The following is a 144,179-nucleotide window of genomic DNA, read 5'->3' on the forward strand; positions in this document are numbered from 1 at the left end:
CATCATTTCTCTGATGGCATAGTCTTCTTCAGCAATGAAGGATGAACACCCACAATAAACCTAGAAACAAGCTGGAACCATTTGCAAATAGCTTGAAATATCAAACAGAAGAAAACATTCATCCTGGACTTTCTTGGCCAAGGAATGTGCCAACTAAATCTGGCAATTGTATGGAGAATGGAAAGGAGAGGGAAGAAACTTGAGTCAGGGAGTCCAGCTAGAAGGCTATTTCAGTGGTTCAGGTATGATTCAGAGATACTGAGAGCCTGGATTAGCCATATGAGCAGAAAGAAAGGGATGGATATGAACAGTACTTGGCAACTGATTGGATATATGCCTGCATATGGGAGAAATGGGAGAGAGTGAGGGGTCCAGCATGACTCCAAGGCTGTGAATCTGAACAATTAGAAGGATAACGCTGCCCTTGACTAGAAGGAAGGAAGCATTTATTAAACACCAACTATGTGCTAAGTGCTTTACCAATGTTATCTCATTTGTTTCTCACAATGATCCTGGAAAGTAGATGTTATTATCCCCATTTTACAGTTGAAGAAACTGAGGCTGAGAGAGGTAGTGTCTGAGGCCAATATTTGAAACCAGACCTTCCTGACTCCAGACTCAGCACTCTAACCACTTCATCATCTAGTTGCCCTTGACAGAAACAGAAAACAGAAAAAATAAGTGAGGTGTCTGGGGAGAAAAATAATGAGTCAGATTTTGGACCTGTTGAATTTATAATGCTTATGAGACAACCATTTGGAATGTGTTGACTAAAGTCTAAGGCTTTCCAGGTATTGCAAATAACCAACAGGGAGGTCTCTTCTCTGCTTGATGTTATCTCCACCTGCACGTTATCTGTGTCCACCCTCTTTCCCTCCTTGGGTTATTTTTTAGAGCTGTCACATTGAAATTTGGACTGACTGTTTCTGGCAGTGACTTGCAAGATGCATTTTTCCTGTGTGTCTAAGTGACTTCCTTGCTTACAGTGCCTGATTCATGACCCCGTCCCATCCCTACTGTGTACTCTGCCCAGAGCTGTCTTTGTGTCTGGGTGATCCACAAAGAGGCTCCACTTGTCAATTCATTCTGTTGGCAGGTAAAGCAACTGAGTATTCCCTTAGCTGGGCCAACTAACCCAGGCAGTCAATGATTTCCTACAGGATAGTTGCTGAGGTAGTTGGCAATTCTGTGATCTCACTTTACCTAGAAACCTGAGAACTAATGGAGAGGGGTGGCCTAGCTTGGGCTGTGATATTTGGACAGACGCCATTGAAAAATACGTTACAAATGATGCCTACAGAAACAGGGAGAGAACACAATGCTTGAGATCTGGGCAGTAAGTGAGGGCAATAGAGAGGAATATTTAAATGAAAAAAATCCTATTCTTTTAACAGTAAGGTCTATTTATGGTTAAAGCTGTCTTTCATTCAGACCAACTGCTGTTTTTTCTTTCCTTCATAGTACCTACTGGAGGTATCAGCAGCCTATGAGATGGATGCCCATCATAGCACACAGTAGGATTTTGAATGGCATTCAGGTCTGATAGATAATTGTGAAATGGGTGACTTGTCTTTGATGTCCCCCCCCCCCCTTTCACCCTGGTAGTCTCCTTTCTTTTACTCTGTAAATTTCCTGACCTTACTCACAAATAAACCCAGAAACAGGGCTTCCTATATCCAGTCCTTGCTTTCTGCTTGTTGGCAGCTAATCCCACTTGAGGTTTTAGCTAATCATTGGCACTTTAGGTGGTAAGGCCTGAGGCAGATACCTGTCGGAGTATTAGTGTTTCAGAAGAGCAGTCTTTAAGGTTATGAGTGAGCTGTAAAAAGGAATTCGTGAACAATCCAAGTTGGTGTTTCTGGATGTTGTTTCTTTCTTATCTGACTGCTTGAGGGGAAAGGATGCAGAGGAGTCAGAAGGAAGGGTATAGATTTGCTAAGTACTAGGAAGGTAGATGAAAACTTTCTTTTTAGTTGTAACAACTCAAGTAGGATGCTGCCTCTGCCTGTGGTCAAGGGAAAAAACCAACAACTGGAGGAAAGCAGAGTGAAAGCATTTGGTACAAAATCTTGAAGGGGATGGACAAACCGTAGAGAACTGTATTGACTCTTATCAATAACTTTTCAGAGCGAGTTAGAAAAAGAGCATTCTATGTAAGTTAAGGGATAAGAACAGGGTTAAATTAAGCCTCAATTGATAAGTTGTAAGTATTAGTGACCAAGGCATCCAAATGTTCACTAAGCCATGTGTTTGATGTTATAGTTTAACTGTTCTCACAATGAGTGATAATTTGAGACTGGTGGGTTCTTGATTTTAGTCAGTCAATAGACATTTATTAAGTACCTAGTATGTGCTAGACACTAGGCTAAGCACTGGGGATACAGAGAATGGCAAAAGACAACCTGCTCTTGAGGATTTTGCAATCTAATGGGGGAAAACAGCATGCAAAAAAACTATGTATAAACAAGCTATATATAGGTTAAACAGGAAAATCAACACAGGGAAGGCACTGGAATTAAGAGCGATTAGGCAAGGCTTCCTGTAGAAGGTGGGATTTTAGCTGGGTCTCAGTCCTCCCTCTCCTAATACAGATTACATATTCTCATCCTATGTAAATCTTGCTCATCTCTTTCCGTAAGTCTTGTATAAAATACGTGTGCTAACTCAAGGACGTGAGTATAGTAGTCTATGCATCTACTGTCTCTCCTCCCTACATGAGTCATCAAGCTTCTTTTCCAGTTAAATATGTCCTTGATGATGGATGGCATTTAAGAATTAGTGGTAAAAATCTTTTATGCTCTCTTTAAAATGTTGCTAATATGATGCATCTTACACCCATTATGTGTCTTTCCATTTGCTTTTTGGGCTAATGTAAAATTTTGATTATACTGTGATCATGGTGTTTCATTATTCACAACCATATGAGAATCCCTAGGAAAATATTTATATTAAAGAGGTACTCTTACTGTAGTGGTAAACAGTTTGGGATTATTGAGAGCATAATGAAATTTCCAAACTCATCTAGCCAGTTTTCTCCTACAACTGAAATTATGGTCCCAGTTTTCATTTCCTGTCCATGATATAGCTAGTTATCTTTATACATACATTTTCCGAAGGGCTCTGTCTGCCATTCCTCTTGCAGCACAACACACTCTCTGGACTTCTTACCTCCTTACCAGTTGCTTTCCTATCCTGGAGAAATCTCCCTCCTTGAGTCTTTATTCCTGACTGGTGACTGGAGCCCAACTCATCATTTCTTAAGTAGCACTGGCTAAACCCATTTCACTTCCAACTAAATTGACTCAGAAGTTAATTCCTTCTCACCTTTCAATCAAGTACCCTCTAGCCCCCACCTCAGCTCTTTTTTTATGTGTTGTCTTCTTTCAGTAGAATGTAAACTCATTGTAGGTAGGAATTACATAATTTGTTTATATTTTTATTCTCAGCATACATATCCATCACAGTATTTGGTACATACTAAGTGCCTGATAAGTAACTCTCTTCCTCTCTTTCCCCTACTCTCACTTTCCCTCCCCACCCCCCATTACTCTCACTGTCATCACTATGAGTAAATATATATATATGTATATATATACGTTGCTCAAATTCTGACATTCAAAAGACAGCAACCTGTTGAGTTCCTGTATACACTTTGAAGCAGAAATTCAATGGACTGCTGTACAGCTGCATATCACAATATGAGCAACATGTATTTCATCTGCTTTGTTTTTATTTGTAGATGATTTGATCAATCTTATTGCTGTGAGTTTCCCTGAAGAGGATTTGCAGCATCCCAAGCTTTAATGGAAATTGATTAAAAAGTCATCTGCAAATACAAAGCATTTCTAGGAGGATCTCACCATAAATAAGAAGTCCTTTTACTTGGACTCTGCCAATGTCATGGAATATGTCCTGCATAAACATCTTATGTACATCTGTGAGATATACCTCATGTCTAGCCTTTATAAGGCTATGTATATCAGCACATCAAATGCTTTTTAAAAAGCAATAGTCACAATGTGATGAATGTGCCAAAGGATTATCTTTCTTCCATCCTCATCATTACAACCTCTTTCCTTGTCCATCAATTTTTTCACTATTTTCTTAATTAGGTTTTTTAACCAGTTATTGCTCTTGAGTGATTTAGAAGCTTTTCTTGCTTCACACTCATCAAGAGATTTTCTCAGAGAGGTTCTTTCCCACTCCCATCTGAAAGTCAAAGAGATTATTCCATTTGTATACATAGGGGTCAAGGATAATTTTATTTGATTATTAATTATACCATGTTATTTATGCTGCTTTTATGTCTTAAATTCATTTTTCTTTTGGATTTATGGAGCTTGTATGACCTATAAATAGAAGATGTTGCCCTAGTAGGGCTCAGACCAAGATTTTTAAGACCAATTACTCAAAAAAAGCCCACAATGAATCAAAAAAAAAACAAACCCCAACAAAACCATAAGGAACTCCAGATCCAGAATTCTGAGTGGAATTTCAAAGGCCCATTTTGTGGTGACTTACCTGGGATGTTTATGAATTAGTTAAGGTTATTTATAGACTGTCAGATCAGTCTAAGCCTACTTGTTCTAAAATTTCAGGGATCCATGGATTTTTGGGAGAAGAGGAGGACATATAAGCATTGGTATCTAAAGGCATATATCATATCAGTAGCAGTAATTATATTGCCTAAAATGTTATCAATAGTAAATATACCAAGGATCTGTGATTTGGTCTCTGTGGTATTTTAGTGCCAATGTGATATTCACAGCACCTGCAGTAGTCTTGAATATCCAGGCACAATTCTGAATCATGAAATACAACAGACTCTCCACATTGTAATGCTAATTTAAATGGGGAGATCTTTCCTATTCATGAATAGGCCTGTGTTACCTGCTTGGGTCACATGGAAGTCTGAGTCACATGGAGCCTGTGGTGGGAGGAGTTGTAATTTGCTTAATGGAGCTGGTTTGTGGGAACCCTATCATAGGGAAGGTTTGGGGATGGTGTTCTCTGCATTGTTATTGTGTATAGTTTTTTGCTACTATGATGGACTTGGCTTTCTGGTATCTGAATAAATGTTTTGATTCTGTCTTCCACGTAGAAACTCTGTTGTGTTTTGTTCAGAATTGCAATGGGATATTCATGGCCACCATAGGCACTATCTTGCATTGACGTTACACACATGGATGACAGAACCAAAACATTCAGCCAAATCAATCATAGCACCAAAAATCTATATGCAATAACAATGCAGAGAACAACACCATCCCCAAATGTTACCCCTGCTAGGTTTCCCACAATCCAGCTCCCTTAAATCACAAGCAGGCTCCCCTAAACAAAATCACAAATAAGCTCTTTCACTCACACTAGCCAGCTGCCTGTTTGCCTGCGTCCTTCCTAGCTCTGACTGCTCTCATGACTAAATTTTCTCTCAGCTGTAGCTCTGCCTCTTCCTCTTCCATCCTTCCTGTTCCACCTATTCAGCAAGCTCCTCCCACCACAGATTCCATGTGACCCAGGCAGGTCGCATGGGCCCATTAATGAATGGGAAAGATTTTTCCATTTAAATTACCATTACATGTGGCCCCAAGATCTCTTGTATTCGTTATATAGGTCAAGTTGGTGGGGCAACTGATATCAACAGAACTTTAACAAGGATAACAGAAAATAAGCATATAAAACAAGATCTTAGGCAACTAAGTGTCAACAGAACCTTACCACAATAACAGGAATCACACAAAATAAGCACATAAAGCAATATCTTAGGGTAGGGCTTGAGCACAATCACCCCATCATTCTCCCCTCAAATGAATGGTGCCCCAAATTCTTGGGGTAAGGGACAAAAGTTTCTTCTTGCATAGCTACTTCCTGCTGAGATTGGACATAGAGCTGTCCCTGCCCCAAGAGGTCCCATTCCAGGGGGTAGTTCTTTTGTTGGCATCTGGAGCGTGGTAGACACCAGGTCCAGGGGTGACACAGCACAGTCGTGGACAGTGGGTGACATCCAGCTTAAGCAATCAGGCATCTGCAGGTGGAGAGTATTAAGCCTGAAGAAAACAAATCAGACAAACAAGGTGAACAGGCAAAAAGCCAAAAAGAAACAAGGAGACAATAACCAGAATCAGGGTAGATATAGGGTCAGCCGTGCTTCTTGAGTCCATGAAGTCACTATCATAGCCTCATTCACTGTTGTTTACTGTTTTCCAATTGGTAGTCCCAGGGTCATCATTCCAACTAGAGGTACACCCTCTTTAATTTGAGCTGGGGCCTGGCCAACCCTGCATTCTTCCTGCAGGTGTGACGAACAATGTTTCGGGAGGATCTGCAGGGACAGTTCTCATCTTCCTGCTCAGTCTAATATCAAGCCTCTTTCCTCAATACATTATATATAGTTCATTAGTTGGAATGCCATCTATTCTGCCAAAATCTACCCCTGCTCTCAACAGAGCAGTAAACAATTCTTTTCTTGTCAGTCTATCCTGACTTTGAATCTGCTGGCTACTTACAAAGACAAAAGTGAAAATTGTTCCTTCCCTTATATTGCTTATATTTCACACGTATTAAGATCATAAGCTCATAGATTTAGTGCTAGAAGGGACTTTATAGATAATTTAGTCAAACCTCTTCATTTTACAGATAAGAAATCTGAAGCCTGGAGAGGTTAAGTGATTTCTTCAAGGTCATACTACATGCAACCTCCGTTTTTGATCTATTGTGCCACTTTGATGAAGGATGTTATGTGTTATCTATTACACATGACTGCTATATTTGGCTTACTGCTTGTAACTCTAATGTTGATATTATATACTATATATTTGCATGCAGCCTATGTAGCAAATAAAATTATCTGTACAAATTAATTTATGTTTATGATTTCATCATATGTATATACCTGTGCTTTTGTAGTTTCCAGAGACTGTAAATTTTTCAATAGAGAGGAGAATTTAAGAGCATTATGTCAAGTTGTCATTAATATCTTGGTCTCATTTCAAGTACCCATAGTTACCAAGATAAGGGAAGTGCTATTTGGTTAGGGAAATTCAAAAATGTGATAATCCTTTTGGGCATTATACTTGAATACTGTGATTTTATCAATTGCACAACTTGGGGAAGAGGATGAAAAGGAACAGCAAATGTGGCACATGGCAACACCTGGGTTTTTCTGAACTTTCTTGTGAAAAAGAAACAGTCTGATAGTGGGAACAGGCTGTAACAGTAAGCACCCCAGCATGCATAGGGAGGCTTGCTATCACTGGTTCTTAGATCTGCATTCATAAAAGGAAGGCAACTGTTGAGGGATTAACAATCACTTTAACCAAGCACATGTATCGTACCATAACCAAGTACATATATCATTGAGTTAGTTCAGGGAGTCAGCATCCTGAATTTCAAAAAAAATATGGAGAAATCAGAAGATCAACAAATATGGCTTCCTCTGCCTAAATTCAACAGACAATTGGAGCCCAACTGTCTGACCATAGTTACCAGAGAGGGAAGCATGACATCTGGCTTTTCAAAGCTGGGGGGCTCCTTAGTGGCTTCCCAGAGTTCTCATCTGGTCAAACAAACACTTCCAGTTAGTAAAAGCCCCAAAGTAATCAACATCAATCAGACGTGGCTTCCTCTGCCTGACCATAATTGAACAGACAGGTACAGTTGTCTGACCATCATTACCAGAAAGAGAAGCATGACATCTGGGTTCTTAAAGCTGTGGGGCTCCTTAGCAGCTTCCCAGAGTACTCATCTGGTATTCAAACCTTCTTACCAAAAACTAAGCCCCAAAGGTAAAACCTCAACTCAGAGTATTTATACCTTTTTTTAGAGTCAGAGGGCATCACAACCCTTTGACCCAATGCTTCAATAGAAAAAAAAAAAAGTAATTAGGACCCTCCTACAAAACAACTCCCCCAATCAAGCTTCCCACAATGAGCAGACCCATCAATGGGTGGGAAGGATCTTTAATCACATTAAAATAATTAACAATACAAATACATACACTGTTTCTAGTTAAAGAAACTCTTGTTTCTGTATTTTACTTCTTGATTGATAAAGGCAAGATTCAGTCAGAGGCACTTGATTATAGTAAAACAAAAACAGCAAAAGATCATATTTTGATTGCCATCAGACAATTGATCACTACAGCCTGTCCTTTATACATCTAGACTCCAAAAAATGTGGAGACTGGGAGTCCAGAAGATTGACTCCATGTTAAGGAAGTTGATAGCTCAAAGCCAGAGCCAAAGTGCATCCAGCCCCAAGTGGCTGCAATAGATCTCCATCTTAGCAATTGAGAACATGCCAAAACAACAAGGTAAATAAATGTTATTTCCTTGCCCCATCTGCTCATGTCCTGGGCTATCATTTCCCTATCCCCTAAGGTTTCCCTGGGAAGCTTGTCCCATTTTCCACTTCAGGAGATTGCCCTCATTTTATGAGCCTGAGTAGAGCTCTATTGCATGATTTTTTTTCTCTTTTGTTATTTATTTTTTCCTGTTATTTGATTTGTGACTCTGAAATTGTCTGTAAAAGGAGAGTGCTGCACTGATTAGGTTCAAGTTGTGTTTTATAGATTGATTATTCCAACAACTTGCATTGAACCTGGGAAAATAAGCAGGGTTCTGGAGTGGCTCTCAAGTTTCTCATAAATAAAAGAATTGGATTTGATTATAAATTCTTAATTTTGTGTGTGAGAACTGTTCTTTTGGCAGTATTGTGAAACCTATGGACCCTTTCCCAAATAGCGTTTTAAAATGAATAAAGTAAAATACATAGAAACACAGACAAAGGTTAGTGAAAATAAAAGCGTAATTTTCTTCCTATCCAAGTTTGTGGAGAAATCTGAAATCTACCCATGAACCCTTTGATTTCTGTGGACTCCTGTTTAACAGCCTCTGGACTAGATATCAGATCTGTTTCAGCTCAAACATTATATGACTATAAACTGATTTAAAATAAAATTCTCTGCAGTGTACCACAAAAATTTCCAGTACTTTAATGATCACAACATGGTCCCCTTTGTAGAAATTTCTCTAAAATATAATTATAAGAAATATATCATTCTGAAGTAAAAAACAAGGATCAAAAAGAGTTTTAATAAGGTTAGGTTCTCAGAGCAGATAAAGTTGATGTCCTAGGCTCAGAAGTAGCCACCAGCAGAAGTTTGTAACATCATTAAATAGAACATAGAAAACAGTGAATTTTAATGAATGGAGAAACATTTGAATAAGATAAATAAAGATAGCTTACCAAGGCAGCTGTGGTTCATGAATGTAATCCATATTACTATACTGTGAAAAATGATGAATGTGATAAACATGGAGAAGCATGGGAAAACTTATATGAACTGGTGCAAAATGAGGTTAACACAACCAGGAAGACAATATATGCAATGTATTTGGAAAGGAAAAAAACCAAAACAATCAGCCCCAAAAGCTTTGAAATTATAATGACAAGGGTTGTCTCCCAAAAGAAATATTAGAGTGTGTCTCCTTTCCTCCTTTATACAGGTGAGGAACTATGGATGTGAATCACTATGTATGATTGTTGGTAAAGCTTGCCAAAATTTCCCTTTCTTTTATCCTTAGTTATAAAGGAAAGTGATCTGTGAAGGGGCAGGGTGGGATAACATTGAGAAATATAGACTATGTAAAAACAAAAAAAATCAATACAAAAATTTAAAAGTATATTTTGCAACTTCTAAAATTCATGTAAATTTAGCAGAGACTTATAGAAGTCTAATACAGGCTATAGCAACTCTACTTTAGCTTTTAGCTACATAAGCGTTCATGCCATCTGACATGCTTGTTAGCAAAAGCTCATTTTTATAAGAAAAAAATTAAAGTCATTGAAACCATCAATAATTCCTCTAGTTGGCTAAAAGTATGGCATGGGTAGACTGGTATAATATTTGCATTTCATGTTGTCACCAACTTAGATATCATAGAAATGCAGGAGGAATTTGGAGGGAGTCTGAAACTATTAAAAGACCTAATAGTACTGTGTTTCATATAAAAAGACAATCTGCCATCAGTGGAGTCCAAGTTTTTCTGCTCCAATACTGCCCAATCCTCCAAACTCACAATGGGTGATGATAGATTTGTCTGATCTCACTTACCTCATCTTCCTTGTATTTCCCAGATGACTCCTTGTCTAGCTTTGGTTTAAGGTTGAGTTTTGAAGTCTCACAATAGGTGGAAGCTTTATGGAATACAAGAATCAAACCTACAACCTTAATACCATCAACGATTTTCTCAACCAGCCAAACTGCACTGGTTTTTCACAGGTAGCTGAGGCTAAGAATTAAGGAATCCAAAAAAGTAGGTAGAATGAATGAGGAGGTATACCAATAGTTCTGTTGTCAGGACATTAAGTTGTCTTTAAGTTGTAGGGGACACACTGTGATGAAAAGAGCAGTTGTTAACAGGGGCCATATGGCAAGAAATGTGGTACATAACCTTATGAAGGAGCTGGCAAAATTCTATTGGCCAGTGAAGGTACTCAGTGACTCCTGTCTCAGCAACTGTTTCTTGCCTCTCCAACTTTTCTAATTTCTATTTCTAATGCCTAGCAAAGAAACAGATAGAGTAGAAAGAAGAGGTACAGGTAAAGGTTTATATCTAATTCAAATAGTATATGTGAAACATGGGTAAGACAAATTTTAATGGAACAAAGAAAGAACATGGACAGTTGAAATTTGCTAGTTTTTGTCATCAATTTCTCCCATGAGTTTCTCTTTTTCTTTAACAGTTTTCTTTAAAGTTTTGAATTCCAAATTCTATCCCTCTCTGAGATGGTAAGCAATAAGATATAGGTTATACATGTGCAATTATGTAAAAAATTTCCATATTAGTAATTTTGTACAAGGAGCTTCAAATAAAAGAAAAAAAGAAAGTAAAAAATAGCATTCTTTACTCTGCCTTCAATCAATATCGGGGTTTTTTTTTCCTCTGGAGGAGGAAAATATACCTCATCATTAGTACTTTGGAGTTCTTTTGGATCATTGTATTGCTGAGAATAGCTAAGCCATTCACAGTTTTTCATCAAACAATATTGCTGTTACTGTGTACAATGTTCTCCTGGTTCTGTTCACTATGCATTAGTAGTTCATGTTAAGTCTTTCCAGGTTTTTCTGAAATCATCCTGCTTATCATTTCTTATAGCACAATAATATTCTGTTACAATCACATACCATAGCTTGTTTAACCATTTTCCAAGTGAAGGGCATCCCTTTGATTTCTAATTCTTAGGTACCATAGAAAGAGCTGATATAAATAACTTTGTACACATAGGTCATTTCCCCTTTTTGGGATGTCTATGGGATATATACCTAGCAGAGGCATTGCTAGTTCAAAGAATATGCATGGTTTTATAGCCCTTACTCATACTTCCAAATTGCTCTCTAGAATGGTTGGATCAGTACACAACTCCACCAGCAGCACATTTGTATCCTAGTTTTCCCACATCCCCTACTCCATCCAACATTTTCATTTTTTGTGATATTAGCTACTCTTATAGGTGTGAGGTGGTACCTCAGAGTTGTTTTAATTTGCATTTCTCTCATCAATAATGATTTACAGCATTTTTTATATATGATTATAGATAGCTTTGATTTCTTTGTCTGAAAACTGCCTATTCATGTCCTTTGACCACTTATCAGTTGGGGAATGACTTGTATTTTTTATACATTTGACTCAGTTATCTATATATTTAAAAGATGAGGTCTTTATCAGAGATACTTGTTTGTGAATTCCCCCTCTCCCAGTTTTCTGCTTTTCTTATAATTTTGGTTGCATTGATTTTGTTTGTGCAAAACCTTTTTAAATTTTACGTAATCAAAACTGCATATTTTACATTTTGTAATGCTCTTTATATCTTCTTTGGTCCTAAATTCTTCCCTTATCCATAAATCTGATAAAGTATTCCATGTTCTCTTGCTTGTGGAATCACTCTTTATGTGTAAATCATTTGCCTATTTTGACTTTATCTTGGCATACAGTATGATATTGTTTTATATTTAGTTTCTGTCATACTGTTTTTTAGTTTCCCCAGCAGTTTTTGTCAAATAATGAGTTTTTTCCTAAAAGCTTGGATCTTTGGGTTTATTGTATACTAGATTATCATATTCATTTACTATAATGTAATTTGTGCCTAATCTATTCCACTGATCCACCACTCTATTTCTTAGCCAATATCAGATTGTTTTGATAATTACCATTTTATAATACAGTTTAAGATCTGGTATGGCTAGACTACTTTTTCTTTTTCTTTTTAGCATTCTTCCCCTCTTCCCCATTGATTCCCTTGATATCCTTGACCTTTGGTTCTTCCAGATAAATTTAGTTATTATTTTTCTAGCTGTATAAATATTTTTGATAGTTTGATTGATGTGGCACTGAATAAAATTAATTTATATAGAATTATCATTTTTATTATATTGGATTGGCCTACCAATGAGCAATCAATATTTTTTTCTAATTGCTTGCATATGACTTTATTTGTGTGAAAAGAATTTTATAGTTGTGTCCATATAGTTCCTGGGTTTGTTTTGGCAAGTAGACTCCCAAGTATTTTATATTGTCCACAGTTATTTTAAATGAAATTTCTCTTTCTCTTTCTTGTGTATAGACTTTATTGATGATGTATAGAAATGATGATGATTTATGTGGGTTTATTTTGTATCCTACAAGTTTGCTAAAGTTGTTAATAATTTCAAGTAGATTTTTAATTGATTCTCTAGGATTTTCTAAGCATAACATATCATTTGCAAAAAATGATAGTTTTATTTCCTCATCGTCTATTCTAATTCCTTTAACTCTAGTACAATATTAAATAATAGCGTTGATAAGGAGCATCTTTGCTTCACCCTGGTTGTACTGGGAAAGTTTCTTGCTTATTTCCGTTATAGATAATGCTTGCTGATTGTTTTAGATAATGTTATTTATCATTTTAAAGTAAACTCGATTTATTCTTATATTCTCTAGAGTTTTTAATAGGAATGGGTACTGTATTTTGTCAAAGGATTTTTCTGCATCTATTGAGATAATCATGTGATTTCTGTTGGTTTTGTTAGTGATATCAATTATGCTGATAGTTTTCCTAATATGGAACCAGCCCTGCATTCCTGGTATAAATCAAATCTGGTCATAGTGTATGATCATTGTGATATATGGCTTTCATCTCTTTGCTAGTATCTTTTTTTAAACATTTTTTGCATCAATATTCATGAGGGAAATTGATCTAAAATTTTCTTTCTCTGTTTTGGCTCTTCCTACTTTGGATATCAGCACCATATTTCTGTTGTAAACGAAATTTGGTGGGACTCCTTTTCCACCTATTTTTCCAAATACTTTATAGTATTAATATTGCTCTTTAAATGTTTTATAGAATTTGCTTGTGAATCCATCTGGTCCTGGTTTCCCGCCCCCTTCCCTCCTCTGAGGAAATTCATTGATGGCTTGTTCAATTTCTTTTTCTGAGATTGGGCTATTATTTAAGTATTTTATTTGTTCTGGTTAATCTGAGTAATTAACATTTCTGTAGTTATTCATCTATTTCATTTAGATTGTCTAATTTATTGGTGTATAATTGGGCAAAATAGCTCATAACAGTTGTCTTAATTTCCTCTTCGTTGGTGGTGAGTTTACCCCTTTCATTTTTGATACTAGTAAATTGGTTTCCTTCTTTTTCCTTTTAAATCAAATTAACCAATGACTTGTCTGTTTTACTGATTTTTCATAAAATCAGTTTCTAGCCTATCTATTAGTTCAATGGTTTTCTTACTTTAAATTTTATTAATCTCTCCTTTGTCAGGATTTCCAATTTGATGTTTAATTGGGGATTTTTATTTATTCTTTTTCTAGTTTTTTTTACTGTTACTTGTCCAGTTCATTGCTCTGCTTTCTATCTATTTTATTCATGTAAGCAATTAGAAATACACATTTTCCCCTAGTACTGCTTTGGTTGCATCCCACAGTTTTTGGTAAATTGACTCATTGTTGTCCTTTTACTTAATAAAATTATTGATTGTTTCTATGATTTGTTCTGTGACCCACTTTTTTTTAGAATTAAATTATTTGATTTTCAATTAATTTTTAATTTCTCTTTCCATTGTCCATTATCAAATGTAATTTTAACTGATTGTGATCTGAAAAGGATGTGTTACTGCTTCTACTTTTTCTGCATTTGGTTGTGAGATTTTTATGTTCCAATACAATAGATCTATCATATCTAACTTTTCCAGAATTTTATTCACCTCTTTATCTTCTTTCTCATTTATTTTTGTTAGATTTATCTAGTTCTGAGAGGGGAAAGTTGAGGTCCCACACTAGTATAGTTTTTTTATCTATTTCTTCCTAGAACTCATTCAACTTCTTCAAAAATTTAGATGCTATAGCATTTGGTGCATATCTGTTTAGTATTGATATGATTTCATTGTCTATGGTACCTTTCAGCAAGACAGTTTCCTTCTTTATCTCTTTTACTTAGATCTATTTTTGTTTTTACTTTGAGATCATGATTGCTACCCCTTCTTTCTTTGCTTCAACTAAAGTACAACAGATTCTGCCCTTACCTTTACCCTGGGTGTATCTCACTGCTTCAAATGTGTTTCTTGTAAAAACATATTGTAGGATTCTGGTTTTTAATCCATTCTGCTATCTGATTCCATTTTGTGGTGAGTTCATCCCATTCACATTTATAGTTACGATAACTATGTATTCCCTCCATGGTGTTTTCCACGTGTTTATTCCCCTCTCTTTCTCTTACCCCCCACACTTTTACTTCTGATCACTGCCTTCCCCAGTATATCCTCCCTTTTATCAGTTCCCTTTCCCCTTCTATTGTCCCCGTTCCTTTACTTCCTAAAAGGAAAGATAGATTTCTACATCCAACTGCATGTGTATGGTATTCCCTCTGAGCCAGTTTTGATGAGGATAAGGTTTAAATTTTGTCTCCTCCAATCTTCCCCTCCATTATAATAGCTCTTTCATGCCTCTTTTATGTGGGATAATTTTACCCCATTGAACCTCTCCTTCTAGCATAATTTTCTTTCTTGCTCCTTTATTTTGTTTTTTGAGGTATCTTCCCTTCAAAGTCCCCTTATATTCATAACTTGTCTTCGTGTATTCCTTCTAATTGCTCTTAAAGTAACAAAGTTCTTAAGAGTTACAAATATTATCTTGCATATAGAAATATAAACAGTTTAATCATCGAATTTCTTATGTTTTCTTGTTTGTGGATTTGGTTTTTTGTTGTTGGCTTTTTTAAAAACCTTTTTATGTTTCCCTTGAATCTTATATTAATATTTTTTTTAGCTCTTGTCCTTTAATTAGAAATGCTTGAAAGACCTCTATTTTGTTCAATGTCCATTTTCCCCCCTGAAAAAATACATTCATTTTTACTGAGTGAGTAATTCTTGGCTGTAATTCTAACTCCTTTGCCTTCTAGTGTACCATATTCCAAGTCCTCTGATTCTTTAATGTGGAAGCTGCCAAATCTTATGTAATCCTGACTGTAACTCCATGATATTTAAACTGCTTCTTTTTGGCTGCTGGCAATATTTTCTCCTTGATCTGTGAGCTATTGGAATTTGGCTATGATGTTCCTGCGAGTTTTCATTTTGGGATCTCTTTCAGGTAGATTCTTTCAATTTCTATATTGTCCTCTGGTTCTAATATAAAAAAGCAGTTTTCTTTGATGATTTCTTGAAAGATGTTGTCCAGGCTTTTTATTTTTTTTAAATTATTTTTTGATCATGGCTTTCAAGTAGTCTAATAATTCTTATATTCTCTCTTGGATCTATTTTCAAGGTCAGTTGTTTCTCTAGTAAGAAGTTTCATGTTTTCTATTTTTAATTTTTAAATTTTGTTTTTTTTTATCATATTTTGGAAATTTTATAGTTATTAGCTTCCATATGCTCAATTCTAATTTTTAAGGAATTATTTTTTGCAGTGAGCTTTTGTACTTCCTTTTCCATTTGGTCAATTCTATTTTTTATGGGATTATTTTCCTCAGTAAATTTTTATATATCTATTCTTATGCTATTGACTCTTTTTAATGATTGTCTTGCATTACTCTCATTTCACAATTTTTCTTCTACTTTTCTAATTTGCTTTAAAAAATCCTTTTTAAGCTCTTCCAAGTATTTTTTTTGGGCCTGAGACCAAATTACATTTTTCTTTGAGGTTTCATATGTAACCATTTTGACCCTATTGTCCTCTTCTAAGTTTGTGCCTTGATCTTCCCTATCACCACAGTAACTTTCCATAGTCAAGCTCTTTTTCGTTTTGCTATTTTTTTCTGCATTTTTTTGTGACTTGATGTTTTTATGTGAGAATTGGACATTGTTCCAAGCTTTCTGTGTTGGGGCTCTGGATTTTACTGTTGACTTTCACTGGGCTTCAGGGCTTAGTTGCTAGTTTTCTCTGGAGGATAGCCTTCCCTTCTTGTACTGGGTGTGGAGGTTAGTGACTGGTCTGTTCCAGGGGTGGAACCTTGTTGTTGGGTTGTTATGGTAATAGAGTCTTTCTAGTGGTTGGCCTTGGAGGACGGATCTTGTTGCTGGCCTGCACCAGAGATGGGGCCCTGCTACTGGGTTGCTATGGAAACAGGGTCTCTCTGCTGGTAAACCCCAGGAGCAGGGTCTCCCTGTTGTCCTGTCCCAGGGTGGGTCTTCACTGATGGTCAGCAGGGGGGTCAGGGCCTTTCTGGTGGCTTGTGCTGGAGGTGGGACCTTGCTGCTCTGCAGATTTCTCACTTGTCCAGGGAGCTGCCCATTTGCAGAAGGGCAGAGCCTCACTGGTGGATTGCCCCAGCCTTGGAGTCTTGCTGCAAACCCCCTGCTGTGACGTTGGGTTCCTGCTGCTGCTCTTGGATCCCTTTCTCTCCCATCCCAGTCAGAGGGTTCCTTCCTTACTTCACCATCTTGGCACCAGAAATCAGCCCCCATAATTCAACCATCTTTCATACCATACCATTACGTGAACTTCTTTAAAATTGGAAAATTATCTTCATCTTCCTTTTCCATTTTCTCACATTTGCCTAGGGGGAGTCTCAATCAGGAGATATAATCAAGGGAAGGCTAATTTTGAAGTCTGGAGAACACTGGCCTAACATAGAACTTCTGCTGATGCCACAAGAGAAAGGAAAGAAAAAAGCATAAATAGACAAGGGTACAAAAAAGAGTACAGAAAGAATAGGAAATGGGCAATCATCATTTGATCAATATTGTTTCCAAATAGATACATATAATACCTGAGTGCTTCTGTTCTAAGAATTTTGAGAATAAGAGAATAAGTCCCTGCGTTGGAGAGGCTGGTGGACGGTATCGATCACTATCTTAAATGCCTGTTTATCCCTGTGTGGGGACAACTGGTCAATTCCAGGGAATGTTCTGTGGACTTAGGAACATCTAAGAAAACAGAATTTGAATGATTACTCTGATTAGAGACAGATGCAAGATGAAAAAATGAAAGAAATCCTGACACATAGTAATTCCTGACTTCACAGGAAAAAAGAGACAACTCATATTCACTCGTTGATTCATGTTTGTTGAAATGAATCTAAAAAAAAGAGTAAGTGCTTACTATGTATCAGGTCCTGTGCTACAGTCATTTGGTACCAGTTGGCAGAATATGAAAAGTCGATAGTGGCCAGTTGATGTATCATGTACACTGAAGAGGAAGCAACTATGTCCTGAAGTTGAAGAAAGTGCTCAAAGCTGATGGTAGCTGTTGATTACTCTAAAGGAATATCTGGATCATTCTATTGATGTGGGTAATTGGTGTAATTGGAAGGGCTAATTCTGTCTTTGGGCATGTAGAATATTCAACAGATGCCAAATAAAAAGTAGATGAAGAGTTTGTGTTGTGGGGGAAATGAATTGTATTTGCATGAGTTTATGAACTGTGTGTGTGTGTGTGTGTGTGTGTGTGTGTGTGTTTTGAAAATAACGATGTAGAAGCTGAAAAAGCATAGTTTGTGTAATTTGAGTGATTTGATGGTGTCAAGTCATACCTGACATTCCTCCCAGTGTGTGACAGTTTGTGACATTCTTTGGCTGTGGATCCTTGGAGAGCCCCAGGCACTAACCTTGATTTGTAGAAGCATGAGGAAAATGAGAATTAAGGCAAGGAATGGAAGTAGGCCATCCCACTTATGTGAGTGAGTATGTAATTGTCCTCTGTCTCTGCCTGTGAATCCAGCCAGTGAATTTCACCATGAATTGGTCCAAACATAGAGAGATTCTATCACATGGAGAGAGTTAACACAAGTTTTGATAGATACTATATCTGATTAGAAAGATAGTTCCTACTAGCAGGTGTTGGAGAAACAAGTCAGGTTGAAGTATAAATGGGTCATGACACTTTGCTCTCAAAGAGCTTCCTTATGTTCTAATAAAAGAGGTAAAAAGTAAACAAAAATAACGATGCACAAGTAGATACAATAAGTAGAACTGTAAAAAAGAGAAAGCCAAATTAGATGTGGAATCAAGAGACATGGTTCTAGGTCCCGAATCTGCCACTTATTAGTTATAAGAGTGAGTCAAATAGCTTGACAGAAAATAAGTAAACTTTGATTTCTTCTTATATAAAAGGAAAAAGTTGGATTAGAATTTTTTTTTAGCATTCTTTTCAAGGTCTAACCTTTCATGATTCCAAATATCAATAGGAGTTGTACAAGGTGTGAAGTCTGAAGAAAAGTGAGATCATTTCTTTAAGAAATAATCTAGGCAGGTTTTAGAGAACAGGTGGAGTTGAAAATTTTGGACTAAATCTGTGATTTCATTAATGTAAGAGATTGTTAGGATGAATATCCCCTCTAGTGATACTCATTGGCAGTTTCTCTGCAATTAATAATCCCAAAGAGTTGATTGGGTCAATGAGAGGATAGCCAATATGTAAGGAGTAAGGATTGGAACGTAAGTCTTCCTCATTCCAAGGCTGGCTCCTTATACACAATATCATTCTAGCTTTTGGGCTTTGACAGAGGGGTAGAATTTCAATGAGCATCTGACGTACCACATAGGAATTAGGTATAAGAGGAAAATGGATTTGGGAAAGCCTATGGCTCATTTTGAGAAGGACAGTAGTATTGTCTGGGTGGAAAATAGGATATGCAGAAGAGTAGAAGGAGATAAGTTTGGAAAGAAAGCTTGGAGACAAAATGTCGGATGGTCTCAGATGTCAAGCTAGGACTCTCAGGAACTTATATTCTTGGCAAGTCTCACTCCACTTCACTTCTGCTGCCATGCCTGAATTCGATTCCACAGAACAAGATGCCCCTTGTAGGATGAGCTCATGTCATATAAACTCACCACCATGCTACTAAATCAAACCTTGATTCACTCTATCTCCCTTAGTCTCCTTTCCCCAGAGCACCAAATTCCTCTTAATGCCTTCCTTTGTAGAGGGCAGAAAGTGAACTCTCAGCTCACTCTACTTTGTATCTACTGCTCTGCCTCATTTCATCCCCACAAAATAAGATGCTCCTGTGCTAATACCCTGGGGTGCCCCATCCTCCCTATCTCTTTTGTGTCTTGTCTTTCCCTTTAGATTGTAAACTCCTTGACAGCAGGGACTGTTTTAGTTTTATTAATTGTATCTCCAGTTCTTAGCACAGTGCCTGGCATATAGTAGGCACTTAATAAATGTTTATTGGATTGGATCTTTGGCATTTGAACTTTGTCCTGTTGGCAGTGAGGAGCTGTTTATGGTGTTTTGTTTATTTTTAAACAGGGGAGAGAAATGATCCCAGAAGTATTGTAAGAAGATTAATCTGGAATGTGGGTATAGGATGGATTAGGAGAAGTGATGATGGACTCTGGAAGGGGAGGGAGGTAAGGAGAGAGGACAGATAGGAGGTTACTGTGATAGTCTAAGAGTAAGTAAGGTAATCTGATAACGTCATTAGTAAAGTAAGTCCAAATCAATTTACCGCAGGCTCTGGAATATGAAATAGTATGGTTTTAGAGAAGATGCATATTGATGCTGATGCCAGTATTTAGGAGCTATTTTCTTAATATTTTCTGGTTTTGGCAATAGAGCAAAGAAAGCATTGAGGAGGGTATTAGTTGCAAGGGAAAAGCATGCAGTGTTGCAGTGAGAATATCCAGAATCTGCACATGTAAAATTGAGTTGATTGTGGTTTACTATAAGAGGGTGACAGTAAAACATCAGGTTCAATCAGTTACTATAGTTACAGATGAAATCCAATTTCTACCTTGGATGCGATATTTCCCATTTTAAGAATAAAGGTATTCTTTTAGATCATTTGCAACTTAGTGTTTCAAGGATTTGTATAATATTAAAGGTAACAATGACTTCAGAAACTATCTAAGGCATCCATTTCATTTTCCAGATTATACGGTTAATGAATACTTGTGATCATTCTCTAAAGGTAAGTGGCATAATAGCTAGAGATAGAGGATACAGAGCTGGCCTCAGAGTCATGGAAACTTGGCTTCAAGTTAGGCTTCTGACACTTTTGCTGCGTGGCCTCGTAGAAGTCACTTCACTTAGTGGCTAGAACGGTGAGTTTGAATCCTGACTCAGTCCTTACCAGTTGTGTGACCCTGGGCAAATCATGTAAGCACTCAGCCAGGGGTGGGGAATCTGTGACTTTGAATCAGCCCTTTGACTGAACCCAAACTTCACAGAATAAACAAAGTTTTGCACTTGAGGACCTAGAGGGCCACATGTGGGTTTGAGGCACAGGTTTCCTACCTCTGCTGACTCAGTTTATTTCATTATCTACAAAATGGGGATAATAGCACCTACTTCCCAGAGGTATTGTGAAAATCCAATGAGATAACATATAGAAAATACTTTACAAATTATAAGGTACTGTATAAATGCTAGTTATTAATATTCAAGAAACAAAGTAACAGGGAAAGTAAGTGAAGAAACCAGGACTTCCCCAAATTGGTGTTTAGGCAGAATTCCCTTAATAGCATTATTTCTAGTCAGCTTCCATTATTTCTTTTATAATCAGCATTAAAACTCATTTATTTATCTGGAATGGGTAGGTGGTACATAGAGCAATTCAGACAGACATGGCCCATCCCCTCCCAGAGGTTACAATCTAAGTAGCCATACACATTTTGATCATTCCCAAATCTCAGCATTAAGAAAGTCAGGAAATATAACTTACCACCACAATAGAGAAGTACATATATTTGAAGGAGAAGCAGCATTTGACTCAAAGTATTTCTAACCAGTTGGTAGGCAGCCAGCTGCCTAAGGAAATCGCATAACATTTCATTCTGGCCTCATGTGTTTCCCAAACTAAAGCCAAGCTAATCAAACACTACTCAGTTGCCCTCTGAGGATCATCTGTTCATGTAAGTAACATTAAATTTACTATTTCTGAATAGAGGAACTGTTCTTCCAGTTGTAAATGTGTTTTGAAATTAATGTCCTACAGTTCTCACAGCACCTAGGGGAAAAGTGGATTAAAATAATTCCATCTCACAAATGATTCAACTTAGGTTTAAACTTCATGAGCAAATAGCACCCAGGACACATTCAGAAAGTAAAGCAGCAGCATTATCACAGCCTTCATTTAGCTGTGTCCCTCGAAGTAATGAGGCAGATTCTCCCAAGGCCCATTACCTATGGGGAAAAGTTACTTGGGAGGCACATTTGGACTAAGATTTTGCCATCTGACTGTCATAGAGTTTCAGGGAGTAATTAGCTATATTAACACTGGAGAAATAAAATGCTCCCCATAGAATGAAAGGGCTTTATTTAGGCTCTGCCATTGTTTAGGGGTGGGGGAGAAAATTTACTTTTTTTATGGTAATAGTCTATGTTGCCCCCTAGTGGTACAAATTAACAAATGCATGACAGTCCTTAATAGTCAATTCATGAATTTAGAGAATTAGAGAATTTTAGGTCTGGAAGGATCTTATGACCAAGTTGATTCAAAGATTTCCAGGTGTTTTGACTTACCTCAAAATACTTCATAGTTTTAAAACCACTCTTTTCTCAATAAAAACACAATTTATTCAGCTGTGTCAATGACTTTAAGGCTGTAGCTCAGAATTCATGGATTTCCTCCACCTATGCAGCTTGACTTCTGCTCTAACTTAATTTTAAAGATTTGCCTTGGGCGCTGAGATGTTAAGTACAATGTCTAAGGTCACTCAGTCCATAGAAATGAGATGAACCCAGGTCTTCCTGACTCAGAGACCAGCTCTATTTGCTATGCAATGTTATTTTTTAATATAGTAAATAAAAATTTATTTTTCTTTCAATAAATAAAATATACATCTATCTCTATGCATGTATGTTCTGGAGGAAAAGTTGAATAAGCTAAAAAAAAATAAGCAATAAGAGTGTGTCAAAATTCCAAAAAAAGATGATGAATAACTGGCCTAATTCACTGTAATGCCAGTTTGGTCTTTTGGGGTCCTCTCTACTGGGAATAGAAGCAGCAGAAGTTCTAGGATAGATAATATAGGATCTTCTCTCAGGCTAATGGGATGATAACTTCTCCCTCATGGCTTTGGCTGTCCTTGAGGGTAAGACCCAGAAAAAGACAAAACAAATGTGTAACGTACTGGAAAAGCATAGTGAAATAAAGAATGGATTTCTAGAGTTATAAAAAAAAAAAAAACAAACCCAAACATTTTCCCCCAGTCATACTCAAAACTAGGAACAGATGATCCCAAAAGGCACATTTAAAAATGTCTGGGCTTCCCACTTGACATTTTCATGGTTCTCCTATATGTACAATTTTCTAAGGAACAGAAAGCACATAGAAATGGTTATTTAAAATCAGGCAAATCTTCATGATTAAATTTTTTTTAAAGCATTACAAATTGACCATGGATGCATTGGCTGAATAAACCTCCACCTTCCTAAATGTAAATACATTTTACTGTATTTGTAATATGCTGACATGGGCAACTGTTCAACCAAACCTTAAGGATATACACATGGCTAAAGATTGGGAGTTTCAGATATGCCCCACAGCTCCATTAGAGACCAGTTTTTGAGGCAATCCACTTCCGATAATAAGTTATTTGAGTATAGACTCCAGGCTTATTCACACGACCACAGTTATCACCCCAGCTCACAATTCCAAGGAGATACCAAGTATCTGTAGAATCTTTTACAACTAGTGGTCCTCCAGAGTCACCCTGATGAGAAAAATAAAAAGAAATAATGAGTGGTTTTCATTTGCATAGTACATTTTGTTTACAAGAACATTTCCTTTACATTGTCTTAGTTAACTATCAATATAAGAGCTTTTAGACAGGACCAGCCAAAGGGCCTCCTTTCTGTTCTTGTGGTCTTGTTTCCTAAGAATATTGGTTCTGAAACCACTCATCTCCCCAACAAAAGGTTCTCAAACCCAAAAGAATATGATCATCCCATGCAGGGTCAGGCCAAGGCTCCCAGGCTTAGTCTTTTCTTTATACTTCCTGGTCCAAGAACTTGGGCTCTTTGTTAGAGGCTTTACCCTGATTTATGGAATGCCTTTCTTATACCATCCAATTTTAATCTCTGAAGGCCAATAAGCCCTCTTCTATAATCCAAGCAAGCAAGCAGCAAACATTTTATTAAGTACCTACTATGTTCTAGGCATTGTGCTAGGTGTTAGACTATGAGCTCCTTGGGAATAAGGATTGTCTTTTACCTTTGTTTTCTCAGTGCTTAGTATGATACCTGGCACTTAGTAAGTGGTTATTGACTGACTAAGAAAGGTCCCTGACCTCAAGGAATATCATAGTCTAAGGTGGGGGGAGCAGAAGACAATGTGCAATGACTATGTATATAAATTATGCACAGAGTAAATCGAGGTAATTGCAGAGGGAAGGCACTAGCGTTGAGGGGGACATTGAAAGGATTCTTGCAGAAGGAAGTGATGGGGTGATGGGGCCTGGACCCTGAATTTTACCATACATTTCAGCAATCCAATCCCTCAATTTTCCCACACAATCCAGTCACTGGCTTCTCTTGGAAGCATCTGGCTCATCCCAGCCCACCTAGACACTCAATTGGCCTTTTACTGTGGCTTTCCGACCCACTTTAGAGCTCTTAATCTCTTTTGGTGGTGTATTTGGGCCATCCCAGGCTATTTACTACTCCTTAATCCCAACTAGACCCTTTCATTGTTACCTAGGTTTACTCCAGACTATTTACCACTCCTTAATCCCATCCAGATCTTCTCACTGTCTTTTGTACAGTGAGTATCCATCTCACCCTTATCAAACTGGATTCATTAGGAATCTAGACTGCTCTATTGGTGGGTATACTTTCCTCCTTGGTTTGGAAAAAAAATCACAAAACATTACTCCAAAAAGGCAAAATATAAATCTAGGCTCAGTGAGGTGAATGACTTGTCCAAAGATAATGGAAGAAGTAAGAAGAAGAGCTAAGATTTGAATGTGGCTGTTGTTACAACAAATCTATCAGAGTGAGTGCCCTTTCACCTGATGTAGTTCTCTACCCATTCATACCTTCTCAGTCTGTGTGATTCTTATTTAGGTATTTCTATAAATCCTCCATAGAAAATATACCTAAGTCACTTTTTCTTCCAGTTCTTTTAGTGTTTCATGAGAAATACTCAGGCTGTTTCTCCATGCTACATGACTGACCTACCTCTTTTCCAGGAGAGATATGTTCTTGACAACAAAATTTCACTCTTCTAGAGCTTGTCATCAGTGGTAATTTGACTAAACCTACCATGTGTCCCCTCCCTGCCTTTTTTTGGCCTCTTAGTGATTGGAAAGATATTTCTGCTTGATGAGATATTGGATAGGTCCACTTTCACTGTATAATGACTTTTCCCTCTTTCATTTTCACGGATAATAGAAAGAGGGAGTTTCAAGTTATTGTTTTAAAAGTAGCATTTTTCTTTGTTATGTTGGGAGACATTATAAGCACAGAGGCTTAGTTAATTTGGTTGTTTTTACTGAGCATTTCAAGTGGAAGATGTGCTTGTATCTATTGCATAAATGACAGGATAATCTTAGGCAAAAGTATGCTCAAGTTAGCTGTAACCAGCTTGAGAAAGCTGATTGTTAAATTTTTGGTGTGAACATTCACATTTTAGAAATTGAAAAACACTATAAATCAGGACTTGATTTATTGTTTTTATTGCTTTCTCAACTTAAGAAAATAATGGAGAAAATCTTAATACTCATTAAACACAAAGTGTGTTGTTTATACTTTCTGGGGGGAATTGGGGGGAATCTGGTTATTATACATTTACTAGCACACTCATTACTCTAGGACATCTAACTGAGATAAGTTTAAATGGGATACAGACCAAATTATATCACTAGGTCCCTATATCTTTCACTCCTATTCCTCCTTCTTCTTCCTAATCAATTAACTAGTATTTTACTTTGCTCACTGGCTGGGTGTGTCTAGGTGACTTGGAATTATATTTACTGTGAGTTAACACCATAATGTTAGTTTCCATTTTGTAAAGAATACAAAAGTATTTCTTGGATCAGATGGATGTTTTTTATAGTAGTAATGATAGTAATAGGAATGTAATTACTACCCCACCTACCCTGCAGGCATCATAAATTCCTTCCAAGAAACCAGCACAAAACATTCCATATGTTATCTCTTTGCCATATACTTGTGGCTGCTTGCATATTTCATTACTTATGAGTTCTACGGCTGCTTGTCGAAGTTCATTCTGTGAGTCCCCTAAGGATAAAGAAAAAAATAAGTAGTTTTAGCATTTACAATCAACATCCTTTGATAAAGTATCAAAGCAAACCATTGCTACAGTGAAGTGAGTTAGTTTTTCTACTTTTTCTAATTTCATTAACTTAGTAGAGGGAGTGCCTGATATAAGTCAAACCCTGGCTTTGGATTCTGCTTCAGATTATTTCTAGCTGTGTGATCAGAGGCAAAGTCATTTAACACCCATCTATCGTCTTTGGTTTCCTTGAGTGTAAAATGGAGGAAAGCATCAAGTAGCCCTCTAAGTCCTCAAGTGCAGCCCTTTGACCAAATCCAACTTCAAGACTTCAAGTTCCCCACTCCTGGTAGACAGCCAGTTTTGGAAGTCTGGTATTTTTGATTTTTGCCTCTGAAACATACCAGCTTTGTGACCATGAACAAGTCACCTAACCTCTAAATGCCCAAAGCAATTCTCTAAGACTCTTAAACAACAAAGGAGTTTTCAGTTTGCCCCCATGCTATGGGAGACAAGGGAACCTAATACTGGGATCTTAGGGAATTTACTACAACAAGGATATTATGGGTGTTGACAGAAATAATTAACACATGCCCTATCTACCACCTAGAGTTGTGAGTAAATCACTTTGCAACCCTTAGAATGCTGAAAAAATGAGATGCTGTTGGGGGATTGGGATTAGATTTGTGATTTCTTTGGTAAAAACAAGTCCCAGATGAGGGGACTTTTCAGTACCTTCGAATATGAGGAAACTCTTTCTACCAATGAATGGAGAAGCCCTATCTGCCCATGCAGACCAACACTTTCTTTGCAATTTACAGTTTTAAAGAACAGAGGCTAAGTAACTTGCCTAACTTGCCACATAGCCAATATTTGTCAGAGGCAGGACTTCAATCCAGGTCATCCTGGTTCTGAGACCAGCATTGGACATAACAATATTCTACCTCTTGTCTCATATGACTCTCACGACGATCCTGGGAAGTAAGTGTTATTAGTGTCCCCATTTTGTAGTTGAAGAAACTGAGGCAAAGAGAGGTTAGGTGACTTGCCCAGGCATTATACATATAGTGAGTATCTGAGACTGGATTTGAACTTAAGTCATTACAAGTAGGCTGACCAAGTAATGTCACCAAGAATGTATCATGGTGGTTTAAGAAGCATTTGGATCATTACAGTCTTTTCTGAGATACCTACCACCATATAAAAGAGCTCCATAGCCTGTGATGTACACTGTTGAAGTAGGTGGGAAGTAGTCAGATGCATCTGGTAGACAAATACGGCGTACATCTTCAGTAAAGGTGACTTGGGGAGAAAGCTGCACTAGTGCGATGTCGTACTCTCGTGCGGGAGACCGGTACCGTTCATGGACTACAATTCTTTTGATATTTCTTTTCATTAAAGGAGGGTTAATAGTTGTACCAAAGCTAACAGTCCATCCATTTGGGGTGGGATTACTGTAAAAGATGGAGAAAAAAATAATTATAAATTTGGTTAGTGTTAAATTACTCAGTTCTCAGAGTTTTACTCAAACCAGTGCTTGCTTTCTACAAATATATCTTAACAAATGATTATCTACCCTCCACTTGATGTCCTCCAGTTAGGAGGAATCTATCACTTCTGGAGGCAGCACAATTATTATCTGTAACACCCGGGTCCTTGAATAAAGTATAAGGTAATAACTTGTGATTTTAGGTATTACTTCTGGTGCAGACGGACTGTGTGACCTTGAGCAAGTCACAACTTCTTAGTACCATGGACAACTTCCTAAGAGAAGGGAATTCTACACAATAAAAATATAAACAAACAAGCCAATAAATAATGATAGTGATTCCATAAGCCATATATATAAATCAGTCTCTTTAACCTAATTAACCTTCTTACATGTCATCATTTCCAGATCTTTCATTGTCATGGTCATCCTTTATGATGTCTCTCATCTTCTCTACTCCATACTCAATACCGCTTTATAGCTTTGCCCTTCCTCTCCTCATTTACTTTGTCTGTCTTCTCTACATTTGTTCCAGTTTTTGAAGAAAAAGAAGCCCTCTCTACCAAGGCTAATGTATCTGTCCCTGGTGGAATTGTCTCTATCTCCTCTGACTACTATTTGTTCCTACGATCTTTCCCTTTTCCCCTTATCTTTAATCTCCCTCTCCATTGGCTCCTTCCCTGCTATCTACAAATGTGCTCAGATCAACTCAATATTTAATACCTTGACCCTGCCCTTCCTTCAAGCTCTCATTTTGTTTTTTCCTTTCTTTTACTGGTAAACTCTCAACAAGAGTTGTCTGTCCTCATAGCCTTCACTCCTTCGCTGTTCATGTATTTCTTAACCCCTTGCAGTCTGGTTTCCAGCCTCATCAGGCTACTAAAAACCTCCCTTGAAAGTTACTCAACTTCTGATTTCAGTGATTTTTCTCACTCCTCATTCTCCTTCATCTGTTAGCTTTAGGTGCTATTGGCCATTCTCTCCTTCCTTGACTTCCATTACTTTGCTCTTCCCCTTCTTCTGTCTGATAGCTCATTTTCCTTTGTTGTGCAATTATTTATCTCCTGCCCCTAAGGCTCTATCTCCTTTTTTCCCTTTTCTCTCCTCTCCTCCCCTCCCTTTTTTTTCCTTCTCTTCATGCAATTTCCCTTGGTGATCTCAGTCTCTCTTTTAATTTTAATGACCATTATACTAATAATTAATATTCATATAGTGTTTTGAATTTTAAAAGGCACTTCACATATACTATCTCATCTCAACTTCACAGCAATCATTCTCCCAGTAGTCCAGATTTTAATCTCACAACTATCCTTGATGCTTTTCTCTCCCTAACTGTTGAAAGAAATTAATTTTAATGCTGTGCCATTTGATTATTTATAATAATTTGCAACATTCCCTTTTCTGTAAAAAAGCTAGCTTAAAATAAGAGCTGCTCCCCTGCTAAAAGAATGTCACAAGTATTCCAGCTCTGCTTCAGGCACTTAAGCAGGACTCCACCCAACTGAGTAACCTGATTTCAGTTTGGGATGTAAAGAGAATCCAGTGTGGGTGAGTTCTCTCCCTAGGGGAAAGAACTCCAGTCCTTGATCCCTTTCATTAGAGTTTAGGGTGACCCAGCTCATGAAGGAGAAATCAAACCAGAGAGAACATGGTTAGGGTGCCCAAATTGCTAGAGGGAGCTAAAAAATCATGACACATTAAGTTCTCAGCTAAGCTCCTCCCTTCAACTACATGATAATTGGGAGCTTTTAGCCTACCTCCTCATTAAAGGTCCACCAATCAGGGTTGAATTTCACTTGTCAGGGAATTCCCTGTCAGAAGGTACACAACTGATTTAAGGTGTTTCAGAGTTTCCCTTGTTGTATGATTACCAAGAGCAACCACCGATCATCAGTTTGTTTATTATTGGCTAGACTAGTTAATAAATTATTAATACCCAGAAACTTTGTCTCTTGGAATTTTTATTCATCACACTATTTGATATTTCTGTTTTACACATGAGTAAAATGAAGCCCAGGGGGGTTAAGTAAGTCGCTTGTAGTGCCAGAGCTATTGAGTCTCAGAGGTAGAATTTGAACTAACTTTTCCTGACTTAAAGTCCAGATTCTACCCAACATGCCACACTGTCTCTCAAAGTCTTTATTTAGATGAATTCCCAAATCAATTTACTTCCCTGAATTCTAGTTTTGCATCTCGTACTATCTGCTGTATATCTACATCTGTTAAAGTTGTGTTACCAAACTAGGTAACCAGACTTACAGCTATGTTTCACAGTGGATGGAGTGTGGGACTTGGAGTCATGAAAACCTGAGTTTGATCCTGCCCCAGCCTGGCCCTGGACAAGTTATTTAACCTTTCTCAGCCTCAATTTCCCCACCTATAAAGCAAGAATAAAAATAGTATCTACTTCACAAGGTTGTGTTGAGGATCAAATGAGTTAACATGTTCAAAATGCTTTGCAAACATTAAAACTCTATATAAATGGTAGCCATTGCTAGCATGTCCAAAATGGAACTCAGCCTCCCCTCACAGTGTTCCCTTCTCAAATCCATCCTCTACACGTGATATGCAATAGAAGAGTCTGTTATACCATCCAACTCTCTCTCTTCAAGTGTTGAGTAGCTGTCTTCAAACATTTGAAAGGCTATAGTGTTGATTGCTTGGCTGTCCTTTGTTCTTGAAGAGGACCAAAATGACATCACTATGTTGAGGTCAAGGTGCACTGTGTCAGACTGTGGCTGATTAGATCAATATAAGCTTGGAAGGCTCTATCACAGGTTGAGCACAGATAGTTCATATGAACATTTGGAGTGATGTCTCTACATTTGTGCAGCTCCTATTTACTTTGAGCTACTGAAATTCTTCTTTGCTTATAGAGCACAGCACCCTTTCTGATATGAACATGCCATGCTGGGCAGTCCTGTGCCGGGGTCTCCCATGTCTCACAATCAATTCCAAAGTTCTTCAAGAACACCTTGACAGTGTCCTTGAACTACTTTTTCTGACCTGCATGTGAGCATTTGTCTTGTTTGAGACCTCCATTATGTAATCTTTTAGGCAAAATGTATGTTTGACATTTAAACAATGTATCCAACCCATTGGAGTTAGCGCTCTGAAGTAGAGCTTGAACGCTTGGCAGTTTAGCTCAAGAAAGGACGTCAGCGTCTGGTACCTTACTTTGTCAGGTGATCTTCAGAATGTTTCTAAGGTAATCTAAATGAAGCGATTCAATTTCCTGGAATGGCAGTGGTATCCTGTCCAGGTTTCACAGGCATACAATAATGAAGTCAGTACAACAGCTTGCTGTTTTGGGGGAGAGGGAAGGGGAAGGAGAAAAAAAGAAAAGGAGAGGAAAGGGAAGGGAAGGGAAGAGAAGAAATCTAGCCAGAAAATCCAAGTCAACTGGTCATCTGGTGACTGAATTCAGATGGCTCTGGAGGAGAAGTGAGGCTGTTGACCTGCATAGCCTTCCCTCACTCAAACCATGGTCAAGTGAAGTAATGTCATCATTTCTCTGATGGCATGGTCTTCTTCGGGAATGAAGGATGATCACAACAACAACACAACAGCTCTGTAGAGCTTCAGTTTGGGAGGCAGCCCAATACCTCTTCTCTCCTACCTTTTCCTTTGAAGCCTCCGAAACACCGAGCTAGCTCTGGCAATGCATGTGTCAACCTCATCATCTATGTGTACATCCCTGGAAAGTACACTGCCAAGGTAAGTAAACTTGTACAGCATTCAAAATTTCTTCATTTGCTATGAGGAACGGTTTCATGGACAGATGGTATGGTGATAGCTTGTAGAGAACCTGTTTTCTTGGTGTTAATTGTTGAGCCAAAATGATCATCAACAGCAGATCCACACAACAACAAATCCACACTTTGTTGCATGTCAGCCTCAGAGGTTACATTTAGTGTACAATCATCTGCAAACAAAAAGTCATGCACCAACTCTCCCTCCACTTTAATCTTGGCTTGTAGCTTTTCAAGTTAAATAATTTTCGATCATTGTGGTAGTTGACCTTGCTACTGTTTTCATCCTAGTTGAAGCTATCTGACAACTTCACTTGAAAATATCATGCTAAAAAGCATACGAGCAAGTACATAGCCCTGCCTTACTCCATTAGTGACTGGAAAAGCATTATTTATTATCCAGAATCTGGGCAAGCATGCCATCATGAAACTGAGATATAATAATGATGAACTTCTCTGGGTAACCAAATTTTGCCATGATTTTCCATAAGCCCTTACAACTGATGGTATCAAAGGCCTTGGTCAGATCAGTGAATGTTCTGTACAGACTTCTGTTTTGTTCCTGAAATTTCTCCTGGAGTTGTCAGGCAGCAAGCCATATAAATCTTTCCTCAGTCCTTTCTGAAGCCACATTGGCTCTCAGGTCGATTACCATCTTCCATGTGAAGGATCAGTCTTTTAAAGAGGTCTCTGGTGAGAATGCTGCCAGCAGTGACTAAGAAAGAAAGATGCCCTCTTGCCCCCACACTGGGATTGTCATAGGACACCTTATTTCCTTTTGCTTTACAGAGATGGACAATGGATGAACTCCTGAGGGATAACCTTCTCTTGCCATATAACATGGAAGATTTCAGTCAGCTTTTGTATGAGTGGTAGACCCTTTGCCTAGTAAATATCAGCTGGAAAAGAATCAGCACCAGGCATTTTCCCACAGGAGAAGAGTCTAATGGTATTCAAAACTTGTTTTTCAGTTGGAAGTTTGGCTAGAGATGGATTGATTGCAACCTGAGGGATTCGGTCAATAGTTTCAACATTGATTGATGATGGTCTGTTGAGAACATTCTGCAAGTGTTCAGCCCCTCTCTCAGGATCATGTCTTTATCACTAATCAAGGGACCTCTCTCAGCACTGAGTAGTTAATATGCAGCATAGGTCATCTTTGGCCCATAAAGAGCCTTCAGGGCATCATTAAAACACTTTGGATTGTTACTATCAGAATAAAACTGCACTTTACTTTAAATGGAACTAAATATAACCTTCTTAGAGACAGATGAACTATCAGAGTGCTTGAGCTATCAGATAGATGAACTGTCAAAGTTCATTTAACAACTTCTGAAGGTCCCCATCATTTTCTTCAAACCAATCTTGATGTTTGTGAGTATTCTGGCCCAGATTAGTAACTATACTTTACACCAACTCTTTGAAAGCTTCCCACTCTATTTTTGCTTCCTTGTTGTCGACTATGTGTTGGCTCAGCTTTCCCTCTAAGTTAGCAAGGAATGTTGCTCATGCTCAAGGAAGCACTCTAATCTATTGACATTAAGTCTTCTGTAGTCATCTTGCTTTGGGGTCTTCTGTTTTTGTTGAATGTGAATATTTAGTTGAGAGGATGTCAGTGATCAGTCTAGCACTCAGTACTACGCATTGCCTTCATCACTCTTACATCCTTTCTGTCTCTTCTCCTTACAATGACATAGTCTATTAAATGCCAGTGTTTGGTTTGAGGGTGCATCCATGAAGTTTTATTACATTTATGTAGACGGCATTGTTGGTGAGGTCATGATATCCCCAAGTCTTTCATAGTGAGTGACCATTACTGTTGCTGTTTCTGACGTCTGTTCATCCCGAGGACTCCCTGCTATATCTGTGCCAACTCTGGCATTAAAGTCACTCAAGACTACAAGCTTATCCTCTTTTGGCACATTGATGATAAGAGTCTCTAGCTTGTTGACTAGGTTAGTTTTGATTGCAGAATCTATGCCAATTTCATGGTGCTACTCATCACTGTGTCCACTCCAGAAAAACATGTATCTAGCTCTGACTTCAGTAAGCTGGCCTCCATTTGTCAGCCTTGTTTCACTCATCCACTTTTTGGATATGACACCTGTTAAGTTCTCTCATAAGACCTGTCCTCTCAGTTCAACCAGATTTCTTGTTGTCCATAAGTATGCACATATCCCATGTACCAATAATAAATGGAATCATTTTCAGAAAAGTTTTTTTGTACTTTTTTTGTGTGTGTTTTGATCACAGTGTAGGATCTTCACCTGCCGTGGTAAGCAGGCCAGGGTTCAGTTGGGTGAAGCAGACAATTTTTAGGGCATTTCTCCTAGCCCCTTCCCCATGCCAGGAAGTGAGCAGTATAGTCCTTAAAAAAGGCTGCTCAGACACCTAGGGGCCTGCTAAATCCCACTGCAGCTATAGTGAGAAGGTAACCTTATGGCCCCGGGCTGCCTGTGTGTAGAGTTGTGGCTACTGTTCCCAATACAACCTCACCTGCTGCTTCATACTTGCCTGTTGCCACAGGACTTTGAGGTAGGTTAAAATGGTATGGATGGTGTCTTTTGATTCTTGCATAAATTTAATTTAAGTCAGGCAGAGTGTGCATGCAGATTCTGTCTTTCAGAATCATAGGAATACAGTGGGAAGACAAAAATCAAGGGGGCTAGTGATGGCTCAGGATGCACTGGATGACCTTGGCATCTTCAATGTCTGAGCAAGCTCTAAGCATTCCACAGTGCTTGTTTCAGCCACCTTCACGATTACTGGGACAAATTGTTCTCGTCTGCCCATTCCACCAGGGGAAGTCTTCACATGCTTGGGACAGACACCTCCCTAACTCACTGATGGTCTTGAGCCCACATTTACCCTCAACCTGGTTTACCCTGTCTGCCAAAATGGTTTGCCAGTGTGTGGCTGTTGAGAATGCTACAGTTTCTTGGAGCCATAGAGGAGAGCTGTGTGAGGAAGGTGGATATCAAAGGTGGAAAGCAGGTCTGAAAAGGGCTCAGAAGCTCTCACGCCAGAGGTACTAGTCTTCTCTGAACACTCTTACAGCCATGTCAATGTTAGATATTATTAACATGTCCAAAATGGAATTTATCATCCATTCCAATACTCCCTTCTCAAATCCATCCTCCACTCAGGAAAGTCTCAATCATATCATCCAACTCTCTGCCTTTAAGTATTTAGTAATTTCTTCAAAAATTTGAAAGGCTATAATGTAAAAAGTACAATAATTTTGTCCTGAGTTGTCCTAGAAGGCAGAACTGTAATGAATTAATGGAAGTTATTAGGAGGGAGATTTCGGATACAAAAACCAAAAAAGAAAAAAACCCCAAAACTTTCTAAGAGTTAGATGTCCAATAATGAAAAAGCCCACATGAAAATGTCATAGGATATACATATAGGATTATATAGTTCCCTTATTTTACAAATGAATTAACATGTATAATGTTACAAACTTTAAAGCACTATGTAAAGCTAGCTGTTATTATTATTAATTATTATTATAGATGAGGAAACTGAGACAAAAAAGGTTGTGACTTGCTCAGGGTCACACAAATCAGTAAGAGATTGAAAAAGAATTTAAATCAAACCTTCCTAAATCAAAGGCTCATGCTCTCTGTAGTAAGCCATCTAGCTCACCATCACTAATGGGATTTAAGCAAAGACTAGATGATCATTAGTCAAGAATACCATGGAAGGAATTCTTAGAGTCCATGAAAGTTTGGATTTGATGATCTTTAAATTACTTTCAAATCTACTAATTTAAAATATAGTTTAAGGCAGCTGGAATCTATAAAGGCATCAGGCACAAGGAGATACTCAGGGATATAAAATGTTAGAAACTGTTTAGTCTAATGCCTTTGACTTTACAGATGAAGAAACTCAGAAGGATGTTAAATCACTTTACTTTAGGCTGAAGAGCTAGTTAGTGGCTGAATAAGCATTAGAACCTAGATCTCACAGTTCCGTGTTCTTTACACTTTAAGTTCGTTTCCTCCCTACACTAGTAGATTTTTTAAAAATGTGTTTTGGAAGAGCAGTTGAGTAAAACTCCATTTTCCTAGTCATGAGTTTTAGCCTATGATTAATAGGATCATTCTACTTGGTTAAAACTTACTTCTTTTTTTTTTATTTATTTAACTTTTAACATTCATTTTCACAAAATTTTGGGTTCCAAATTTTCTCCCCTTTTGTCCCCTCCCCCCACCCCAAAACACTGAGCATTCTAATTGCCCCTGTCTGCCAATCTGCCCTCTCTTCTGTCATCCCTCTCTGCCCTTGTCTCCATCCTATACCCCTTTACCTGTATTTCTTATTTCCTAGTGGCAAGAACACTACTTGACAGTTGTTCCTAAAACTTTGAGTTCCAACTTCTCTTCCTCCCTCCCTCCCCACCCCTTCCCTTTGGAAGGCAAGCAATTTAATATAGGCCAAATCTGTGTAGTTTTGCAAATGACTTCCATAATGGTAGTTTAAAACTTACTTCTTAAAGCAGTGAGCTGCAGTAACAAGCCATGTGTTACTTATCAAAGTGGCCCCACACTGATGCACATTGTTATGCTGAAGACTGGCTTGCCATGGCCAGGCAGCCTTTGGTGCAATTTCTCCACCAACTATTCTGTTGACTATTGTTGGAGTCACTCGTTTGCCACAACCTGTAAGAAATTTGTGGGATGGTTAAGTTTCAGTAAATCACCTTCAAGTTATACAAGGGGACTTGTAGACATATTGTATTGGAATACGGTACTTTTTGTTTCTTCATGACCATCAGTGGTTATACAGCCTACAAGCTGTTGGACAATGTAATACAATGCTAGTTCAGGAAACATTTACTGAGCATCTCTAATACACAAGATGAAAAACAAACAAAAAAATCACATCTGTTTCAAGAAGTTAACATCCTACTAAGAGGTACATCATGTAAATAGATATATCAATTCAAGATAGTTAAGGGAGGTAGAGGAAACTAGAAACTATAAGGATCAGGAGACACTTCTCGTAGGAGGTAGTATTTGGGTTAAGGCTTGAAAAGAACTAAGGATTCTAAAAGGCTGAGGGAGGCAGTGCAATTCAGTCATGGGGAACAACCTGTGTAAAAGGCAAAGAGATGGGAGATGGGATATTGAGTTTGGGCAATAGTAAGTGTTGCAGTATGGAGGGAATATAGAATATATGAAGAGAATGATTTGAAATATGTCTGGAAATGTAGAATAGAATCAGATTATGAATGACTGAGGATTTTATCTTAAAAACTATAAACAATACTAGACCATTAAAGATTCTTGAGGTAGGGAGTAATACAGTCAGAACTTTAATTTAGGAGGGTTGTTTTGGCAGTTGTGTGGAGGATGAATTGGAAATGGGAGAGACTTGAGGCAGGGAGACCATTAGTAGATTAATACAATAGTCCAGCAGGAGATGATGAGTTTCTAAACTAGGGTGATGGCTATGTGAGTCTATAGAAAGAGATGTGGAGGTGCTTAGATGTAGAAGGTGAAAGGGAGAAGTTGAGGATTGCTGAGATTTCAAACAGAGTGGAAGAAGGACATGGTAAACCTTTTCCATTATTTAATTTGAAGCACTATCTGTCCATCTTACAAACACAGATTTAGTTATTATATAATTCAGTCAATCCCACTCAAACTTCCCATTGTAGTTTGGAGTTGACCTTTGCTACTGAAAACCTATTGAACTAGAATGCAAATTCTAGAGCAGAGGTTCCCAAACTTATTTATCCTACTGCCCCCTTTTAAAAAGAAATACTCAACACCCCCCTTGAAATCTACTTTCTTTAACCCTTTAACTGTTTTTCTTAAAAAAATTGCATCATTTCAAAAAATATAAAATGTATTTTTAAAAAAATGACATCTTAAATTTAATAATTTCTTGTGAATTTGTGGTTTTTCCTGCATTGAAATTTTGATGATACAATATTGCATCATGTAACCATGTAGCATTGTTCTGTAAACAAGTGATTACACACACATATCCTTGCCCATGCACACTGGTCTTCCCAACAATGTGCCACACACTCACCTATCAGCACTTACATGCTAAGATATATAAGTGGACTTGACCACTGATTGGTTATAACTTGTATTTTCTGTTTATTTGGAAAATAATGTAATCACTACGACTTCTAACTCTGTTACACAACAGATGAAAGATGTACAGTTTCACTCCTTTACTTATGCTTCCACTACCCCCTTATTTTTATTCAATGCCCCTCAATTGCATTCAAGGCTACTAGTGCCCCCCAGGCCCCCAGGAATATTCCAGCACTTATTGCTGCAATAGTATTGCCCACTTTGGGAACCTCTGTAGGCAGCTAGGTAGTACAATGTATAAAGTTCTGGACCTAGCATCACAAAGACTTGAGTTCAAATCTGGCCTCAGATATTTACTATCTATGTGACCCTCAGCAAGTCACAACCTCTATCTGCCTCAGTTTACTCAATTGTAAAATGAGGATAAAGATGGCATTTATCTCCCAAGATTGTTGTGAGAATCAAATGAGATATTTGTAAAGGATTTAGCACAATTCCTAATACCGTGGGGTGCTCAATAAATGCTCATTCCCTTCCTTCCCTCCTTCCTTCATTCTGTCTCTACTTTCTTTCCTTCCTTCCTTTCTTTCCTTCTTCCTACCTTCAACCCTGCCTACCTTGTCTTCTTCCTTCCCTTTCTATCTTCCCTCCTTTCTTTCATCTTTTATTCCTTTCTTCCTATCCTCCTTCTACTTTTCCTTTTTCCTTCACTCCTTTTTTTCTTTCCTTCACTCCTTGCTACTTTTCTTCCTTGCTATTTCTCCTCCCTTCTTTTTACTTTCCCTCCTTCCTTTCTTCCATCATTCCTTCCCTCATTCCTACCTTCCCTTCCTCCTACCCTTCTTTTTCTTATTCCTTCTTTCCTTCCTTTCCTAGAAGAATAGAAAGGTTTGGAAGAAGAATAGTAAGTATGATTCTGTGTCAGTTTTCTGAGGATTAGTCTGACCACATTTGGAGAGGCTTATCAACAAGCATCTGGAGATAAGGATGATTATTTTTTCTCAGTGGTAGTTTGTTTGAACTGTTTTCTAACAAATGTTGTAGTTTGTGATTGTATTGTTAGAGGTATATAGTAACCACACAGTTAAAATCATAGATCCTAGAAGTATAGAAATATTTTATTATTATACTTATGCTCCCCCTAGAGAACCACATGTAGGAATAAAAAGGAATTGGTGGTGTTTTTTCAAACTCTGTGACACATTATCGGGTGTTCAAATCATTTCAGTTCAGTCCAATAAATATTGACTGCATGTCATAAGGGAAATGCTACAAGTCAGCTGGAAAGCCATTCCAGGGTTTTAGTAGTAATAACTACCTGAAATGTTATAAATAATTTTGAACAATATCATCTCACAAAGCAAAGAGTAGCAATGAAGGGTAGAACCAGTGTATTGGAAGTCTGAAACTATACCCGATTAAGCAAAATTTCCCAAAGATATTCAACAATGAAAATGGAAAGAAAAAAAGAAGAAACAGAAGAAAATTGTTAAAAATTTACAGAAACCATTTCAACAAACTCTTTGCTTCCTCAAAGATAATGAAACTACTGTATTGGGACCTTAATGTCATAATAGACATGGCACTAAAGACAACAAAGATGAGAAAAGGTGCTAGGTTGGACCAAGTATGTATTAGAGGAGATTCATGCTAGGGAAGACATAATCGTGAAGGTGTTGAGGGATGATATACAAGGTATCTAGAGGAGAGGAAGAAATCAACATCAGGGAAATAGTCTTGGGTCTTATAAATAGCAAAGAAAGGTAACCAAGAGAACACAAATAATTATTGATCAGTATATTAACTTTCCTAACATGAGAAACTCCTTTTTAGGTTCACCTATATGGGAATTGAGAAATTTTTGATAAGGATTTTTGTATCAAATAATAAAGACTTTCACATACAATATTCATCAATGGATCATATCTTTACCATCTTGCAACGGAAAGATGTAGAAAATATATCAGGCCATTGGTTCTTGTTATTTGTAGATTGCTAAAAAATATTTTTGATTTGGTAGAATGAAACACCAAATTATAGACTTCTTTGTAGCAAAATGCCTCCCATCTCTAATATCAAGATCCTTCAAAATTCTTTGGGAGATATAAAAACAGTAATAAGTCTGGTCAGTCAAGGTATAAAACACAGAGATATGTGCTAGCCAATGTTATATGCCACTGTAATGGAGGAGATCCAGTGCAAATGTGAGGCTAAGGATGAGTTTGCTGTTGACAGTGATATCTTCCAGATGTTCGTATTTACAAATATCTTGATTGCATTGGACCTCAAGACATTGCAAAAGCCTCCTGGAAATGTTCTGCAGTCACACAGAGGAGATTGGCTGGTCCACATCCAGAGAAAAGAGCAAGAGGATGAAGAATATCTTCAGATTTCAACATTTACTTTGATGGACTTACAGAATTTATCCAATAGTATGTATATCTTGGTCAAACTATATAGATGAACATTATATATATATATATATATATATATATATATATATATATATATATATATGTACAGAGATAAAAAGGAGGGGGACAGCAGGTTGGATTGCTTTGGGGAGACTGCAAAACCCTTTTACTGACAGTCTTTTCTTCCCCCAAAAGGAAAAGTCCATCTTTTGGCAGTGGCTTATGTAACTCCACTGCCTTTGAAGAGCTAAAGAACATCTCATGGAGGGCAATGGAAAGGCATATGATGGGTGTGAGTACGCTGTAATATACAGCCAATGAGGAAATCCAAAGAACAGGAGTAAATAAAAAGTCATCAAGGGATTATATATGACAGCAAGAGAATATAGTCCAATCATGTTGCCTGGACAAAGGATGGTAGACAGTTATAGGGTTCCTTTGGTACCCTCAGGAACTTGAAAGCAAATACTCCTACAACTTTTGGGAGAATATGGGTAAGAATTATACATGATGGTTAGACATGGATGAATTGAGATCTGCCTTATTAGAAGGTCCTCCTGGTTTAATGATATCACAGATCCATTTGACTATAATTGCTTGAGGATATCTTCTGGGTTTCCAGTTCTATTCCTAGGGTGATAGCAAGAGTGGTTTGCACAAAGTTCTCAGAAAAACACGTTTCCCTGAAAACATCAGACAAGTGGTTTCCAGAGGCAGCTAGGTGGCAGAGTGAATAAAGTTCTGGGCCTAGATTTAGTAAGACCTGAGTTCAAATAAGAGCTCAGACACTTACTAGCTATGTGACCCTGTACAAGTCACTTAAGTCTACTTCAGGCTAAAGCAGTAGAATCTTACTTACGTGTAAAATGGGGATAAAGAGAGTACCTCCCTCCTAGGATTACAGTGATGATCAATGAGATATTAATTGTAAAGCATTTAGCACATAATAAGTGCTTAAAAATGCTTGTTCCTTTCTTGGCTCCCCACAATGCCTGTCTGAGTGACTCTACCAGAATATTAAATATTATAGTTGTCTCTGATGCACACAATAAAGGTGCTTGAAAAAATTGATTTGTCACTATGATATGAGCCTATGCTTACATCTGATGGAGTCACTCAGGCGAATCTGACTGCTCAGTAGAGAGGCTCCATTCCTTCATTATCATAGTGACAAAACAATTTTTCAAACATTTTTATTAAGTGCATCAAAGACAACTATAATATTTAATATTCTTGCCATGAGCTTGAGCTGGTTAGAACATGGTGCCAATGAAGCAAATATACTGGGTTCAGACCCTGGATAGACTGATTAGACATATGAAAAAACCCCATTTCACAGTTGCTAACTGTGCCCTCATCTATTGTCAGCAAACTTGTCAATGTCATCATTAATACAAGAAAGACCTGACAAAAGCATTGATCACTTAATGTAGAAAAAATAATACTTCAAAGTGCACAGTTGCATTTCATTTGTGGACAAAGCGCAGCAAGTTACCCAAGGGACTGAGGTCAGCCATTACTACAAAAACTAGATTCTGGGCCCAACCTTAGCTGTCTTTTAAATACATTATGCCTTAGCACTAAACACATATTGTTGGTTGTTCATATTTATATATTTTCCTTGAACAAGAAAATCTCCTTTCAGGCCTATTTTGCCTTACTTTATTAATATGACTTGAGCATATTTTATGACTCAAAAAGATCAGCCTTGAAATTCATTTATAGTTCAGCTCCAGTTTTTGACAAGAATCTTTAATCTATGTGTCTAACAAGTACCTTTAAGAGTTTATTTTCTTTCAGAGAACATGTTTCTTTTACATCTTTTTTATAACTAAATCTTAGCACAGTACCTGGCACATAGCGTCATAATAAATGTTTACTGACGGCCTGACTGATGTGTTTGTAGAGGAAAAATGATGATTCTTCATTTTGAAAGAGTTTTCTTTTTTTATGCCATGGAAACCCTACTAATTATTTAAATAAAGTTCTTACACTTACATGATTGGATAGTTAGCTTGCCCGCTGTTGAACTCATAGCTGGAAAAAAAGTGAAATATCAAGATTTGAAGTTATTTAGGTCTTTCTCTCTGGCAAATATCATAGAATCCTGACCATATGTGGACTCTGGTTTTACAATCATAATCTCTACTAAATGGTTGAAAGAAAAGAAACTAATCAGATGATATGTGGTATAGAGAGGAATGTGTTCAGCGTTGTCAATGAAACTGTGAAATGAGTGAGTGGTTTGTCAGACGAGACTGACATACTTTGAACTGCTGAAGCCAATCATTTTAATGGAACTAGGATTTCGTCAATGTAGATGCAATCTCTCTACAACTTCTCATCATATGCATATATGATACATGTTTTTCTGAGTATTCACATAAATTCATCCGAGAATCTACTGAATGCATTGGATTAAGGGTGTCTATTTCTAGATCGTTTATTTTACAAATTTTCTGGTACCCCAGCATAGCTTTACTGTTATTTCTTGCCTTTGATATATGATCTGACTTCTCCCTAGGGTCTACATTTTTTGGTGATACCTTTTATGCCACTTCTTAAATTCAGATCACCATGAATAAAGCATATTGACATCCACCACCGATTTCTCCATGACCATTTGAGTAATTTTCAATTCTAATTCTTTCTATATCATGATGTTCCATGATTCACATGGAATGACATCTCTTCCAGGAAGTCTTTATTTTTGCCTTTCCTCTCTTCCAAATGAAAATTATCCAGACTTGCATAAATCTTAGTTTCCACATTTCTTATGCCCTTAGCCATTATGGTAACGTTAAAGAGATAGGTTTTTGTGTTGGGGACCAGACTGGGATTCTTGATTGCTCTGCATAATTTCCCAAATGTAATCCAGTCCACTTTGCTCCTCTCATTCAGTTCTGGGCCCACATCTTTGTTCACTTGCAGAGTCTAACCAAGATTTATGACTTATGGACTGACTCTATGAATTGTCCAGCAACCTGGACCTCCAAATTTAGGCAATACACATCCTTTATTGCCCACATCTTTTCATCCATGAACTCTTAGGGAGATCCTTTTTTTTTCCTGCTAAAATGAATGATTTTTTTAAACAGGAAGAAATAAAAAAAATTACTATGGAGTTGATATACAAAATAGGGAGATGGTATGCCTAGAGGGTGGTAATCTGTGACTGAATCAGTGTAAGGGTCTAGCTGAAGGCTGTTGATTGGGCAAGGAGCAGAAACAGAAGTGAGGAAAACCCTAGTGGATTCTCTGATTCAGAGAACCACCTAATTTGGTCTGAAGCCTGTAAATGATGAACTAGAATAAGGAGCACAGAGCAAGGTAAAAGCTGCAGTTTTCATGTTCTGAACCTGAGATTCTCTCAGCTAGCTGACAGGGGCCAGTACCAATAGCTGTATATTAGAGCTCCTACAGCTGTGTCCCCATACCTCCCCAAACTAAAATAGGATCAGGAATTCTGAAAGCTCAAATCAGGGCTAGGCAGTGATCAGATTTCATCTTAGATTAAATTCCTTTGGGTGCTTTGAAAGTTTGTAGGTCTCAGTCACCTATAAGATACTGGAAGAACACTGTACTCAACACCTGGAGACAGCAACAATACCAGAAGGAAGACAAATCAGGATCAAATTAAGCCCAGAATTCCTTATGCAAATGCACAGAGCCTGGCCCTAACACAAAGTCCCAATAGAGTAAATAAGACTGGAAGAATGAATAAACAACAACAATAAAAATACTCTCACCATCAAAACTATTATGTAACAGGGATGCCAAACTCAGAAGAAAAAAAACACTCCAAAACATCCACAAGCAAAGGCTCAAAGAAAAACATAGTTTGGATACAAAGTTAAATAGAATTAATCATGTTTTTAAAGAGTTAAAATTATTCTGTAAATGAGATGTTAGAGGAAGGAGTTGGAGGAGAAATTAGACCCTCAGAGGAATTACTTGAAAGGAGAAATAACACTGTAATATAAGAGGTAATATACCCAAGTAAGAGACTGCTTGAAAATTATCACGGACCAAATAGAAGTTACTGAGTATGAGACAATACAAAGTGTTAAAAACAAAATCAAAAGAGTGAAAAATATAGAAGAAAATATAGGTGTCTCATATCAAAACAACTAATCTGGAAAATAAATCAAGAAAAAATAATTTAAGGATCACTAGACCTCCTGAAAACCTTAACAACAACAAAAAGCCTGGACATAGTAATAGTAATAATGAAGTCATCAGTATACCCCCTTTCAGAACTAGATAGATCTAAACAAAAAAAAATTGAGAAACAAGTTAAGGACCTTAATAGAATTTTAGAAGAATTCTAGATAATAGACCTCTGGGGATTACTGAATGAAGGTAGAAAGGAGTATACATATTTCTTACCTGTGCATGGCACATTTACAAGAATTGACCATGCATTAAGGCATAAAATCTTCACAAAGAAACGCAAAAAAAAGGTGGAAATATTAAACACATCCTTTAGTGACCATGTTAGAATAAACAATTAAAAACAAACTAGAGAAATAACAAAGTTAAAGAATTGGTGAGTCAAAGGACAAATCACAAACGCAATAGATAATTTCATTGGTGCTAATAAAAACAGACAACATTCCAACATTTTTGGAATGCAGCCAAAATAATACTTAGGGTAGAGTTTATATAATCAGCACGAGAAAGAAAGAACAAATCAATAAATTTGGTATGAAACTTAAAAGAAAACTATAGACCAATATGTCTAATGAACATTGACACAAAAATTTTAAATAAAATATTGGCTGTAGGGGGCCAGTACGGATGAAGTCTGAAACCTGAAGTACTGTCCAGGTTTTACTTGAGACTTGTACTAATATTCCCAGGATAATTAGCTCACGTCCCCCTCTTGATATGCAAAGATGAGAACTTCTTGACCCTGCCTGTGTACCCTGAGACTGACTTGCAGGAGGAACTAGATTAGGAAGTATTAGAAGTTAACCAAAAATGTTCTCCTGGGAATAACCTTGCTTGCTTGCCTGTAGAAAATCCATAGAAACCCTCGCCCTCACATTAATAAATGGGCTGCTCTCCTGCATCCTGCCTGCCCTGGTCTTTCTTATCAACCACACACCAAAGCACTCTGAGTTGCAGGTCGCCCGCAGCAATTTGCAAAGAGGATACAGCAATCTGTCGTTATTATACACAATGACCAGGTTGGATTTATACCAGGAAAGTAGGATTGGTTCAGTGTTCTAGAAACTATCCACAAAAATGTCATATTGATAATGAGAACAAGAAAAAAATCAGTTATCAATGGATAGAAAAACTTGAAAAGATCCAACACTTATTCCTGGTAAAAAAAAAAAAAAAACAAACACTTGAAAATATAGGAAGAAATAGTTGTCATTGTTGCCATTCAGTCATATTCCAGTAATGTCCTACTGTTTTGATCTCATGTGGCATTTTCTCAGCAAAGATACTGGAGTGGTTTGCCATTTTCTTCTGCAGGCATTTTATAGATAAGGGAACTGAGGCAAAAAGGGTTAAGTGACTTGCTCAAGGTTAATAGCTAATAAGCTAATGTTTCTGGGGCCAAATCTAAACTCCAGAAGATGAGTTTTCCTTACTCCAAGCCCAACATTCTATCTATTGTGCCACCCACCTGCCCTCGAAATGAACAGACATTTCGCTAATAAGGTAAGTAATGTTTATCTAAAACCAAGACAGGATAAATTATGAACCCTGATGAAATACCAGAATAGAAATTCTGAAAAGCAAAAGAAGAAAGAAAAAAGAAAGAACAAAATTGAAAGCAAACTCCCCCCACCCCAAAACAAAAATCAACCGCAAATAGAAACCACTTAACATAGGAGTGTTTTTTCAGGACCAGGTTGGAATGGAGAAACAAATATGTAATTAAAAAATGAACTGACTACTTTACAGTTCTTCCTACAGCTATAGTACGTTGACTTCCAATAACAGTGCACTTATTTATCTTGTTAGCTAGATCTTTAAACATCATTGAAAAGGGTGAATAGTGATTCTTCTACCAGACCCTAAAGGACTGATAGCACTTCTAAAGTCAGCATCTTGCCTGGATAGTTTCACTGTCAATCTGTAGAAGAGAAAACAGCAGAAACAACAAGCAGATACCCATAGTTTACTATTCTATTAGAGAAATAATAATTCTTCTAGTAAGTAATACAACCCCAATTGAATGAGGCTGCACTTGTCCTGGCTTCTCACTCTCCCCACCTATTGTTATTTACTACAATTAGAGTAAAAAAAAAAGCTTTATTCTATACCACTTAAAATTGCCCATTTGCATTTGGAAGTGAACAAACAGATTGTTTCTTGGCTTGATCAAGAATCTAATTAATCTTGATCAAGTCATTCATTAACTAAAATGTCAGTTTCTCAACAGTTGGTATTATTGTCTATGGAACTACCTGTTATAGGCCTTATTTTCATAATTTTTATGGGGAATTTTAAGCCTGTTTTGGGTTCCCCGGCAGCCTCAGATCATGTAAAGATTTTAAAGGTCAGTCTCAGGTTATTAGGAAAATTTTCTTCCCCAGGGAGTAGGTGTTAAAGAGTAGTTTGAAAATGCTTAGCCACTCTTCATCAAAGTTCCTATAGTCTCATATTCATGTCTTTGTATGTGAAAACAGTCTGATGAACTGGAAAAAGCAATGTTCTTGGAAAAAAGTGAGACCTTGCCTCTAGCACTTTCCAACTATAAAATGATGAGAAAATCACTCACCCTTGCTACGTCTCAGTTTCCTCATTTGTAGAATAAGGCTAATAATATATATGCCACTCATCTGACAGGACTTTTATAGTAAGGGTCAAATGATAATGTATATGAAATGTTTTGCAAACCAGAAAATGTTAAAATAAATATCAGTTATGGTAATAATTATTCACAGAAGGCAACTTTTTTCCCCCTTGAGGGAGACACTGTTTCCAACTATGTATCTTCTGCTTGAAAAGTATAGATCAGGGCAAGGGAAGGGAAAGCAGCTCTGAATTACGTTGATCTGGCTGTCCAGTGCTTGGTACCCTTCATTTACATGAATACTTTCAGACTGCAGTGATTCCAGTCCTAAGGAGCATTTGCGGAATAGTAATAGTTGTATTTATGTAGCTCCCATGTTCCAAAAGTATCGTCTATGTAGCTGCGAATCCTCACAATATTCCTGTGAGGGAGTAAAAATAATTCTCCTGTTTTTACAGATGATAAAATAGAAAAAAAGAAAGGTCAAATGATTGCCAATGATCCCTCAATAAGTCAGTGACAGGACCAGATCTTCTGACTTTCAGGCTATCGCTCCATTAGTTTATCTAGGGTTGGGGAACCTGTGGCCTCAAGACCACAGGTGGCTGTCTAGTCCGCAAGTGTGGCCCTTTAACTGAATCCAAGCCACCTGTGGCCTTGGGGACGTAGGTTCCCCACCCCTGATACTGTCTCTTAGTCTAGGGAATGAACATAAGTCGTAACTCAACAGTTCAATTCTTAATAGAAAAACAAGTCAGGCAGTGATGCTGAAGAACATCAGTCTATGTCCTTGAAACCATTTCATAAATCATCTCTAGTAAACTGGTATTTTAAATTCATTGGGAATTAATGCCCTTCATTGGCAGCCTCCTAGTAAAGTCATCCCTTGCGACTTTAGTCAGCAGTGAGCTTTTATTAAACACATACTATGTGCTAGGCATTATGCTAGGTTGTAGGGCCACAAAGATAAAAAGGGTAGATCCAGAATAATTTCCAGGGTGAGATCACTAGTAACTAGAGTGGGGGAGGGGGAAGGGTCAGGATAGCCTTCCTGTAGGAAGTATCACCTGAGCTAAATTCTGGAGGAAAGGAATGATTCTATGAGGCAGAAATTAGGAGAAAATAGAGTAAAAGCATGAGGATAGCTTATTGAAAGGCGAAAAGGAGAGAGATGAAGTAATATATTAGAAAGCATGATGGTTTGACTGAACTGTAGAGTGTACAAGGGAGGAAGTGTTCATCATGAGATAGAAATGGTATTTTGTTCACTGAGGCTGTGCCAGGGAAGCACAAATTCTGACTGGTTCTATCACTCCCTCCTTACAGTGATAGACTGTTGTGTCTGTTTTCTGAGGACCTTCTTAGCTAAGTTCAGAGTGCCTTTTTTACAAGATCATCTTCAGAGTAAGGAAAATGGCAGCACACCCTAGTAAACCATCTACTTAGTCATAGAGGAATCGCAGTGTATGTCAGTGGAAAGAAGGGACCCCCCCCTCATAAAATTGTAGATGGTCCATAATCCATGACATAATTTACCAGCATGGTTATTATCTCACAGTCCTCACAACGTCTTTCGTGATTTGCTTCCTAAGGCAATGTTGAATGTGTAGAGTAAACTCTCTCTCTACAGATTTTTCCCTCTCCCTCTTTTTCTTCTCTGGAGAGGGTCATTGAATAATTTTTAAGTTTAGTGCTTTATAGAAGCTATTTAGAAAGATTTAGTGGCCTCCAAAGAGTTAATATAGCTCCCAAAGGACAAGGAGATACTTCCTGTTAGAACTTGCTTCTGCTACTCATGTCTTTATCCCTTTGGGAGGAAAAAGTATATATAACATTATACATGTTCTTTAAACAAAAGTTTCTTGACTGTGTTCCAGGTACCATTCATAAACACAACAGTTGCAAAACAGCATAGATTTTTCAGTTGCTTAGTGACAGAGACAACAGCTAGGACAGGCTAGTTAGCACTTATTCTTGATATATATTTACTTGTGCTATTTTGGAATGTGTACCATCAATTGCTTCATCCAACAGAAAACAGAAGCTACTCCATGGGCCATTTAACTAAGATTCACAAAGATTTCCATTTTTAAAGTTACAATTTGAGTATAGACAGGTTCAGGAAAGCACTGAATAGTACTTATCCTCTTTTTCTCTCTCTCTTTCCTTCCTTTATTTATCTGTTCATTTATGTGTCTGTTTACTCATTTATTAAGTTATTTGTTTACTTGTTTGTTCGGTCATTTTATCAACTCATTTGTTCATTTTTTTATTTTTTTGAGGTAGCAAGGTATCATTATGGATAGTGCTGTAAGCTTTATCAGGAAGACCTGAGTTCATATTCTGCCTTAGGCACTTACTAGCTAAGTGACCCTGGGCAAATGACATAATCTCTGTCTGCCTCACTATTTTCAACTTTAAAACAGGGCTAATAATAACAACACCTTCCTCCTAGGGTTATTGTGAGGTCCAAATGAGATAGTATTTGTGAAGAACTTAGTATAGTATGGACACCTAGTAGATGCTTAATAAATTCTTATTTCATTTCTTCCTATTTATTTATTCACTCAGTCATTTATTATTCATTTATTTGTTGGAAGAATGACCAACAAATTTAGAATTAAATGCATTAATACAAGAATTGATTATAATTGAAAAAACAAACACCTACCATTGAGCTGAAGGGATGAGGCATTTATTTTCAGAGCTCTTGTGTTTCTTATTTTCTGATGTAAAATGTTGTGAATTTTTTTCTCCCTTGTTTCTCTTTTCTCATTGGAGGGGAATTGAAACACCATTACAACATCTGCTCTCATGCCATCTATTTCTGGTCTGCAAAGCACAAAAAGACAGATGCTATGGAAGAAACACTAGAATGGGGCCTTCTGAAAGGCTTGAGTTCAAGCCCCAGCTCTACCACTACCTAACTGGATGAACTTAGCGGGGACTCTCAGTTTCTTCATCTCTAAGCAAAATGAAATTGTTTAACTGCATGATTTCTAGGGTTTCTTTAGCTCTAGAGTTCTATGACTTTAAATACTTACATTATAGCCTGCACTTACTTTCTTATTTGATTTCAAAATCCTTTATGCTCATCCTATGCAGTTATATGTTGACTTTTATTTTATCTGTATATACTGTAAGTACTTTATCTTTCTCCTACTAAATTGCAAGCTTCTTGGGGTAGGGGAACACATCATATTTATCATCATAGCTCTATCAGCAGGTAGAAGAATAAACTGTACATATTCCTGTAGATCTATGATCTCTTCAACATAGATATTCCCTCCCATGATGCAGGTGGAAACCTATCAAAGTCTGCCCTTCCTTTACAACTCTTGTTGATATCTTCTCATCCATTCACCCCAGGGTTTTATTTTATTTTATTTTATTTTTTTATTTAACTTTTAACATTTATTTTCACAAAATTTTGGGTTACAAATTTTCTCCCCTTTTTATCCCCTCCCCCCCCCCAAACCCAAGCATTCTAGTTGCCCCTGTGACCAATCTGCTCTCTCCTCTATCCTTCCTCCCTGCCCTTGTCTCCATCTTCTCTTTTGTCCTGTAGGGCCAGATAGCTTTCTTAACCCCTTAACCTGTATTTCTTATTTCCCAGTGGTAAGAACATTACATTTTATCCTAACACTTTGAGTTCCAACTTCTTTAGCTCCCTCCCTCTCCACCCCTTCCCCTTGGAAGACAAGCAATTCAATATAGGCCAAATCTGTGTAGTTTTGCAAATGATTTCCATACTAGTTGTGTTGTATAGGACTAACTATATTTCCCTCCATCCTATCCTGTCCCCCATTACTTCTATTCTCTTATGATCCTTTCCCTCCCCATGAGTGTCGACCTCGGATTGCATTCTCCTCCCCATGCCCTCCCCTCTATCCTCCCCCCCACCCTGCTTGTGCCCTTGTTCCCCACTCTCCTGTATTGTGAGAAAGGTTTTCCTATCAAAATGAGTGTGCATTTTATTCTTTCCTTTAGTGGAATGTGATGAGAGTAGACCTCATGTTTTTCTCTCACCTCCCCTCTTTATCCCTCCACTAATGAGTCTTTTGCTTGCCTCTTTTATGAGAGATAATTTGCCCCATTCAATTTCTCCCTTTCTCCTCCCAATATTTCTCTCTCACTGCTTGATTTCATTTTTTTTTAAGATATGATCCCATCCTCTTCAATTCACTCTGTGCACTCTGTCTCTATGTATGTGTGTGTGTGTGCATGTGTGTGTGTGTGTGTACTCCCACCCAGTGCCCAGATACTGAAATGTTTCAAGAGTTATAAATATTGTCTTTCCATGTAGGAATATAAACAGTTCAACTTTAGTAAGTCCCTTATGACTTCTCTTTGCTGTTCACCTTTTCATGGTTCTCTTCATTCTTGTGTTAGAAAGTCAAATTTTCTTTCCAGCTCTGGTCTTTTCATCAAGAAAATTTGAAAATCCTCTATTTCATTGAAAGACCATTTTTTTCTCCTGAAGTATTATACTCAGTTTTGCTGGGTAGGTGATTCTTGGTTTTAGTCCTAGTTCCTTTGACTTCTGGAATATCCTATTCCATGCCCTTCGATCCCTTAATGTAGAGGGTGCTAGATCTTGTGTTATCCTGATTGTATTTCCACAATACTTGAATTGTTTCTTTCTAGCTGCTTGCAATATTTTCTCTTTCACCTGGGAATTCTGGAATTTGGCCACAATGCTCCTAGGAGTTTCTCTTTTTGGATCGCTTTAATGCGGTGTTCTGCGGATTCCTTGAATATTTATTTTGCCCTCTGGTTCTCGAATCTCAGGGCAGTTTTCCTTGATAATTTCATGGAAGATGATGTCTAGGCTCTTCTCTTGATCATGGTTTTCAGGTAGTCCCAGAATTTTTACATTGTCTCTCCTGATTCTATTTTCCAGGTCAGTTGTTTTTCCAATAAGATATTTCACATTATCTTCCATTTTTCGAATCTTCTCGCTATGTTCTGTGACATCTGTCTTTCTCATAAAGTCCTTAGCATCTATCTGTGCCATTCCAGTTTTGAAAGATCTATTTTCTTCAGTGAGCTTTTGAATCTCCTTTTCCATTTGGCTAATTCTGCTTTTGAAAGCATTCTTCTCCTCATTGGCTTTTTGAACCTCTTTTGCCAATTGAGTTAGGCTAGTTTTCAAGGTGTTAATTTCTTCAACATTTTTTTGGTTCTCCTTTAGCAGGGAGCTGATCTGCTTTTCATGCTTCTCTTTCATCCCTCTCATTTCTCTTCCCAGTTTTTCCTCCACCTCTCTAACTTGACTTTCAAAATTCTTTTTGAGCTTTTCCATGGCCTGAGCCCACTGGGTGGGCTGGGGCACAGAATCCTTGATTTCTGTGTCTTTGCCTGATGGTAAGCATTGTTCTTCCTCATCAGAAAGGAAGGGAGGAGGTGTCTTTTCTCCGAGAAAGTACCCTTTAATAGTTTTATTTCTTTTCCCTTTTCTGGGCATTCTCCCCAGCCAGTGGCTTGACCTCTGAATATTCTCCTCACACCCACCTCACCTCCTGATCCTCCCAGCCAGAGTTTGGGGACTGAGATTCAAATGCTGCTTCCCGCCTTAGGGCTTTTGGCGGGGGCAGGGCTGCTATTCAGTGTGAGAATTAAGTTCAGATGGTCATGTCAGGGCAGGGCCGCCTCTCAGGCACAGTTCCCTCAGGGGGTTTATGCACAGACCTTCCACAATAGATCCAGGCTCCCGCCCGCTTGGGGAGCCCCTGTCTGCAGCTGCCTCTCAGCTTCTATCTCCCGGGGGGGCCTGAGCCATGGGGGCACCCCACTCCCCTCTCGACCCACCAAAGAGACTCTCTCACCGACCCTTGTCACCTGTGGGTGGGGGGGCTTGTGCCGCCGCTGGAGATCCCGTCTCTGAAGCCTGCTCGGATCTGTACCTCTCGGAGCCGCGGCCGCTGCAGGTCTGGGCTGGGCTCCGCGTCTGCAGCGCAATGGACCTTTTGCGAGAGGTTTGCACGTCCCTCTGTGGGTGGAGGGACCCGTGTGGCCGCAGGATATCCCGTTTCCGTAGCCCGCTGAGTTCTTTTCCTCACAGTGTCGCGGCCGCTGCAGGGCTGCACTCATCTCCCAGTCCCGGTGCCCAGTCCACATCGCGAAGGACCCCCCGTGAGAGGTTTGCAGGCCTCTCCAGAACAGAAATCTCCCTGGCTCCAATATTCCGTGGCCTCTGGGTGCAGAATTCACCGTGAGTTGGTCCCCTCTAGCTGTTCTGTGGGTTGTGGGTTCGGAGCTATGTGTATGTGTGTCTTTCTACTCTGCCATCTTGGCTCCACCCCCCCCACCCCAGGGTTTTAACCCAATATAATAGAGTCCTTCCTTGTATTCTGTTGACATCCCAAGGATACCACTGGCACATGTAAGTTATCTATTCTCCTTACTTTTTTTATATAACTGATCCAATTTTCCCATCATAAATTATGTGTAACAGGCGGCTTCGTACAGTGCCTAGCACATAGTAAACATTTAATAAATTCTTATGAATCATTGATTAGTTTGATATCCAATTGAATTGAATCTTCCAGTTTGAGCAGAATAGTGTTTGAGTAATTTTGCATGGTGATGGTTTACCTTACCCAAGCCATATGATTTTAATTTTTACTCTTCCCCTTCTTGTTCCACAGAAGGCAATTTTCCTGGTTTTTTTCCCCCTCCTTTCATATTATTCACTGAGCTCATTTTCATATTAATTCAAAGATGTACTAAGTCAGGTGCACAGAGACATGTATGACAGTGACGTCATAAGGTAAGATGTGGTGAGGACTGGTATGTACTTACAAAATCTTGGTTTAATGGAATACCATAGAGCTGAATTGTACATTCTTTCAAAACTAAGAATTTAACTATTTTTAGACTATTTACAAATATACTTACATGCAATAAATATTCTGATATGGATTTCCTTAGCAGTCTGATAAAAGTTTTATTTTGTGTTTTAAATCCTGGGACTAAAAAGCTAAAAAAAAATCAATATCCCAGATTCTCTAAGCTCAATAAGGGTAAGGTGAGATAAGGGGGGAGGGAGGAAGATTAGCTAATGAGTAGATATTGTGTCATTTATAAAATATTTCATGTAATTTACCAGAGTGGTAACTAGTACACAGTGAACACGGATTTGTCCATCAATCAATGTACATATATTAAGTGCCTACTGTTGCCAGGCATTTTGTTAGGTTCTGGAACTACAAATACAAATAGTAAAAAAAAAAAAAACCCTGTTTACAAGGAACTTAAGGTTCTGATTTGGGGGGGATGATACTTCCTTCTTGGAATGCTTCATTTTCTTCCTTGACAACAACCACTCCCCAAACTCATCTAGCAGTCATCTTTCTGTCTGTGTTGTCACCTGATCACACCCATAGTCAGAATGGCTTCTATGATATTCTCCATACCCCACATGCTAAATCCAACTCCTAGTGCTCTCTCCAATTTAAAAATATTCATTGTGAAGATTATATCTCAAAAAAACCTGCAAACACTACAAATCTGGGCTTGATTTATTGTTTGTAGATTATCTGAACCAGAGGTAGTGAATCTGCAGCCTGGAGGCCCTTTGACTGAATTCATACTTTACACAACAAATCCCTTTAATGAAAGGATTTGTTCTGGAAAATGTGGCCTTGAGGTCACAGGTTCCTCACTCCTAATCTGTATTTAAGAAAGTGGTAGAGTAAATATTGGTGATGTAGATTATACTTAAAAGTGTGTTGTGCTTTTCAGAGAGCCAGTTATTACAAATTGACCAACACATCCCTGTCATCTTCTCCTTTGCTCCATCAGAGCTGCTGGCCTCAATTGTTTTTGCCTCAGGGGAAAAATTGCTCGTTAATGCTATGTGTTCTATTTCACTTACAATATTGAATCTGAAGATTAGGATTTCAGATTGCACTTAATGTCAAATTCTCTTTTAGTATATACATTCTTCACCCACCAGAACATTTCTAGACTTAAATGGTTTGATCGAAACCATTTAGATAATGAGAACATGAACTCATATAATTCATTGAATGAACCCTGATGAGACACATTTGTTGTAATGATTCAGTACACAAAACCAGGCTAGGACGTTACTGAATTCATTATAATTGTTCTGCAAGTCATGGAGCCATAGAATGTTAGGAAGAGCAGGGGCCTTAGAGATTAAATCCCTTTTCATGAATGAGGCACCCGGGGTCCAGAAAGATCAAAGAACCTGCCCCAGATCATATGGTTAATAAGTGAAAAGTAGAGTGTCATAATACACACACATTGATTTATTAAGAGCTTGGTGTGTTTAAGACTCCCTTTTGACATTTACTAGCTTTGTGAGTTGGGCAAGTTATCTAATTTCTGTGATCCTCAGCTGCAAAAAAGAAATGATACTTATGTTACCTACTTTGTAGGATTATTGTGAGAAATCCTTCATGGATTGTAAGGCGCTATGTAAATTTGAGCTATTAAATAAGATCTTAATCTGGGACTTTTGATCCTCAGGTCTCATTCATTCTACTGTTCCAAGTTATTAGTAAGTTCTCAATGGACCAATCCATACTTGTACAGTATCACAACGTAAACCTAGAAGGGACCTTACAGATTCTCTACTTTTACTTCCTCATTTTTCAAATGAGGATTGTTGCTGTTGGTTTGTCCTTCCTTCTTGAAGAGGACCAATGACATTAAGAAGGCGTATTGACTTACAAGTGAATTGGGTTTAAGTGAAGCAGGGGCTGTGCAAATTTACCAGCCTCACTCTCTCCTCCAGAGTCATCTGGGTTCAATGACAAGACAGATCAGGATTGCTGGAGATGACCCTAGATGCAGTGAGAGACCTTGGCCTTTTTAAGCTAAGGTCTTTCCCAGGTCTCAGTTTGTCTGAGGCTACACCTGTTCTGTGATTAAGGTTAGATAAGAAATGAGGCAAAAGAGGCCTCTTTTACCTACTAAAAAAAACCCAAATAATCTGGGAGGGGAAAACCCTCAGGTTTCTGGCCAGAACATGGGGCCACCTCCAGTTGTCCTAATCTATAACTTGCCACTGGACCCACATGGCTCTGGAGTAGAGAGTGAAGGTGATGACTTTGCACAACCTTGCCTCAGTTAAATCCAATTCACTTGCAAGTTAAGACATCACCTTCCTGATGTCACTGGGCCTCTTCAAGAACCAAGGAAAACAATAAACAGATGAGGAAACTAAGGAACAGTTATGTGATTTGCTCAAGGGAACACAGATGATAAATAGCAGAGTTGAGATTACAACTGAGGTCATGTGATTCCAAATTCAATGATTCAAGTTTACAACTCTTTTCCTTTGCAACATAATGCCTATACTTAGATGAGAATGTTGTGAAATCTGACCCTGAGCCACTAATAAATTGTTTTTTGTAAGCAATTTTAAATAACCCCATCACCAGCAGCCAATGAAAACCAAAGTTTTTAGCCTGAGAAAAAGGCTTAATTTTCTTCAGATCTGTAAAAGAGTGTATATACTTCTTGATCTGAGAAGGGAAGTCATATCTGTTATGTTTGTGATGTTGTATGGTTTTTTTTTGCTCACTTCAGTGATTTTCAAAAAATCATTAGTTGTACTATAATCTCTGGGTGCATCACAAATACCAAAAATAAAACCAAACATAAACAAAAAAAAAAACTAATACAGGAAAATATCTGTTACTCTAAAACATAAGCTGTACTCCTTTTCAGCAGCATCTGTTGCTCTTGGAAATCACAACAGAAAAAAAATCATAATCCCCTGCCAGAGTAACGAAGTTTACTAAATACGGTTTTGCAATTTATTGGTTCTTACCTATGCTTGCTAAGCCACCTTTGCCCAGTCTGTATTTTCTAAATATACTTACGTCAGTTTGACTACTTGATTCTTGATATAATGTTTGTTCAAGTTAGAATCCATAAATGTCTCATCCACCTGATGAGAGAGAGAGAGAGCGAGAGAGAGAGAGAGAGAGATTATGCATTAACGCGAAGATATTTTGCAATAAGAGTGAGTCCTTCATTAAGAATCAAGTCATTCACAGAGAATTCTGAGGGCTATTGCCATTATCTAGTCTAATTACACAATATCTAGTTTATGCATTTGTGCCATCATATAAATCACTTTACTTTCTATCCCATTCTGTGTTTTGTCTGTTCTTTTAATACAGCCACTTTCTCTTGGCATAGTTTATCGCTCCCAGCAACTGCTCTGTTTCTTTTTCCCTGAATCTTTCTGTACACTATAACCCTGAAGGATTTATGAGTTAAAATATGAAAAGTGCTTTTCAAACCTTAAAATTCTATATAAATCCTAGCTATTATTATTTTTAGTAGAGATTTTTGTAAAAAAGGACTTGCCATTAAAAAAAAAAGTGTATAAGACCTCCTAACTGAACATATTGTTGCCACAATGAAGGATGACTCCATTTCATGCCAGACAAAGTAGTTAAATATATAGCTGAGTAGCGTAAACTAAAGCCACTATCATAGTTCACTAATACTCTGTTTATGGAGCTGTGAATCAATTGATCAAATCATTCTTAACAAAGGAATTTTGAATTATTTTTAAAAATGGACAAAAATCCATATTTTCTGATCCAGAAAAATCACCAATAAGCATGTACCTCAAAGGTCTAAAGCAGAATGGTCCTGTAAATATCAATATATTCATAGCAGCACTTTTTGCAATTATAAATAACTGGAAATGAAGTTGATGCCTATAACTTTGGAAATGGATAAACAAATTTTTGTACATATGTATAATGGAATTTTCTATGTAAGGAAAGATCAAATGAAGAATTTTGAGAAGAATAGCAAGACTTATGTGAATCAATTAAGAGTGAATTAAGCAGAAGCAGGAAAATAACACCAATAGTCATTACAACCATGTAAATGGAAAAGACAAAAATATTTGAAACTTGTATGAACATAATGACCTATAAGTTTCACCCTGGAAGATAGCTGAGAAAATACTTTCTTTTTCTTCTTTTAGATATGGGGGACTATAGGTATCAATTATGACATATATCAGACTTGGTTGATGTGTTGGTTGTTTCTATTGAACTTTTTTTTCTTTCCTTCCCCTCTGTCTCTCCCTCCCTCCTTCCCTCCTTCCCTTTTTCCTCCCTTCCTCCTTTCCTCTCTTCCTTCCTTCCTTCCTTCCTTTTTTTCCTCCCTCCCTCCCTCCCTTTCTCTGTCTCTCTCATTCATCCTTCTCTTCGTCCTTCCTTTCCTTTCTTCTATGTTACAAGAGATCACTTGCTGGTACTTCTTTAGAAGGAGAGAGAAGATATATTCAGAAATAAGGTTGGTACAAATACAAGATATATCCATAAAAAGGAAAGTTCATGAATAAAGGTACAGGAGAGAGTCTAAGCTTAGGAGATGATTATGGAAAGTGTGGAGAGGGAAGAGGAGAGAAGTTGCATGTGAGCAAGACCTCCCTTTAGGTAAAAGAGGATAGGCCCCTGGTTATATATGAAGAGGTTAGATTTTTCAAAATATAAGTTTTTATCCTATGATTGTTTAAAAGAAAAAAATAGCTAGACAGAGACAGATTCAAGAAAAGGAGACCTTCTGTGGAGGTTTTCATGAACCTAATTTTCTCTATAGATCATGAAGTCATTAACTATAAGAGAAGGGGGAAAGGGGAGGAGGAAACAGGGTATCAGGAGAGAACTGCAGGTTTGAACTAGTTCAATTGATATAAACCAAGGGAAAGAAATACTTGACGATTGTTAGTCTTGAGCTGTATTAATCTGATTACATCCCTGTGTGCCAGAGGGGAAAGAAAAAGCAGCTGTCTCTATGCTACTGTTCACATAATGTATTGTTAGTGATTTAGTAGCCTTAGTTGAATGTGGCACCTGCAAGTGGCAGTGTTTGCCAGTGAACGCTGGATGGCAGCCATGTGTGCTGATTGTAAGCATGTTTGGGAGCATTCTGTAGAGTTGCTTAAATTGACTTTTAGGCTAAAGGATATGCTGAACATGCAAATAACTTGCTGGAATTATACTGGGAAGGACCAGAAAAAAGGGCAAAGAAAAAAAGGAAGGCTGAGGTAAGGAAAAAATATCTTAGGATTTCCTTACTCAGCATCAGTGTCCACTTATTTGATTGTTTGTGGTACAGTGCAATACTTTAATGGATCCTATTGGCTTAAATGTGAATATTCTCCCACCCTTGGAGATAGTAACAATTTTATGCCTTTTCTTCTTGTGAATTCTTATCTGATTCACACAAAATTTTCACAGATTATAGTAAACTTACATTTATAGAACACTGAAAGATTTACAAAACATCTTCCTCGCATTATCCTTGTGAATTAAGTAATACTAGAATTGTTTCCATTTTACAGAAAGTGAAATTGAATCTCAGAGAAGATAAATGAGTTGGTTTTGGTCATCAAGTTCATAGGTGGAAGAGTTGGGTCTCCTATGGGAGCATTAATTTCTCTCTTGAATAGTTGCTCCCTTCCCCAATATAATGAAAGGGGGAAGAATGAGTCACTTATGTCACATATAGAGGACTCCAGTGACTTGGCTCCTACTGAGTTGGTCCCTTACTATTGAGCTCAGTACCTGGCTTTTTCTCATTCTCCTACCCTTGTCTTGCTTGCATTACACCTGTTCTACATCTGAGACACTCCTGGAAAAGTCTCTGGTTGCACAGCCTCTGGATACTAGTTGCTTGCTCTTGATCCAATCTTTCATCATATACCTATTTGTGAATCTTGTGGAGGAAGTTGCCATTATTCTGTTTAAACTAAGAGTATTGAAAGCTGTTCTACTAGTGCACAGGCCTTTGGAAATGTGTTGCCCCCACCAAACAGAACATAGTAACCATATTACATACCTATCCCCTTATGTGCCTCCCCCACTTTAAAAAAATGGCAGACATTACAAGTGACATTAGATTCGTGGCACATTTTTCCACTCATATTCTAAATTTTCACCATTTTGCATACAGCATGGTCACTGGTAATTATCTTGAACATTCAGTACAACTGCAGACATAGAATATATAACGTCTATGTTAGTACTGCATAGGTCATGGAAATATAGTGCGTAATTCACATATTGCATAAGATAACAAAATTCACATATAGCACACAGCTTCACATATCAGTGCTTTAGACAAAATATAAATCAATGCATACTATCAGGCTACCCATGTAACCTTCTCCCTCATCATTCCTAAAACATCCTAAGTCAGCCTGATCACTGGCTAGTTAGTTCTTTTGGGATGGCCTACTGTCAGTCCTATATTCTCAATATTCTCAGAACCACTGGTTTACTGTTAAATTCTGAAATCATGGATAGCCCAGGATATCTACTACTACTTCCCAACAGCTAAGACTCTATATGTGTCTTCTATTCTGTTGAGATCCACACTACTAAAATATTAGTGAAGAAAGGGATGGCCTATGTACTCTTTCCCTCTCCCTCTAAATTTTAGAAAAGGTCTTCCTTCAAGTTGGGGCAATATTGCTTGACTTCCCTGACCCTTGAAAGGGCACTAACATACACTTTCTTTCTCAGTTGAATCATGATCCATATTTTCTTCACATGAATGATCATTTGGCTTCAACAATCTATCTGCAACCAACAGATAAGCCTTCCTCAGAGCCCATATGGCTAACCCTCTGACATTTTTGTACTACTTATTGACAAGGCACCTGTCTAAGTGGGTCATAATTAACAGGTGGTTGTGATGTATTGCCTTTCTAGGACCTCAACTGTTCTGTGGCACCATTTTATATGCCATCAAACTACACTGCCTTTCACCTACTTGACATGGAATAGTTTTCTGCCAGTCTGCTATTTTGTGTTTTCCATGTATATCAATAAACTTAGAATTCTCTTTCTTTGTTGGAGTTAATGCCAGTAAACTTGTTCATGACATTATTTGCTTTTCTCTACGCTTGTCTGAGATAAGATCATAGATTGGTGTTGGGCCTCCTTCAACTGATCCTTAGCTGGAAGATCTTCTGGTTATGCACATCTCTATTTTCTGAGTCTCTAAAATACAAATAAATAGGAAACAGATAGTGGCCTTTATCCAAATATCAACAGGCATTAAGTGAAGACTTTAGCATCATTCTTGATGACATTATATTTGTGCACTAAAAATGCCCCATGTTCACTCCAATGAGCTTTTTGCTAGGGCCTCATAAAAGAAGGAATGCAAGAAGCATTGGTTCAGATGAGGGTAGAGCTCTGGGCCTGGAGTCAGGAAGACCTGAGTGCTGTACAAATATTATCTCATTCAAACTTCAAAACAACTTTATAAGGTATGTGCTCTTATGTCCATTTTATGGTTAAGAAAGATGGGGAAAATAAGCTAGGTGACCTGACTGGAGTGATAGCTAAAATTTTAATCTATAAATATAATAAATAAATGTATTTTATGAAAATATAAATATAATATGCAATATTATGTATAATATAATACATAAAATTATATTAATACTAATACTATATAATAGTAAAAATCTAGCTTCCTCTGAATCACCATCATGTTCAATAATGTAATTAAAGCCCTCTTATTTGAAGTCTCCCTGAAGCAAGTATAAGTTCTATAAAGTGTAGTTCTATACTTATCTATTTTTGCCAAATTTAGCACCTCCATGAAAAGTTTCCTCCTAAAATCTTGACCTTTTGATCTTGGTAGAGAAGCCATAGACACAGAAATATTTCTCCCACAACACCTGGATACCTGTCGAAGCTCTCTGATTGAGTATACCTGTCAATACCAGATGAAGTACTCTTACCACCAGAATGTTGCTTATATTCAATTTAGGGTCAACTCTAATGCCAGTATGATGAACCACTCTAGGAGTTTTCTAGAGAAGCTCCATTAAGAATCAATGTTCATTGGATACCAGAATACCTTTGATCTTCTAAGTCTCTATTAACAGCCCACGGTTTCCGTGGTTATATAGTAACAATGTTACATAGTCAATCAGAGTAATTTGTTCTGAACAATGGATGGAATTGACAATGAGGCGTGAGTCAGCTGATTGACTGATGATAGTCTTAAAGTGGTTAAAGATAGTATCAAGAACAGTAATTGCAAATGGAAGATTTTCAAGAAAATTCAGAGAGGGTGTTTAAGTTGATTTACTATCCAAATGAAGAGAGGCTAATTGTTATGACTTCATCAGTGACCTGTATTTAAATAAAGAAAACACCAAACTACTCAAAAAACATGGACAAAAAATGCAAGAAATTTGAACAGCAAGAACAAGGAACTACATGCCAAGAGTGTGTTTAAAGACGTTTATAAACTTCCCTTAAATGAATTCCTCCCACTATTGATGGCTTGGCAATTCACAACTTGTTGACTACAATACTGGATTAAATTCTTGACTCACCAGATGATATAATTCATTTAGCAAGGAATCTTACTTGAAAAACTACTGAGCCAAGCAATATTTCCATCTGTGACTTCTGGCTTTTATGAGAGGAGATTGAGAAGGAAACAAATGACATTTGGTATAGAGGCAAACTTTCTGACACATGGTGATAAAGAAACTTATGACTAAGACTTAATGAATATTGTTCGTATGCTTTAGGGACATGTGAGAGAAAAGTCTGACTATAATGATAAATTCATTACTGAATGCATAAGATGCATAGTACTGTTCTCTAAAGGATGGAGATAATTTCTTTTGGATCAAGGACATACCACTTCATTTTTTTTTCTTCTTTTTTCAAAATTTTACTAATGCTTTGCCTTTTACTTTTTCATCCCATGTGTTTCTTGATATATTTCTCCCTCTCGCTAGTTTACAGAAAAGGTAATTGACACTCAGAGAGGAGTAGTATCTTGTCCAAGATAACACAGTTAGTGGCAGAGAGTGGTATGCGGATCTGACATTCTTTCCTTTCCTTCCTCCTCATTCTTGTCTAGCTCAGATATTTTTTTCCTGCTATACCAAATTATGTCTCTCCTCTTTTGTGGGATAATTCAATTACTTAGCATTCTGCCTTAATTCATTATTTTTATAATAATGAATCCAGCTATTTGTCCTAATTTTGTGCATTTATTTTGACACTACTATATCTATAATAATGGGACTGAAAGATGTAGACCTATATATGATTATCCGATATACCTGTCATTTACCATAAGTAGGTGATTTGTCATGGACGTGATACTTCCTGATATACTCTGCTGAGATGAGAGGAATGACAAGGAAGTACAGATGTTCTCAGTCATTCATGGAATGAAGTCATTTGTCAGGCAGTTATCAGTAGTTACTAGTGTATAACATCCGGAAGGTCTCAACTTCATACTAGACCAATATGGCCTAACCCCACAATATGACAATAGAGGAAACAATCATGTATTAAATGAAGAGATGCTGTCACTGCGAAGCTGACAAGCATTGGAATTTTCCTTGATGTACTGATTGGCCTTATTAAAGACAAGGAATGAGAATTAGACTGAGTTTCCTCTTTGTCTGACTTTGACAATGACTCAACTAATTTTATGGCCTTAAGTTCCTAAGCTCTAACTCTAGGTTTTTGGACTTCCCCCCTTCCCACCCCCTCCATTTTACCAACTCTAAAGAATGGACAGAATCAATAAGATAATGACTCTAAATTTGCTAAAGAGAAAAAAATAAAGAGAATCCTTGGGGAAATATGTTAAGTTTTCTAGAATGGTGAGTACATTAAAATGATTAATTTGCTGTACATTTACTAGACCTCAACACTTAAAGAGTGCTTACCAAATAGTGAACCTCTTTCTAGGCAGGCAGAGAAAGAAGTCATAACATCTACAGTACCTGCCCGTGACAAACTTAAATTTGAGGGTGAGCCTAATGACTTGGAAATATCCATGGGGAGAGATGTATTCCCTCCAATTAATTCATAGTTGCACCTTTCTTTCTAGGGGCTGAATTCAAACATTTACAAAACAAATGAGACTCTTTGGCAAATGGTGATATGTGAATTTTGATAACATATTGCCATATCTCCTGGGCTTTTTACCTTGTCTCAATTTCTTGTAAGACTTTATCCACAAGATATATGACCTGGATGTACCATTCCTAACTGAAATTACACATGGTAGAGACACTATTCATCTTCTCACTGACACAGTAGATAGAGTGGTAGACCTGGAAGCAGGAAAACCTGAGTTCAATTCCAGCTTCAGACATTTATGAACTACATGTCCTTGAACAAGTCAATTAACCACTGTCTGCTTCAGTTTCTTTATCTATAAAATGGAGATTAATAATAGCTCCCTACCTCCGAGGGTTGTCATGAGGATAAAATGAGAAGATCTTTGTAAAGCTGCAAATCTTAAAGTCATATGTAAATGTTAGTTATTATTACCATCTAGCCACAAAAGCATAAAATCAAACTTCCAAGCAAAAATCCCAATAATCTTCAGAGCGTCAGTAACCTCTTTTCTGCATGTCTGATCTGTTGTCCAACCTTGCTTTTTATTTCCTTCACAACATTTGAGTCACCCTCTTCTAATGCACGAAGTCATCCATAGTCTTAATCCAGACTTTGGTCACCTTTCATCTGAGTTCCTCCATCAGTGGTGACATCTTACCTTTAATCTTCTCATTACCTTTGGGAACTGTCGGCTCTACTTGGTTCTTAATATTCCTGCTATGTTGTCCTCTTGACTAGGTCATTTCCCATAGCAAGAATTCCTTCCTTAAAGGAACTTCCACTGTGCTGTGAATGTAATCCAAGTTCCTTACCCTTAGCTTCAAATTATTTCATCAAGCTACTTTGCATTACCACATTTCCTTTGTCTCCTACTGTTTCCCAGCCAATAATCTCTATAACTTTCTAGCAAATTTGTTTAATGCTGTTTTGAGATTCATTTATATCTTCACCTCTGATCCGATTGAAAAGAAAGAATCTACAATTAGAACTGTTCTGAGCAGAAGTAGTAGACCATAATCTAATTTAGGGAAGAAGGACTTTATCCATTTTCCCACTTCAAAGATGGTAGTGTTTGCATTTGCCCAACAGAAGAATTGATACATCTTAATCAATGGATAAAAATGAGACTATTAGGTAGATTGAGGAAAGAGAGAAGAAAGAAAGAAAAAAATGTGAGAATCTTTTTTTACTTTAACTTTCATGGTCAATGAGAATAGAGATGGAAAAGCAAAATGAGTCTTTATAACATTAGTTCAGGACTTCCAAAGAATCTTGGTTGCATGAGTAAGAAATGGCAGAGCCAAGACTGAAATTCCAGACTTCTGACACCAAATCCAGTGTTTTTAATGCACTGCCACGATATTTCCCTCTAAGCAATTTTAGTATTCTTGCTCTCTGTGGCCCTACCTAAAATGAAAGCTGAGTAAATGGTTAAAATTGCATTAATGTAAGGGTATTGTGAAGCTCATATAGTAGCTATATAGGACACATTTGTTTCTGAAGAGAACCAGTGATATCACTGCGTGAAGACTTCGTTTGGCCATGAATTAGATTTAAGTGAGGCAGAGTTGCACAAAGTATCAGCCTCACTCTCTCTTCCAGTCATTAAAGTCCAATGGCAAGAAGATTGGGGATGGCCTGGGATGCAGTGGATGATGTTGACACCTTCAATGTCTCACTGAATTTTAAGTGTTCTATAGTGCCAGCTTCAGCAGTCTTCATGTCTGTAGGCACAAATTGTCCTCATCCAACCATTTTGCCAAGGGAAGTCTTCACACACTTGGGGTAGGCACCTTCCTCACTTACCCAGAGGCCTGGAGGTTACCCTCAACCTTGTGTAGTCCATCTGCCAAGAGAGCCTGCTACCACACATGCTACAGCTTCTTGGAGCCACAGATGAATATATTTATATCATGAGGGCAGCTAGGTGGTGTAGTGGTAGAGTGCTGGGCCTGGAGTCAGGAAGACCTGAATTTAAATCTTCCCTCAGATATTACTAGCTGTGTGACTCTGAACAATTCACTTAACCCTGTTTGCCTCAGTTTCCTCATTGTAAAATTATCTGGATAAGGAAATGGTGAACCACTCCAGTATCTTTGCCAAGAAAACCCCCCAAAATGAGGTCACAAAGAGTCGGATATGACTGAAATGACTGAAAGAGAAATTCATGTTACGATCTCAGGAAACATGGAAAGAGCTGTCACTGTCCATGAGCATGGACCCATTTTATTTTATTTTTTTCATTCTCTCCATTCACATCAGTAAATCCAAAGTTAAAAGGAAGAACAGGACTTGCCAGTTTTCCTGCTTTAGCTATTTAATTATTATTCACATGGGACAGGGGAAAAATCTGGCTTTATTCAATGGGATTTAGCAACAATGAACAGGAGTGGCCCAGGGAGAGGCACGAGCCTTTCTTGTATTCCCTTAAGGTCAACTTCTACGAGAGAGAAACTTGCCTCGTAGACAAAGAAACCGTTTAAAACCCTGACCCCTTCGCTTTGTACTGACCTCCCTTTCCTCTTTATTCTTGCCTATGAAATGTAACACACAATTTAGCACTTAGTTGTATGCTGGCCTGTATGGTTTGACTGGTTTTATGTGGGTTTTTTTGCCTGATTCAGTTGAGCTGTTGTAGGATAGAGATCATCATGTCTTCTTTTTCTCGAGTGCATAAAAGTTACACAAGAAATACTTAACAACTGATCAATATTTACAAGAATCTCTTTTAGACTAGGTTCTTAACCAATGTATTGACTATTGACTGTACTAGGTTCTTAACCAATGTATTGGTTATTGACTGTACTAGGTTCTTAACCAATGTATTGGTTATTGACTGTACTAGGTTCTTAACCAATGTATTGGCTATTGACTGGAGCTTGTATGTTATTTGAAGAACTCTTGTCTTTGAATTCCTGTCATATGTAGAATTATCATACCTAGAAATTAAATAGTGCTTTACAGTTTGCAAAGCATATTACATAAGTCATCTCATTTGATCACCATATCAAACCTGAACATAGCTGCTTTATTATCTTCATTTTATGGATAAGGAAACTGAAGCTGAGGCGGAAGTGACTTACCTATGGTTACACACCTGAGATATGATTTGGATTCAGGTTTCTTAAGTGCTACATCCTATCCATTGCACCACAAGCTGCCTAACATTTTAAAAGACTTTTAACACATAGCCCAATTCTGTAGATTTTAAATGGTTTGCTGTTATGCTTCTGCCAAATGGGCAGAGATTTTGTAGTTCCTTATAAAAGTCTGACTTAAAAAAAATGTCCAGTAAGATTCTTCCTGGTAAAATATTACTTTACAATTATAGAACTTTTTCAGAGAACCAATACATATGTTTTCAGTGTCACATTTATAACTCTGTGAGGTCTGTATTACAAACTCATTTTATAGATGAGGAAAGTTGTCCTTAATGATCTGCTGAAGTTAAATGGTAAAGCTGGGACTAGGAAGTAGCATAATGTAATGAAAATAGTCTGGTGAGGAGAGGGAGCAGAGAGAAGATGGTGAAGAAAAGGTAGCAACTTCCCTGTGCTCTCTCCCAAACCTCTCCAAACATCTTTAAATAATGCCATAAAACAATTCCTGGAGCAACAGAGACTACAAAAGGACAGGATGAAATAATTTTCCAGGCAAAGACAACTCAAAAGGTCAGCAGGAAAAGTCTGTTGCACCTGGGTAAGAGTGAAGCACAGTCCAGCACAGGCTGTACCAACACAGACCCAGACCCAGCCAACAAGGAGCAGGCCTTAGGAGTCACTGAATCAGCAGCAGCAGCAGCTGCTGCTTCCAAAGTTCTCAGCCCATGGATGGTAAGGGGGTTGAACAACTGGTCAGAAGGAGAGACAGTGGCACTGAGGAAAAATTCTGTTGCTTTGCCCATACTTGGATCTGGGTCTCAGTCCTAGGTGGTAGTCTCAGAGTGAGAAAGAGCACAATAGAGCTTGCTGCCACAGTAGAGCAAGGACCTTCCACACAGTTCCAGGGCAGAAAAACAGTGCATGTGATCACTCAGGCCAGGAGAGTAGTAAACACACCTCTCCTTATATCATACCACTTTGGAAAAACTGAAAACTTATTGGTTCCTCAAAGTATCTCTGAATATAGCTGCACAAATCCTCTGAACCTTGGGAAAATGCTCTCTCCACCCTGGAAGAAAAACCACACTTTAATAGAGTTAAAAGTCAAGAAATAGGCTGGGAAAATGGGCAGAAAGTTACTATCATGTAAAGGAAGTTCAAAACACACACTCAGAAGAAGATATCAAAGTCAAAGCTCCTAGATCCAAAGCCTTCAAGAAAAATATGAATTGGTCTCAGACCATGGACGATCTCAGAAAGGATTTTGAAAATCAAGTAAGAGAGGTAGAAGAAAAATTGGGAAGAGAAATGAGAGTGATGCAAGAAAATCATGAAAGACAGCTCAACATCTTGGTAAAGGAGATATGCTAAAAATACTGAAGAAAATAACACCTTAAAAACAGACTAGGTCAAATGGTAAAAGAGGAACAAAAACCCAATGAGAAGAAGAATGCCTTACAAAGCAAAACTGGCCAAATGGAAAAAAGAGGCACAAAAATTCACTGAAGGAAAAAAAAAAACTCTTTAAAAAGTAGATTTGGTCAAATAGAAAAGGAAGTACAAAAACTCACTGAAGAAAATAATTCCTGAAAAATCAGAATTGAACAAATGAAAGCTAATGACTTTGTGAAAAATCAAGAAACAATAAAACAAAATGAAATGAATGAAAAAGAAATAGAAGACAGTGTGAAATATCTCATTGGAAAAACAACTGACCTGAAAAATAGATCCAGGAGAGATAGTTTAAAAATTATTGGAATATTCAAAAATCATGATAGAAAAAAGAACCTAGTCATCATCATTCAAGAAATTATCAAGGATTCTGGAATAAGGCAGAGTAGGTCAGAAAATTCCAAGCTCTCAAGGTTTTCCCCCACAAGAGTTAAAATGGCACCTAAGGTGAACAAAGTGTGGGTAGAGATAAGTAAGAAGAGGCACCACAGGGGACAAATTGAGAAAATAGGAAGAAAAATCCCAGGACAAGGTTTGGTCTCTGTGAGGGTAAACACCTCCAGGCTAGATTCTGTTGTGATGAAAAGCTGCAAGTAGCTTAAACCAGCAGCAAACTTGGGTTACTTGGTTTGGGAGGCTGCATCAGCCCCAGCAACAGTAACTTTTACCCTCAGATAGTGGGGGGAGTTGGACATTTGAACCTGGGAAGATTGAAGGAACCTCTGCTGATAAGGAATGCCAGACTCAGCTGTGCTGTAAAGAGTGGTGGGGTGAGAAGGAACCAGCACACTCCTGGTCAATGCAGAAGCAGTGGGGTGGAAAGACTCTGGCTGTGGACACTTATAGGAGATTGGAGGTTTGGCTTTGGTTCCAGGTTAGAGGGCAGAAGTGAAGATCTGGGGCAAGAGGCACCATTTCCCATACCCCAGGGCTAGAGGTGATTACAAAAATTAAGCCATTACCACAAAAATATGCACAGGCAAAGGAGAAAGAATCCAACCATAGAAAGCTATTATGGGAATAGAGATGATGGAGGTTCCTCTTCAGAGGAGGATATTGAAGTGAAAAAATACCCAAAGAGTAACATCAAATGGTCATCTGCCCAACAAAGGATTTACAGAAGATCTTAAAAAAGACTTTGAAAATAAAATGACAGAGATGGAAGAAAAACTAAAAGAAAAATAAGAATAATCCAAGAAAAACAAGAAGGTTATGAAAAGAAAGTCAACCAATTAGAAAATGAGATCCAGAATCTTAAGAAAATGACACCTTGAAAATTAGAATTGGGCAAAGGGAAGCCAGTGAAATTATAAGAGATCAAGAAATAATTAAACAAAATATGAATAATGAAAAAATAGAAGAGAAAGTGAAGTATCATATAAGAAAAACAACAGGGTTGGAGAATAGATCAAGAAGAGAAAATATAAAAATAATTGGACTAACTAAAAATTATGATAAAAAAAAAATCTGGACACAATAATGCAAAAAATAATTAAAGAAAATTGGCCTGAAGCATTAGAACAAGGGGTAGGGGGAGTAGAAATAGAAAAAATCCATTGATCATCACTTAAAAGAGATCCAATGAGGAAAACTCATGGGAATATCATAGTCAAATTCTGAAACCCCCAGTTCAAGGATAAAATGTTAAAAATATAAAAAATAAAGCAATTTAATATGATGGAACCACAATTAGAATTACACAAGACTTAACAGTGGAGACATTAAAGGACTGCAAGGCTTGGAACACAATATATTGAAGAGAAAAAGAACTGGGGCTCTAACCAAAAATGTCATACTTGCAAAATTAAGTATTATTTAGAATAAGAAAAAATGGATATTTGATGAACTCTCAGACTTTCAAGACTTCAATAAAAAATCCTGGGTTTAATAGAAGATTCAACATATAAGAACTAAGAGAAATATAAGGTATATACCAAAGACTGATTATAAGGAATTTATAAAGGCAAACTATTTACTTTTACATATGTAAAATATATGTCAAAGACTCTTATTAATAATTGGGTTACTCATAACAAAGATTGTGGTAAATCTGACTATGATGTTAATTTAAAAAAGTAAAACCATTTAGGAGTAGCTAAATTTATTTTATACAAATGAGGTGCAAAAGGAAGAACTGATACAAAAAAATTAGATGGGGGAGGAGGGTTGGTATTTCTGGTAACCTGCTTTCATTGGGAAAGGGTTTGAGAGAGAACAATACATATATATTTAGAAGAATATAAAAATCTTCTAGATTCAGAGAAAATACAATGGTAGAGGCATAGGGATTGGGGAGAGGACAAGGGATTGATCTTTAGAGGGGAGGGTGAGGGAATAAGTTAAAGGGAGGTATAGAAGGATTTTTAGATTTATGGGAATGGGAGCATAAGGGACAGATCCTTGGCAGGGGGGTTAGATAAGTAATAGGAGGGCAAGGTAGTGGGTAGAAGTAAAGTAGAGGAGGCAGGAGGGTTAGGAAATGAGATATACACAAACATAAAAACCAAAGATCAAGTGTAGAATAGGTTTGGGAAAATATATGTGTGTGTATATATATATATATATATATATATATATATATATATATATATATATATATATATATATATACACATATATATATATCTCACTCTAGAGAAACATCTCTAAACTTTGTTGTAGCATTCTGGGGAGTGAGAAAATGATACCTGTAACTCCTAAGAATTTTCTCACAGTTAAAAGGAGTATATATAGACAGAGGGCACAGGTGTGAATTGAATATGAAGTGATGACATCTAAAATAATAAAATTAAGGGATAAGAGAGGAATATACTGGGAGAAAGAGAAAGAAAGAGGTAGAATGGGGTAAATTGTCTCACATAAAAGAGGCAAGACAACGCTTTTCAGTGGAAGGGAAGGTGGAGGGGAGGAGGAGTGAGTGAGTGAATGTTACTCTCATCAGATTTGGTTCAAAGTGGGAATAACATACACATTCATTTGGGTATATATACGTATATATACATATATACGTATATATATATGTATACACACACACACACACACACACACACACACACACACACACACACACACACACACACACATATATATATATCTTGTCCTACAGGAAAGTCGGAGAGAAAGGGGATAAGAGAAGGGGGAGTAGGTGATAGAAGGGCCGGTAGGTTGGGGAAGTCAGAAGCAAAACACTTCTGTGGAGGCACAGGGTGAAAGGAGAGAGAGAATAGATGGGGTAAAATAAGATGGAGGGAAAAATACAGTTAGTAATAGTATCTGTGAAAAAATTTTGAAATTTCTCTGATAAAGGCCTCATTTCTCAAATATGTAGAGAACCACAGTAAATGTATAAAAATAAGAGCCATTTCCCAATTGATAAATGATCAAAAGATATGAACAGCCATCAGATGAAGTAATCAAAGCTATCTATAGTCTTATGAAATAATATTCTAACTCACTAGTGATTGGAGAAATGTAAGTTTAAACAATTCGTAGGTACTACCTCATATCTATTAGATAGGCAAATAAGACAGAAAAGGAAAATGACAAATGTTGAAAGGAATGTGGGAAAAATGAGACACTAATATACTGTTGGTGGGCTTGTGGCCTGATTCAACCATTCTGCAGAGCAGTTTGGAATTATGCCCAAAGGACTATAAAGCCATGTGTACCCTTTGACCTAGCCATACTACTACTAGGTCTATATTCCAAAAGAGATAAAAAACAAAAAGGAAAAAGACCTAAATGTACAAAAATATTTATAGTAATTCTTTTCTGGTGGCAAAGAATTGGAAATTGAGAGGGTGCCCACCCAACTGAGGAATGACTGAACAAACTGTGGTATGAGATTTTGATGGAATACTATTGTGCTATAAGAAATGATGAGCAGTATGCTCTCAGAGAAACCTGGAAAGACTTACATGAGCTAATGCAAAGTGCAACGTGCTGTGTGCAGAGCAACAACAAAATTGTAAAATGATTGGCTATGAATGACTTTGCTATTCTCAGTAATACAATGATCCGAGGCAGCTCTGAAGGACTTATGATGAAAAATGCTATCCATCCCTAGACCAAGAACTGATTGTGTCTGAATATAAATTGAAGCATCCTTTGATAAATTGTATTTTTCTTGAGGTTTTTTATCTATTTTCTTTTTCAATATGCCTAATATGAAAACGTTTTGCATGACTACACATGTATAACTGGTATCAAATACTTCCCTTCTCATGGAGGGGGGGTGGAATGAGGGAGGAAGAAAGAGAATTTGGAACTCAAAGTTTTACAAATGAATGTTAAAAATTGTTTTGATATGTAATTGGGGAAAAATAAAATACTAAATAAATTTTAGAAAAACAAAAGAAAAAATAGTCCTGGACTGGTAATTCAGAGACCTGGATTATAGCTCTGGCTCTATCATAACTCTGTGGGTGACTTTGGATTCAGCTTCCTCAGTTGTAAAATGAAATTAGGGTAGGGGGTGTGGATTACATCATGGGTTAGTCTGGGTTTGAGAACATTTGTCTTAAAATATTTTGATAACTGCATTTAATATAATTTAGGGTTTTTTTGCGATCTTGTGTACTTTTTGCATTCAAAAATATTATTCTGAGAAAAGATCAATGGACTCCATCAGACTGCCAAAGGAGTCCATGAAATAAAAGAGGCTAACAACCCCTAGATTAGTTGCTTGCCTAAGGTCACTTCTAGCTCTCAGGCGACATGATTCCAAGTACATGTCTCTGGACTCCCACCCAGCTCCAGGTTCTTCCTAATAGACTTAAATTGGGAATTGACACTAACAGTCTAGTTACAGCCACATGAGCATTCTCTGTTCCTTCCTTTTATAGCTATGCTTTTTTGTTGCATTTGTCAGGAGGTTATGATGGAGATCACATTTAATTATTTGCTTCTTGGTAGCTCCCTTTTTTCTTTTTAAATGGAGTATCTTTAGGGTCACTGAGGTCCTGAATAAAATATTTAAAATCTGGTAATGCTCAATTGTGAATTTATGAAGGACATTGAGTGAATGAAGTGAGGAGCATGATGGGAACTAGACTTTTGTAAGCTTCTTGGCTTTTAGTCTGAATATTTTTAAATGAATCCAAGTCTTTTGATGGCCTTGAGCCCCTGTTATATGATATCTACGGCTGGCAGTTATTATATAATAATATGATGAAATCACATATCCTTTGTGTAATTCATATATTTATAAACTAATATATATCTATATCTCTATATATATTTGTGCTGAAGGTTAGTTACATAAAGTATTTGGTCCTGCATCTATCAGTGCCATTGTTGTCATAGCTCATCTAATTGAGAGGTATCATGGTGTAGTGAAAACAGTTCTGTATTGGCAACTTTGGATTGGAACTCTGTGTCACCTTTGATCACACAATCATTTTACTTCCCTGGGCCTCAGTTTCCTCATATGTAAGATGATGGCACCAACTATTTGTATTCCTGCCATTTAACACAGTGTCCATCACATGGTAAGTGTTTAATAAATGTTTGTTGACTTTACATACCTTGATTCTGGTTTTAGTGGGTCTTTACTGTTGGTGTTCATTCATTTCAGTCATGTCCAACTCTTTGTGACCTCATTTGGTGTTTTCTTGGCAAAGATCCTTTGCCATTTCCTTCTCCAGTTCATTTTACAGAGGAGGAAACCAAGGCAAACAGAGTCAAGTGACTTACCCGGAGTCACACAGCTAGCGTCTGAAGTCAGATTTGAACTCAGGTCTTGCTGAGTACAGGACAAGTGTTTTATCCACTGCACAAGTGGCCTACCTGCCCTGAGCGGGGAGGAAAGGGGGAAAGGGTCTAACAGCTTTTTTATCTAATATTTCTCTATGGTTCTCTAAAAATTTTTGGATATTAAAGTCTATATAAGTTAGACTTTCTGTATCTGTGATAGCTATACTCAACTTTCCCCAGCTGGTTCTCCCAATTCTTATTCTTTCCCTTATCTGTCCATTATATTTTTTCTAGTGGTCTAAACTAGAGTCAGCTACTTCTTAGTATTTCACTAAATTCTAGAGCTGGAGAAGGTGATAGAAGTTCCATAGTCTACTACCCGTACTGCGAGGTTGAGGCTATTCATGCTGCTTTACAGATCAGGAAACTGAGGCTTAAAGATGTAAAGTGACTGGTTCAGTGTCACATGGAGAATATGTGTCAGGACAGGACTTGAATGCAGATATGGTGACTTCAAAATTTAGAATTATTGGTAAAGATGTTTCCTCATTAAGACTTATAAGCATTATAATTTTCATACCTCTCAGGTACTTATTACCTATTACAGTTATTTGCCTCTATTGTATTTTAAGGAAAGAAAAGGAAAAGCACAAAGGAAAGCACTCTTAAAAAAATCCTTCTCTTATAATGTGTAGAGTGCTTAATAAGTACTTGTTGAATGAATAAACAGATATGAGAAGTGTAGGAGACAATATCATCTAAAATTAAAAGCATCAGAATGTAAAATATAAGCTTTGAGTACCAACATGCTCTGCTTCTCACTTGCTTTGAGAGTAACTATAAAATTACTGAGCTTCAGAAACAGAAGGGCCCTTAGAACTTACATAGTCTAACCCAAAGTGAAATTCAAATTCCGTCTAGAAATCTTCCAGTGATGAGATACTACCCCACAAGGCAGTTGATTCCATTTTTGTACATTTCAAATGAGATAATATATGTAAAATATTTTTCAAGCCTTAAAATACTTTGTGAATATCAGCTATTATGGTACAAAAAATAACTATGATAGATATGAACCATTAAGGCTCTCTCAAATGGAATGGACTCCTCCTTGGCCTAGTGAATTTCATCATTTTCAAAATTAGAGATTTGAATTAGATTGTCTCTAGATTTCTTCCAACTCAAGTTTCTATGAAGAAAAGAGAAAAATTTGGACCTACCAAAATTTCACTCATCTCTCGTAAGTCCTTATAATGATATGCATAGCTTTGTTCAGTATTGGCATTCAACTGTGCATCTGAAATTTTAAAGGTGCCATGATAGTATTCCAGTTTCTGATCTGCATTGGAAAGAAAACAAGAGAAAAATAAGGATGAGATTTGGGCATGAGAAACTGGGTCTAGGAAAAAATATGTGTTAGACCTAGCACCGGTAGACGTTCATACTGATCCATGATCAGGCCATTGTGATGCACTATTCTACTGTATATCTATCCAGACAGTTCTGTTTTTGTTGGTGTCAAAAAGGTTACTTTTTTGTTCATCAATAGGCTTCTAAATGTGAATTTCTAATGAGCATGACACAGCAGTCTAAGAATGAATGAATGAAAGTATGGAATTCAAAAATTTGAGAGAGGGAAAGAATGAATATGGATTAACTTCTGTGAGAGGAGAAAGTTAGAGGGTAATGGAGACAAGTAAGAAAGTTGGGGACCAGTTTGGTCTCAGTGTTCTAAGAGTTTGGCTTGAATTATATGTAGAACAGGATTATAGAGACCTATATCTTAACCTACAAAGGCTCATGATCTGCATTTTTACAAGGAGTTCCTCAATATTTTTGATCCATTTGAATATTTAAGCATACCTTGAGCTTATAGTTGATGAAGGTAAAACTAAGAAGAGAAAGAAATTTCTTAGATGGTTATCTAGAAAAAATTTGGTCTAGGAAAGGGCTAGATCAGGGATTCTTAACCTTTTCGATGTCATGAATATCTCTGGCAGTTTAGTGAAATCTATAAACCTTTTTCAAAATAATGTTTTAAAATGAATCTTAAAAAATTACAAAGGGAAACCAAATATATTGAAATAGGTTTATCAAAATATTTTTTTAAAATGAGCTCATAAATCCCTGGTTAAAAGATCTGGGTCAAATTTTAAGGTCTGATCCAAGACATGTAGGACTAAGGTGTCTCCAATAAATACTTATTTCCAGATGGAACACCATTGGACCCCATAAAACATCCTCATTCTTCAAATTGCCTGTTTGTGTATAACTATGGTATGTTTTAATTTTTCATTGACGTTGACTTATAATATACACACTGTTACATTAAACTTCATTAATAATAAATAGTGTTTATATAGCACTTCAGGTTTTGAAAAGTGCTTTATACAACTTAGCTCATTTGATCTCCACCAAGCCCCTACAAGGGAAATGCTGCTGTTTTTATCCCCACTTTGCAAATGAGGAAAACGAAGGGTAGAGAGTTTTACTTGTGTGTGTCTCACTGCTAGCAATTGGCTGAAGAAGGATTTGAACTCAGGTCTTCCTGACTCCAATCTGGTACTCTATCTACTGCAATATGTAAGTCTGAATATAAAGAGTTTGCAGCATAAAGCTAATGATCTTTTGTCCATACTTACTAATGCATTTTGAAGATATACTCGTGCTGATCCTTGGTTTTTTTACTCTATAATCTAATCTGTGATTCTCAGATACATCAAACTTGTTTTTTATGTATTCAAAATAGTGAATGAATGGATATATATTGCTATGGCTACTTGACCTCTGAGAAAGAGTACAGATAGGCTGTGGGGCACAGGGAAAACGCCTGCATTTTGAAGGTCATATGGAGCTCCAAGAAAGGGACCCACAAATCCTTAGACAGCAGGGATAGCAATGGAGATGAAAGCAGATAGCTTGAGCCTTATATCATATTGGGTACTAATGCATTGCAATTAATTCCCTAGATAATGTATACACTGAGTTTTGTGGAGAAAGTTGTTATGTAAAAAAGAAAGTTATTTATTTCCATGTATACATGCACATCTGACATTAACAAGTCATGGAGAAAAGTATTTTAGTGAATTTTACTTAGGGCATGGCCACAAATTAAAAAAAAATACATCATTTCTGTCATAGTTTTTGATATGCAGAAAAGTTAGAAGAGAAAAAAGTATGATATGAGAAGGGAGGTCTGTGACTTGCTGGCTTTGTGACATTAGGTAAGTAACAACCTCCCTATGTCTCAATTTTCTCATGTGTAAAATATGGAGAATGGATTAAATCGTCTTTGAAATTCCTTTAAGTTCTAGATCTATGGTTCCATGATCCTGGAGATGACTAAATATGGAATAGTTTATAATAAGTGCCTTATGCTTGTTTTTTCTTAAATGAATAAAGCATCTTACATATATTCCATATATGTATATGTAACTTTTTGTAGTTTGGAAGACAATAGCTAAACTAATTAATTGTACCTTATGAGATTATAGGATTCAGAACTGGGGTATTACCTTAAAAATTCATTAATCCAGCTCCCTTATTTTACAGATAAAGAATTGAGGTCAAAGAGTCATGTGCTTTGCCTAAGGTCTCACAGCTAGTAAATAGTTGGGACTTGAATCCAGATCTTCCAAATCCATGGCACTCTACTAAACTAGCAATCATTTCTAAAACAGTGCCTAAAATAATCCCAATTCCATTGCTTTCACATGTGTGGGGGGAAAAGTTATCTTGAGGGGGAAAGGAATTAAGGAAATTACCTTCCTAGTTATACCTACCAGAGACCGAGAAATAAACCAGAAGACCAATGGTTATGCCTGCAATCAGTAGTCCTACTACAACAATAACGGCAATCATCCATGGTGCCAAACCTCGGGTTTTTGTGTCCAGTCCTACTGTCCTAGAGGGAGAGGGAAGAGACAGCCATCAATAAATAATACATCTCACAATGAAAGAACAAAAGACTTTTTAGTTATTTGTGGAAACACAAAAGAGTAGCTTAAATTAATTTGGCTAATGAATGAGAATTTTCTTGATGATATCCCTGAGATCACAGCAAAACACTATGTCAGCATTATCTCATTTGATCCTAACAACAATCCGGACAAAGTGCTATTACTTATCTTCATTGTGTAGATGAGGAACCTGAGATCAAGGCAGATTAAGTGACTTGCCCAGTCACCCGGATGATAAATGTCCACGCAAGTCTTCATGACTCCCAGTACAGGGCGTTGTGCTCTGTGCACCGTACTCTTCCTCATGCCTCATAGACACACAGAATGCTAGCAGTCTCTGTGAGGGGCAAGATGGCTTCTCACACCACCACAATCCAGTTTAGAACAGTTTCACTGGTACAGTTACAGAGCGAAGAAAGTATTGTAGAGAGAAGTATGATGAAATCATGTATCATTGGCACCATTCACTTAAAAATTACTGTTTTGTTTTGGGACAGGTCACACATCTCTAAATATGGATTTGATGAAATTGGAGTATGGCCTATAATTAGTATTATTTTTCTGGGGGTATTTCTGAACTTTCTTAACAATAAAGTAATTATTTTTACTGTATTGGGTAATATATAATTTTATGATTTGGTGATTACCAATCTCCTGGAACAAGAGATAGAGTAATTGCAAAATCCTCTGGGATTTGTAATTCTTCCCATTTTAGGAAGACAGAAAATTGGAGAAGATATGTGTGTGTGCACATGTGCACATTTGTGTATGCATGTGGTATGTTTATGTGTGTGTACAGTATATTCATGTGTGTGATATATTTATATTTATGTGTGTGCACAGTGTGTTTATATATATGTGTGTGTGTGTGTGTGTGTGTGTGTGTGTGGTGTGTGTGGTGACCAGGATAACAAGCAGAGAAGTGTATGACTGTTGAGAGTTTTTGTGCAATGTTCATTCCAGTAGCAGGAGTGCTGAGGGAATACCTTTTAGGAGGAAAGCCTGGTCCCTATTCTATGTTTGAATTGTTTCTGTATATTTTAAAAAAAATTAGAATTTTATATTTGCTATGTTTTAATAATAATTTTATGAACACCCAGGACTGATTCTTGTCTTTAAGTTGTCTGCTGCACTTTGTTTGCAACACAAAGGTGTTAGAGAGAGGCCTTTCTTTTTCCTTTTTTTAAACTATATATATAATTTATTTATTTTCAATTCTTAATATTCACTTCCACAAGAATTTGAATTAAAATTTTTCTCCCCATCTCTCCCCACTCCTCCAGGACAGCATGCACCCCATCCACCCCTTCCTCCAGTCTGTCCTTCCTTTTATTACCCACCCTTCTTCCATCTCCCATCCCCTCTATTTTCCTGTAGGGCAGAATAGATTTCTATATTCCATTGTCTGCATAGCTTAATTTCCAGTTGCTAGAACAATTTTTGACATTCATTCTTAAAGCTTTGAGTTCCATATTCTCTCTCAGCTTTCCCACCCACCCTCACTGAGAAAACAAGCAAGTCAATATAGGTCACACATGTGTAACAATGCAAAGCACTTCCATAATAGTTATGTTGTAAAAGACTAACTACATTTCCCTCTGTCCTATCCTGCCCTTCATTTATTCCATTTTCTCCCTTGGTCTGTCCTTCCACAATAGTGTTTGCTTCTGATTATCCCTTTCCCCAATTTGATGTGCCTTCTATTATCTTCCCTCTCCAATCCCCTTCCCCCTTGCCTTCCTGCAGGGTAAAATAGATTTCCATATCCAATGGAGCATGTGTTATTCCCTCCTTAAGCCAAATCCCATGAGAGTAAGGCTCAGTTATTTTCTTTCATCTCCCTGCTCTTCCCCTCCATTGTAAAAGTTTTTTCTTCCCTCTTTTATGTGAGATGATTTGCTACATTCTGTCTATCCCTTTCTTTTACTCTTAGTACATTCCATTCAACAATAAATTGTATTTTTTTTTAGTTATTCTCCCTTCATATTCAGCTTACCCTGTGCCCTCTGTCTATGTGTATATGTATATATATTATATATATACACACACATATACCCATATACATATACATACTTACACATATATAATTTGAACATACATACATATTCGTACCCACCTACATATATATATCTATATCTATAGATATAGATATAATATTGATATATTCCCTCTAACTACCCTAATACTGAAAAAGGTCTCATGCGTTACAAATAACATCTTTCCATGTAAGAATGTAAAGAGTTGAACTTTAATGAGTTCCTTAAGGCTTCTCTTTCCTGTTTACCTTTTTATGTTTCTCTTGATTCTTGTGTTTGAAAGTCAGATTTTCTATTCAGCTCTGATCTTTTCAACAAGAATGTTTGGCAGTCCTTTATTTCATTGAAATTCCATTTTTTTTCTACTGAAGTATTATTCTCAGTTTTGCTGGGTAGGTGATTCTTGGTTTTAATCCTATCTCCTTTGACCTCTGGAATATCATATTCCAAGCCCTTCAGTCTCTTAATGTTGATGCTGCTAAATCATGTGTTATCCTCATTGTATTTCCACAATACTTGAATTGTTTCTTTCTGGCTGCTTGTAATATTTTCTCCTCGACCTGGGAACTCTGGAATTTCGTTACAATATTCCTAGGAGTTTTCCTTTTGGGATCTCTTTCAGGAGGTGATCAGTGAATTCTTTTCATTTCTATTTTACCCTCTGGTTCTAGAATATCAGGGAAGTTTTCCTTGATAGAGAGGCTTTTCTTAGTATAGGTCTCAAAGATCAAACCTCTTCCCATGGTTATAGACTTCTCATCTCTAACTGAGTGAATAAGCAGAAACCATTTCATAAGCTCAGAACTGCTACAAGTCTGGGCTCTGTTGCATAAATTTACCTCATAGATGTAAACCAAAGTTTTGTTTGTATAGCTTTGAAAAAATTCCCATATCGTTGTCCCAAACCATTAATTTATATCTTGTATTTTGGATTTATTTCTCATGTTTGCATGTTGTTTCCCCAGATAAATTATGTGGTCACTGACTTAGACTCTTTACTTTTTCTACATTCTGTTTCTTCATGACCAGTGGCTTGGTCCCTGCATATACAACTACTGTGGGTGGGCTAGAGTTCCCCTAGAATTGGAACTGGTATAGCATCATGCTGGAAGATGAAGAAGTTGGACCTAAGGATTTTCTCTTCTCACAGACCCCTCTACACCAAGGGGATAGACTCCCATGCTTCCTCCCCTCCCCACACAGTGGAACCACCCCACCTCTGCCACATGCACTAGTACAAATAGATGGTGGCAGAGAGGGCTCAAGACAGTAGGAAGAGTTTGGGAGTGGGAGGCAAAAACATCTCGAGAATGTCCTTATGTCTTCTGATCTCCATGTTAACACTTGCCTTGTTTGCGTTCCCCATAAAATAGTCTTTTAGGTAAAACTATATTTGGCATTTGAACAACATGGTCAACCCATCAGAGTTGTGCTCTCTGCAGTAGAGTTTGAATGCTGGGCAATTTGGCTCAATAAAGGACTTCAGTATCTGGTACTTTATCTTGCCCTGTGTTCTTCAGAATCTTCCTCAGAGAATTCAAATGGAAGCAATTCAGTTTCTTGACATGATGCTGGTGTACTGCATAGGTTTCACAGACCTACAACAATGAGGTCAGCATAACTCTGTAGACCTTCAGATTGGTAGACACCCTAATACCTCTTCTCTCCCACACTTTCTCTCAGAGCTTCTTGATCGCTGAGCTAGCTCTGACAATGTATCATCAACCTCATTATCAATGTGTATATCCCTGGAAAGTATACTGACAAGGTAAGTGAACTTATCCAGAGCATTCAACTTGTCTCCATTTGCTGAAACTGATGGTTCTACCTATGGATGGTGTGGTGCTGGCTGATGGAGAGCTAAGGAAAACAACCAATTATTTTCTTGGTAATCTAATCAACTCTGATAGGTTCAATTAACATTTCTATGAAGATGATACTTAGATCTATGTATCTAATCTGAATTTTTATCCTGAATTCTAGTTCCTTATCACTAATTGATAGTTGGACAGGTCCACCTGAATGTCTAGTAGACATATCAAATTAGGACAGGTTTTTTTTTCTAAAACCTCAAACTCATTCCTCTCTATATACTCCTATTTCTGTTGAGGTTACCATAATCCTTCCATTTATCAATCTCTTTAGAAACCTTAGAAATATTCTTGACTCTTCCCTTTCCCTCCCCCTTCATTGTCTTATTGATTCTACCTCTGGCATATATTACTGAATTCCCTCTCTGTGTTTGACTCCTACCTATATTTCTGGTCTTCTTTCAGATTGACCCCTTCACACACTCTGTTCTAATGAAACTTATCTACCAGAAGTTACTAGTACATGACATTCACCTCTTAACTTCTTGCATTGTATGTGTATGGTCATGCTTTGACTCTATCCCATGCTTACTTCCTCTTTCTAGAATCCATAGCTTCTTTCAAGGCTCAGGTCAGGTGCTGCCTCCTATTCAAGGCCTTTCTTGATCGACTCTGAACCTCAGTATCTTTAGCTGTAAAACGAAGGGATTGGACTAAATGATCTCTAGTAGTCCCTTTTAGTTTATTCTTGAAGACAAGGATTATTTTGTCTTTTCTCTTTGTATCCTCACAGCCTGGCATAATGTTTGGTAGTTAATAGGTGCTTTAGAAGTGTGTGTTACTAAAATATTTAGAACAGCTCTTTTCGTGGTGGCAAAGAACTGGAAATTGAGGGGATGCCCATCAACTGGGGAATGGCTGAACAAGTTGTGATATATGAATGTAATGGAATACTATTGTGCTATAGGAAATGATGAACAGACAGACCTCAGAAAAACCTTGAAAGACTTACATGGACTGATTGAGTGAAGTGAGCAGAACCAGAACGTTGTACTCCATATCAGCAACTGACTTTGTTAGACTTATCTCTTCTGAGCAATGCCATGATCCAAGACAATTCCAAAAGACTCATGATGGAGAGGGCAATCCACATCCAGAGAAACAACTGTAGAGTCTGAATGCAGATTGAAGCATGCCATTTTCTCTCTTTAAAAACAAATTTTTTTCTTTTCTTTCTCATGTTTTTTCTCTTTTATTCTGATTCTTCTTTCACAACATGACTAATATGGAAATATGTGTAATATGATCATACATGTATACCCTGTATCAGATCGCATGTCATCTTGGAGTGGAGGGAATGAAGGGAAGGAGGGAAATGTAGACCTCAAAGTTTTACAAAAATGAATATTAAAAACTAAAAATAAATGAATAAATAAATTTTTAAAAAGAAGTGTACATTACTGAATCAAACTGATTATGGCAAAACTTCGCGTGTATTGATTGTCAGCAATTTTACTTTGAGGAAGAAAAAGGGGAGGGAGCAGAATGAAAGATAAATGAACAGAGAAATAAATTAATTTAAATGGAGAGAAAAAAGCAATACTTTTGGCAAAGTGTCAGCCCCTAATAGTATCATCTTTGATTAGGTAGAATGGAGGTAAGAGAGAAAAAGAGATGATATTAAAATAGAGCTTTAGCTGATAAGCATAAAAGAAGAGAGAAAACTAAAACTAGTTTCAGTGTGTAGAGTGACTGATAATTATAAAGCTACATCAATGTAAGCTATTGGAATTTTATGCTGTGGAAGATTTCTATAAATATCAAATGGACTGATAAGAGAAAAGAGGAAAGACACCTAAGAGTAGCCAACCATCAGACTCCACTATTCTGACTCCTGGTTGTGATCTTGAAGTCCATCAAAGTGAATAACATCCCGATAAAAGTTCATAAGATTTAGAGCTGAAAGGAAACTTAAAGATCATCCAGTCTAATACCTTCACTTTAGAGATGAATAAATTATAACTTGGAGATGTTAAATGATTTGTCCATGGTCATCCAGTTGCTAAATATCAGAAATAGAATTTGAACCTACATTATCTTGATCCCAGATCCAATAATCTTCTATTAATCTATCTATTATACTAGAACTCAGGGGTGGGGAACCTGCGGCCTTGAGGCCACATGTTATGTCCTCAAGCGGACTCCTTTGACTGAATCTGAACTTTGAAGTTCAGGCTGCAGGTTCCTCACCCCTCTCTAGACTCTTTTAGTGGAGACCATCATCTCTTTGAAAGAGAATTTTATAATATTCCTTACACTTTCATTAACTTTGATGTCCCAACATTTTGAAGGGTGTGTAAGATCAGGTTAGGGTCATGTTGGTTAAAGCAGAACATAGTTGTTTTTTTCAATGAGTTTATAGATTGCAAAGAGAAACTTACACACCCTGAAAAACACAGAAGAATGGATTTCATTATGAATAGTCAAGAATGGGATGTGCCTGTGCTTGAATATTTGTGGTCTATTACACTGACACATAACCTTGGAGAAGCCAGAATCAATTTGATTGGGCTGAAAACCACATGAAATATTGACCTCATCTGATCTCTCCTTAATAGATTCAACAAACATTTTTCAGGCTTTTCAAATGTGCACAGTGAAAATGTGCTTGGTGCAAAGTCCTGGTGAAAATACAGACACAGACAGAATGAAGCCCCTAATGCCATGAAATTTGCAATTTAATAGGGAGACAACTACAAGTAACTATCACACAAAGTGGCATCCAAGCGTGTGAGTACAAAATATAATTGAGCCCCAAGAAGAGACAGATTATTTCTATTTAAGGGAAATCAGGAAGGCTTCATGGAACAGGTGGCATTTGAACTGAGTCTTAAAGACTGGTAGAATTTCAAATGGGAGAAAAGCAAGGGAAGGCAAAGACATGGAAGTGAGAGCACAGAATCTGTGCTGAGGATGGCAAATAGTCTAGGTTGGATAGGACTTAAATTATGTGGAAAAAAGCAATTCATGATAAAGTTGGAAAAGAAAGCCTTTACTACCAAGAAAAGGGAGTATGCTCTTTATGTGATCTCCAATAAGGAGTCATTGACAGGTTTTGAGCGGAAGAGTGACTTTATGACATCTGTTTATAAGGAATAGTGACTAAGCCATGTGTGAAGAATGAATTCTAAGGGGAAGAGATTAGAGAAAGAAAGAAGAGTTTGGATAGTCATGAAAAGGTAAGTTGTTAGTAGTGAAAACAGAAAGGAATGAATGGTTGTCAGATTACTGAAGAGGTAGAACTGATCAAAATTAATTAGATGTAGGATGTGAGTGTGACAGAAGAGTCAAAAGTAACACCAAAGTTTTGACCATGGATAACAGAGTGAATATTGGTACCACTAAAAGAAACAGGAATGCTAGAAAGAAGAACAGATTTTTATATAGAGACAAATTAAGTTACAGTTAAGATTAACATGTTGAATTTGAAATGCTAGTGGGGAGGTGGAGCCAAGATGGCAGAGAAAAGGCAGTGGCTTGCCTGAGCTCTCCCCAAAACTCCAGACACCTTTAAATCATGCCATAAAATAATTCCTGGAGAAACAGAACCCAGAAAAGGACGGGGTGAAATAATTTTCCAGCCAAAGAAATTTTAGAAGATCAGCAGGAAAAGTCAATTGCACCTGAGTGAGGGTGGAGCATAGTCTGGCACAGGCTGCTCCAGCATAGCCCTGGCCCCAGCAAACCAGGAGCAGGCCTTGGGAGCCACTGACTCAGCACCAGCAAAGGCTGCTTCCAAAGCTCGCAGTCCACCATGATCATGGATAGGACATGGATAGTCAGAAGAAGAATACTGAGGCAGGACTCTGTTGCTTTGCTTATACTCAGATCTAGGTAGCAGTCCTGGGTGGCAGTCTCAGGGTGAGGAGAAGCACTAGCTCAACAGAGCTTATAGCTACAGTGGAGGGCGGACCCTTGTCACCGTTCCAGGGCAGAGAAGAGTGCCTGTGGTAGCTCATAGATCACAGCACAGATCAGGAGGGGAGTAACCACTTCTTCTTAGATCATGCCACCTTGGAAGAACTGAAAATTTATAGGTGCCTAGAAGTATCTCTGAAAATAGCTCCATAAAACCCCTGAAGCTTAGAACAGTGTGCCCCCCATACTGGAAGCAGAGCCCTGCTTTGACAAAGAGTTAAAAGTCAAGAAAAAGGCTGGGAAAATGAGCAAATAACAGAAATGCTAGTGAGACATCCAAGTAGAGATATCAAGCAATAATTACAGGATCATAAAGTTCTTGGACTTTAGAGTTGGAAGGGACCCTAGAGGTCATATGACTCTGGAGCCAGAGGAACCAGGCTCAAATTCTAACCTCAGTGTTATTAATTTGTGTGACTTTAGTCAAGTCATTTAATCTCCTTTGGCTTCCTCCCTGTGAGAGGGGATCGGGCTAGATGGCCTCTGAGGTTCCTTGCTACTCTAAATTTTTTTCCTGTGATTTAGTCCAGCCTCATCATTTATAAATAATTAATATTTATATAGTTACATGTTTTCCCAACAGTGAGAAGTACACATGTTTTACACGCAAGAACACTATGTTTCAGACACAGTTAAGTGAATATGCTTAGGTCACATTATCACTGAGCACAATGCTCAGTACTTAGGTCCAGATCTTCTTGATTCTAAGACCAAGTGCTCTTTCTACTGAACTACACTATAACATATCAAGGGTGGACTATTTTTTCCCAAAAAGTTTGAAAGTGAATGGAAGGAACCATTGGAAATGGTATGCTAATGGAAGAGATAAATATCTTAATGTATTTATATGCAAATGAGAAGAAGCCTATCTTTAATACTTGTTACTATACAAATTACTCTTCTTTGTGATAGATGACTAATTGGACCCCTATTTTATTCCAATTAGTATTAATCAGTTTGATATGATTTCATAGGGGTAGTGATTATAAATTCTGCACATTAGGTTCCAGAGCTGTGAACTGAAGATTATAAATTCACTTGCTTAATCATAGGAAGCTTACTAGAGGACCTCCACCCTTGTTTTTGCCTTCTTATGGTGAGCAAGCCCTGTGTGACAGAGGTGACTCAATGACAGCTATTTTTGTTGCCCCTCCATCCCTTGTCATCCCTCTATTTCCCAACGTTTTGGGAGATGGGCATTTAGCCAATAAGAGACCCTATTTCCCAGCCTATGGCCTGCCTTTATACAGGCATTGGCCCATGGAGGTGTTTTGACATCTGTTTATCAGTCCAACTCATGAGTCTGCTCATCGGCTCTTTGTCCACCAATAGGAATCTATATATTGTGTAGACCCTCCTGGAGAGTCAAGTACAAGATCTATCAATCAATAGGATTCTGCATTTTTAGTTTGCTTTATCTGTGTTGTCTGGGTATCCAGCACTGTAAAATTAAAACCCTGGAGGAAGACCATGACCTTGAGCAAGATCTGAGGTCTTATGCATTGAAGGGACCCCAATCCCTTTAATGAATAGTTAATGGCTCAGAGGTTTTTCTTACATATTGGACAATTTTGGACCCCTCACCTTAAGACAATGTTTTCTGACTTATTCTATTCTTATTTTAAGCTATGCAACTTAAACTATTTTATCTACTAGTTCTAATAATTTTCTTTCTGTTTCACTTCATTGCTCCTGTATTGTTCTTTAAATAATTGCTTTATGTGAAATTATTTGGTGTACAAGTATATTGAAAGTGTTGTTTGATGCAAAAACCCCCAACATTTTACCATATTTTAAGTACTGATAAATTCTTGGTCATGTCATGGGACTGTAAATCATGGTACACTATTGAATCTGGGTTTCCTAGGTGTGTTACCACAGAAATGAACTACATCCTGGAAACAACAGATCTGGAGTTCTCTAAGTGTTGAACCTCTGGGATTTCCACGAAAAAGCCAAAGGACCATGAGAGGATCCCCTCCTTTCCTACTTCATCCCTGAAGTCAAGGCAGAATACTTTCTAGAGCTCTGTGACAGATTGTGAGAGAGTGAAGCGTAGTGAAGGCTAAGATGGGAGGTAGTTTGGGTAATCAGAAATAACTGAGGAGATTGAACTCAGGCTGACTTAGCAACTGCTATCTATTGCCTTGAAGCGATTAGCTCTCTCTGGATCTAATATTGGCCTTGGCTCTTGATATTATTTGCCTCCACTCTCCTCTGTCTATATAGACTTCACTCTGCTTCGTATCTGTAGGATTTAGCTTGGTTTCCTGAAATGTGCTACCCACTGAGCCAGAGGGTTCATCTGTCACTGCCCTCTTGGCTTCTTCTCAAAAGCTCCTCAAGTTCAAAGTCATGGGCATGAGAGGAACTAAAGGTAAATGAATCATTTTCCCTCTAAGGAAAGGTATTTCTACTGTGCCAAGTTTCCATGGTAATATCTTCTGATGGGGGCAAACCCTGGGTTAAGATGGTTTTAGAATAATCAGATTAAGTAAATTAATAAGACAAATTAATAAATAAGTGTACTGCAGCATATTGGTATGAGCAAGAATTGATGTAAAAGAAATTGTGTAGGAGGTGTACGATCAGAAAAGGAAATGTTTTATTCATGTACGTAGCATAAGAAACAATTTTGGACAATCTCAGTTTTGTACTAGTATCCAAGAAATATTAGAAGAACCAAAAGAAAATCTCCAATGATTTAAGTAGGTGCTCTAAGGAGGATCTATAAAAAGACAAGAAATATCACATAGGATGAGAATGCATGAGTGGGATTCCATTTGAATTCGTAGAGGGAGTGACTACATCCATCCACTGAACTATGGAAATAAATGAACATAGAGGGTTATCACGAAAGTCTTACTTCAGTCTTAAACTCCTAAAGCTTAAGCCCCAGACTCCCTATATAGTGTCTCAACAAGACTAAAAGCTCATTGAGACCACTGAACATATAATAGATTCCTTTTTTAGATATTCAGCTCTACCTTGCCTCCCCCAAAGCCATTTCTACCTCCAAGCTGTATTTTTGTTACTGTTTCACATCTGTCTAACTCTTTGTGACCCCATTTGGGATTTTCTTGGTGAAGATACTGGAGTGCTTTGCTATTTCCTTCTTTGGTTCAGAGGAAACTGAGGCCAACAGGGTTAAGTGACTTGTCTAGGACCATACAGCTAAGAAGTGAGTGTCTAAGGCCAGATATGAACTCACAAAGGTGCTAGGTGGACTCTCTATTCATTGTACTAACTAGCGTAGTGTTGGGCAAATAGCTACTCAGTAAATGCTTTTGAAATGAATTTAATATATGGTAATTAATTAAAAACCCAGAAGTGAACCTTAAATTGGGAAAACAAGTCAGGAAATTATTATAAAACATTCATAACTTGGACCTTACCTATTAATTTGAAATTGGATTATTTAGGTAGGAAAAGGTTCTTTAAATGTTCTTTAAATATTTTGGAAGCTTCCTTTTATGTAGAAGCATTTTTTTATTGCATTCATTATAAATTATTTTTATCTACTCATTAAAAACTAACACTGAAGCCTTTTATTTGGTAAACTTTGTGAGACTAGCAGGTATTATGCTCTGCAGTTGTACTACCAAGATCAATTGAGATTCAGAGTTCATAAAAACCCTGAATGTGAAGTTCACTTAATTTTGATTCATAATACCTAATCTCTTATAAGTTTCTGATCCTCAAGGGAAAGAAAACCATTAGTAATAATTATTAGTTGCCTCTTATAATTTCAAGCCATGTAAATATGCTTTAAACAAATCTAATGTGTGATAAATCTAGATTTATAAAATATATGAATTGATTACTTGCATTTCAAAAGAACAGTTTTTGAGATGAGTTTTAACTTGAGGAAAATTAACAGGAAGGACCCACATCTTGGACAGAGGGAAAACAGCTTGGTATAATACCTGGAACACTCTTCCTCCTCCATTCCAACTAATGACTCCCCTGGCTTTCTTAAGTCCCAACTAAGATCCCTCTTTGTACAGGAAGCCTTCCCCAACCCCTCTTAATTCCACTGCCTTCACTTTTCTGATTATTCCCTATTTATCCTGCATATACCTTGCTTTCTATACATTTGTTTGCATGTTTTCTCCGGCATTAGATTGTAAGCTCCTTGAGGGTAGGGACTTTTTTTTGTCTCTTTGTGCATCCCCAGCGCTTAGCACTGTGCCTGGTACATAATAGGCCCGTAATAAATGTTTACTGATTGAGTGCAAGTGTAAACACAATGATTTACCTCTTCTATATTTAGGCTGTGCCATGAAATTTCCTCCACTACAGACTTAAGTAATATTAATAGAACTGTAAGGTTTGCAAAGAATTTTATAAATATTTTATCTTTACAACAACCTTGCGAAAGGAGTGCTATTATATTATTATATGAGTGACTTGACCAGGGAAATATAGCTGGTCTGAGCACAGATGGCAACTTAGGTCTTCCTAACACCCCAACTTGGTGCTCTCTCTGAGGTCCTACTTAGACCATGAGGTTTGTGCTGGAGTAGACATGGAAGAGGAGACTGCGGAGGGGTATAAATCCTGGAGCATATTCTTTGTGAACTCTCCTTCCTCATCCCTTAATCTCCTGAGTGGTGGCAGCAAGACGTTATCTAAGAAAATAGCTTCAGGAACCATTTGCTTCTGGCTTACTCTGCAGGTACCTATGTGGTCACAATGGACGCTCCATCTTGAAAGGAAACAAGAGGCTCAGTGGATAGAACGCTGATCTCACAAGACCTGGTATTAAATACCACCTCACCTACTTATTAGCTGTGCGATCGGGGCAAATCACAGACCTTTCAGGGTCTGGGAAATGAGGTGATGATCATATTGATTTGCACTGTTTACTTCATAGAACTGTTACGATAAAAGGCTTTTGTAAATCTTAAAATACTCAATTAATGTGAATTGTTATTATTTTTTCCCCATAGCTATGATTTGAGTCCTTTAAATAAATGTGTGTGCCTACAAAATTATAGAAAACCTTGATCTGTCAGCCTTAACCAAATCAGGTTTAGTCATATACATATCTCTCAAATGCTTACATCCATCTAGCATGGTTTTTTCCTAATGCTGGATTAGGAATATGTTAGTTAGGTAAAAAAAGACCTAACTTCAAATCTTAATTTAGATGCTAACTTGTGACATTGGGCAAATCATTAAAACATTGTGTGACTCAGTTTTCTCATCTGTAAAATGGAAATAATAGCAGCACCTACATCCCAGGATTGTTGTGAGTATAAAATGAGATAGTTTTAAAAGTGCTTTGCAAATCTTAAAGAGCCATAAAAATGCTAAATATTGGTATTTTCTCATTTCCTACTCAGCTACACTAATTTTGGACTTTTTAAAACTTCAACAAGCCTTAGAAAATTCATTTTTGGAAAATCCCATCATCTTGAAAGATTCAATCAAACTTGCTATTCATACGTTATCCCCTTCTCTTGCATAACCTCTTCCCCCCTTGATTGGAGGATGGAGTTGTGGACCCCTCAAACTCCATTTAAGGAGACATCTCCTTATTTCCCACTTGACTGCACTGATTTTTAGACTTTTTTGACTTTTCCACCATGCCCTCCTACCAAATCTCTTTCTCACCTTCTCCTCCCCTTAATCTTTTTTTCGTTCTCTTTTATGTTTTCTCCCATTTGATTGTAAGCTCTTTGAGGGCAGAGGTTGACTTTCTTTTTCATAATTGTATACCTAATGCTTAGCACAATGCCTGGCATATATTAGGAGCTTAGCAAATGTATATTGACTATTATCATAAATCAGTGAGTATTTATTAAATGTCTACTACATATTGCTGTAAAGAAAGAAGTCACAGAATATTCTTAGGTAGTGCCATATTTAAAAGATTTATGGATAGGTAGGTCACATGAAGTCAAAAAAAAATCTTAAATGTTAGAGCTGTCTCAAGAAATGGTCATTACCCCTTCTCAGAGATTTTTAGAGCAGAAACCAGAAGACCACTTTGGAAGTATGCTATAGTGGAGACTCCTTTTATTTCTTGCTTGAACTAGATGGCCACTGAGTCCCCTTTCAGTTCTAAGATTCTGATCCATGTAAGTAAGGGACCATATCTTTTCTTAGTAACTTTTGCATCTATATGTTTATACAGCTCAAAGCAATATACACAGTGGTATTAAATATTTTTTACAAAGAACTTGTAAGAATCCTTACCTCCACTAGATTTATTTTTATACGTGTAGGGCACAATCTATTTTACCCTATCCCACCTTTCAAACAAATCCCTGTTAGGATGAAACTAATAACATACTCTAACTTTGTCATACCTATTAACATGTTGTTAGCATAACTGTCCCTTTTCTTCAGGATCACAACAATGCAAATTAAATTGATGTTCTTTTTTTTTAAATCAACTCACTGCCTAGATATTTGTCTGCCTTGCCGAACTTTTAGGATGCCTAAAGCAATTAGTAATGTTCATATTTGTGAGTGCATGGCTCAGAATTCATATCTAAATGCAGACTTTTTATTTCACTAATTTAATGGCTGCTTTTACATTGAAGTTATAGAATAAATAATGATTTTAGCATATATATATATATATATATATATAAGAACTATCTTGGGGGAGATTGGCAATGAATTGACATAAAAGAAACTAAAGGTACCAATGTTAGGTAGGGTCAGTGAAACACTGAAGTGGACTCCAACTTGGGGTAGTCTCCAAGAGGAAATATTAGGAAAGAAAGATGAAGAGTTCTGTATACATTCATTTAAGCAGATTAGTGAGCCATCTGGGAAGACAGATAGATGAGACTTCTGGGAACAGGATAAAAATCTAAGGTGAAGAAGTCAATTGGGTGTTAGCTACTATAAAGATTATTGAAGCATTAAAGTGGATGAATCACCTGGAATTAAATTCAGAGAAAAGAGTAAGGGGGAAAGACAATTTTCCAGCAAAATGAGAAAGGGAATTAAGTAAGCAATAAAGGCATGCTGAAGGGGATGCAGTTGAGATGACAGGAGAATCAGTAGAGGAGGTTTAAAAAATCCTCCTACCTAAAGAGAGAGGTTATTGATTGTACCAGAAGCAACCAGGAAATGAAAAAGTTAGGCGTGGTAGCAATATGAGGCTGTAGCTTGAGCAGAATTTTTTTTTTAATTATTGTGAAGATCATGAGAGTAACAATATAGTGTCCAAATCATCATGACCCATTCTCAAAGAACTGGAGCACTTAGTGTCCAACTCAAGGAGTTTTACTTATTAACTCCAAACTGAAATTAAACAAATTTCTTAGCGTGTTCATTCAAGAAACATTTTTGAGTGCCTTATGTGTGGGAAGTACTTAAATGATTTGCCACCTTTCTTTGGAGAACTGAAACTCATAATGTTGTAGTCATTGTCTCAAAAAGAATCTCTATTTCCATATTCCTGGAGCAGTTAGGTGGTGCAGTGGGTAGCGTGCTAAGACTGAAGTCAGTAAGACTCATCTTCCTGGAGTCAAATACGGCCTCAAACGCTTAATAGCTTTATGATCCTGGGCAAGTCCACTTTACCCTGTTTGCTGCAGTTTCCTCATTTGTAAAATGAGCTGGAGCAGGAAATGCTAACCCACTGCAGGATATTTGCTAAGAAAACCCCAAATGGAGTCACAAAGAATCACATGACCGAAAATAAATTCCATATTCCTAAGGGATGATTAAGGAGCTGACTTTTTGTTCTGTCTTTTGCTGGCAAAGAAATTGGGATTTAGAGAGGTTCTGTAAATTAGTAGTAGTTTTGGAGCTAAATTCCAATCACTTTGTGACTTGAAGTCTGGTGCTTTAACTCCTTACAAAGTAAATGAGTATGAAAGAAAGTGTACTAAAATGGGGTTAACTACATCTAGGATCTAGATTCAGTTCTATCCCTAGCTAGCTGTGTGGTCTTGGGTAAGTCACTTAATTTCTTTGTGTCTCTTTCCATCTGTAAAAGAAGCCTAATCCTAATTATCCTTCCTAACTCCCCCTAGGGATGTGGTAAAAAGCTAATGCGATAATACCTGTGAAGGCACTTTGAAGGTTCTGAAGTCCTATACCCATATAAAGTATTGTTACATTATTCTATAATGCTATGGTAACTAAAACAGCATTTAATTAGTCTTAATTTAATTTTTCTTTTGCAAGCACGTTCTTGTGATAAATGTTATTTTGCATAGAATTCTAAGTTATAGTTAATATTTTTCTCCTCAAGTAAAAAAAAAAGAATGATACAGGGTAATTTTATTTTCCTCCATGTCCTCCTCTCTTTTCCCCCACAAAGATAGGTCCTAGGTGTCTTGAGATCTAGACCGGGATACCTTCAAATCTGATCTCCAACTTGACTCCAAACACCAACTCTAGGTCATGAAGGGAAATAGCCAAAGGAAAGGTATAATGGAAGAATAAAGGTTAGCCAAATTTATTTGGATACCTGAGGTACTTAGCTTAAAAACAAATAAACAAAAAAAATCAAAACAGAACAGAAATTTGAAAAGCACCATTTAATAACTTCCCATGGCTATCTATCAAATTCTACCTGTTACTTTGTTGTTTGGGAGTGGTAGACCAAAGCATTGACCATAAATTGTCATTTGAGTTTGAATGCATAGTTGTGTCTCTTAACCCAGAATTCCGTGATATTTTAAAAAACAAAACAAGACAGAAAGCAAAAACAAAAACAAAAAAACAACCTAGTTTAATTCAAACTTCAATTAAATGAATTAATGGAATCGTTGTTAGCCTTCCCGTACTTACTCAAAAGTCCAATTAAACAAGATGTAACTTGAACTTACCGATACATCTTCCCCTGAGGAGATCTTTTCGGTCTGCACACTGATTAAGAGTTTCCAATCAAATGCGTGACATCTTGGGATCTATTAGAGATCTGTGTCCTGGAAGAAATGAAGAAACATATTACAAGTAAGTTGAGATAAAACTAGTCAAACGAGTCTGGACAGAGCAGCCTTAACCAGTATAGCTTAAAGAAAAGTCAAAAGACCTATTAGAGTTTCAGTAAGAATTTCTTTGTTTTGGCCAATTAAATAAAGGAGAAGAAACTGGTTGTAAGACTTTTCATGAGAAATGTCTTTGGAATGTACTAGGATTAAGAATCTGAAAAAGACTACAGGTTTATCTGTGTGTACATTTATATGTATGTGCATACATACATATACACATACATATATGTACATATGTGTGTATATGTATGTATACTGAGAAGGCCTCTTAGAGTAAAAGTGGCTAATAGAATAAACTATTTGTCTAGCATGCGTAGCTATTTGGCATTTCTCAAAAAATATTTGAGTTGAATTGTTATTGAAGACTTGTCTCTCAAAGTTTTTTGCCTGCCTCTTGGCTGTGGTGTGAGAATGGTGGGAAATTTACATTAAATGAAGGTCTTCAATAGGTTAAAGTACTAGGCTTGGAATCAAGAAGACTTGGGTTTGGCCTAATTCTGTCATTCTTTCTGAGTCTAAGTTTTCTCATCTATAAAATGGGAATGATATTGTTTACTATCCACTTTACAGAATTGCTATAAGTAACAAATGAGATTATATATGTAAAGTAAAGCAGCGAAGTGGCATAGTGGATAGAGCACTGGCTTGAAATCTGAAAGTCTTATCTTCATTAGTTTGAACCTGGTCCACACTTACAAGTGGTATGACCCTGGGCAAGTCACGTAATCCTGTTTACCTCAGGTCCTCATCTGATAAATAAGCTGGAGAAGGAAATGGCAAACCATTTCAGTGTCTTTGCCAAGAAAACCTCAAATGGGAAGAGTTGGATGTGAATGAGCAGTAATAATGATATTTTGATACTACAAACTATAATACCAACCTAGATGATTTCCATTTAAAAATATTTTGTTGATGCACTGTGTTCTTAAATCACATTAACTTCTGCATATAACCTCCTGTACCCTCCTGCCCAGTGAACCTTCCATTATAATAAAGATTTTTAAAAGAAGCTTAGAAAAATCAACTAACACATCAAATGAGTCTGACAGAATATGCATGATTCAGCATTCATGGTCCCCCATCTCTGCAAAGAGAGGTATATTTTCTCATCCCTTCAAGATGTGTCATTATAATTACTCATTGTTCAATTTTGTTTTTTTTGTTATATCCACTTATATTATTATAGTTATTATGTATATTCCTTTCCTGGTTCTCTGACTTCACTTTGCATCAGTTTTCCCATGCTTCTCTGGATCATATTCATAATTTCTTTACAATCAACTAATAAATCAGAATTTATTAAATATCGTAGAGTGTGCTAGATACTGCACTAGGTGCCTTATGGCACAAAAATATTCTATTACAGTCATATACCACAATCATGCTATAATCATTGGGCACTTACCTTATTTCTTAGCTTTTTACTATCACAAAATGTACTGTATATTTTGTTAAATATTTTGATGTCTATGGGACTTGTCTGTCTTTGACTCCTTTGAGGATAGGCATATACCTCAAAGGAGTCACATACATATACCACTAGATAACAAGTTAAAGGAAACAGACAATTGCAGGTTGTATCGCAACCTCATTAACAGAATTTAAAGAGGATATTGAACGTGACTGCATATGCAGCATATATGTGTTTTATTCTTTCTTTGACTTTTCTTTTCAGACTGATTCAATTTCAAGGCAGAGAGAATCCTGCCAAGAAGGTTAGCCAAATAGCATTTTGAAGAACCCTTTCCATCTACCTTCAAGTCTAGTGCTCTTCTTACTAATATCTTCTAATTTCTATTTGCCCTCTTCTTGTAAATGTCAGTAGAGAAAGAGGATTGTCTAGAAGCAGAGAAGTTGTGAATCTATGTCAAGGTAGGATGTTAGGGGTCATTTTCATTAAGAGATGTAACTAAGACTGCAGTGTTTATCAAGCAGATCTTATATACAGGTAACTCCAAGTAGCCCCAACTTAACTATCCTTGCTATAAAGCAAAGATTCTCAAAAGTTTTGGTCTTAGGAATCTTTTACACTTTAAAAAATTGAGGACCCCTCAAACTTTTGTTTATGTGGGTTATATGAATGTTTTAGTGTTATTGTGAAAGTAGCCTCATGTACCCCCTGAGAGTCTTGGGGTTATCTAGGGGTCCATGGACCACATTTTGAGATCTACTGGTCCTAGAGTATTAAGGAGAAGCAGTTTAGCATGGAAAAAAAAGAGATGACTCCAGAGTCAGGAAGAATTGAGTTAAAATCTCATATCCGACATGTACTGGTTGAGGGATACTAGTAGAGGAAATCACTTTAACTTCCCATGCCCCAGAGAAGTTTTTAAGGCTATAAGTTGTAGAACAGATGCTACTCAACATTGGTAGAAGTAGTCCTTCATCCACAGCACTGTATTCTGATAAAATCCCAATCCATTAAAAAAAAAGAAGAATAAAAACCATTTGAATTTCCCATAGTTATACTTTGGATGTCCCGTAGCTTGTTTTTGTTACAGTTTAACTTATGTTGATTGTGGACAGAGTACTGGGGCTTGAAGTCAGGAAAATCTGATTCAAACTGACCTCAAATATTTACTAGTTATGTGATCCCGATTATGTTAATCCTGTTTACCTTAATTTCCTCAACTATGAAATTCGCTGGAGTAGGAAATGGTAAACCACTCCAGTGTCTTTGCCAAGAGAATCTAAAAGGGGATCACAAAGAGTCTAACACGACTGAAATAACTGAATTACAAATAATTTATGTCCTCTGTAGTAAGTACTTTAAGATTTATAAACTACTACAAAACTGTGAAGTTGGTAATATAAGCACTACTATCTCCGTTTTATAGGTGAGGAAACTGAGGCTCAAGAGAGATTAAGTAATTTGTATGTGGAGTCCAGATATAAACCTTGATATCCTGAAGTTCAGCACTTTCTCTGCTACATCACATTCTCCCCTCAGTACCTGATGTATCTATTTGGGTATAGCCCAAGAATGCATATTTTGCAGCATTAAGGGTTTGAATTTTGCTCATGCCTAAACTTGCATCCTTGACTTAAAAACCTGTTACAGATAATACACCTTAAATATGGTAAATAATTCGTCAGCTTAACTTAAATTCATATGTTACTGTTTTAATATTGCTTCGTTTTAAAAAGTTGTTCTCATAAAAAAACAGGTGAGGGGAGGAGGACAGCTGGTGGAACAGTGTATAGAGTGCCTGGCTTGGAGTCAGGAAGACCTGAGTTCAAATTTGGCCTCAGATACTTAGTAGCTGTAAGTCATTTAATCCTGTTTGCCTCAGTTCCTCATCTGTAAAATGAGCTGGGTAAGAAAACAGCAAGCCACTCTAATATCTTGTCAAAGAAAACCCCAATAGGGGTCACAAAGAGTTGGGCATGGCTGAAATAACTCAGAAACAACAATTCATCAAAAAAAAAAAGAGTATTATATTGCCTAAGAATATTCCAGAAGGCAATAGCAATAAACTTCTCTGAGGGAGGTATTGTGTATGTATGTGCATGAGATGTGTGTGCATGTGCGCGTGTTTGTGTGTTTCTTAATGGCTATATTACATTACATCTGTTAAAGAGAGATTACAAATAGTAAGTGATAAGCAAATATTATCAGTGCTTACAACTAAATGAACATCAAAAATTACTGTGAGTAATATTTCTGTGCTAGTAGGATTTTTTTTTACTTAGAAATCTATTTTTTTTAAATCCTATTTTGTTCTGAATTTGTGAATAAATAGTATGAGGGACTACCTGTCTTTTCTTGTGTATTCATCTGTGTACCCCCGTACTGTGGGTATCCCTAAAGAGAATCTCACATGGTAGGCTAGAACTCTTACAGCTAGTCCCAGCTGGCTTTAGCATACCCCCAATTCCAAGTGACAGGAGGCCTTAAGGCATATGTTTCAGCTACAGGGGTTCTCTGCAATAGCCATGACCTTGAAAAGATCTGCTGAGCTCTTTCCTACTCCCTCCAGTGTGCCTGTGCAGGAAGGGTATAAGACACTTGTAGTTGGAGGTTGTGGGACCCCAATACCAACACCGCAATAGAACAAAAACTATCTCTTTTTCCCATATAACTTTAGGAGAGTATAGTATGGGTGTTTAAGGAAAACTAGTATCTCTGGTGTGAGGGCTTGCCAAGCCCTTCTTAGGGCTGTTCATCTACCTTTATTGTCCACCTGTCACCCAACTCTCACCTGTGGCTCCAAGAAGCTATAATATGCTCAACAGCCACACCCCAGTAAACCATTTTGGCAGACGGGCTAAACCAGGCAGAGGGTAACTGATGAGCCACAAACCCATCAGTGAGGTAGAGGGGTGTCTACCTCAAGCATGTAAAGATTTCCCTCAGTAGAATGGGCTGATGAGAACAGTTTGTTCCAATGGCCATGAAGGAGGTTAAAGCAGGCTCTGTGGAGTGCTTAAGGCTTGGTCAGACATGGAAGATGCCACGGTCATCCACTGCATTCTTGCAATTCACACATGAGTCAAGACACTGACCATCCTGTATTATCATTTGTCCTCATTGAAAAAAAGGACAAAAAACAAAGACAAGAAGAAGAGGGTCACTGAGCAACTATAGGAACTCTAGTGGGTATTTGACTGGCTTCTGGCATAATAGCAAGATTACCACATAAAAATGACTGTGCAGTTCTACCAGCATCCCAAGTGGTAACCCTGCTGCTTGAACTTATCACTTTCCCACCTGTGAAACAGACAATTGGAGCAGTCCCTGTCATTCATGGGCCAGTGTAAATTGGGCTTTAAGGTCCATCCACAGACTTGAGAATGAAATGTGGTTCTATAGATGTATTCATTTGAGGATGATCATTCCTATTTGTTTTAGAAATGTTATTTTTTAAAAATTAATGCACTTCCCCCTACATCACATTCATTTCTGATTTCTCCCTCACCTACCTAGTAAGTCTTCTCATGAAATAAAGATTTTTTAAAAAGTACAGTCAAGTCAACAAACATTATTAAGTATCTAATATGTACCAGGCATTGTGCTAAACATTGAGATACAGAAGAAAGCAAAAACATTGTCCTTGTTTTCAAGGAGTTTATATCCTTGTGGGAAAAATATGCAAATAATTACATCAATGCATCTCAGAGAGAAAAAGGAGAAGGGAGGGGAAAGACTGGGAAAAGTCTCTGGTACAGGAAGCCAAGAAAGGAAGGAAGTGGAGGTGACTAAACTAAGCCACACATTGACAACATCTGAAATTATATTCAATGTTTCACCTGCTTAGTCCCCTATCTCTTCAATGAAGGGAGGGTGGTGCATATTTTCAACTTCTCCCTGGTTATTATAATAACACAAAGCTCAGTTTCGTTCTGTTCTTTTTGTTTCCTTTTTGTAGTCATTTTATATATTGTTTTCCTGGTTCCGCTTACTGCACTCTGTATCAGTTCATATTTTCCCATGCTTCTCTGATTGTTCATATCCGTCATTTCTTAAAGATTAGTAATATTTTGTTACCTTAAAGTATCTGGCTGCCTTTGACTTCTTTGGGGTCAAAGCGAAACAAGGGGATCTCTGGGTCAAAGCATATGAATACTTTAGCTACTTTTTTATTATCATAACTCCAAATTAGTCTTTCTTTTTTTTTTAATATTCTGAACTGAGCAAACACCAAATAAAACAAACTCTTCCATATCAGTGATAAAACAGAAAAGGGGGCTTGTCCATGAAACTCTATCATGTACAGCTTGCTCTTCTCTTTATGTATGCAATTTTGAAAGATGTCCTACGTTTGTGATTTTTTTCTAGCCTTCTTTCTATTCTCTTCTATTCATTAGGTAATACTTTGTTACTCTCTTTTCTTTTTTGGGGGGGGCAATTCTATACCTACACTCCTACTTCCAGTCATAATCATAGGGATGATGATGATGATGATAATAGCATTTACATAGCACTTTAAGTCTTGTAAAGCATTTTACATAAGCTATTTCATTTGATTTTCATATCAACTTTGAGATGTAGATACCTACATCTTATGTTATCATTTCCATTTCATGGCGATCAGGAAATTATATCGGCTCAAAATTTACATAGCTGTCTAAGTTTATATAGCTGGTAAGTATCTGGAGCAGAATTCAAAATCAGGTTTAATTACCCCAAATCCAACATCTAATTCAAAAAGCAAAAGGAAACCCTGGCAATAGATATCCCTAGTAAAAAAAATCAACAAATTCCCCCATTAGTGGAGTCTAAAAGTGAATGTTCACACAGGAGTTATCACCTTTCTATCTGGAGGTAGTGAAAAATTTTTTCTTTTTAAAAAAAGTTATAAAATTTAATTCATTAAATTAAATTTATTTTTTAAATTTATGGAATGAAACAAACATTTCCATATGACAGTATAACAAAAAAAGATGATTGCACACAAATCCACAATTCTGCTACATACAACTTGCTATTCTTTTTAAATATACAACAAACTTAAAATGAAATTTCTTCTTTTCTCACCTCCCCCTATGCCCTAGGCTATCATTACACACACACACACACACACACACACACACACACACACACACACAAAATAATTCTTTCCATACTTCTATTTATCAGTTCTTTCTCTGGATGCCGATAGCATCTTCCTTCATATGTCCTTTATAGCTAATTTGGGTATTTGAAATAGTCAAAATAACTTATTCATTTAAAGTCATTATTAAAGATCATAAAAAGGGGAAAACAACCCACATGTACAAAAAATTTGTGGCAGCTCTTTTTCTGGTGACAAAGAATTGGAAATTGAGGGGATGCCCATCAATTGAGGAATGGCTGAACAAGTTGTGGTATATGATTGCAATGGAATACTATTGTGCTACAAAAAATGATGAGCTAGTGGACTGGAAACTGGAAAGACTTACATGAATTGATGCTGAGTGAAGAAAGTATTGAACACAGTAACAACAACACTGTGCGATGATAAACTTTAATAAGCTTAGCTCTTCTCAGTAATACAATGATCTAGACAATTTCAAAAGATTCATGATGGAAAATACGATCTGCACCCAGAGAAAGCACTAAGGAGTCTCAGTGTATATTGAAGCATACTATTTTTACTTTTTTTGTATTTTTTTTCTCATGGCTTTTCCCTTTTACTTTGATTATTCTTTCATAACATGACTAATGTGGAAATACATTCAATGTGATTGTACATATATAACCTATATCAGATTGCTTGCCCACTTAGAGAGGGGTAGGGGAAGAGAAGGAGGGAGAAAAAATTTGAAACTCAAAATCTAATAAAAGTGAATGTTGAAAACTGTCTTTACATGTAATTGGAAAAAATAATATACTCGTAAGTGGGAGGGAAACAAAGTCATTCTTAAAACAACATTGCTGTTACTATATACAATGTTTTTGAATCTGCTTATTTCATTCGTCATTATTTTGTGCAAGTCTTTCCATGTTTTTCTAAGACCATTGAACTCATTATTTCTTATAACACAGTGGTCCATTACAGCGAAAGATGCTATAAACATTTTAGAACATAGAGGTTCTTTTCCTTTTTACCTACTCATTTTTGGAAATAGACCTTTCTGTCAGGAAGTAGTAAGATTGGTTTTCTGGAATCATGGTAGGTCACTGCATTGATACAAATTCTTAAATCTTTTGTAGTTGTTTATCTTTACACTGTTGCAGTTATTGTATAAATTTTGTTCTGGTTCTGTTCACTTCAGTCACTATCATTTCACAGGTTTCAAGCTTTCATATGTTTCCCTTAAATCTTCCCTTTCATCATTTCTTACAAAACAATAATATTCCATTATATCCATATACCATAATTTGCTCAGATTCTCCCTGAATTGATGGATAACCTTAATTTCTGTTTTATTTTTACAACAAAAAGAAGTAGCATGCACATTTTTGTAAATATGCGCCCCTTTTCTCTATTTTTGTACTCTCTGAGGCATGACCATTGGCATTGTTGGATGAAAGTGAATGTACAACCCAGTGACTTTTGGGGCATAGTTCTGCATTTTTTCCAAAATGCCTGCACTAATCCACAGCTCTACAAATAGCCCATTATTGTGCCTGTACTCCTACAATTCCTCAAACAATTGGCATTCCCTTTTTTAATCTTTTCAGTATGATGGCAGGAGTATGATTATTTTAATTTGTATTTCTTAATTGTTAGTGATTTGGAGCATTTTTTTTCTTATGATTGTGGAGGTCTTCTTTTGAAAGCTGTGTTTTTATATCCTTTGACCATTTATCGATTGAGGAATGGCTCTTATTGTTATAAATTTGCATCAGTTCCTTGCATGTCTTGGAAATAAGGCATTTACCAGAAAAAAATCAGCTTGATATTTTCCCCCAATTAGATACTTCTCTTCGAAGTTTAAGTGCATTGCTTTTGTTTGTGCAAAACCTCTTCAATGTTATGTAACCAAATTGTCAATTTTTATCTTCCTGACCCTCTCTATCCTGTGTTTGGTCATACATTCTTCCCTTATCTATATATCTGAATGATATTTTCTTCCTTGGTCTTATATATTTTTTTAATTGATGTAACCTTTTCTTTCTGTCATATCTCTATTTGGAGGTTATCTTCACGTTACAAATTGCACTTTGGTATTGCACAGCTCTAATTGTTGATAAGACCAAACCCTAGAATAGTATAGGATTTTCTTAACAAGAACAAAAGCCAATCAAAAGAGACTGGCTTAATAATCCATAGAGGAAAAAAAAAACAAATAAATGTAGAATGATTGTTGTCTAGAGTATGAGCTAAGTGGTCATATTGTTGAGTTCTGGTATCATTATGTATATCTTTATTAGTTACTATAAATAGTTACCAGAACCTAGAATTTAAAGGGAGGAAGACTGTCAGTAAGAAATTGTATGGTACTTTCAGTGATTTTTCTGATATATCAGAAGATCAGGCCATCTTCTATTCTCTTTGTGATACCATATGACTACAGATTATGGAGCACAATGATCTCAGAATAATTAAAGTTAAAGGTGACTAAAAAGTGCAATGGAAAGGTATAATGCTAGGTGTAACAGCAGGCTGTGACAGCTCACAAATGATGGTAAACTATAGGTGTAAGAACATCCAGATCTTGAAAAAAGCAGAGTTTGTTTCTGAAATCCGAGATAGAATTCAAACCCAGGTCCTCTGATTTTAATTCTACTCTAGTATTTTTGTCTTTGTATCACCAGTTCTTAGAAAGTCATGTCATCTCTGATGGCCTGGTCTTCTTTGGCAATGAAGGACGAACACAACCCCAGGAGTAGACTCAAATCTTCCTTTCCTGTCTGTCTCTCCCTCCCCTTTCTTCTCTTCTCCAAAAAGATAAATTTGGATGGCCAAAGGATGCCCAGTTGACTTGGGTTTTTCTGGCTAGTTTCCCTTCCCTCCCTTATCCTCCACTCTCCTCCCCTTCCCATCCCCTGTGAAGAACTGTGAAGCTCAGACAGCATGTGGCCTCTGCCCCCTGCCTAAAGGCTCTCTTCTGGACCCTCCTGGCTTAAGAGTGATTATCAATAATAACTGTTGCTGTTTGCCCAGCCTGATGTCTTTCTTTTCTTTCCCTCATTAAAGGGACCATACTCTGGCTACTTCTTAAACAGGCCTATTCAATGAATACCCTAAGTGACTACCTGCAAAGACCTTGGCCTAAAAGGTCCAAAGTCTCCCAGTGCATCCTGGGCCATACTCCAGTCATCCTGATGAATATCTGGTCACTGGATTCATATGGCTCTGAAGGAGAAGTGAGCCTGGTAACCTGCACAGCCTTCCCTCACTCAAAACAAGGTCACATGCAAGTCATGTCATCATTTCTCTGATGGCATGATCTTCTTTGCCAATGAAGGACGAACACAGCAACAACAACCATCTTAGAAAATCACCTTGCACAATGGGAAATGTAGCAGGACTCAAACCTAGGTTCTCTGAGGTTCCAAATTTAGAACTCTTTCACAACATGAATCTGAATATTCATTCCACTGCCACCTCAGAGTCAGTGCATACCAAATAATTCTGATTATTTACATCTTCCCTTCAAACCAGCTTATTCCTTGTGTATGTTTTTCAAAATATTTAGTTTTTTTTTTTTTTTTTTTTACTTTTTACACTGTTGTCATTTCTTAGGACCTGCATTCTTTGCTGCATCATTAGAAAAACACTTTGGCAAACCCAACTATCTTTGACAATGTGGCCTATATTCTACACCCATAATCCACTACATCTCTATGGATGAGAAGGATGGCTCCTCTATTTCTGATTGTAGTATCATCATTTTATCTTCAGAGTAGGAACTCTCCAAGGTTCCAAACTATACTGTCTACTCTTTGTCGTGGAAATCACATCTATCCTCATAGCTTTAACTCTCACCTCTGTATATGACTTCAAAGTGTATTTCTTTAGTCCCAAACTTTCTCAAGACCTTTATTGTTCTCATCTCTACCTTCTTCCTCAACATCCAGACATCCAGTCAGTCCCTAAGCCTTATTAATATTACCTCTGCAATAGCTCATGCATGTATTCTCTCTTTTACATTCCTGTTGATGTCACTTTGGGGGAAAGTTTCATTGCTTTTCACATACAAAATTGTAATTGTCTACCAATTTTGTAATTGTCTGCCAACTGCTGTTCTTAACCCTAGGTCCTCCCCTCTCCAATACATCTCAGACTAATTCTTTCAAAGCACAGCTATTAGACATTCCTGTCCTTGATGAAAGTCTTTCAGTTATTCAGCTTGTTCACTGAATGAAAGCCAAGCTCTTTAGCCTGGCACTTGAAGCCCTCTACTCTTTGACCCCAGTCTTTCCAATATTAGCTAGCATTATTTCCAAATATGTGTTTTGTTCCAGACAAAGAAGATTGTTCACTGTGTCCTCAACACACTTTGTGAATTATTACCTCCTCAGTTTGGCTTATTCCATTCCTTCTACCTGAAATCTCCCTCCAATTATTTCTTGCTTTGGAATTCTTACCTATCTTTCTAGGGTAAGTTCAAATAACACCAACCCCAACAAAAGTCCATGGTTCCCCAGGTAGATCTGTGTACTTCTAGATGACATGGTAGGTAGTCATGAGTTTGGAATCAGAAAAATATGTTTGAATCCTGCTTCAAACACTACTTGTGTGATTCTGTGCAAGACACGTAAGCTAAGTCTCAGTTTTGTTTTTTTTTTTTATATCTCAAAGGAGGCTTATAATAGAACCTAACAAAGTTTTTATGAGGATCAGATAGGGTAACATGTAGGAAGAATTTTGTAAACCTTAATGCTCTATTCAAATGTTAGCTACTATTATGATATAGATCACATTCTGCCTTGCATCATAGTTATTTATGTATATATTGTATCTTCTCTATTGGATCATAGTCTTATTAAGAGTAGTGACTGTGCCTGCAGCATCTAGCATAGCTCTTTTCAGCTTCTTTTTATGTGATGTCTTATGTGAGCTCTGTGAGTCAAGGGGCTACCTTCTGCCTTTCTTTGTATCCCTAGCACTTAGCCTGGCAATGGTAGGTGTTAAACAGATATTTATTGACTCTGACTCCGATGCAGAAGGAGATCTTTTAAAATGAACTACAATGTCAAAATGTATTGGTTGGGAATCAATGAATGACCCATGGCCCAGAAGATAAGATAAAACCATTACCAATATATTCATTTAGTCATCTTGACTTTATACCATCAAAAAAAATGTGTTGCTAAAATTAGGAGAAGAAACTGGCTTTTTTTTTAATCTAGGCAAAAGAAAGGAGGTAGGTTTTTCAATAATCCATGAGAAAGTAAGCCTGAACATCAGAGTATAATCAATTTTATTTAAGATAAATATAGAAGAAAGGAGGAGATATATGTATGATATAGTGGGTAGAAACCTAACTTTAGAGTTCAAGAAGACATGTTCAAGTCCTGACTCATAAAAATTTTCTGTCTGATCATGGAAAAGTCACAACTTCTTCATGCACTCCTTCAACTCTCTAATGCTGTCAATAATGAGTAAGTTGTCAGTCTGCTTTGTTGGGAGGGAGTTCCCCAAATCACTTAAACTACAAATCTGACCAAGAACAACAACAAAAAAAATGGCTCAATATTTCACCAAATAGTGGTGTAGACTCCATGATAAGCATGGATTGTAAATTTGAAAATAGTTGCTTAATTAAAAGATTGATAAACAAAAGCTTATTCTTTTCCATTCCCTATAACTCTCAAAGGTGCGATATTCTTATGATTTTGGCTTTATAGACTTTGTAGGCTTTCATGATTCTCTCATTTATTTTTCCTATCTAGGAAAGTTTTAGGAGTTGCAAAAATGGTATTCCCAATTCCTACCCCTAGCCTCATGAGCCATTGAATTACAATGCAGAAGTGAGACATACTTTTTTGAAATTGATAGAATTGCAAAGTGTTACTCAAAGACTAATGTTTCATTTCTCATTTTGAAAATAAATAACTTTCAGATTAAAAAGTTAACAACAATATTAAAATTCTTCTTTTTAAGAAAATAATCCATGGATAGTGTCCTCACAGTACTCTGGGCTAACATAGACTGAGTCAAATCCTGAGGGCATAGACAAGAGCATCAGATTTTCTTTGTGGCTCACTGTGCTCCCATCCTAGAGTTTCCTATGGAGAAATCTGATTTAGCTTAGCTAAAGTTGCGTTTTGGTTTCCCTCAGATATGTATAGCAGGGTTCTCAGCTCCTATTCAAGGCAACAGTTGGTATGAGTTGAACACCACCTCTATTTTAGCCCACACAAAATGCAGAGATTGCAAGGGTTTTATGCGCTAGCCCATAAACAGATGCAGAAAATACACTGAACACTCAGATGATTGAGTAATACATAAAAATCATGAACAGAAAACATGTGAAACACCCATTCCAGTTGCTTTGTCTTTAACTTCATAGGGAGTTGTACTCTTTCTGAGGATCCTCTAAGAAGCTGGACCTTTACCCTCACCCCTAAAGAAAAATACAATTTTTGGAGATGCTAAATGCCAATATCCTTTCCAGTGGAACTGCACTATATGAATAACTCACTGTAATAGCAATTTTACATGTTTAGAGAATGGTTAATTCCATATCTCTTGCCCTTTCCCATTCCTCCCATGATGTGGTTTTAGTTCTTAATACAGGGACTGAGGGAAATATTCTTTCTCCAAGATCAGACACTGTATAGGAACTTTATCTTCTTCTTTAATGTGCTTGTGCAGAAACTTTATCAGTATTCCAGCTGTAAAAAAAGCAGTCAGAAGCATTTATTAAGCACCTACTATGCTTTAGGCATTGTGCTAAGCTTTGAGGATATAAAGAAATACAAAAATACAGTTGCTTATCTCAAGGAGGTGATATTCTAAAGGTAGAGAAAACATGAAACAACCATATAAACAAGATCCATGCAATGTAAATGGGAATTAATCTCAGAGGAAAAGTGGAGGAGAATGATGGGGAAGAAATAAAGGATTTCTTGAAGATGATGAGTCTTGAAGGAAGGCAGAGAGGCAAAGGTAGAGAGGAAAGGCATTACTTTAGAGATAGGGAATGGTCAGTGGAAATACACAGTCATTGAGAGATGTTATGTGCAAAGAATACCAAGAAGGACAGTGTCACTTGACAACAGACTAAATAGAGGGGAGTAAAATGTAAGAATACTAGCGCCACTACAGTTGATTGGGCAGAGGTGACTTAGACCTTAACTTTAGGGAGATCTCTTTGGCAGCTCAGTGGAAGATGAATGGTAGTGAAGAGACACTTGAGACAGGAAGATCAACCAGAAGTCTATTGTAATAGTACAGGTATGAAGTGAGGAGGGCCTGTACCAGCATAGGACTATGTGAATGGAGAGAAGGGGGTGTGTGAGAGAAAGAGAATGAGAAGTAGTAAACCTGGGTTGCAGGCTGAGGTGACTAGGAAGATAATGGTTCCCATGACAGTAGGAAGGAAGTTAGGAAAAGGAAAAAGGTTACAAGAGAAAGATAATGAGATATGTATTGGACATACTGACATTGAGATATCTATGGAACAACCAGTTCCAAATGTCCAAGAGGCAGTTGGTAATTCATTAGTGGAGGTTAGAAGAAATGCTAAGACTGTATGAATATATATGAGAATCATCTATATAGACATAAGAATTGAATTCATGGGAACTTGTGAGATCATGAAGCAAAATAGTATGGAGGAAGAAGAGAAGCCTTAGGATTGAGCCTTGGGGAACACTCATGGTTCACAGGCATGGACTAAATGAAGATACAGCAAAAGAGACTGAAAAGGAGAGGTCAGACAGACAAGAGAAGAATCAGGAGAGAACAATGTCTTGAAAACCTAGAAAGAAGATGATTTACAGTGTCATAGATTGCAGAGAAGTCAAGAAGCATGAGAATTGAAAAAAACATTAGATTTGGAAACTGGGAGATCATTGGTAACCTTGGAAAGAGCAACTTCAGTTGAATCATAAGATCAGAAGAAAACTGTAGAGAGTTATGAAAAGGGGAGGAAAGGCAATAGAGACACCAACTGTAGACAGTCTTCTTAAGGTGTTTAGACATGACAGTGAGAAGACATATAGCATGTTAGCTAGTGGGGATAATAGGATTGAGTGAGGTTTTTATAAAATTGGGGGAAAATGGCGTATTTGTAGTCAACATGGCAGACCTATTAGATGAGGAAAGATAGCTTAGTGAAAGATTGAGAAGAGCATTTGTTAAAGAACACTGAATGGAATGAGATGAAAGGGACATATGGAGGGATTTTTTCTAGGCAAGAAAGATCATTTTATATGTGCCAATAAGGATGAGGGAGGAGATAGTAGATTAAGACATTTGACTGATGTGAGATAAGGAGGAAGGGAGAAAAAGAAACTTTTGTTGAATGGTCCCAATTTTGTGGTTGAAGTCTGAGCAAGGACTCAGCTAAGAAGATAATAATAGGGAGCATCATGGGAGGCTTGAAGAAGTTTGAAAAGGTTTGAAATAGTGAGTGATATAGTAAATCAATTAGGGAGGTTTAAAGGATTGCCTTGCTGCAGGAAAGGCCCGGTTGAAATTATGTAACATAAATTTGTAGTGGATCCAGTCAACATAGAGTTATGATTTTCCCCAGGTGTTCAGTAGCATATGAATAGTAATGAAGGAAGTGAATTGTGGTAGTAGCCCAAGGTTTGAGCTTGGAAAGGTAGGTTGATAGAATAATAAGCAAGAGATTAAATGATATCATTTCTACCAAAGATGTTGGGAAGTCCACTCTCAGGAATTTTATTCTTAACACATGCAAAGGAGCACATGAGAACTCTTTAGGAAATCAGTGCCCTAACTCTTGCCATTATTTGTACTAGAGCTTCTGTTCTTAGGCTATGAGTGAAACACATCTACTTCTATCAAGTGCTTCTGACAAAAGTTGCCCCCAACTGCCCCTATGGTGAAGAAACAGGGGGATCCATTCCTACTCTCCATTTGCATGGTGCTCTGGGAAAACGGAGCAAATGAAAAGGCAGAAAGGGCCTCATTGAATTGTCAACTTAATAGACCATGGAGATGGGAGATTCCTCTTAAAAAAGTCCTTCCTTTTGAGTGTCAATCAATCAAATATCTTGGGTCCTAGTTTAGAGCAGGAAGAGACTTAGAGGCTATTGAATCCAATTCCCTAATATTACAGATGAAAAAAACAAAGCCCAGTGAGATTAAATAACTTCCTTAGTATCCCATAGCCATTGTATGTGAGAGGTAAGACATGAACTCTGTTCTTCCTGACTTTAGGGTCAGCTCTGTCCATTAAACCATACTGCCTCTGAAGGCAACTCTTAGTCACAGAAAAACAATTGTTTGTGACCTCTAAACAAGGTGCTACCAGATAAGCTGACATTTTATGTAGAGACATGCCCCTTATACACTTCCCCTCCAGTAATGACTGCTGCACTATCATCTCATCAAAGAGATTGGAGAGTATGTCAAATTGATGAGGAGTTCCATTGATCTACCCAGTTCTCTCTTACGCATGCCCTCTCATATCAAGAGAAATCTAAAATTTCATAAATGGAGGATGTGATGTCATGGATAGAGTGATGGATAAGAAAGCAGGGAATCTGTACTCAAATCCTGGTCATGTAACTACCGGACAAGTCACTTACCCTGAAATCAGAGAGCTTAAATACTTAAATCAGAGACTTGACCTGACCTCTAAGGTCACTTCCAGCTCTTGGTCTATGGTCCTATGATTTGATCAACCAATCAATAAGCATTCGTTAAATGCCTTCTGCGGCAGGTACTATACTAAGTGCTGGGGATACAAAACAGGGTAAAAGATAGTCCCTGCCCTTAAGGAGCTCAAAACCTACCTCATTTCCCCTATCATTTTGGGGTCAGGGACTGTGTTTTACTAGTCTCATTAACTCTTCCAACACTTATCCCCATATTGTGAAGAGTAGGTGGAGAAATATAGATATAGAAGTATAATAGAAACATAGGGGTAGAAACATGAATAAAAATAATAGTAGAAGGAATGAAAAAATGTGTCAATGCTACAAACTATTCTGTTTATATTGAAAGGAGTTTTCCTTCTGTTCCATTTTGCTCCTACACAGGAAAAAATCAACATTATTGGTCCCTGTTGGAATGGTTTTCTGAATTTGAGATGGAATCATGTTATTGTAGGATATCTAATGAATTGTTATTGTAAAACTGATTAACACAAATCATTGACTTTAACAAGGTTAATCCTTGCTCAACTGAACCTCATGGTTTGGTTCACATGCATCTCCTTTATTGTACATCTTTTTACTTATAGTAAGTATTTGCGAACAAGTTAAGTACAAAGTATTCCCAACAGATTATCAATCAATCTACCAAAAAACAGCCATTTATTAAGCACTTGTAATATGTCAAGTACTGTGTCAAACACTGGGGATATTTAGAAAAGCAAAAATCGTCTTTGTCTTCAAGGAACTCATGTTATAACTGATGAGAATTAGGGGAGGGACAACAGCATGTGAATCAGTTCTTATGGCACTAGGAGCTAGAAGTGCCAGGAAAGACCTCTTGGAGGATAGGGTGCTTCTGTGTAGGCTTAAAGGAAGCCAAGAATTCTAAAAGTGGAGGTTATGAGGGGGAACATTCCAAGCAGGGAGCACAACCCCTACAAAGGCAGGGACAGGAAATGGAGTATTATGTATGGGGAACAGCAAATATCAATGGTAAAAATCCAGTAGAATGTAATTATATCCTTCTTGATGGCAGGGGTCACATCTTGTTCATCTTTGTTTTCTGTTGTAGGTTCTCAATAAATGTTTGTTGATATGACTTGAATTGAAATAGATATATTAAATCCAAGACTGGTTGACTATAAACAGATATGGCAGAGGGGAATCACATATCAGAAATTTGATCTCTAAGGTCCTTCATAATTTTGAGGTGCTATGTTTCTATAAATTGAATTATTTATGCCTCTTGAGATCATGGACTATGTTTGTTTTCATTTCTGTGTTGATAGTATCTTACGCATAATATGTGTATAATTGTGTTTGTTTAATAATTTGCTATTATATACATAGACCAGGAGAGGGCAGCATAGCAATACACCCCACTTTGTTTTGTTTATTTTTGTTACTTGATAGAATAGGTATATGCAGGTGTCTTGTCATATTTCCTGCATTTGGTTTTAATTGACATTGTATTAGTCAACTGCACAGACCTTGTTTTTGTTTTGGATTGACTTTTGCCCAAAATGTCATTTGTTATTTTTTCATTTTCATAATCAAAACTCTGTGGTATACCTGTAGGGTGTTAATATTTTATTTGATCGTGCCTGTGCCTTTCTAAGCAACGTGATTATCCCTTAGTTAACAAGAAGTGACCTATTTTTATTTAAAAATTAAGCCCCCATTAGCTCCTTTATGCATTTCCTTGTTAACTATGACTTGTTAACTATAACTTCTTTAGGCAAAGGAAATAGGTCTTTGTACCAAATGGCACATAGATTCTCATATCTCATAGATTCTGAATACCCTGAATAACCGTATGTCTCCTGTGGATGGCTGGACCTAGAGACAGTTGTCACAGCACACTCTCCACCTGATGAGAAGAAAAAGAATTTTCTAGGGTCTAAGAAAGTAAAACCTTGAGTGAAGAAGTACTCACACAGAATTCCTTGTTCAGTTCCTGATGCTTAGATACATGAACAATTTATTCTCCATTATTGTTTTTCAGTCTTTTCAGTTGTGTCTGACTTTTTGTGACTACAATTTAGGACTTTCTTGGGAAAGATACTGGAGTGTTTTGCCATTTCCTTCTCTAGCTTATTTTACAGATGAGGTAGAAACTCGAGTGAACAGGATTCAGAGTATTGTCCAGAGTCACGTAGCTAGTAAGTGTCTGAGGCCATATTTTATCCTGACTCCAGGTTCAGCGTTCCATCCACTGTGCCACCATCTATTCTACTTATTCGCCATTATAATGGAGCCAAAATGTCCTGAGTAACATGTTATACCAATTATGCTTAGAATATTCTGTTGTCTGTGAAAATTTAGATCAAAGTAATTAATGCTCATGTTAAGAAAGCAAAGGGGTATGATATGATTGACACAGAAAGTTCATCTTTCAACTGATCTCCAAGGTACAATCATTAAGGGTTCTTCATTCGTGTTCAGTGCGTATGTAATCATGGTGGATTAATCTTTTTTAAAAAGCAGTAGTTCTTGCGATCTTTCCAGACCTTGTTTTCTCATCTGTAAAAAGAGGGACTTGTACTAGATGATTCCTGAGGTCATTTTCAGTTTTAAATTTATGATCCAGTGATTTTTATTTGGGATCACTGCAAAAAGGGAGAAAAGGAAAATATGTCCTGTATCATACGAGCAAATGGCAGCAGAGTGGCTTGGACTAGAGACGTCTGTTAGCAACCTGCTTGAGAAACTTCTGAATGTGACCACCAGGTGAGTCATTTAACCTGTCTGAGCCTCAGGTCTATCATCTGTAAAGTGGGTATAACAATAATTGCACCTGACTTTGGGGATTGCTGTGAAGACCAAGAAAGATACATATAAAGTGCTCTGTAAATGCTAGCAATTATTTTTCTTGGTCTGATAATTTTTTTTAACTGGGGATCTTTTGCCTTAACCATATATCCCATAGCAATGATTCAAGGAAACTGAGTCTATATTTATTTCCTCCTACTTTATGGAGGGAAATAAAACCCTTTGATATGACATAAAACCCCCCAAAGAATGATTTATTCCATTAATTTAATTGCAAAAGATAGAGAAAAGCAACACTAGAAAAAACAGTTCTATAGGATCAGAAGGAGAAAAATGCAGCTCCTGGGTAAACAAACACCAGCAGGGAGCTTCCAGCGTGGAAAATGCAGACAAATGGAGATAATAATGAGCATATATTTGGCTATCATCCCCCAGTCCACACTGCCTTCCTGATGCCTGCACTAGAAGAACTCCATCTCCCCACTCTGAGAGAATTTATTTATAATTGTCCTTCAAAGCTAGAACTTTCTCCCACTTCATCTAATCTTCCTGAATTCCCTGGATTCCTTCAAGTCTTTGCTAATGCCTCATCTTCTGTAGGAAGACTTTCTGAGTTCCCCTGAATGCTAATGCTTTTCTTCTGTTGAGAATCTCCAATTTATCCTGTATATCTCTTGTTTGTACTTAGTTGTTTAAATATTGTCCTCCTCATTAGACTGTAAGCTCATACAGGAAAACACTGTCTTTGACTTTCAAGGTATCTACATGGTTCAATCGATAGAATGCCCCAACAGGAGATAGGGAGATCTGAGTTCACATCTAACCTTATATAGTTACTAGCTGTGTGATCCTGTGCAAGTCCCTTACCCTCATCTCTTTTGGTTACCTCAATTGTAAAAGGGGAATAGTAAAGTCACCTACCTCCCGGGGTTGTTGTGAGGATCATATACGATAATGTTTTTAAAGAGCTTGGCATAGTGCCTGGAACATTGTAGGTGCTTAATAAATGCCAATTAATGGAAAGATCATAATAAATCATCCTATGGTGGTTTGCTCATTATCTTAGTGTTCTTTATAAATAATACAGAAATCTCCTGAGATAATTCCCTGTGGTCAGTTTTTTTTTTAAATTATTGACGCATATTTTTGTAGTGATACTTTAGACTAGTTAGATTAAATTAAAATATTCATATTTGGTTTTCATATTATAGGACACTTTATTGTGCTATACTTAATTAAAAATAGCATGTTTAGTAGAATATAATACATTTAAAAAAAAATCTATTAGCGAAAAACAGTCACTAATAACAGGATGGAACTTACTCCCACTTCTAGAACTGAAAATGTCTCTTGGCTCTTTGAGACCATGTTTCATTCCTCTCATTTTCTCTTCATTAAGACTTCATGAGTCTTTGTCCTTAATTTCAGAGGTTTATCCAGAATTTTTAATAGTTTAATTCAGCATCCTGTGGAACCTCCTTTTTTAAATACCTTCAGCATCATGAGATCAAGGATTCATTCATTCCTTGCTGCAGAGATAAAGTAACTGGTCGACTAGCTAAGGAGTTAGCACTCTGAAGCCATCCGATAAAAACATACATGTAAACGCTATTCAGTTTCAAGTAGTTGAATAAATGCTGCCTGGAAGGTAGGTATTTTTTTAGGTTTCTCTCCTCCTTTTGGTGCTGCATTTTAAAATGCAACTTTCTGTAAAGTCAAGGTGATGTCTGTCTTGGTTTTCTTAGAACAGAACACGAAGCTGCTTAATAAGGATTATTTGATATTGAAGACAAAGGAGGGTGAGGTCATGGGGGAAAAGCTAGTGTGCTTAGCCAAGTGCAAGAAAGTGTAGAGTAAATGTTTACTCACCTGCTTGAACCATCACATAGGTTTTGTCTTGTTTAAAGCAAAAGTTCTTAAGCTGAGGTCAAGGGACTTATGGATAGATTTCAGGGGCATTGATGAACTTCAATTTAAATAAATATATTTTCATTTGCACTAACCTCTCACTGAAAAATTTGCACTTCCTTTAATTATGAGTTTAAAAATATTTTCAGAAGAGATTCACCATACTGACAAAGGGGTCCATGACACAAAAATAGTTTAAAGGCCCCTGACTTTAAAAAATGACATCCAACATTAGCCAGATTATTTCAGGTAACTTAAAGTTGAAGGAGATTTAAATCTATCATCCATTTTAATCCTCTCATTGGAAAAGGAGGCCCTAGAATGTTGAATATCTTGCCCAAGATTATACAACTAATAATCACACAATTGTAACTAGAACCTAGATCTCCCACCTCCTACTCCCGGGTTCTTTATTTTATGCTATGCTTTGAGCAAGAGGGAAATCAGGAATGAACAAAGACACACAGAGCCTTGGTATATCTTGAAGGAAAAGAAATTGACTGTCTTCTATTGCCATGGAAAAGGAAACCATTTAAGGTAATAAAATTTCTACTTTTCTCATGTTGTACATGTTTTGTGATATAGAATGTGGTAGGAGATCATAGTGCCTGATCCACATAGTAACAGGCATGCCATTAATGCGTAATAAATGTAATTTGTGAGACAAGGGTTGTCTAAAAGGTGGTTGTATTTTCAGCTTCTTTTACTCAGAGAATAAAAAAAATGTGAATGCAATTAAATATAAATTAAGCATAAATTAAACATAATTTTGAGAATCTTGAATTCTTGAGAATACACTCAAGACTTGTGCGTTCCTTACATAACGATGACAAAAACATTGCATTAGAGATTAGTTTTCCATTTAATCCAGTCCCGATAACGGGTTACTTTGGTATAGAGTCCAGGCTTGTTTTCTTTTCCACAGCCTATTCCCCAGCTTACTATTCCAATAATGTACCAGAGTCTGTTCTCTGGTATAACCAGCGGTCCTCCGGAATCACCCTAAGGAAATAATAGGAACATTCACTATTCTATATGAAATAATTTCACAAAGGGGTATTAGAAATACTAACAGCTAATATTTCTATAGTGCCTTAAGTTTTATAAAGCACTTTACACATATTATCCCACTTAAGCTGCACAATAGCCCTGTGAGGAAGCACTACAATTATTCCCATTTTACTGAAGGAAAAACTGAGACTGAGAATTAAGTGGCTTTCCCAGGTTAATAGAGCTAGTAGGTGTCAGAGGTTGCTAAACCCAGCCTTCTATCCACCATGGGACCTAGCTTCCTCCAACGATAGTATCGGTATCATTAGCACCGTAAGACAGAAGGGCAAGCAGTAGACAAATTCCTATTTGAGGTATCTGTCAGCCTATCCTAACCTCCACACCATCACTACTTATTTGGTAATTTTGGATGTCTTTATTCTGTGGTTGAGAATCCTTTGTTCTTTTAGTGTCTCTCCTTTCCCCTCTTTTCCTCTCCTCTCTCCTCCTCTTCTCTGCCCTCCCCTTCCCTAAGGGTGTTTTGCCCAAACACAGGGAAGTTTTGATGGCTAAAAGCTGCTTAGTTACCTTGGGATTTACTAGCTAGATTTCCTTCTCCAACACCAAGCGGTAAACCTAAATCACTCTAGATGTCATGGATTGGACAGCAATAGGTCCCTGCCCAAGCACCACTTCATGGTGATTTTTTTGGGCCCTCTGGGCTCAGAGTGAACATAAATAGTAACTGTTTCTCTTTTGGCAAGCAATTCTAAGGGTCTTTCCCTCTTGGTCTGATTTTGTTTTCCTGCTTTTTGTTTATCTCGATTAAAGGGGCCATCCTTTAACTCACATCTTGAAGAGGCCTATCCACTGAATGGGTATGGCCTCACTTAAAGTGAGGACCTGAAAAGACTTTAGCTTAAAAAAGGCCAAGGTCTCCAGTTGCATCCTGGGCCATCTTTACTAGCACTGATGGATATCTGGCCATTGGACCTAGCTGGCTCTGGAGGAAAAAGTGAAGCTTTGCACAGCCCTCCTTCACTCAAATCAGTCAATTTCAACTATGTTGTCTTCTCCCTGATGTCATGGTCCTCTTTGAGACCTACAACCACGCAAGTGCTAATGAGATTGAGATTTCCTGTTCAGTCTCCAAACTGGATTGAATCCAATCAGCTAGGGTTTCCTTCTGTGGGTCACGAGAAGGCAGAAAGGTACAAATACTGCTTCTTGATTAAGTCTTTCCTGAAACTCTCTTCCCCCTGCCCCCGAAAGAAGTAATTCCTCCTTTCTCAGAACTTTCCTAACACTATGCCAAACATAGAGTATTCAGCACATATTGCATGTTGTTGTTCATATGGCTGCCTAACTTGGCCCTTTCTATCTCCTGTTGCTGCTCTCTCATTCTTGAGTCATCATTGCTCCCCAGTTCCAGCCGATCTAGATTATCTTGAACAATAATAGGATATCAAGAGAGGTCTTTTGTCTAATAGTTTTTGCTTTCCATTTCTCCCCCCCCCCCCCCCGCCATATCTAGGTTTCATGGAGATTATTAAAGTGACTTTATCCACAGTTGGAATAGGGCTTTCCTTAGTTAGAATGATAATTTAGGTGGTTGTCAATGTAAACTTACCTCACAAGCATCTATTTTTCCTGATAAAAATCCTGCACATATCATTCCTGACGATACAGCTCCACCATACACATCTATTCTGTTACAGACATCGTTGCTTATGATTTCCACTTTGGCTTCTCGCAGTTTATTTGGGATTGGACCTAAGAATGTGGGGGAAAAATTCCTCTTATTTTTTTTCATTGATGTGTTTCTTATCTATTGTTGCATGACTGCTTTATCCCACTTCATGAAATGAGATTTTCTTAATGGATACAGCTCCATTTTTAGGAGTAAACCTTAAGGTTGAGTTGAACTTCTATAACTCCAAGTATAATGGTCACTTGAGGACCTCAAAGTCATCAAAGTCCAATGGCAAGAGAAAAGTCAAGGTAACTGGCAATAGTTTGGGATAGAGTGGATGACCTTGGTATCTTTGATGTCTAACCAAACTCTTAAGTATTCCCACAGAACCTACTTCTGCTGCCTTCATGACCCTTGGAAAAACATTATTTACATCTACCCATTCCACCAGGAGAAGTCTTCAAATACTTGGGGTAGGCATCCCCCTAACTCATCAATGGGTTTGAAGCCCATCAGTTAACCTCAACCTGGTTTAGCAGGCCTGCCAAAATGGTTTGCTAGGATGCAGCTGCTGGGATGTGAATGCTACAACTTCTTGGAGCCATAGATGAGAGTTGAGTGCCAGGCAAACACCAAAGGTGAAATGCAGCCCTGCAAAAGCTGTGTGCATCAAATATACTTCCATAACACCCATTATGCCCTCAGGTAAGGTACCACAAGGTGCCAAGGTGTAGAGGTGGATTAGACTTCTTGCACTGAGGAAGATTCTCCAAAAGCCCTAGGATAAGGGGATAAAGATAAAACCTGAGTGGACGAGATTTTCAAATCAAGACCTTGATCCTGTAGGGAGGGATCACAGAAAGAGATAAAAGTACAGGGACCAGGTGATTATCTTTCTTGGTAGAATTTACAAACTAGAAAGAGAAATGACAGTATTCCTTAGCAATACAGTTTCCCCAGGAGAGAGAAAGAAAGGAAGGCCAATTTAAATGAAATACTGACAAGGAATCCTGAAGGGGAAAGAGGCTAAACAAGTTTTTTTATGTGGAGTCACCAGCCAAAGGGAAAACAGCAGACTAGTAGTAGTCCACTGTATAAGAATTAGACTTGGCAGACAAAAGGTAGTTCCCCAGTCATACACCATAGGGGCAAACACAGAGCAAGAGGGAAACAGGCTTCTGGAAGGAAACCTATTGTAACCCCCTACACCCTTCCCCAGATGGGTGGGGCAACTTCCTGAAGGCCAACCTTAAAACACTGTATTCACAAAGGTAGATATAACTCTTGATTGATTGAGAGACCTCCCCACCTATAAAGCAAATGCTTCATCTTCCTAATTGTGACCTGCATGGCATTATAAGTGCAAAGGTCTCTTTTCATGGGAATGGAAGTCATATTGACATCCAGTAAACATAATCAAATTTAAATATTGCCATATGGAACAGCCAAATCTTTTCTTTGCTCACAAAGATTTGCTGATAATATTAGTTTGTGGGCTAGTGAAAGTTCTCAAATCAGTAACCAAATCACACTATCTATCTTCAAGGTAAATATTGGGTGGGATTATGTAATTTCCCGAGACCCTCACCAGATTCTTTAGATGCTCCCCATCCAGTGACAACCACATTAGACTGGGGCAAAGCTTCAAAAGTGGCTTCTGGGAGACATACGGTTCGGACATCTTCTGAAAAAGTAACTGGAGTGGACAGCAGCACAACGGCAATATCATCTTCATGTTTGTGGGAGGCATAATTTTCATGAATGATGATTGATCGTACATTTCGCCTCATTAGGGCAGGACGGAGAGTTGTTCCAAAAGTAGCAGTCCATAATCGTGGGTTTCTATTACTTATTGTGGAGGAAAAGATCACAGTCAGTGTGTGTATGGTTTAAGGTTGCACTGAATCTGAAACATAGATTTACAATCTGCAGGTGACAATATAGACAAAATTTTGAAGTCTGACTTTGGTACCTCCCATGTTCAATTTCAAGGTACCTTCTCTTATACACATCTCACTCTTATCTGGTTGTCAATAAACTCCTGGTAAAGATAGATGAAGGCATTTTTCCAGGAATACCTACATCCTTAAAGAAAAAATTTTCAAAAAAAAAGAATTTTTAAAATACTAAGTCTTCAATATGAGAGGATTATGGGAAGATGGTGGAGTAGGTCAGAAAATTTCAGGCTCTCAAGATTTTCCTCCACAAATAGAACTGTGAAAACAAATAAGAATGGGGGAGAACAGGAGTCCTCTTGGGACAATCAGAGAAGATCTGAAGAATAATCCCTGTGAAGAGTAAACACCTCCAGTCTAGGGTCCAATTTAACAACAAGCAACAGGCTGGATTGGGAGGCTGCCTTGGCCATGCCACAGGTGATTTTATCCCTGGGACAGTGAGGGGAGTTGCCAGACTCTGGTGTGCTGCGGATGGTGGCTTGGTTTGAGTTAAAGGTCAGAGGGGAGAATTGAAGAGCATGAGACACCAGAGGCACTGTCCCCCTTGCCTCAAGACTAGAGGTGATTATAAAAACTAAATTATTACAAAAAAAATGCACAGGCAAAGAAAAAAGAATCCAATCATAGAGATTGTCTTTTCTCCTTCAGACTCTCACACTGTTCCTTCCCTCAGTTTCTCTCAGCAAAGGTTTTAATTCATATTTTGCTGAGAAAATAAAGACCATTCATTGCGTGATTCCACATCCCTTCTACTCTATATCTCAAAAGCACTTGATATTCTCTCTCATTCTATTCTTTAACTTCAGTTTTTAACGGAAAGATGACACTTCTCCTTATCCAGGCCAACCCCTCTTATATCTTCAGGCATGAGGTCCCCACAGTCACTTCTCTCTAATATTAAAAACTTTTCTTCTGCTCGCTCATTCTCTGATGCCAACACACATGCCCAGGTCCCCTCTGTGTTTAAAAACAAAACCCCATCACTGACTATTGTCTTTTCAAGATGATGTTCACCATCTCTTCTACCTTTACAAGCCAACCTTCTAGGTGAAGATTTCCTCTGCTTCCTCTCTCGTTACTCATTTTTCAATTCCTTGCAGTCTGATTTCCAGCCTCATCATTGAACTAAAGCTGGTCTCTCCAAAATTATCATTGAGTTTTTAATCATCAAATCTGATGACCTTTTACAAATTCCCATTCTCAACTTTTCTGCAGCATTTGATTCTGTGGCTCACCCTCTCCTCTTGTATATTCTCACCTCTCTGGCTTTTCATGATACCATTATATTTTGCTTTTCCTCATAGCTCCATGACTGTTCCTTCTCAGTCTTGCCTCCTAATTGTGGGGGCATTCTCTGTACACCATCTTTACTCCATTATATTTCTGTACCATGCTAGTGATCTTTTTCCAAAATTTCTCATCTATTTTCTTTTTCTGTCCAAGTGGTCTGTAATATGCCTCTTTCATAAAATCACGTGTTTTCCCCCTCCATTGCCTCCAATCAAATGCTCTACATAATTCTTTTCCTCTCTGATTCCTGGGTTCTTTCAAATAATAACAACTACAGCTAACACATATAGTTTTGTGTACCAGGCAATGGGCTAAGTACTTTACAAACATTATCTTATTTGATCCTCCCAACACATTTATTACTAAACTGTCTTTGGTGCAAGATTATCATGCATGGAATATTCATGAATATACATTAAAATTGGGAAGATGCAAATCTTACCATATTACATAACTTACTCATGGCTTCTTCACCCACCTGCCCACTCACCTTGAGTCTGTGGACTTTTCATTGTGTTGAGTGATGATACCATTAGTGCTGTAGTGCTCTAAACAAGCCACACAAGTTGGCTTTCGGATATATACTGACAACATGAGTGTGCTGAGAATTTTAGACTTGTGGCTTGCAATGTATGAGAGATAAATACATATTCATATGCTACTGGAGAATACATTGCTGCTCTGTTTACCTTTTAAATAGTGTGACAAACAGAATTATACCATGAAATGATTATGAGATGAAAGGTTATAAACCAATTTTTGGACTGAAAAAAAAAACCCAGGGTATGAGGATTACGTGGTAGAGACAATTATGTGGTGAAATGCAGTAAATTGGGGCATATAAATAAGTAATTTTGCTCCTCTACCAACCTTTTCAGGTTTAATTTGATTTTCCATACACCTAGCAAAAATGTTTTTTATCAGCCGCTGTTTTATATTTTTAACTCTTGCTAGCAATCTGTTGCCCTTAGTTTATATTTTAAATCTGGGTCCAGAAATCTAAATCTCAGTTTTAAATACCACTTTCTTAGCTAGCAGTTTACTTCCTAAATTATTTTTTTCTTCTTTATCTCTTACTTTCAAAGGGCAACAGTGAAGAAAACGCTTTTGCCTCTATGGTCTTTACTTTCTTAACCAAGACCTCATAATCATTTGCAGTACTTTTGCCAACAAATGCTTGTGGATTGATTGATTCATTAAATGTCAAGACAGACAAAGAAGCTTAGAGACTTACTTATTAAAGCAATGAGCTGCAGTCAGCAGCCACTGGTCACTGATCAGAGAAGCACCACAGATATGATGTCGGTCCACCTGCAGGCTAGCTTGCCACGGCCAAGCAGCCTTTTGTGAGAATGTTCCTCCATTGGAAATTCTTTCGGTGAGAAATGAAGGGTCTATTCCCAACCCACAACCTATTAGAGATGGACCAGAATGGTTATTGCCAAAGAATTACTCATATATTTCCTTATGTTTTTACATAATATATTAGTAGCAGGTACGTTCACATTTAGAATAATAGGATCATGGAACAGACTTTTGAGGTCATCTAGTCCCACTATTATATAAACAGGAAATCCCTCAACAGCATTTCTGAGAAGTAACAAACCAGTCTCTGACCAGAAATCTCCAGTGACGGGTAGCTCACAACTCCTCCCTCCACCAAGGCAGCTCATTCTCTTTTTGAATAAGTATTATCTGTTATGAAGCTCTTTATTATGTTGAGATGAAATCTGTTTCCCTGGAAAATTCGATTCATGACTTGTGATCCTGCCCTCCAGGGCCATGAAGGACATCCTCAATCCCTCTTCTGCATGACAACCAAATATCTCCTATGGAGTCTTCTCTAAATCTTCTCTTCCCCAGCTAAGCATCCTCATTTCTTCAGCCATTTCTATCTTGGAATGATTTTCAGTGCCCTCTCTATCCTAACTGCACTCTTTCAAATATATTCCAATTTGTCAGTACCCTTTCAAAAATATAAGACCTAGAACTGGATGCAAAAATTTAGGTGCATTTTGATGAGGACAGAGTAAAGAGGAATTTTCATAGAACCTTAAAATTCTAGTGCCCCAGGAGGCCTAGAAATTGCCTAATTTATCCCATAATCTTACAGATAGAGAAACTGAGGCTCAAAAATGTAAAATGACTTGTCTATGATCACATACCTAGTTTAGAGGAGATATAGTACTGATATCCACTTCTTGTGATTCAATGTTCAGTAGACTTTCCACTATACTAGGCTGTCTCCTGTTTATCTTCCATTTATCTGCCTTAAGACAAACCCTTTTTTGAGTGTCTCAAGACCAGTAATGGCAAGGGACTTATATTCAGCATCATTTTTGGCACATTAAGGTTGATGATTATATTCTTCTCCCTCTTTCAATCCCCCAAAGGAATTCCTTTTGACATTATTTTTAAAGTCCTTGAAAAAGTCAGATGTTCCCTACTTTAAGTAAATCTATCTAAACTCATTTAACAGCTAAATTATTGACATTATAAAAGGAGTCATTGTAGCACTACTTTAAGAAATAAGTGATTTGAATCTCCTGGTTCATTAAATATAACATTGATTTTTAGAAAATCTTTCACACGCAATTTATATCCATAACACTTTCATAACCCCTAACATTTCAGGGAACCCAAAAATACACTAGGTACTATATTTGTACATGGTACTTATATAACCTTTATTTTTAAAATCTTGGTTAAATTATATCATTGAATATAGTTTATTTTTATTCATTTCAGACACTATAAGTTTTGATGTAAAATATACAAAAATCATCTACAATACTGATTCTTTTAGATATCATGATATTCCATGATTCATAGCCATATAGTAATACCAAGAGAGTACAAGTATTAAAAAGGCGAGTTTTGTGTCAGGGTACACAATGGGATAAGGAAAACATGGCACAATTTCCCCAAATCAATTCATTCATTTTCTTCTTCTTGTATAGTTACGAGTCCACCTCCTTGTCCATTTCCAGTGTCTGTCCAAATATATATATACTGATGGGTCAACTCATCTAGATAACATGGGCAACATTCGTTTTTCATCCACTTGGTTTTTCTTTGTGGATTACTAGGAGGATCTATTTTGTTAACTGGATTTCACTGCGGAGGGTCTGTAGCTTCCTGAGTGTGGGGTTAATCAACACAATCAAATGTGTAAGTATCTGAAGTCCCTCATATTGATCTGTTTGGACTCTGAGCAGAATATTCTCCATGATAATAATAAAACACCTTTGCGAGTTTATGCCTCTTTCTTTTAGATGTTCTTATTTTCTGAGGTGATACTGTTTATAATATTACATCCTTTTCCTCTGTAATATTTTGCAAATAGGCTCTATCTTAAACTGTTTTTGCCTTAAATATGATCTTTCTGCTTGGCAAAGAGAATGAGCATTTTCTGGGTAAAGTGATTTGAGGGCTCTTTTGTATTTCTTGCAGTGATTTAAATTAATATTTGTACTCTAAAAACTATATGATTCTTAACTTTTTTTCTTTTTTCATTCCTTTGTCAATTTAATTGTAGAGGTAGAAGAATTCCTTGCAAAACTGAGAGACATTTTATACTTTTCTTTTTCTTTTCATAGGTTGTTATGGCCAAATAATTCATCACCTAGTAGCAAAACGTCTGATTATAAGGCTCTCTATTTAGCTAGGCTGGACCCAAGGCAGTGGGTGTAGTCATAGGTTTATAGGCTCATAGTTTTAGAGCTGCAAGGGACCTTGGCAGTCAGCAAGTACGTTTTTCAGATTTGAAAACTGAGGCCAAAAGTCTTTCACTGGGACTGGATGTGTAGCTTTTTCAGCTTGGTAAACCTTTTTAGAGCTTGTTCTCAACTAGAATTACCTTTTAGAACCCAGAGCTCCTCCATTTTATGAAGATTATTTTGTGGAGGAATGGGGCTTGGTTTTGTTTTTCAAAAATGAACATTACAAAAATAAATTCTAGGAGAAAGGCTTCCTCCACCTCAGTGAAAATTGTAGAATTTCATCATTTCTGATATTTAAGGGAAAATACTTAATATGCAGATAAGGCAAGTCTAGGACAATTTCTCAGAGTTTTAATCTTTACGTTGTGAGTATTCTGTTAAAAAAAATCCTATACTTACCACTATTTATACGGTGTTCTGCTTCTGTTGTACTGATAGCTGAAACAGAAAAATAGAGTAAGATATTTGTTTACTAAGGGCACTGCTATTATTGTATTGAATACTTTCAAATATTGTAGCAACATGGTGTGAATTTTTAGAAATGAGTTATATATGATGGAGTGATTCTTAAAAACAAATGGAATAGGAAAAAGTAGAAGGATTGATTATCTCATAAAAACAAGACATGAAAGGAAGAACTAATACAATAGAAACAAGTGGGGGTGGAAGGCTGGTAATGTTGGAAACTTACTCTCCCCTGGATTGAAGAAGAAACAAAGTGTGCATCTGAAAAGGTTTAGAAGTCTTCTGAACTTCCAAAGAGGAGAGAAAATTGGGGGAAGGTAGTGGGGGGACTTTTAAAAGGGTATATAGAATAAGATCAGGAAGGAGGAGGGGAGAAGATAAGGGAGGGAATTTTAGAGGGTTAGGTAGAATAAGGAATAAGAGGGTAAGGGGAAATGATAAAGTAACAAAGATAGGCTAAAAAGAGAGGCTGAGAAGGAAAATAGTAAAAATAAGAGAGGGAAATTCACAAATAGCATTTAGAACTTGGTCAAATCTATACCAATACAAGTCATTCCCCAATTGATAAATGGTCAAAGGATATGAACACACAGTTTTTTGGTGAAGAAGTAAAAACAATTTATAGCCATATAAAAATGTTCTAAATTGTTATTGTTTAGAGAAATGAAGATTAAAACAACTTTGAGATATCATTTTACACCTACCTGGATTGGCTAAAGTGATAGAAGAAGAAAGTGACAAATGTTGGAGAGGTTGTGGAAAAATTGGAACACTGATTTATTGTTTGTGGAATTGTAAAATGATCAAAGCATTTTGGAGAGCAATCTGGAATTATGTGCAAAGAGTTATTAGACTACTTATACCCAGTGACTCAGCAATACCACTATTTGTTCTATTTCCAAAGATGATTAGGGAAAAAGGAAAAGAAATGGTATGTTCTAAAATGCTTATAGCAGTGCTCTTTATAGCAGCTCTGGTGGCAAAGAACTGGAAATTGTAGGGATGCCCATCAATTGGAGAATGGTTGAATAAATTGTGGTATATGATTGTGATGGAACACTACTGTGCTATAGAAAATGATAAGCACAATGATTTTAGAAAAACATGAAAAGACTGGGACAAAAAATGAAGAGCAAAATGAACAGAAAAATGGAACATTGTATACAATAACAGCAATACTGTTTTAAGAATGACTTTGAGTGAGCAAGTTATTTTGTCTATTATAAATATCTAGATTAACTATAAAGGACATATGAAGAAAGATGCTACCTGCATCCAACTGATAAGTAGAAGTATGTATAGAATATACATATACATATACCTATTTGTGTCTAATCATAGCCATCTCTAGGGAGGGAGGAGAGAAGAAAAAAAATACATGATAATCTTGTTGAATATTTGAAAGGAATTGCAGGTTTTGCTTAGTAGATTTGCAGTTTCATATACAATCATCCTTTTTATTGTACTATGTTATGGAAATACTTGTTTTATTCCATAAATTAAAAATAAAATAAAAAGAGCTAGTAAGAATGACAAGTATTTAATGAACACCTACTATGTTCCAGGAATAATCCCTAAAGCTCTAGGGGTTACAAAGAAGGAAGGCCAAAAAAGAAAAAAAATCCACCCTAAAGGAGCTCACCATTTTCTCTTTTTGCCATTTTTTTTCCTGTTTCCCCAGGACTCAGGACAGTGTCTGGCACAGAGTAGGTGCTTAATCAGTGCTTATTTGACTAGATATTTGGTAGTAATACCAGCATTTATATATCACTTTAAGATTTTCAAAGTGCTTTACATACGTTGTCTTGTTCAATCCACAAAACACCCCTGTTACGTAGTTGTTGTTATTACCCCCAATTTACAAATGAGAAAACTGAGGCTAAGAGATATTAAATGCCTTGTCCAGAGTTACACAACTAGTAATGGATTGAGGAAGAGTTCAAAAGCAATCTCTTTATAGACAAATACATGTAGATATTCTCTGTAAATACATGCGTATTTATATGCACACATGCATGTTCATGTACATATGTGTTCATGTATATATGTACACCCATGCATTATATGCATATGTGCCTGTGTTTATATGTATACACATGTGTATACAGAACCATATGTACATACATAGACATATTCTCCCCTGATAGAAGGTAAGCTTTTTGAGAACAGAAATTCTTTCATTTTTATCTTTGTACTTCCAGCTCACAAAAGAAAAAATAATGTAAGACATGATAGTTAAGGAAAAAGGACAGAGACTATCAAAGAGGAGTATTCAGAGAAGATATTATGAGGAACTTGAAAATTACTAAGCATAGAATCTGACTTCATATCCTGAAGTAAGACAAAATGGATGATGTTTGGGGCTATACAGTGTTGATTGTTTGATTAAAAAAAATCTTATTTATCCTGAGGAAAAAAAAACTTTTCCCTGAAACTAAACTCAAAGAGTTTTTCTCTTGAATCCTATATGAGACACTGATGAATGGAGGTGTAATGAGCAAAGCTATCTTTTAAAAGAAAGGCTTTACAGGGGGACCAAGATGGCAGCTTAGAGATAGCAACCCAGCCACACTTTTTACATTCCACTGCAAATAACTTTAAAATCATATCTCAAATCAAATTTAGGAGTGGTGGAGCCAAGAAAGGGTCAGGATGAGACATTTTTCCAGCCTAAGACTAGATTTTTAGGAGGATAATTTAGGAGATTGGCAGAATTCTGTGACACCAGAGTTGAAGCCAGTCTAAAACACATATTGTTGCCAACACCAGTATTGGGTCCTGGACACTTCGACAGTAGGAACAGAAGCAGCAGCACCTAAAGCTCTCAGCCCAGAGATGGTTAACGGGTTTGAACAATGAGTCAGAAAGAGATTACAGGGGAACCTTTGCCAGCACTGGATGCAGGACCTGGCACTGTTTGGCAACTGTATTGACAAATAGAGTTCTGGATATGAGTTTCAGGGCAGAGAGTAAAATTAGTGGTCAGTCACAAGAAAATAATAAGAAAATCATATTTTGTTAAAAAAGTTTCATAGAGGATGAAGTAATATGAAATATTTTTAGAACAAGTTTCTTTAGCAAAGGTCTCATTTCTCAAATAAATAGGGAACTGAATCACAAATAATTCGCAAAAATAAGAACCATTCCCCACTTGATAAATAATCAAAAGATATAAACAGTTGGTTTTCAGAAGAAGAAATAAAATCTATCTATAATCATATGAAAATATTCTCTAAATTAACATTAGAAAAATACATATTAAAACAACTCTGAGATACCACCTCACACCTATCAGAATTAAAAAATGATGAAAGGAATGTGGAAAATAGATACACTAATGAACTACTGGTAGAGTTATGAACTGGTCCAACCATTCTGGTGAAAAATTTGGAACTATGCTTAAAAGACTATAAAACTGTGCATACCTTTTGACTTATAATACTAACACTAGGCTTAAATCCCAAAGAGATAAAAGAAATAGGAAAAGGACCTATATGTCCTATATGTGTAAAAATTTTTATGTTAGTTCTTTTTGCAGAGACAAAGAATTGGAAATTGAGGGGATATCCACCAATTACGGAATGACTGAACAAGTTGTGGTGTATAGTTGTGAAATGACAAGGGGGAATCTGGCAAGACCTATATGATGCAAAGTGAAGTGAGCAGAATCAGGGCAGCAATAATTAGTAATTATTGTAATTAGTAACAGCAACATTGTAATAATCAACTATGAAAGACTGAACTACTCTGATCAATTCTGCGATCCAAGACATGATGAAAAATGTTACCCATCTCCAGAGAGAAAACTGATGAAATCTCAGTGCAAATTGAAGTATAATTTTCTCACTTTATTTTTCTTGTTTTTTTGTGATATGGTTAATATGGGAATATGTTTTTCATGATTTTACATGTATAATCAATATTGAATTTCTTGCTTTCTCAGTCTCTAGGCTAGGGGTTGCAGGGAGCTGGAGAATTTTAAATTTTGAATTAAAGAATTTTTTAAAAAAATAAATAATTAAAAACAAAACATTTCAGTAGGGACACAAGCTTTGGGTGTCTAGATTTTCAGATGCTCTAGGATTCTATTTTATTTTTAGTTGTAGCATTAATGGCACTAACAAATGAGCAGAGCACAGAAGTAGTTCCAGTTTCTGATCTTTGCATTCATTTTTTACTGTCTGATCTCAACCAAGTCCATGACTCAGTTTTGTCCCCCTTGGAAAGTGAGAAAATAACTTGCCTGCTCTATTCTCCAGAAGTAGTTTGAAAAACAAATAATAAGAGAAAAATGACTAAGCACTGGAAATATTTTGAGAGCTCTGCAATCAGAGTTCTCTATTTGCCAACTTATGTGTTAAATGTGCTAAGAAAATATGGCAACTTCAGATTAATTTGGAGGGATGATAGTGATAACAATCTTGAAATTTAATGAGCCATCTTTAATATCATACTCCAAACACTTATTAGCTATTTATGCTATTGTGACTGACAAGGTGGCTCTCTGTGTTTGCCATGTTATCAGGGATAGACAACCTTCCTTTTCCTCTGATCACCCCATCTTGTCTGGGAGGAACAGGTCTACTGTATCATAATTGTAGCCCTATTCAGTCTGTGCTCCAAGCACCAACTACTTCTCTTCACTATTCCACAGTTCTGGCTATAATGAAAAGGAGGTGGGGTGAGATGGGGAGAGAACAAGGGAAAGTGGTTAATGCCAGAGGCAGTAGTAGGTGGGTGAATTGACAGCAAAGGAGAGATGTTTATTTGGTTTGCTTTTGGCACAGTGCATTCTCTAAGCTGCTCTTGAATATTATCCCAGAGAGATGTATCCTACATCATGTGTTTAGAAGTGATGAAGATGCGGTAAGTAGTTGGAAGGTCATTTTCAGATTAAAAATGAAAGGTCATTTTCAGATTAAAAATGACCCAAGTACAAGCCCAACCTAGGATGCACATTGGCTCTGTGACCCCAGACAACTCACAGAAGTCCTCACTGATGCAGGAAACCTTCTAATATTCTACATCACAGACTAGGTGGCAATCTGCTCTAGTAAAAGGTAGTTTCTTCATAGGGAATTAATTACTTTGCCCAATGAGATCACAGGTTTGATCCTAAAAGAAAATTGTGCTGCTATTAATAGGATCATACATTTAGAACTGGAAGGAAATTAAGAGGTCATTTAGTCCTACCCCTTCATTTTACACACGAGGAAACTGAAGCTTAGGGAGATGAAATGACTTCCCCAAGGTCACACAGGTAGTAAATGATAGAATTAAAACTCCTGACCTCTGACCTAAATTCTACAGTCTTCTCACTATATAATTTTACTTTCTTCTACAACAACTAGACAAGCATTTATTAAAATTTTTTATGGGACAGTAGAAAGAGGACTGACTTTAGAGACAGAGGACTTGGATTTAAACCTGGTTTATCCAAATGACTTCAGTTCTCTGGACCTCAGCTTCTTAATCTATAAAATGAGAGGACTGGATTTGTGTATGCTGCCAAATGTTTAACAACCAATTTGAACAAGTGTTCAAAAAAATTGTAACCACAAAATATTTTAAAGTTTAATCTGCATTTTTAACATTTTCTCCATCAATTTCTTAAGTCTAGACAATCATCAAAAAATATTAAACCTTGATTTATAGTTTTTGTCAATTTCCTAGATATTAATACTCAAACTGAAAAGTTAATGATCAGTTCTTGCGAGCTAGTTAGAACTGGCTTCAAAACATCTTGATTTGAACTAGATGATAGTTGAGGTCCTTTTTGGCTCTAAATCTACTGTCATCTAACCATCCTACTATGTGTAAGGCAGTGTCTTGATTCTGGAAATTCAAAAATGAGAAACACTGTAGTCCCAACCTTCATGAAGTTTGTACTTTAGTTAAGAGGATAGGATGTGTGCACAAACACATGATCAAGATAGAATTGTAGCAGAGCAAAAGGGAGATCCAGAGAAAATATTCTAGGAAAATATGAAGGAGAGGGTGCTTTCAGTTGCAGAGGGAAGGGAGACACTGGAGAGGTGGATCAGAGAAGACTTTAGGGAAGAGGATGGTATCTGAATTGAGCCTTGAAAACAAAGAAAGAAACGTCTGGTTCTGGGAGGCAAGATGTCAGAGTGATCGATAATTGTTATCTCCCTCTCTTTGTTGACCTCGATGAGCCCAGAGAATATCTCCCTGGGAAAAACCTTGGAACAATGGGAACAACAGAAGGGGAAAACAGTTTCTTAGCCCATGAGGCTAGGAAAATTGCTAAGGAGGGGCCCTCTTGCTGTGAAGGGGACCAGTGCAGGATAAGAGCTGTTCCAGACAGCCCCACATCAGCAAACTGGGAGAAGATCCTGAGGCCCAGGGGGATGAAGCCAGCAACCACCAACACCAGGACCCCAGGCATTCCTCAGCACCCCAGGAGAATCAGGAAGACACTAGCACAGAAGGAATCACCAACTGCTGAGCTTGCCTATTCTCTAGCTCAGCAGAGGAGACTTCCTGTGGCCAGACCACTGCTCCCCCATACTTAATGAGCTAGCTCCAGGGTAACTGTGGGGAAACCCCAAAAGATGTTACCTGGCTTCTGCTTTCCAACACCAGCCAGTTCAGCATCAGGTAAGCTGCATCATTTTATCTTCTAGCTGAATGAACCAGAGGCCACAACACAGAAAGCCTCAAATTTTAGGCACAAGAACTGTGGGACAGAGTCCCCTGTGCCCCAGATACAGAGATCTACTTTAAAAGCCAGGAGAGGGGTGATGATCATGAGTAAGAAGAAAAGCAGAAAAGACAAGGAGGACAAGGACAAGGACCAAAACACAAATACCAAAGAGGTTAGCATTGAGACTGTACTCCCATCTGAAATTTCAGAAGGGAATATGAACTGGTCTGAAGCACAAAGAGTCTTCTTGGAAGAACTCAGGAAGGATTTTAAAAGTCAAATTAGAGAAATAGAAGAAAAACTGACCAATGACTTTAAAAATATATATAAAAAAGAAATCACTGAAGAATTTAAAAGGACAATTGGACAAATGGAAAAGGAAGTACAAAACCTAACTGGAGAAAACAACTCCTTAAAAGGAATAATTGGACAGATGGAAAAGGAAATGCAAAATTTAACTGAAGAAAACAATTGGATAACATTTAGAATTGGCCAAGTAGAAACTAATGAATCTATGAGACATTAAGAATCAGTCAAACAGAATCTAAAGAATGAAAAGATAGAAGAAAAGGTAAAATATCTAATTGGAAAAACAACTGACCTGGAAAATAGATCCAGGAGAAAAAAATCTAAGGATTATTGGTCTACCAGAAAACCATGTTGAAAAAAAGAATCTAAACAATATCATCCAGGAAATCATCAAGGAAAATTGCCAAGAAGTCCTAGGTCCAGAGGGCAAAATAGTCATCGAAAAAATCCACCGTTCACTTCCTGAAAGGTAGCCCAAACTAAAAACACCAAGGAATATCATTGCCAAATTCCAGAACTATCAAGCGAAGGAGAAAATACTGCAGGCAGTCAAAAAGAAACAATTCAAATATCTAGGAGCTATGGTCAGGATCACACAGGACCTTGCAGATTCTACATTAGAGGACTGAAGGAATTGAAATATGATATTCTGTAAGGCAAAGGAGCAGGGACTACAACCAAGGATTAATTACCTAGCAAAGTTGAGCTTAATATTTCAGGCAAGGAGATGGACATTCAATGAAATAAGGGATTTCCAGACCTTCCTGATGAAACAGCCAGAATTCAATAGAAAATTCAATTTTCAAATGTAGGTCTCAAAAGATGCATAAAAGGTAAACAGGGGGAAAATAATCTTGTTACTCAATATGGGCAAACTGTTTACAGCCCTATAAGGGAAGATGATATTTGTTAATCTTCAGAACTGAATATTTATGATGAAATATAAAAGGGATATACATAGATAGAGGAAGAGAGTATAAATTAAATGATGTGATGATAACAAATGTGATTGAAGGGTGCAAAGGGATTGTAATGGGAGATGTGAAAAGGAAGAGGCAGAAAAAAATAAATTCTATCACAGGAGGAGTAACAAAAATATATTACAGTGGAGGGAAAGAGGGGAGGGAGATGAGCATTGTTTGAGAGGTACTCTCATCTGATTAGATTCAAGGAGGGTGTAACAAACTCAGTTAAGTATGGAAATATACAACAAGGCAGTAGGAGGGGAAAGGGGAAAGAAAAGGGAAGGGAGGCTTAAAGGGAGTGAAGAAGTAGTAAGGGAAAAGGGGATTAAAAGGGCTGGGGGCTGAAAGAAGGGAGGGGAGACTGAGGGAGGCAGTGGTCAAAAATTAAATCTCTATTGTGGAGAGGAAGGGAGAAGGGAGAACTAAAAGCATAAACAAGGGGAAAGGGAATGGAAGGAAAAACACAGAGAGCAATCATAACTGTGAATGTGAATGAGATGAACTCTCCCATAAAACAGAGGCAGATATCAGAATGGATTAAAAACCATAATCCAACAATACGTTGTTTACAAGAAACACATTTGAAATGGTGGCATACACACAGGGTAAAGGTAAAAAGTTGGAGCAGAATATTTTGTGCTTCATCTGATGTAAAAAAAAGCAAGGGTAGCAATCCTAATCTCAGACAAAGAAAAAGCAGAAATAGATCTAATCAAAAGAGATAAAGAAGGAAACTATATCTTGCTAAAAGGCACCATAGACAATGAAGCAATTTCATTACTAAACATATGTGCTCCAAGTAGTATAGCATCCAGATTCTTAGAGGAGAAGTTAAGGAAGTTACAGGAAGAAATAGATAGCAAAACTATACTAGTGGGGGAACTCAACCTTCTCCTCTCTGAACTTGATAAATCTAACTTCAAAATAAGCAAGAAAGAAGTTAAGGAGGTGAATAAAATTCTGAATAAAGTAGATATAATAGATCTCTGGAAAAAACTGAATGGGGATATCAAGGAATATACCTTTTTCTCAGCAGTGCATGGCACATATACAAAGATTGACCATGTACTAGGCCATAAAAACCTCACAATCCATTGCAGAAAAACAGAAATAGTCGATGCATCCTTCTCAGATCATAATGAAATAAAAATTATATCTAATCAAAGGCCATAGAAATATAAACTGAAAACTAATTGGAAACTAAACAATCTAATCCTAAAGAATGAGTGAGTTACACAACAAATTATAGAAACAATCAACAACTTCTTTCAAGAGAATGACAATCATGAGACAACCTACCAAATCTTATGGGATACTGCAAAAGCAGTTCTTAGGGGAAGTTTTATATCTTTGAATGCCTGCATGAATAAAATAGAGAAAGAGGAGATCAATGAATTGGGCATGCAGCTGAAAAAGCTAGAAAAAAAAACAAATTGAAAATCCCCAAGTAAATACCAAATTAGAAATACTGAAAACCAAAGGAGAAATTAATAAAATTGAAGTTAAGAAAACTATTGCACTAATAAATAAAACTAGGATTTGGTTTTATGAAAAAACCAATAAAATTGATAAACATTTGGTTAATTTGATTTAAAAAAAAGAAAGAAGAAAACCAAATTACCAATATCAAAAATGAAAAGGGTGAACTAACCTCCAACGAGGAAGAAATTAAAGCATTAGAAATTACTTCACCCAACTTCATGACCATGAATTCCACAATCTAAATGAGATGGATGATTATTTTAAAAAACATAAATTGCCCAGATTAACAGAAGAGGAAGTTAAGTACTTAAATAACCCCATCTCAGAAAAGGAATTTGAACAAGCTATCAATGAACTCCCTAGAAAAAAATCTCCAGGGTCAGATGGATTTACAAGTGAATTCTATCAAACATTTAAAAAATTGGTAATTCCAGTACCATAAAAACTGTTTGGGAATATTGCCAAAGAAAGAGTCCTACCAAATTCTTTTTATGATACAAATATGGTTCTGATACCTAAATCAAGAAGAGCCAAAACAGAGAAAGAAAATTATAGACCACTTTCTCTAATGAATATAGATGCAAAAATTTTAAATAAGATATTAGCTAAAAGGATACCACAACTTATCATGAGGATAATACATTATGATCAGGTAGAATTTATACCAGGGATGCAGGGTGGTTCAATATTAGAAAAAGTATTAGCATTATCGATCATATCAACAACAAAACTAGCAGAAACTACATGATTATCTCAATAGATGCAGAAAAAGCTTTTGACAAAACACAACACCCACTCCTATTGAAAACACTTGAAAGCATAGGAATAAATGGAACTTTCCATAAAATAATAAGCAATATCCACCTAAAACATGAACAAGCATTATACGCAATGGGAAAAAACTAGATGCATTTCCAATAATATCAGGGGTGAAGCAAGGATGTCCATTATCACCACTGTTATTCCATATGGTATTAGAAATGCTAGCTGTAGCAATAAGAGAAGAAAAAAATTGAAGGAATTAGAATAGGCAAAGAAGAAACTAAGTTATCATTCTTTGCAGATGGTATGAAGATATACTTAGAGAATCCCAGAGAATCAAGCAAAAAACTACTTGAAATAATAAACAACTTTGGTAAAGTTGCAGGTTACAAAATAAGCCCTTCATAAATCATCTGCATTTCTTTATACCACTAACAAAGCCCAACAGCATGAGACAGAAAGAGAAATCCCATTTAAAGCTACGGTAGACACTATAAAATATTTGGGATTCTACCTGCCAAAACAAACCCAGGGACTATATGAACATAATTACAAAACACTTTTCACACACAAAAATGCCATATCTAAGTAAGTGGAAAAACATCAGTTGCTCATGGGTAGGCTGAACCAATATAATAAAATGACAATTCTACCTAAATTAATTTACTTATTCAGTGCCATACCTATCAAACTACCAGATAATTATTTTCTAGAGCTAGAAAAAAATAATATTAAAATTCATCAGGAAGAACAAAAGGTCCAAAATATCAATCTCAAATTGTATTATAAAGCAGCAATCATCAAAACCACTTGGTACTGGCTAAGAAACAGAGGGGCAGACCAGTGCAATAGGTTAGGTACTCAAGACACAGTAGGCAGTGAATATGGCAATCTACTCTTTGATAAACGCAAAGACCCCAGTTTCTGGGATAAGAACTCACTGTTCCATAAAAATTGCTGGGAAAACTGGATAACAGTGGCAGAAACTGGGCATAGACCAATGCCTGACACTGTACACAAGAATAAAGTCTAAATGGATACATGATTTAGGTATAAAGATTGATACTATAAACAAATTAGGAGAGCAAGGAATAGTGTATTTATCAGATTTATGGAGAAGGGAGAAATTTATGATCCAACAAGAAACAGAGAACATTATGAAGCATAAAATGGATAATTTTGATTGCATTAAATTGAAAAGTTTTTGCACAAACAAAACCAACGCAACCAAGATTGGGAGGGAAGCAGAAAACTGGGAAAGAATTTTTGCAACTAGTATCTGTGATAGAGGCCTCATTTCTAAAATATATAGAGAACTGAGTCAAATGTACAAGAATACAAGTCATTCCTCAATTGGTAAATGGTCAAAGGATATGAACAGGAAATTTTCAGAGGAAGAAATTAAAGCTGTCTATAATCATATGAAAAAGTGCTCTAAATCACTATTTATTAGAGAGATGCAAATCAAAACAACTCTGAGGTACCACATCAGACCTATCAAATTGGTTAACATGACAAAACAGGAAGATGATAAATGTTGGAGAAGATATGGGAGAGTTGGAACACTAATTCGTTGTTGGTGGAGCTGTGAACTGATCCAACCATTCTGGAGAGCAATTTGGAACTATGCCCAAAGGGCTACAAAAATATGTATACCCTTTGACCCAGCAGTAACACTTCTGGGACTCTATCCCAAAGAGATCATACAAATGGGAAAGGGTCCCACATGTACAAAAATATTTATAGCAGCTCTCTTTGTGGTGGCCAAAAACTGGAAATCAAGGGGGTGCCCATTAATTGGGGAATGGCTGAACAAGTAGCAGTATATGAATGTAATGGAATACTATTGTGCTGTGAGAAACGATGAACAGGAAGATTTCAGGGAAACCTTGAAAGACTTATATGAACTGATGCTGAGTGAAAGGAGCAGAACCAGGAGAACTCTGTACAGAGCAACAACCACAGTGTGTGAGGAATTTTTCTGGTAGACTTAATACTTCATTGAAATGCATGGAGTTAAAAAATTTCCAATGGACTCTTGTGTCAAAATACCTTCCACACCGAGAGAAAGAACTATGGAATTAGATCACAGATAGAAACAGACCATTTTCTTTTGTATTATGTTTTGTTTTATGGTTTCTCCCGTTCATTTTAATTCTTCTATGCAACTTGCATTTCATAGGAATGTATGTGTAGTGGAGGAAAGGGGGAATGAACAGGAAATGAATGAGAGGGGAGGTAGTGGAAAAAAATCTAAAATATATGGAAGTGATTGTTGAACACTGAAACCAAATAAAATAATTCAATTATAAAAAAGAAAGCAGAGAAAGATTTCCTTCTGTGATAATATATGTAAAAGTATTTACCACAGTGCCTAGTACATAGTAGGTGCTTAATAAATGCTTGTTTCCTTCTCCCTTCCCTTCTCAATCACTTCCAAAGTAACCAAGGAGCATAAAATTGTCTGTACATATTGTATGGGACCTAACTGATATTCAAATAGATCACAAGTGAAAAAAAAGAAAAAAAAACCCTTCATTTTGTAAGAAGACAGAATGAAATTGTGATGGAGAAGAAATGTAAGGGTTAATAAGGAAAAATAAAAACAAGAGGCCTAGTAGATAAAAATGCTCCTTGCCTTGAAGATAAGGTGAAGAACCATCTGCTTCCAAGTACTGTGTGCCATCTTTTAAGTTGTGATGCAAAATCTTCTCAGCCATCTTTCTTATTTTGTTTTCATTATCGGCAGAGGCAAATTGAAATTTAAGCAATACATCTGCTTTCAGACCATCAGTGCTTGACCTGAAAGTTGACAACAGCAAAAAAGGTTAAGTAAGGATACAAAGCATGACAATTTCATTATTTTTTTCCCCCATATTTGTCAGGAATTACCCTCTTACAGGAAAAGATATATGTACTGGCAGGTGTTTTTGGTTTTATATTTTCCATTTTTTTGTCAAAGGCATTAATCATATTGAGGAAGCAGGAAGTTCCCTTAATATTTTTGGGAAGTTTTAGATTTTTTTCTTTTTCTGAAGAGTTTTTCTTATTATCTCAATCAACTTTAGGCATAACTTGCCCTCCAAAATCCATAACAACTATATGACCATGTCTATTTTAGGTCAAAATTTCATGACAAATGGAAGGAATGGGGCTTCCTGACTGACTTTAAGGAAACTTAACTAGCCCTGCAGAAAATTTAAAAAAAACAGTCTCATATTTTTCACACTTTCCATGTTTACCCACTCTCTGAATTTTTTTCTTTTTTTTTCTGTATACTTTGTTGTTCAGTCATTCAATTGCATCTGACTCTTTGTAACCACATGAACATCTGTCCGTGGGGTTTTCTTGGCAAAGATACCTGGAGTCGTTTGCCATTTCCTTTTCCAATACATACTTAGAAATAATTTAATTGTGATATTATGAAATTATTCATTCTCTAAAATTATAATGATCATTTTTTCATACGATCGATAGACATAGGACTAAAGAGAAATTAAAATAAAATCTCCCCCATTGCATTTCAGTTTGCAAGGTGACTATTTGTGATTACCTGAATCTGACAACATGAGACTTGATATATTGTCCTTTTAAATTGGATTTTCTAAAAATATCATCTACCTGAGAAAAGAAAAGGAAATATTAGCAGAATTTAATTTAATAACACAAAGAATATCACATTAATTTAATCTATTTAAAGAAAGGACTTGACAGGCAGCTAGGTGGTGCAGTAGATACGACACTGGACCTGGAGTCAGGAGGACCTGAGTTCAAATGCTATCTCAGACTAGCTGTATCACTGTGGGCAAGTCACTTAACCCTGATTGCCACACACACACACACACACACACACACACACACATACACACACACACACACACGCCATGATTTTAAATGTTTATCTCAATATTTATTTATAATTGCCTTTAGAAAACACTTTGTAGACTAAGGAAGATCCTGCTTGCACAAAGATCAACCTTCATCAGTAGTCAGAGATGGGTGATAAAATTTGGTTTAGGCTGGTGGTGATACAGAGAATAATGAATATTAAAAGTTAGCCACTCAAAGATAGGGCATTCTCACTAAAGGATCAATCTGAATAGTCCTACTTTTCAACCATTATCATGTAACCCCAAGATTATTGACTACTTGGTTGTTATAAAAAAAGGGAAAAGAAAACTTAGGCAACTAAGTGGTACAGCGGATAGATCACTGGGCCTGGAGTCAGGAAGATCTGAGTTCAAATCCAGCCTCAGAGACTTACTAGCTTGGGCACGTTACTTAATTGTGTTTGCCTCAGTTTCCTCAACTCTGAAATAAGTTGGAGAAGGAAATGGCAAACAACTCTTGTAGATTTGCCAAGAAAACCCCAACTGGGATCACGAAGAGTTGGACAGGATTGAGCAAAAACATTTCATTAAAAAAAACAAACTTTTCAGGCTGTAATTCTTGTTGGAATTTGTCTCGTTCCAGTGGTAAAATAGGATTGCTCAGTTCTTTGTGATTTTTATTTACTGGGGTGTGTATGTATTAAGTACTTTCAAGAAAAGAAAAATACTAATGGAGAGCTGTATAGAAAAGCATAAATAGAATAAAACTACAAAAACCATTTGTTTGTCTGCCCCATGGGATAATCCCATTGTGGGCTAAACTCCTACAGTAAATTGTTATTCCCCAAACCACAGTTTGTTCTTGACATATGTGATCTTACATTCATGACTCTATCATTATTTACCTGTCAAACTGGATTTTGGGGAAATGACTGATCATGTGCCAAACCTTAAGTGAACCTATGGCTCAATATCTTTTTAGAATGAAGAAAGATTGAACCATGAGGTGGGTGGCAGAAGGGAGAGGGAGTTGGAATCATTAATTCCTTAACTAAGATTTGTCTTTTATTGTCTGTTACTAAGTCTTTCAGTGTCAAAGAGATTGATGGATTCTTTAGTTCCCTATGGTTCTGTCACTGAAACTTTTCCCCACCTTCACCATTTTGTCCTTTTCCTCCCTCCTCCCCTCCACCAAATCGTAACTTTAGAGCTGGAAAGGACCTTAGAGAACTAGTATAATCTCCGACTTTACATGCGAGGAAACTGAGGCATAGAAAGTCTAAACAACTTGCCTAAAATCATGACTAATTAGCAAGAGTCAAATGTATAGTGCCATATATGAACTCCTATGAGCACTATGTTGACTTGTAGGCCACTTCTTATTTCACTGTACATGTCTTATTAATTCTTACCTATGTACTTTTACTCCTACATACTTTTACTCTAGCTCTCTCTTCTTTCCATGTAATCAAATTGAAGATCAGTCAAGTCACACCTCCTCCATGGAGCCTTCATTCCCTGACTACTTCAAGCTATAGTAACTTTTACCTCTTCTCAAGTTCTGTACCATGGTAATAATAATTACTATTCATTTGGTAATTATAGATATCTTACCATACATTGTAATGTAACTATTCCATTTGTCTTATCTCCCCATTTATATTAGGAACTCTAAAGATGCAAGACCATATTATATACTGCTTATGAGGTAGTGCTTTGCATCTCCTACAGTGCTTATCATAGTGCTATATGAAAGATTTTGGTTGCACTGATATCTGTCTTCCTCAGGTTAGTTCTAGGTTGATTGAAGTATATAGGTAAGGTAGCATAGAGCAACTACATCTAGTTTAGGGTTATTTTGGTATAGTTATGGATACGTAGAAGGCCAGTTTAGGGTGTGAACAATCCTAGTTTGTATTTTACCAACACTCCTTACTTTTATTTCTTTTCCACGATTTTGAGTCATTTTTTTACTCTACTTTCTATCTATAGAATATAGACAGCTTTAGAAAGGGAATATAAAATGTTTTCTTATGCTCTGTGACCTCTGGAACTAATTAAAATACTTAGATATCTATAAAATTCACCTTCTATTCAGGGTGTTCCTAACTTTGCTCCTAAGTTGAGCCTAGAAAAGACTATCTTTTGTGCCCTAAAAGTCTCTGGACTAACATAGAATCTAGGAAAATAGGTAGAATTATATATGTATGTGATGTGCTTGTCTTCTTATTTTGATTTTCTCCTAGATGGGAATTAACATTGTCAATTCTCCACCCTGTTCCTATGATATTGGTGAGTCTCATAATTGATGACATTTTTATAGTCAAAATGTAATAATTTTAGTATTTAGTTTCTTTTAAGCATGTTTTAAATGACTTACCTACTCCACTGTGTTCTGTTCCCAGCTCTCTTCACTGCCTGCTCATTTTCCCTTTAGAATTTTCCAAAGAAATATTTCTGAGCCTTACAGATATAATCTAGCTATCCACCCACCCCCTTTGTTCGTTAGTGTATGTGCTTATGTTTCAGGACTTAATGCAGGCCATACCACAGTGCTGTATATTAAACTTGATACTGGCTAGTTTCTAGTTTCACTGATTTTGCTTTTTCCATATAGTCTAGGAGTAAATGGGACACATAAGCTGATGTAGAAAAATATGTGTTTGGTATAATAGATCAAGAGTATTTAATGCAGTTCATTTAAAAAAAAGTCAAATGGTATTTTTAACATTTTTTTGCTTTAGCGTCATCTATATTTTCCTAGGTATCACCCTCCCTACCCCAAGCCTGAGAGCAAACCTTATTAAAAAGAATTAAAAAAGAAAGGAAACAAAGTTCGGTAAAACTAACCAGCACATTGCCAAAATCTGATAATATAGGTGGTTTTCTACACTCCCTCCCTCCATTGCCTCTGCAGAGAAGTGGTGGGAGGTACCTTCTCATATCTTTTGCCAGCGCAGTGCCTGGACCGGAAGAATTCCATAAATGCTAGTTCATTGACTTTTGGACCAAGTTGACCACTATAATTTTAAAGCATCCAGTTACATTTGTTTTTTATTATTCCTTCCATTTACATTGTTATGGTTATTGCATACATTGTTTTATTTTCATTTTTTTCACCTTGAAGCAGCTCATACGTCTGCCCAAATTTCTGTCTTCATTGTATTTATCATCATACTGATATTCCATTATACATTCATGTACCACAACATGTCTAATTTTACTCAGTCATTGGATCTCCATGGTACTTGTTTTGTTTTCATTTCTTTGCTACTATGAAAAGTATTGAAATATTTTGTTGCTCATGAGATCCTTGTTTTTGTCCTTGATCTTTCTGGGGTGTAGTATATGCATTGCAATAGAATCTCTTGGATCAAGAAATATGAGCATTTCAATCACTCTCTTACATGATTTCAAATTGCTTTTCGGACTTAAAGGTTTAGCTATCCATAGCTTCGCCAATGTTTCACTAATGCCCTTCTTTCATATACCTCTTCAACATTGTCTTGTCTATCTTGTCAAAGATCTTGTCTATCTTTTATCATCTTTGTCAGTTTACTGGGTGTGAGGTGAACTCTCTGAGTTGTTTTGAATTGAAACTTTTATGATTGGATGATTTGGAGCATTCTTTCATGTGGTTGTTAATAGTTTGCAATTCTTTTGAGAACAGTTTGTTTATATCCTTGGACACAACTTTTGGGGATGGATTTTGATTTTATAAAGACATACCAAAAGTCTTAATTAAGCTTTAATAGTTTAAACCTGAACTAGGACTGTTGGGACACCCTGCATTTTTCTGTTGCCTATCAAAGTATTTGGCAAAAAAAAAAAAATTTTCTTAAGTCATCTTTACCTTTCTCATGCTAGTATCATTTGCTCATGCAAACCCTTTTAAGTTTCATGTAATTGAAATTGAAAATAGGGCATCTAGGTGACACAGTGGATAGAGTATTGGGCTTGGAGTCAGGAAGACTCATCTTTCTGAGTTCAAATCTGGCCTCAGACACTTTTTAGCTGTGTGATTCTAGGTAAGTTATTTAGCCCTGTTTGCCACAGTTCCTCATCTGTAAAATGAGCAGAAGGAAATAGCAAACCACTCCAGAATCATTGCCAAGAAAACTCCAAATGGGGTTGTGAAGTTAGACAGAAACAACTAAATAACAATTAAAATTATCTATATCTTTTGTGGTTGCCTGTATCCCTTGTTTGATCAAGAATTCATCCCCCTCACCCAGTCATATCTGTGAAAGGAAGCTGATCTGGTTCAAATATTTTACGGTAAAAATTTTAGTATTTAAGTCATGCATTAATTTTTAATTATTTTGGCACATGGTGTAAGATAATGGTCTAAAACTAAAGTCATTCCTAATAAATTGTATTTAGTGATGAAGCTTGTTAAAATTTCAATGTAACTATCTTCAGATGTCTCTAGTAACTTTTTATTGCTGTATACTTACATAAATTGTTTTCCTGATGGCTGTTGAATTCTCTAAGGCTGATATAATTTCCTTCTCTAGTTGTATTTTTGTAATTATCTCAGACAGATTTACTCACAACTAACCTTTCCCTCCAGAATTCTTGCCAATAGCGTTCTTAGACACATACAATTCTGTTAGAAGGTCAGCAAAAGTCCAGCTTACCTGACTGGTGATGCTTGCTTTAACTTCAGAATGGGCTTTTTCCAATTCACTGCTATATTCAACTCTAGGTATCCTGAAGGAGGTTTGGTAGTAATGTGGCTTCTGATCTGGAAAAGAAAGCAAGGTGAGAAGGGTTTATAGTCTACAACTGGGTTTTGAGAATCAGAATATGTCAAGTGGAAAGGTAACTGGGAAAAATGGCACATAGTCATGTCCCTTCTGGTTATTCCTCCTCCTCCTTTTCCTCTTCCTCCCACCTACCTACCTACCTACCTACCTACCTACCTACCTACCTACCTACCTACCTACCTTTTATATAGCATTTACTCTGTGCCAACTCCTGTGCTAAGCACTTTATAATTATTACATATCATTTAATCTTCACAACAACCCTAGTATGGTAGATAGCAGGAGAGTCTAATAGTTGTCTCTAAAGATTGGGATTTGTATTCGATTGAATTGCAAACTTTCGAAAAGGAACTAAACATGTGACTTCATTGTTACAGGGAACTCTT

The 144,179-nt window shown here is 37.0% G+C and overlaps 2 protein-coding genes across 3 annotated transcripts in view; both read right to left on the bottom strand.

The window, feature by feature from the left end:
- Positions 1 to 20,889: 20,889 nt before the first annotated feature.
- Positions 20,890 to 93,964, bottom strand: TMPRSS11A (transmembrane serine protease 11A). The gene is made up of 9 exons (XM_072620909.1): positions 93,876 to 93,964; positions 77,070 to 77,191; positions 74,508 to 74,626; positions 55,991 to 56,058; positions 48,802 to 48,962; positions 35,396 to 35,567; positions 26,857 to 27,116; positions 25,525 to 25,667; positions 20,890 to 23,140 (listed from the first exon to the last, which is right to left on the bottom strand). Exons 1-9 carry the CDS (start codon positions 93,881 to 93,883, stop codon positions 22,979 to 22,981), a joined length of 1,215 nt encoding a protein of 404 aa, XP_072477010.1. The 5' UTR covers positions 93,884 to 93,964; the 3' UTR covers positions 20,890 to 22,978.
- A 21,597-nt stretch (positions 93,965 to 115,561) lies between these two features.
- LOC140511735 (transmembrane protease serine 11G-like) overlaps positions 115,562 to 144,179 on the bottom strand; it is a 42,706-nt gene continuing 14,088 nt past the window's right edge. For both annotated transcript variants that reach the window (XM_072620911.1, XM_072620910.1), the window contains 8 exons: positions 143,665 to 143,771; positions 138,748 to 138,815; positions 137,833 to 137,996; positions 124,944 to 124,982; positions 122,057 to 122,234; positions 119,163 to 119,422; positions 117,512 to 117,654; positions 115,562 to 115,893 (listed from right to left, as the gene is read on the bottom strand). In XM_072620911.1, the coding sequence (XP_072477012.1) occupies positions 115,735 to 115,893; positions 117,512 to 117,654; positions 119,163 to 119,422; positions 122,057 to 122,234; positions 124,944 to 124,982; positions 137,833 to 137,996; positions 138,748 to 138,815; positions 143,665 to 143,771 (1,118 nt within the window). In that variant the 3' untranslated portion in view covers positions 115,562 to 115,734. The remainder of the gene's footprint in view (positions 115,894 to 117,511; positions 117,655 to 119,162; positions 119,423 to 122,056; positions 122,235 to 124,943; positions 124,983 to 137,832; positions 137,997 to 138,747; positions 138,816 to 143,664; positions 143,772 to 144,179) is intronic.

The sequence above is a fragment of the Notamacropus eugenii genome, chromosome 6, assembly GCF_028372415.1.
Source record: "Notamacropus eugenii isolate mMacEug1 chromosome 6, mMacEug1.pri_v2, whole genome shotgun sequence".
Lineage (NCBI taxonomy): Eukaryota > Metazoa > Chordata > Mammalia > Diprotodontia > Macropodidae > Notamacropus > Notamacropus eugenii.

Coding starts and splice junctions, on each gene's coding strand:
- TMPRSS11A (XM_072620909.1), bottom strand. Junction 25,668..26,856: donor TGGAGCTCTTTTATATGGTG/GTAGGTATCTCA, acceptor CTTTATCCTTAG/GGGACTCACAGAATGAACTT. Junction 23,141..25,524: donor GAATTTATGATGCCTGCAGG/GTAGGTGGGGTA, acceptor TTTTCTCATCAG/GGTGACTCTGGAGGACCACT.